Source organism: Budorcas taxicolor, chromosome 16 (assembly GCF_023091745.1).
Source record: "Budorcas taxicolor isolate Tak-1 chromosome 16, Takin1.1, whole genome shotgun sequence".
NCBI lineage: Eukaryota > Metazoa > Chordata > Mammalia > Artiodactyla > Bovidae > Budorcas > Budorcas taxicolor.
Window position 1 is genome coordinate 51,440,150 of NC_068925.1, and position 140,951 is coordinate 51,581,100.

General features: G+C 55.4%; 3 protein-coding genes and 2 non-coding genes across 6 annotated transcripts; 3 read left to right on the forward strand and 2 right to left on the reverse strand.

The window, feature by feature from the left end:
* The first annotated feature begins 7,664 nt into the window (after nucleotides 1-7,664).
* On the forward strand, nucleotides 7,665-12,360 carry FAAP20 (FA core complex associated protein 20). The gene is made up of 6 exons (XM_052653966.1): nucleotides 7,665-7,738; nucleotides 8,002-8,137; nucleotides 8,217-8,524; nucleotides 11,412-11,480; nucleotides 11,655-11,706; nucleotides 11,829-12,360. Exons 1-6 carry the CDS (start codon nucleotides 7,686-7,688, stop codon nucleotides 11,979-11,981), a joined length of 771 nt encoding a protein of 256 aa, XP_052509926.1. The 5' UTR covers nucleotides 7,665-7,685; the 3' UTR covers nucleotides 11,982-12,360.
* Nucleotides 12,361-14,053: 1,693 nt separating this feature from the next.
* Nucleotides 14,054-113,646, reverse strand: PRKCZ (protein kinase C zeta). 2 transcript variants are annotated; one of them, XM_052653437.1, is made up of 18 exons: nucleotides 113,511-113,646; nucleotides 109,302-109,423; nucleotides 108,327-108,416; nucleotides 107,863-107,913; nucleotides 42,322-42,407; nucleotides 36,444-36,575; nucleotides 35,785-35,866; nucleotides 33,513-33,565; nucleotides 32,320-32,508; nucleotides 29,162-29,259; nucleotides 21,666-21,752; nucleotides 20,178-20,313; nucleotides 19,913-20,000; nucleotides 18,713-18,832; nucleotides 17,634-17,713; nucleotides 17,197-17,286; nucleotides 14,640-14,755; nucleotides 14,054-14,434 (listed from the first exon to the last, which is right to left on the reverse strand). In XM_052653437.1, exons 1-18 carry the CDS (start codon nucleotides 113,579-113,581, stop codon nucleotides 14,347-14,349), a joined length of 1,779 nt encoding a protein of 592 aa, XP_052509397.1. In that variant the 5' UTR covers nucleotides 113,582-113,646; the 3' UTR covers nucleotides 14,054-14,346. The 2 variants fall into 2 exon arrangements, with proteins under 2 accessions (XP_052509397.1, XP_052509398.1); XM_052653438.1 differs by lacking the exon at nucleotides 107,863-107,913.
* On the forward strand, nucleotides 52,807-52,878 carry TRNAK-CUU (transfer RNA lysine (anticodon CUU)). The gene has a single exon. It is a non-coding gene; the product is annotated as a tRNA-Lys (tRNA).
* LOC128061929 (U6 spliceosomal RNA) lies at nucleotides 75,685-75,786 on the forward strand. Its single transcript, XR_008200779.1, has one exon. It is a non-coding gene; the product is annotated as a U6 spliceosomal RNA (small nuclear RNA).
* A 15,886-nt stretch (nucleotides 113,647-129,532) lies between the features above and the next one.
* GABRD (gamma-aminobutyric acid type A receptor subunit delta) lies at nucleotides 129,533-139,601 on the reverse strand. Its single transcript, XM_052654063.1, has 9 exons — nucleotides 139,537-139,601; nucleotides 133,940-134,052; nucleotides 133,576-133,643; nucleotides 133,270-133,490; nucleotides 132,118-132,200; nucleotides 131,331-131,468; nucleotides 130,556-130,711; nucleotides 130,156-130,367; nucleotides 129,533-129,817 (listed from the first exon to the last, which is right to left on the reverse strand). The coding sequence occupies exons 1-9, from the start codon at nucleotides 139,599-139,601 to the stop codon at nucleotides 129,533-129,535; spliced, it is 1,341 nt and encodes a 446-aa protein (XP_052510023.1).
* Between the last annotated feature and the right edge of the window lie 1,350 nt (nucleotides 139,602-140,951).

Below are 140,951 nucleotides of genomic sequence, written 5' to 3' on the forward strand. Positions count from 1 at the left end.
GAATCCTAGGAACAGAGGAGCCCGGCAGGCTACAGTCCACAGGGTGGCAGAGAATCGGACACGACTGAAGGGACAGTGCACCTGCACTCAGGAGACCCAGATCTCCACCACGGGCTCCAGCGGGCACATGGCAGGGGCTCCTGTGTGCCCAGGCTCCTTCCCAGGAGGCAGCCATATATCAGCTGGGCTCCTGGAGTGGTACTCTGAATGCAAAGGCCCAGTGTAAAGAGAAGAATGTGTGAAAACATACTAATAATTTACATACGATTCCATGTTGAAAGGCAGTATTTTAGATACATTGAGTTAAAGTGAAATATATTTTTACGGTTAATTTCACTCTCCTTTTCCCTTTTCAGGGATGGCTGCTCTAATTTTGAGTGACCCAAGAGGAGGAACAGGCAGACGGACGAAGGCTGGGAGGGAGAGGGCAGGTCAGAGAAGGGCACAGTGGGGCAACCTGGGGACAACTGACTGCAGCCCCAGGAAGCACTGGGGGCAGGAGCTGGGGACCTGGCGAGGGCCATGCCGTTTGGGTCAGTCCGTAGGGCCCTGTGGTGCAGGGTGCCCTGGGACGCTCGGTACAGGCCCATGGCCCACCACTGCCTGAGGTCCTGGGTGGCCCCAGGTCTCAACTGCATCCTCCCTGCCACCTTGGCCAGCCACTTTCATCACGTGGGGAGGAAAATTTGCTATTCCAGGGGGCCGACCTCCCCAGGGCACCTAGAGGGGAATAGCTCCCTCAAAGGAGGTGGTGGTCCAGGAGATTTGGGGCAGTCTTTATTAACTGAGGGGCAGGCCAGGTGTCCAGGCCTGGGGACACCAGAGGGACACTGGCTACATGCACCAGCTGCAGGTCAGCAGACCCTGGCAGTTGGGTTGGCTGCATGTGGGCAGCGTCGGGTGGGTAATCCTCTCCCCAAGGACCTCAGGGGGCCTCTCCTAGCTCAGGAACGGCCTGTGGGACAAATGGGCACCCAGGATGGAAGGAGTTGGCTTCACTGCCTGCCTGTTCCTGGCCTGGGTCTCCCAGTCCAGAGAAGCTGCCCCTTGTCCCCCTGCAGTGCTTGGAGCACCTGTACCACCTTCACCCCCGAGGTGGCCACTCAGGGGCAACGAGTCAGCAAGGCCACCAGCCAGGCAGCAGCACAGGAGACGTGGGCTTAAGTCCCTGCTCAGAGCTCAGGGCTCATTAGAACAGCTGATGATGGGGGCTGGCATCCCACCTGTCCGTGGGGTAGGCATGGCACCTCCGACACAGGGTGAGTACCCCCAGAAGTGAGCCCTGAACTGGGCTGCCTGTGGACGAGGTGTTGGGGGAGCAGCTTGGGGAGGCCACCCAGCTGCCAGTCCTGTCCAGTAGCTTCCACAGCTGTGGCCCTGATGCGGCCCCCAAGCCCTGCATCCCGGTGGTCCTGAGCCATCAGGGATCTGCCTCACCTCCCCTCCTGAGCAGGTGGACAGTCAATGCCAGGCTGAGCCCAGAGGAGGATCGTGTGGGCTCAGTTGGCCCCAGAGAGGGGGACGCATGTGTGCTGGGGCTCCCAGGAAGGGTGGCCCAGCTACGCCCAGCCCAAGCGGGGTGACCAGTGATGTGGTCGGGAGGGCTTGGCCACGGAGGGCCCCTGGTTGCTCCTGAGGGAGAGGAAGGACGTGGCAGGGGAGGAGTGGGCTGCACCCCTTTTCCAGAGCCTACTGAACCCCTGGTAGGCCCTCACTGCCCCGACTGGGGGCCCAGTCATGTTGGGGATAGGGGTACTGGTTTCTTGGCAGGTGGGCGCAGCAGCTCAGGGATGTGGAGAATGGCCCAACACAAGTGCCCTGTCCCTGCCTCCTGGTCCCCTCCCCCACCCTTCTTCTCAGCAGCCAGATGGGCCTGAAGGTGCCTTGGGACTGAGCAGGGCCTGCTCTCCCCCTGGGCTTCTGCCCTGGCCGGGAACCCTCCCTGCCTCCTGCTAACATCCCACTCAGGCCCTGTGGAATGGCCGAGGGGGTGGAAGCCCCAGGAGGAGGAGGAGGGGAGATGGAGGCCCTAGGAGCAGAGGATAGGGTGGTCAAGTGGCCGAGGTGGCTTGGGCAGGAGGGGGGCTGCCTGGGTGGTACCTACTGGCCACCTGGCTTGACTCCAGCCACGTCCTGCTTGGCCCTACCTTGGGCTTCAGGCCACAGTGAAGCCGGTTCAGAGAAGTGACTCACAGGGCTGTAGCCACAGCTCTCACTGGCCGGACAGTCCCCTGCAGGCTTCAAAGGGGACACTCAGGACCCGGGCTTCCCTCTGGCCTGGGGGGTTGCCAGGTACCTGGGGGCCATGTGGCAGCTGAGGCTGGAGCAGCCCAGTACCCAGGGCAATGGGAGGTGGGACCTGGGGTCCCACCTTCCTCCTGGATGATGAGGCCAAGGAGTCTCAGGTCAGAAAGCTGGCTTCGCCCCTTCCTGCCCCCCACCTCCAGAACAGACACAGACAGCCATGCCCTGACCAGTTGCTGCCCCAAATCTGGCAGTGGAAAGAGGAGACACAGGTCCTCTGCCAGGGGCTAGCATCTCTTGCAGAGTCTCAGGCTCTGACTCATGACCTGTGGTTGCTGCTGGGACCTCTGGTGGCTAAAGGCTGGGGTCCCTGTGAGACTCAGAAGCAGGTAAAATAACTCCAGGTGCACAGCCGCTTGTGGTAGGAGCCCCCCAACACACTCCTACCCGTTGGCCTGCCAGGGAGGCCAAACAACAGTCTGCTGACCCCTGACCTAGCCTCCGAGTCTATACGGGGAGGGGCTAAAGCCTTTGTGCCCTTGTGAAAAGAGGAGGGGGGTTGGTGGGGGAGGGGAAGGGAGGAGGTCGAGGAGCAGGAGGAGGGGGAACAAGGAGAGGATGCAGCTGAGCCCAGCAGCACCTCTGGGGGGGATGCCCAGCCCTGCCCAAGGACAGCCCTGCCCCGAGAGGCCCCCAGGGAGGGGCTCGGAGCTTTCTGTGTCAGGCCTTCTACAGCGGGAGATCAGAGATGGCTTCCACAGAAACGGGGGAGGGGGTTGATGCAGTGGGGGCCTAGGAGCCCAGGCTCCGGTCAGCAGATCAGCTGTAAGTAAGCAGGTGAGAGGCCACTGCAGTGAGGAGCTGGTCCACCCCGGGGTCTCCATCTGGAGAGGCTGCCATCTCTGGGAGGCAGAGGGGGAGGAGAGAGGCAGGGGGAGGGAGAAGGAGGGGGAGAGGCAGGGCGGCGGAGAGGAGAGGAGGGTCCTGCCCCACCCTGGACCCGGCCTTCTCCCCAGGACACTTGCAGAGCTGGCTCTCCTCAGGCCACGTTCTCAGCCACAGGACAGCAGCTTCCCCGTCCTGGGGATGCTGACGGGACCCTGGGTGAGAGAGGACACCCTGCTGCCTCCTTCTCCTCCGCACTCGGGGTCTTCAACCCACATGTGGTGCTGACAGCTTGGCGAGTCCCTGTGTCTGAGTCCAGTGGCTGCTGCACAAATGACCAACTGGGGGCCACAGCAACAGGGTCCACCCTCACACTCTGGAGGCCAGAACTCCACACTCAGGGCGTTGCGGGGGCCCCAGCCCCCTGGAGGCGCTGGAGAGGACCCTTCCTACCACCTCCAGCCTTCTGCAGCTCCATGTTCCTGGGTTTGTGGCTGCACCCCTCCGCCCGCTGCCTCCACTGCTGCCTGGTCGGTCTCTGTGTGGCTGTATCCAGCCATGCATCTTCATGCAAGGACACCAGTTATGCTGGACTCAGGGACCACCCTGACCCAGCACGGCACCGTCTTAACCCTATTCCAGCTGCAAAGACTCCATTTCCAGCAAAGTCACACTCTCACGTTCCCAGGGACACTGTTTGGCTGCCCAGTAGCCTCAAAGCTTGGTGTCTGCTGGACTGACATTCTCCACAGGAGCCAAGGTGGTGCCCCCGCCGGCTCCCATGCCCCCTCCTATGGGCCTGGCACTCCTGAAGCTCGGGGACACCATGGGAAGGACATGGCACCCTGGGCCCATGAGTCCCACTGCGGGGCAGGAAAACCGAGCCAGGCGATGGGTTTGGGGAGGGTCAGGAGGGCTTCTCTGCAGGCAGGCCCCAGAGGAGAGCCGAGGGGTCAGTAGGGGTGGAGATGTGGGGACAGAGACGGGGCGGGGAGCACAGGGCAGCAGCAGAGGAGGGTGCTGGGGCAGGAGCGGAGGGGACCTCAGGGAGGACAAGGTTTGCTATGCATGCTGGGAGAGGGTGGCTGTCCAGGCGAGAGGTGGTAGCCAGGGTGGACTCCTGGTCACAGGCCACCATCTCTCCCCCGCCGCCTGGCTGCCCCACGACTTTCAGGCTCTTGAAGTGGGCGCTGGAGGCCCAGCTTGTCCTTGGCTTTAGCCCGCTGTCAGTGCCGGCTCCTGGCTACGGACACCCACTCCTCTGCAGCCATGACGAGGGGTCCCAAGGAAGCTGTGGTGCCCTCGCTTCCACAAGGGTGAGTGGGCCCCGAGTGCCCGCTCTGTTGCCCAGTGGATCCTGCGATGTTTCCCAGAAAACTGTTTCAACCCAGCCTGTTTGCCTGGAGCTCCGCATGCCCACGAACGCCACCACCTGGCTCCAGGCCTGCTTGCCCGCTTGGCACCCACAGGCCAGCAGGTGTGGCCACCTGGGAAAGCTGGGCTCCAGCTCTCAAGGCCAGGCTGGGCGGCGCAGGCACCAACAGGGCACCCACATGGAGTACAGGAGCCCAGTCCCCAGTTCCACTTGGCAATCAGAGGCTGCGCTGCTCCACGGGGCTGGTTGTACCCGCCAGGCTCAGGCCCTACTCTGCCTGCCTGCGCTGTCTTGACCCCACTTGCCAGGTGCCCTGATGGCAGAACTGACCCTCAAGCAATCAAAGGAGGGTGTGGGGAAGCCAAGTGGGGCTCGGACCTCACCAGCCAGCTGGGGTCCAGCCAACAGATCTTACCCTGCCGGCTTGCCTCAGAGTTGGAGGCCTCGGCGTGGGTCAGTCAGCGGCAAGACCCACTCCATGGAGAAGAGGGCAGAGCACAGTCACCAGGCTCTGAGGATACCAGGAGCCCAGACACCTGTGGCTCCTGGTAGTCAGAAGGTGCTGGAAAGGTCTGGGCCCTGACCAGCTGGCAGCAAATGGCACCCTGATTCTGGGAGGGGAGGAAAGGGGAAAGGGGACTTCGTTTGCCATCACAGATGAAGCCAGAGCACCAGGGGGTAGCAGTCTCTCAGCTGGGCCTTGCCTGCGGCTGCAGGGCGGGGTTGTCACCCCCTCACCCCCACCCACTGGAGCCTTTTCTGCTTCATTGGAGGGGTACCTCCTTCAGAACGCTGAAACATTCTCTGTAAACATGAATTTGGCTTGTAAAAATCTCATTTCCATAGTGCAGCGTCAGTCCCAATCAGAAATTATTTCCCAGTAAAGCCCATGGCCCCTCACTGCAGCAGATGGCTCAGAAAATAGGAGACTTTTAATCAAGTTCAACTTTTAAACTTCCTCCAGCCCCCCTCCTGGCACTGCATCTTGCTCATAGCGCCGGGACAGCTGGGACAAGGTAGTCTCCTTCCACCTCCAGAAGGTCCCCGTGCAGGCTGGGCAGGCGGCGGGCAGCTGTCGGGAGAGCGCCAGCCGAGGGGCTAGAACTCCTGCTGGGGCCAGCACCTGCCATGTGCTTGGCACAGGGGTCACCCCAGCTCTGTTCTTGGTGGAAGTGTCCCAGGCTGGAGGTCCTGGTGATGATGGGGGAGCTAATCCCCAGCAGGCGGATGAAACCAGAGAGGAGAAGCCCCCGGAGACAGCCTTGACATGTCGCTCTGGCTCTGCCATCCCCACATGCAGGCCCCGAGGGCCTCCATTCTGCCCCCACCAGCAGCCCAGGGTAAAGGAGACCCCTAGGGTGATTAAGGCCAAAGGAGAGTGGGTGCCCGCTCACCTCATGCTGAAGGCTGGAGCCAGGCTCAGCCAGCCCCTGGCAGCCCCCGGGACCTGCCCTCAGGCCTCCCCATTGTCCTGGGTTCACCTGAGACCCTCCTGGTTCCTGCCTCAAGCTACCCTTCCTGGGTCTGGGAGCTGGCAGTGTGAGGTCCTTAGAGGAAGTGGCTGGGATGCTGAAGACCCCAGGGCTCCTGTTGTGGGGATCAGCCGCTCACATAGATGTCCCCACACAGCTTCCCAGCATGCCCTGAGAGCTGGGCACAGGCTGGCTGTCTGAGGCCTGGTAGGTCCTGCTTGCCTTGGGGAGGACTGGTGTTCCTCCTGAGAGTCTCCAGGCGGGCATGCAGATATGCAGTGATGCTTCCAGGAACAGCTCTGAAGCAGTGGAGACTGAAGCCAGGGTGAGGGTAGGGGGGCTGTGGCTGGGGACGACAGACACAAGCCATTCGGGGGTCCTCAGTCAACCAGCCCCTGTGACATTCCCGGCCCGCCTGTGAGTCCCCTCACCCGGGCTTCTCTCACCTGGGAAAGTGTCAGGTCACCTCCTCTGGGGCCCCAAGACCACCCACTGTAGCAGCTCCCTTGTTTAGACACGCACAGGCTGTCTCCCAGGAACTGGCAGGCTCCAGGTGAGAGCTCTGTCTCATTTGCTCCCCCAGGCGTCTTCAGCCTCTAGACCAGTCCCTGGCCCAGGAGAGTCCACTCTGCTCTGGAGGTCTGCATGGCAGCTGGATGGAGGTCACTTGAGTGGCCTCAACTTGGGGACTGGGGCGCCTGGGGGCTGGAGTGTGTCACATGGGGGGGTGCCACAGATCCAAGTTGGAAGAGGCAATCTGTGATGTGACGAGGGGCGGAAGTGAGGAGACTATGGGAGCTCCTGCAGAAGGGTGTGCAGAACAGAGTTGCCGAAGCTGTGGGGCTGGGGAGGAGCCAGGGAGAGCCCATGACCCCAGCGGCATCTGCCTGTGGCCTGGAGAGGAGACGGCTGCCACCCAGTATCCCCTGCACCCCTCAGCCCTGGTGGGACCCCAAGGCACCGACTGCACCAGCAGAACAGACAAGGGTGGCTGGGCATCTGCTGCCACCAAGTGGCGGATTGCAAGGTCGCTGGCTCAGCGAGAGCGCCTGGGGCCCAGGGTGTCCAGGAAGCTCCTCGCCCCACTGCCGAGCTCCTCCGAGCACCCGGACCCTGGTCTTCTCACTTCGTCTCTTAATTAAAGAAACTAGGCTCCTCCCTCCTGTAAGGAAACGCGGACGTCCTGAGAAGGATCTCCCAGGCTCAGGATTGTCCAGAGGAAGGAGGCAGAGCCAGGACCAGCGGCGAGTGGGGACGCCAGGGCCCCCGGCCGCCTTCCCGCCCAGTTCCTCCTCCTCGGAGGTCTCTGCAGAGCAGACCCCAGGCCTGAGGGGTGGGGCGGCACCTCCCGGCTCAGCTGGAAAATGGCTCCCTCAGGGCAAGGCAGCCTCGCGACCTCGGTCCTGCCTCCAGGGAGCAACCCTGACCTCCGTCTCTCTCCCTCCGATACTGCCACAAGAGGGAGGTCACCCCATGGTCTGGGGGTCGAGTCCAGCGCCCAGATGGGAGTGATTTCGGGTCCACACAGCTCTCCGGGCGGTGCTGGGGCATCGGGGAGGGGGCCCTAGGCCCGCTCTTGTCTGGGCGGGGCTGCCCAGGGCGGGCGACTGGGGTGTGTCTTGTTGTGGGCGGGGTCTTGCCGGGGGCGGGGCCTGGCGCTCCAACAGCTCATTTCCGCCGGACGCGGGGCGTCTGGGCGGATAGAGGCTATGCGGAGGTCGCGGCTGAGTCTGAGCCGCCGGAGGCCGCCTTCTGGGGCCCGGTGAGGTTGGAGGCTGGGGGCAGCGGGGGGCGAGGGGTGGGAAGCGTCCCGGATGGGGCCTAGTGTCCCCGGCCCAGCGGTAGCCGGGTGTCACGCCCCCACGTGCTCCCTGGAACTCGCCTCGATCCCGCCCCGCCAGCCCTCCTCCCGCCCCACTGCCGAGCTGCACCCACCGTCTCTCCCCGCTGAGTCCTTCCTGTTCCCCGAGGGCCCCGCTCCCCGCTTCCCCTGTGCTGTGATTATGCCCACCCTCGCCGCCCCAGGCCTCCGAGCAATACCTCCGGGTCCCTGCCGGATGGCGGCGAGTGCGCGAAGCTGTGGACTGAGTTGCTGCGCACCGCGAGCGCAGACCTGAACGAGGACGGCGAGCTGCCGCCGCTGCCCGCGTTCCCCGGCCAGGTGCGTGTGAAGCGATCCCCGCGTCTCCAGCTGGGCCGGGGCGGGCAGGCGGGCGCGGTCCGACGACTCCTTTTTGCAGGAGCCCAAGCGCAGTCCTGAGCGCCCGCCCCTGGAAAGATTCACCGTGGGAACCGAGACCTTTTTCTGGACGCCCTTCCCGCCGCCCCCGCCGGGCCAAGGCGGGGACTCGGGCGGCTCCGACCTTGTACTCAGCGCGGTCCGGGGGCACATGGGGTCCCCCCAACAATATGCAGCGCCCGAGCTCCGCGGAACCCCCAGCGCCGAGGAGCAGCTGTCGGAGGAGCAGCCCTCCCAGCGACAGCCGTCAGTGGACGGTGCGACGACCCTGCAGAGCTGTCCCATGTGCCAAGTCGACTTCGTCCCCGGGTGAGTGGCCCCCTGGGCCTCCCTCTCCTCCACTGCCACCCCCGTGGCCCCTGCCCTGTTTGGAAACCACAGGCAATTTCTGAAGCCTAGGGTGTGTTAAGTCGCTCAGTCCTGTCCAACTCTTCGCGACCCCATGGACTGTAGCCTACCAGGCTCCTCCGTCCATGGGATTTTCCAGGCAAGAATACTGGAGTGGGTTGCCATTTCCTTCTCCAGGCGATCTTCCCAACCCAGAGCTAGGGTACCTTAGCTCAACTTTGGCTTTTTAAAGTGAAATTTCATGCATAGAAAGTTGGCGAAGTGCAGAAGCGGTGCTGATCAGCTGGAGGGCACAGGGCTGGGGGTCTGAAGGTCCCGCTGCAGGTACACTGGCCTGAGACCCTGATGACAGGCTGCAGCCTCCCAGACATACCCCCTACTGTGGGAGGGCAGGGAGGCTCTGGCTCTATTGGGGTCCACACTGACACCCGCTGGTGAGACTGCCTCCAGGGTGAGTCTGGGCTGTGGGTCACGGAGCAGTTTTTTGTTATGGTCCCTCCGACAACCTTCCCCTTGGGTGGACTGTGGGTTTTAAAAATGAAGGCTCTCTTTCAGTGTCTAGAGATGCCCTTTTTTGTTTTAGAAATCTGATATATATGCATTTTTTAAAGTAAGGTGATGGAGTTTGACTTTGCTAAGTTCCACCTGTCCAGCTTTTGAGTCACGTGTCACATAGCTAAGGACACAGGTGTGGGGGTCATGGGGGTCAGGACAGCAGGAAGGAGCTTGGTCGGATGTAGGGGATAGACGGCAGGTTTTGGTAGCTGGTCTTACTGTGTGTCCTGTGGCCTGGAGCCTGTGTTGAATTACATGCCTTGTCCTTGGTTTTTTGGAAACAAAACCAGCCCTAGGGGTGAAGGGAATGGCAGCTGATGACAAAAAATTATCACAACAGTTATCAAAATGTGCAGCACAGACTGCAGAGGGGAGAAAAAACATGGTCTGCATTCAGATATCCAGGCTCCTCCAATGGTGATGTTTCACAGGAACCAAGCCTTTGAGAGCTTGGACAGTTCAGTGTGCAGGGAGCGAGGGAGTGGCTGTCCCCAGGAGGACCTGTGGTGAAGCCCCCTAGTAGGCACAGGTCTGGCGTGGCAGGAGGGCAGGTGTGGCAGCTTCGCTGAGATGCCTGTGCTCTGGAGAATCTGTAAAACGTCCTCAGACCCAGCATTTCACCGAACACACCTCTTACCCCATATTGAGGCTCTTGGATGGTTGTGGGCTGAAGACACCAGCTTCCTTGCCAGTCCTGAGGAAGCCGTGAACACTTTTGAAAATACTAAGTCCCCTTGATTCATACCGGTTGAGAGAAACCCAGGGACAGAAATATCATCGGAAGCCCTGGAGGAAAATTCATTTTCTTGGTAGAAGATGCCCTTGAAGCTTCCTGACACTGTCAGGGCAGCCCAGCCCTGCCTCTCTGTTGTAGGAGCAGCTTTTGTTTTTGGATTGCTTGCTTTTCTAAACAGTCTAAGGAGGGAGTTTCTAAGACTTTGGAAGGATGTTGGAAAGAAAGTTCCAGTCTGAGCTCTTTTGAGCAGTCAGATTAAGGCTTGGCCGAGTGCCTCAGCGTAGGTGTTGGTGCGGGCTGTCCAGGTCTCTATGCATCTGGAGTGCTTCTTACACGTTCTTCCTTTTGATTAAGAAGGAGAGTGTGCCCTGGCCAGGCCCCACCCCAAGGCTGCAGAGTAACTTGGGGACCCCCCCTCCCTGGGGACAGGCCAGGGCACGAGGGAGCAGAAATGAGTCTTGTGTCTAGAAACACGTTTGCTTTCAGGATTCTGGGCAATGTTTGTGACCAGAGGGGGAAGCCCTGCCACCCTCTGAGCAGCGGAGGGGTGGGGGTGGGGGGGTGGGAGGTGGCTACCGGTCTGCAGGAGGCACAGGCAGCCGGGGTGCTTTGGGCAACCTAGTGCTTCCAGGTCACTCAGAACGGGTGGTTCTCTGAGCTTCCTCTCTGACACCGAGGGCTGTTACATGGTGGATTCCACAGACTACATGTGGACACCCCTCCAGGTCCCTGTACCACAAGCTCCGGCGTGGTCAGGAAGACTGGCTCCACCTGCCACTTGACATGAAGATGGGTCCCTGCATTTGCACAAGACCCAGGTCGGCCCATGGGGTCTCACTGGCCCCTAGGCCCCTTGCATTTCTGGGTGTCCTGGGAGGTCTGGGCCATCAGTCCATCCAGCAGACTTTGGGCTCGAGTGGGATCCATCTCAGAGCTCTCGTTGAGGGGGTTCTGAGGAAACCCCAGACAGTGCTCCCCACTGAGGGACAGCACAGGCAGCGCCCAGACCCTCATGGACCATCCCCTCCCCAGCAGGGCTGAGTCTGGCCCGAGGTGCATACCCACCCTCATAGTGACTGCTCTCAGAGGTGCCACCCTTCACTCTGTCTTTTCCCAGTGGTTGTCAGAGGAGGGAAGGGTCACCTGGGGCACGTGTGGAGGCAGAAACACCCAGAGAGTTTGTCTGATTGATGAGATAGAGCTTCTGCTTGAGAGGGGGTGGGGAAGACCCCGCCCTCCACCTCAGGGCCCGATTCTGCTGAGCCCACCTACACCCTTCACCCACAGGTGGGTTCTTGGGGTTTTTCAGACACAGGGTCCCGGCCCTCAGATGCAGGTGCTTGAGGAGTCTGGTGCCCTGGGGACCTTGGACCCAGGAACAGGGTCTGGAAAGGCCCTTTCTCATTGGGGGGACTCCTGCCCCCTGTTCTGCCAGCCGAGGGCACCATCCCGGGTTTTTCTGTTATCACCTCCCAGGAGGGGTGTGAAGGGGCAAGACACATACTCCGGCTGGGTCCCCTTCCCCGCCCATGACCCTCTCCTCTCCTCTGCTCACAGGCTGGCGCAGCTGGACATCGACAGCCACCTGGCCCAGTGCCTGGCAGACAGTACGGATGACATAGAGTGGTGAGCAGCCCGGCCAGTGCCTCTCCCACCCTGGCTGGGCCACCTCCTCTCTGCTGCATCTTAAAGTCCCCAAAAGCTGCATATTAAAGCATGTCAGCGTGAAACGCTCATGTCCTATCTCTTTGTGTTGATACCGAAACATTGAGTCGTTTTTCCTTTTCTGCTGATGCTGAGCGGTGTGATGACTGAGGTGGACAGGGGCACCCAGCAGATGGACCAACCCCAGGTGGGTGACAGGGACAGTGTCACCAGCAGTGCGAGTATTTGAACTCAGGGTGGCTTGGGAATGGATGCTTTGCTGACTCCGTGAACTTGACTCAGGCCTCACGACCATGTTTGAATCCCCAGGTGAACCTGTTCCTGCAGCTGCAGGGAGGCAGAGCAGCCCCTGGAATTTGCGGAGAGGGATCAGGTCCGCCTGCTGACGTCCTGTGTGAGCTTTGTCTTGGAGGCCCTGTGCAGGGGGGCTTCTCTCTTGTGCCGTCAGTCCATAGGTTCTGAAGAGCCTCATCTTCAGCGCAGCCATGGCTGCAAAAGTCTAAGGTTACCGTCCAGAAGTCAGTATTTTCAAGAAAGGCTTCAGGCAAGCCATGAAAAGACACGGGGGAAAACTCCGTGCACACGGTACAGTGAAAGGCTACAAGCTGAGCAACTCCAACTCTAGGCTGTTCTGGAAAAGGCAGAACGCATGGAGACAGCGAAACGATCAGCAGTTATCAGGGATTAGTGGGGAGAGCGTATAAACAGGCAAGAGCACAGAGGATATTTAGGGCAGGGAAACACGTTATGACTGACGTGTCAGTGCAGCCTCTCATTTGCAACAAGTGCATTCCCTGGGGATGTGAAGGCGGGGGCGGGGGAGAAGGAGTCTCTGTCTTCCTCCCCACCAGAAATGGAAGTGAGGGACCTAAAAGTGCTCTGAAAAATAAAACTTCTTTTTAAAAAGCATCTTCAGAAGCCTTTGTTCCTGGAAACACCTACTTTTAATGAAAATGACGACAGCACACGTTGTCATTAAAGTTTTTAATAAAACGTGCAAGACTTGAGCAGCCATGGCCCTGGTGGGCATGCCCTCTGCAAAAGGAAGGCCAAGGCCATGGCCCACCACTCACTGTACAAAACCACAGAACGTGTCTCCTGCTTCACAGTCCTGAAGGCACCTGTTTCCAAGAACCATATCAGAGGACACGCTGTGTTGTGACTGGAGCTGCTGGACCCACCTGGGTACATCCTTCGCCTTCTAAATTTATAAAAGCATGGGACCATGCACAAAATCACCCTGGCCGGGAACCTAGGTTACACACAGGTCTGTACACCAGCAACCACACTGGTGACTGGGAGGCTGTATTGCACCACCGCAGCGTTGACATCAATGCCGTTAAGTGTGAACAAATCTGCAGCCCCTGTACTGTCTGAGCAGAGGTGTCACTGTCCCTGAGGCGGCACGTGACCCCGTTGTGGGCACACTGGGGTCTCCCCAGGTGACTGCATAGCCCTCCTGATGATGTCACCACAGAGTTACCACACCCACCAGGCCCAGGCAGCCCTGAGTCTGGCCCAGGGTCCCTCACTTCCATTTTTGGGGGGGTGGGGAGGTGCAAGTCTCCACGTTCTAGAGGTGCTGCTCTGCCATTGGAGCCTGGCTGGGGTGCCCAGGGAGTCTGGGGGCACCCAGGGAGGCTGGTGTGTCTGTGCAGGGTCAGGCCAAGCCAGCAGCCTCTTTATTTTCAACTGTTATCTGCCCCAGGCCGCTGCCACACTGGGAGAAGTGAGGCCCAAGGGTGCATGGCAATGTGGGACCCACACCCACAAAGGACATCCAGGGACCACTGTCCTGAGGGTGCACAAGGCCTTCCTCCCCACTCTGCCTGGCCCGAGCCACACTTGACAATATCAGGGACTTAAAAAACCCACATGATTTACCTCTTTCTAAAAAACCTTGGGTTCAGCTTTTTACCTAAGAAGGAGGGTGGCCCGGGCTCATGGGAAGGAGGAGGTGAGCCCCACTGGGAGGTGCATCCTTCTGAATGTTCTAAATTTTATTCCTTTACTTTAAGGCTAGGGCCCATCATACACATACCCTTTTAAAATGTCTAATTCTGAGCATTATTATTCCTGATAAAAATACTCTCCAAAAATCTGATACATAACACAAGACATAATGTAGGCACTGCTTAGTGTTTCCAGAAATATATTTTGTGCAGATTTCTTTTTCAACTTTGTGGGTTGTTTTTTTTTTGGTTTGCGGGTACTTTGGTGAGCCTTGTTTTAGAACCTCTATGACCCGATTTTCCTGGTCAGTCTAAGGCCCGGGTTGGGACCGATGGAGCCCACCTGGTGAGGGTGTGACCTGGGCATCAGACCACAGGAACTGCTGACATGCTCGGTATGAAAATACTTGTTAAATATTAACAACAGGAACTTACCAGGATTTAGAAAATGTTCCGAATTTGTATAAACTCTCCACTGCGCAGGCACTTACACTCCGGCCGTGCCTCCTCCGCGTGGGCCGCGCCTGCGACTCTGGGCGGGTGCCCCCCGCGGAAAAAAGGCATCAGAGGGAAGCGCCAGCATCAGAGGGACACTTTATTCCTCGGGACATTACAGGCCAACTCCCGGTGGAGCAGGTCAGTTCTGCTTGTGTGGAAAGTGTGCACCTTCGAAGTTGGGGGCAGTTTCTCCCTCAGACACGGTCACCACGGCCCCCGCGGCGCAGGCACGAGAAGTAAGTTCCTCTGGGCCTGAGGCCCATGGGCCGCACGGGGAGGCTGTTCTGCCCTGGGCACCCGCCCACGCCCGGCCCCGCATGCATGCGCAGGGGTCAGGGCCAGGGCCGTCCACGCGTCCACGATGAGAGCGCGGCGCCTCACACGGACTCCTCGGTGGACAGCAGCAGTGGGTTGATGTACTCGAACCCTTCAAACTCCGACTGGTCGATCCTCTTGATTACGTCCCTGTGGCCCGGGACAGAGCAGGCTCGGTGGGCGTGTTCAAGACCCGGCCCTCTCGCGCCGCAGCTAAGGACGCCCCACCCCTGCATAGGATGCCTCCTCCCAGCAGTTCAGGATGCCCTGCCTCCACCTGGGACTCTTCCTCCCCGCCCCTGCAGCTTGACTGACCCTGCAGCTCAACCCCACCCCACCGTAGTGCAGGCCTTACTCATCGTCGGGAGTCAGCTGCACCGGCTCGCTGGTGAACTGCGTATCGAAGTTGTCCAGGCCATAGTCGTCCGTGATCTGCGGCTGGAAGGGAGGGAGGGCCTGCTTCTTCCCCAGCTGCAGGAAGATATACGGTCAGAGCTACTTGCGCCGACTCAGCGCTTTGCAAACTCAAACCACAGAATCAAACAGAAGAAATGGTGCTTAAGTATATAGGCCTCGTTTGATGGCCAATTGTTTTTCTCTAAAGTGTAGGAGAAATTTCCGCCGAAGTCAGAAAAACTCTACTTGAGCTGAAAAGTGCTGGCAGCACAGGCCATGAGAGACATACCCCACGCCATCGAGGGCCTGCAACCCTGCTCCTTAAACCAATGGAGGCTGGCTTAGGGAGCTTTAATCTTGGAACCCCAGTGGTAAGAGAGCTGGGGCTTGGTAGGGATACCTGTGTTCCACTGGGACCCCTCCTCCCGAGACGCCTTAAATGGCCATTTCTAGTATTCCTAGACTAGTATTCCTGACTAGTATTCCTAATCCCAAAGGGATGCACTTGTCATCTTGGGGGTTGAGACATGGTGGTGTCTGGAGAGGGTGGAGTCACCTGGAAGAGGTGGAGCAACTCAAGAGTGGCTCCAATCACTGAGGGGTGGGGCATGGGCCCCCAGGTTCACACACTCTTTACCTCCTCTCCCCTCCCTCCACCAGGTGTCTGCTGCACACGGGTGCTGGGCCAGGCCTGCTCCTCAGACCTCAGAGAGAGCCACACTGAGGCATGGGGGTCCCTGCCTGGAGGGACCGTCCCCATCACAAGGGAAGCTGGAGCCAGAGGACAGCCAGCCCTCTAGTTGGACCACTGTGCTCTCACAGCCGGGACAGCTTGATTCAGGGGGTGGATGACCTCGGCCTTTCAGGACTGGCTGCTGCCTTCCCTTGGAGGGTCCTGAGTGAGCCAGCCTGGAAACTCCCGCCTGGGTGAGGCCTCCATGTGACCGGGTTAGAGACATGGAATTGTCCCAAGGTCCCGCGTAGGGAGAGAGCTCCAGCCAAGTCAGAAATAAGCCTCCAGTCCACCTCAGCTCATACCCTGTCTTTGCACTGTGGGGCCAGGGCCCTTAGGAACACCACTTATGGCAATAAAAGCAAACTGGGCCCGGAAAGTTGAAACAGGTCCCATAACTTTGGGGGATTTGGGAAGCTGAACACACAGGTTCTGCTAACGAAGTTGGTGCAGGAAGTGAGAGTGTCACAGAGATGAATCCCCCAGTCACGCCCGGCAGTGTCAAGGCTGCGGCCAGCACACCCAGGCCACCTGGAGAGGCACGCCTATCTCTGTCACCCAGGGGATGCAGGAGGGGGGTGCGGAACAGAGGGGATGGGCTGAACCCACTGGCAGAAGGGGGCTACCAGTGTGTGTATGTGCATGCATGCAGGTGCCCACACGCCCATGTGCACGCTGCGATCCCAGGGCCCCGGGAGCTGGTGGGCATGGCCACACCCTGGACACTCTTCTGGGGACATAAGGCCTTCCCTTCTCCCCCAGCCTTCTGTCAGGCAAGTTTCCATATTCTTGTTAGCATGAAATATTTTCAGATAAAAAGGGGAAAAAGGAACATTTCTCTTGTACTATTTTCCCTACTTTAGGTCTCGGGCTGCTTTAAAAAGATTTAAATAGCAAGTCAGAACAGACCATGAGGAAAATGCAGCCAGGTGCTGGCCCGGGGTCTTCCAAGGCCACCCCCCATCCCTAACCTAAGAGCCTCATGGCTGCTCAGCACCTGCCCCCACCCCCCACCCACCCCCCGGGAATGTCACACACAGTGTCACCTCCTCTGCTCTCAGTGACAAGCAGTGAACTGGAATGGTGCTGCCCTAGAGCGACGTCCCAGAGTCCCGCCACTTAGCCCTGAGATGTGACGGCAAAGAGGAGGCCCAAAGGGGCTGGGAGTGAGCGTGCTGAGGTAGTCTGAAGGAGGTGGTGGGTGGAGATTGGGAGCGGGCAGAGCTGTGTCACCGCCCTGAGGCAGGAGTGGGCCTGGCAGCGAGGGACTCCTAAAGGCTCAGTGGAGGAGGCGGCTGCTGGCAGGGCCCACGCAGGAAACGGGGGACTGTTCAGGATGTGGGCAGCTCAGACCCAGGTAGCAGCACTGGGGTGGGAGAAGGCCCAGACCCAGAAGGTTGAGTCCCCAGGACTGGGTGGGTCAAGGGCCACTGTGGGGGGAAGGGCCACAGCGCACCTGGGTGTCTAGTTGGGACTAGCTAGATGGTTAAGTGAAGTATCTGTGAGCTGACTCAGGGCGTGGACATGGAGCTCAATCAATGGGTGTATGGCTGTGCTCATCCACGAAAACACATCCCCACAGGATACCCAGCACAGCATGAACTGGACGCCCCAGCAAGGCTGCTCTCAGGACCTTCAGGAAGCACTGCCCCCAGGGCCTCGTCACAGCCCGCCTCCTTGTTCTCAATCAGTGTTTCCCAATGCATCCCCATTTCCACCCATCCTGCCCCCTGGAGGTCCCTCCCCCCTCGCGGAGGTGGGTATCTGGTTCCAACCACTTTACCAGGTCCCAGTCTATACTGCGGAAGAAGGCGTGAGACTTGATATCGGAAAATCCAGTCTGCGGCCGGCAGCCAAGCCTCTCCTTGGGGTCCTGGGGGGTCAGAGTTCAAATGAGGACAAGTCAGCACAGAGCAGGGCAGCCCTACTCAGTAGCGGGTCTTAAACAGCATCAACAAACCACCCATGGCCGGCCCCTCACCCAGGTGAAACTGCTCCCTCCCAGCGGGTTAAGCTCCTTCAGGAAATGCCTCTTCAGCATAATTTCTCCTCATTAGCTTTTGTCAAGGTGAATAAGCAGCCACAGGACCAAGAAAGGAAGCAGAGTCACACCCATGTCCAGCACTGAACTAGCAGACCAGGTGGTAAAGCCTCAACCTCAGTAGCCGAGGAAGGGCTGTGGCCATGGCCACTGGGGTGCCTCGGGGGCCACAAGCGTACCTTGTTTAAAAATCCTTTCAACACGTGGGAGGCCTTGACGGACAGGAACCGGGGGATCCGGATGGGCTTCTCCAGGATGACTGCAGGACCGGAGGAGAGAGTTGTTCCTTCTGCTGGCCCTCCTCCAGCTCCCCCTCCTCGACCCTAGCCTGTCAGCTCTTCCCAGCAGCCTGCAGGGCACTGGAAACCTTTTCTGGGCAGGAGGGTCACGGCAGTCACGGTGGCCTGGGCCTCTTCCTGCACCCCAGCAAGGTCTGCAGGCCTCAGAGGCCCTGGTGCCCACGATCAGGCATGCTCATGATCAGGGATGAACCAATGGCAGCTCAGCTGGTCCTGTGTCCCCATATCCACAGGTGCAAGACAACACTGTGGGACACCTTCCCCACGTCCACAGGCACAAGAGGGCACCATGGGACAGCCTCCCCACGTCCACAGGCACAGGAGGGCACCGTGGGACAGCCTCCCCACGTCCACAGGCGCAGGAGGGCACCGTGGGACAGCCTCCCCACGTCCACAGGCGCAGGAGGGCACTGTGGGACAGCCTCCCCACGTCCACAGGCGCAGGAGGGCACCGTGGGACAGCCTCCCCACGTCCACAGGCGCAGGAGGGCACCGTGGGACAGCCTCCCCACGTCCACAGGCGCAGGAGGGCACCGTGGGACAGCCTCCCCACGTCCACAGGTGCAGGGGGGCACTGTGGGACAGCCTCTCCATGTCCACAGGTGCAAGAGAGCACTGTGGGGACAGCCTGGGCCAGCATCCTGGGGGCAGTCAGTTCTGTTCCAGGGGCCCAGATGGCAAGAAGCTGAGGCTGAGCACATCCCCCGTCGGGACTCAGGTGCATACTGGAGGTGGGGAGAAGGGGGCCTGGGCCAAATCAGGACAGATTCTTTCCTGTGGATGTGAAAGAGCAGTATCCCCCTGCCCACTATACTTTGCTCCCTGAGAGCCAGTAGTGGACAGGTGGCCCTACCTAGTCTGTGGCAGCCACGGCAACCAATCAGGAGACTCTTTCACTCCCAATTCTAAAAGGGGAAAACCCGCAGGGCATGAGGGAATGGGACATATGGCCCGCGCACCTTGGAAAAGGTAGTCTTCAGTGTTCATGTCGGGGTTGTCAGTGATGATGTCGAAGGGGGAGCGGCCTGCCATCATCTCGAACATCAGCACGCCCAGCGCCCACCAGTCCACGCTGAACCCTGAGGGAGAGCCAGGCTGGTCAGGCCAGAACTCTCCATTTGTGCTATCCAGTCACAGGGCAACAGCTGTGACCTGGACCTGGACCACAGCTGAGGCTGGGTGTCCCCAGCATCTCCCAGGCGGCCTGTCCTCCACTCTGTCCATTGTCCTGGCGGTTGCAAAGCTGTCTTCATGTCAAGGAAGCCCAGGGACAGCCAGCCACCCCCGATGTCCAAAGGTGTGCATCTCTGTCACACACAGGACCCCCATCCTGGGAAGGCTATAGACTCTGCTCTGGACCACGGCTGCTGTCCATCCTCCTTGTTTGGTTACTAAGTGACTTCAATTGTCCTGGCCTCCTGGGTGCCCAGGGATCTGAGGGGGAGAGAACCTGCTCGCCCTGCTACCCCCCAATTTCAATGGCAAAGAAAATATGTGGAAATATTTGAAAGAGTATTTGTGATGGGAAAACAGCAGAACCCCAAAACGCAGGGGGTGTGCACATACAGACATATATGTACATATGTTCTAATCTCATTTTCATTTCACATCCAGAGAGAGTGTGGACGCACTCCAGTGTCACAGGGGCTGTGGGTGGTTCTGGTGGGTTTGGGGAACCCACACTTATGGGCGGCACCAGTGGCTTGGGACCTCTGCTTGGGGCCTGTCTTTGCATTGTGTTCTCCTTCCCAAGCCTTTCAGGCTCCTTGACCAGAGGGATCCTGTCCAGTGACCTCGCCAGGGCACACCCAGGTGAACGCATGGGACAACAGCTGGGACTGAGGCCAGGTGATGACCTGGGGCTGGACGAAGTAAGGGTATGTGTTTTAGTGCAATTTAGTCAGGAAACCCTCTTCCTGGCAGCTGGGTCAGCTCCCCAGAGACCCTGGTTAGGACCCTGGCAGGGTTAGCCCCACTAGGACTGCCTCCTTCCCTCTCTGCTCCATCAGAGTCTCCGGCAGAGGCAGCTCCCAGGGCTCAGGGTCCACTCCGCCTCAGATCCAAGTCCCTGGGCAAAGGAGGGTCCCAGGGCTCGGGGTGTCTGGGTGTCATGGTCCACTCCAGACTCAGAGCCGAGTGCCCGTCCCACCCGTGCTTACCATACTCTTCTCCCCGCAGGATTTCGGGGGCGATGTAGTTCGGGGTTCCACAGAAAGTGCTTGTTGTATCACCGGGGCCCAGGCCTTCCTGTGAGGACAAAGCCAATTACCAGGAGGGAGGGCATGCCCAGATACGCCCCCACTAGTGGGAGGACTGTGGTCACGTGGAGGTGCCAGAGACCAGGCATGGGTGAGACGGAGTGGGTGCCAGGCTGGCCACGACCCTGGGAGGCGGGCGGGCGGGAGCAGTGGGCGGGATGCTCACCTTGCACATGCCGTAGTCTGTCAGCTTGATGTGGCCGTCGGCATCAAGGAGGACATTGTCCAGCTTCAGGTCCCGGTAGATAATCCCTCTCTCATGTAGGAAGTTGAGTGCGATACAAATCTCAGCAGCATAGAACCTGGGGAAGGGGCAACACCTGTCATCAGCAGAGAGAACCCAACCAGGAACCTGGATAGGAGGACACAAGACGTTGGAATTCTCCACTGATGAACTCATGGGCCAATAGGACTGGGCAAGAAACACGTGGGCCCACAAGACCGGGAAAGACAGGCAGCATCCCCATGGTCAGGGAGACACAACCCAAACCTACCATGAGATACCACCTCACACCTACCAAGACAGCCACTATACAACGGGCCCCCCATCCCCTCGAACAGAAAATGACAAGTGCTGTCAAGGATGTGGAGAAACTGCAACCCTCATGCACTGCTGGTTGGGATGTAAAATGGTGCAGCTGCTGTGGAAAATAGCTTGGAAGGTCCTCAAAACAGTAAAAATAGAATTATCATGTGACCCAGCAATTCCACGTCTGTGAATAACTCGAAATAATTGAAAGCAGGGGCTCAAATGGGTATTTGTACCCCCTTGTTCACAGCAGTACTATTCACAGCAGCTAAATCATGGAAGCAACCCAAGTGTTCATCGAAAGATGAGGATAAAATGTGGTCCATTCCTGTGATAGAATAGGATCCAGCCTTGAAAAGGGAGGAGGTGCCGACACTGACACCTGCTCCAACGTGGATGGACCTTAGGCCATGACACAGAGTGAAACAAACCAGATGCAGGAGGATGCATCCTACGGGATTCCACTTCTCTGAGGTCCCTGGAGGCGTCAGAGTCACAGAGACAAAGTAGGGGTGTGTGGGTTGTGGGAGGGGATGTGGAACGAGTGTTTTACGGGGACAGAGCTTCGGTACAGGAAGAGGAAAAAGTCCTGGTGATGAAAGTACTGGAGACCAAGGTCCTGGAGATGGTGGTCGGCATGGCTGCACAGCACCGTGAATGTGCCCGATGCCGCTGACCATGCACTTAAAAATGGTTGAGGTGGAAATTTTATGTTATGCAAATTTTTCACAATTAAAAAAGGAGAACATGAGCGTGTGGGGTTCTTGATTTATTACCTGCCTCTCCCCAAAAAGGACCTATGGTGACTCACAGTGCCACATGGAATTATTTTTAAGTGAGGAAATGAGGAAAAGGAAAAAAGTACGGGAAAACAGGAAAGAGATGTGTATGGGGTGGAAATAAACGCCCCACCCACCTGTGAGGTCGAGGCTGTGGGGGGTGGGTGTAGTGGGGCGGGGGCAATGTGGTCAGTGTCCCTGAGAATCATTTAGTAACAAAGATCATCCTGCGGAGGCCAGATGGCATCACTGTGTACACTGTGTGCCGAGGGTCAGGACCAAGGCCGGGTCACTCCCAGGACTCTCCAGGCTGTGGCCTGCCCTCCCCTGCCCCAGCTGCACCCACCTGGCGTGCTCCTCTGGCAGCTTCCTCTGCCTCTGCATGTGGAACATGAGGTCGCCCCCGTTGACATACTCAATGACCAGGAACAACCTGCAGGACACACAGGCTGGGGTCATCCTTGTCCTGAGAGGCCCAGGCAGGCAGCAACCAGGCCATCCAACTCTGGGGTCAGTGGCAGGAGCCCCTCAGCTCTGATCCTGATGAAATAAAACTTGAGAGAGAAACTCTCGTCCACCACTCATGTCATTCAACACAGTTATTTACTCTCCCAATGATGCCTTTAGAAGGCTTCCCTGGTGACTCAGATGGTAAAGAATCCACCTGCAATGCAGGAGACCTGGGTTCGATCCCTGGGTTGGGAAGATCCCCTGGAGAAGGGAACTGTTACCCACTCTAGTATTCTGACCTGGAGAATTCCATGGACAGAAGAGCCTGGCAAGCTACAGTCCATGGGGCTGCAAAAAGTCAGACACGACTGAGTGACTTTCACTTTTCACTTTCAATGATGCCTGGCCTGCCTTTGGGGTAAAAATGTAAAAATAAGGCAGGGCCGGTGGCCGGGGGCTCACTGGGGCTGGGAGGGCGCTATGTGGCTGGTTGCTGTGGAAGGCCTCCCCAGGGAGCAGAGGCCTGGATGGTGCACACGGAGAGGTGGAGGAGGGCAGAGCTGAGGGACCACCCTGCAAGTACAGGGGCCCGGCTCAGCTGGAGAAGCCAGAAGGGCAGGTGCACCAGCTGGGGGATGCCAGTGGCCCTCTGGCCACTGTCTGGGTGGACCTGGGGCAGGGAGATGGGCAGGCTGAAGGAGAGGAGGTGCTCAGCCTCCTGGTGTGGCTGGCCTGGAGGGCCTGAGGCAGAGCCCACAAAATGGCCAGTGGGGTAGGCAGTAGGGAGGGGAAAGGCTCGGTGGAACCACGGGAGGGTCCCGTGCACCCCTCCCGTGGGACCCACCCCAAGCTGCATGCAGGTCCAGAGGAAGAGGGTAGAACATGCTGACTTGGCCACTGGGAATCTGCAAAGCTACCGGCCTCCCAGAGGAGGGTGGGGTTGCTGGCTGGAGGGGCCTGTGATTGACAGGCCTCTAGGAGGGTGGGATAGCAGGGTGGGGGTGCTGGTGGGAGGGCCCTGTGATTGACAGGCCTCTAGGAGGGTGGGGGTGCTGGTGGGAAAAGCCTGTGATTGACAGGCCCATCCTCCGGAGGCAGGCAGGGCTCTTCAGGTCCCCAAACAATTTACCTTGTGGTTTCTTTCCTTGATAGGATCCTCCTCACATTTAATAAGGTTCTATTTTCAAAATAAATTCACACATGATTTCCCTGAAATGCCCTGCTGAGGCCAACTTGTGGATTTTTAGGTCAACAGTTTCTCTAGGTATGGAGAGGGGCGGCTTTCAGAGAGTTGAGAACACAGAGGGAGCCCCTCTGAGCACTGGCAGCCCGTCTGCATCACTGGTGTGATGATGGTGATGTCCCACACGTGGAGCATGTGAACAAGCTACAGATCGCCCACCAAGCCTCTGATCACATATTTACACGAGAAACAGTTCCTAAACGCATACAGCAGACATGGAGACTGAGGGCTGAGTACTGGGGGAGCAGCCAGAGCTTTCCATGTGGTCCTGCAGGGCAGTACAGCTCTCATACTTGGAGAGGGCCCAGTGACCCTGACCCTGACACTGGGTGGCCTGCACTGTAGCTAAGTTTTACTCACACATTTGCCTGTGGCTGCTTTCACGCTATAACAGAGGTGAGAGACGGAAAAGGCTTGCCGATGTGGCACAAACAGGACAAGGATGGCTGCACAGCCCCCACAGACCTTCGCGCGCTGTTCCAACATGTGTGCACATTGAACCCTGGCAGCCACCCTGGGGGAAGGTGCTCAAGCCCTGGGGAGAGGCTCAAGGCCTCACCACTAAAAAACAAGAGCATTTATTCAGAACGCTGTGACTTCAAACAACAGAACGAAATTTGCCACGGTGATCAGGGATGGCGCTGCCCCAGGAGACGTGTCCACCCTACGTGGATATTCCCCAGGGAATGGACAGTGGCCGCCCACATGGACAGAAAGAAGTGCCATCTTGGTACTGGAGACAGACACCAACATGAGGCCTCGGGGAGCAGAAGAGATGTTTAAAAACCGAGAAAAACAGCAGCAATGGTGGCTTGCTTTCTGGATCCGGAGGAAAGCCTATAACAGGGGTTTCAACAGAAGCCATGTGACTGGAGTGAACACGGAGGCACACTTGGCTGGTCTGTGACTGCTACCTGGAGCCCCGGGTCTCAGGTAAGTCGCTGATCAAGGAATTCATTTAATCTGCAACACTGATCAGCTATAACAACAGAGCAGAGTGGTTATCTTTATTTTTTGGCCATGCCATGTGGCACATGGGTTCCCAGTTCCCTGATATTTTTTTCCTTCTACAGATAAAACATTACCACTACTTTTGACATTTTAAAAAAAATGTAGATTGCAGTCTAGTTGACTTACGATGTTGTCTTAGTTTAGGTGTACTACCTTCAACATTTCTTTGGCGCAAACCCCTCAAGAGCCACCAGGGGCTGATTCACTCCGATGATGACGCTTCAGGTGACTAAGATAAGCTGGCTGCTGTGACAAACACCCCAATGTCCATGGCCAAGCACAGCCAAGGGCCCGTCTCCCGGCTCCACATCTGGCTCTGCCCGTGAGCCCCAGATTGCATAGCTTGGTTGGCACATGTGTGATGCCAGGACAGGAAAGAAGCCTCCCTCAGGGCCGAGACAGCAGGTCACGTTTCCTTAGTACTTAACTAAATGTGCAAAATATAGCAAAAACTCGCAAAACAGGATTAATCAAGAGCTGAAGACAGAAAGGGGCCTAAACACCACAGTCCACTCCTGGGCCAGAGACCAGGGCAGGAGCCAGGCTGCAGAGTAGGGGCCAGAGATGCTATCCACCTGACCCCTCACCCAGGATAAACCTGGAATGCTGGCCACTCTGAGGGTTGAGGGTGCCAGGGGGCAGGAGGGGACCACCTGAGACACTTTTCTCATCTCAGGGCCAAGTCAGGCCAGGATGGGGTAGATCACCAGCCTCACTCAGAGGGGACCCAGATGACATGAGACAGTGCTGAGATCAAGAGTAACGCCACCAGCATCTGACCGCAACCACTTCCCAACCCATGTCTGTCGATAAGGCTTTCCTGGAACACTGCCTGCATCTGTCTGCACCCCAGTGAGTAGTTGTCATAGAGACCATGTGGCTCTCAAAGGTGGTGATACTACTATCTGGTCTTCTGAGAAAAAGTGCTGACCCCCGGTATAAAAAAATAACAAGAAAACAATTCTCACAACTCTCACAAAATGTCAGGTGCTGTTCTAAGCACACCTGTGTATGAAACTTAACCCAAGAACTGCACGACAGGTCCTAGGAGTTTCCTTATTTTAGACAGGGACATTGAGATGCTGGGAGGTTAAGTATTTTTCCCAGGACCACAGCTACTGTCTATGAGATCTGATACTGGGCGGCTTGGAGGAATCCAGAACCCACACCTGGAGCCCCACTTCCAGTTATAGACCCCCCAATCACAGGGTGGCCACCTCCGTCCCCTTGGAGCTCGAGGACAGAAGAAAGGAACAGAGGAATCAGACAAGGGCCCAGGCTTCTGATAATGAAGGACAGACAAGAAAGGAGGTCAAAAGCCAAAGGGGCATCGCAGGATGGACTAGCCTTGTTCCCAAAGAAAACACAGATCAGAAACGCTAGGCAACTCCTGGACCCATGTGGTCAGAACCTGGTCCCTGACTCAGAAGGACGCTCACATGATCCTGCTTGCTCACTGTGAGCAAGCAGAGCAGACAGAGACCACGGCTCAGGGACAGACGCTGACAGGAAATTGATGACACCGGCCCAGAGAAACCTCCCCCTGGATGAGAGGACAAACAAGCCCCCGCCTCCCCGTAAAGGATGTGTGCCCAACACCCCACCCAACACACGTCCGAGTTCCAGGGCGAGTGCGGCTGGGCTGAGTCCAGCTCAAACGCAGATGCTCTCACATGTGAAGGACGCCTGGCACGTGAACTGCACGTTCACAGGAGACATGCCTGATGATGAAATCAGGCAAAGTAGGAGAGACCAAAACAGTGAAGCAGCTGCAGAAGGACACTGAGGATATCACTACCTAGAAAATGTGAAAAGTACAGTGAGCAAAACTGGGCAGCAGGGAAGCCACCTTCTGAAACGCCCTTCTCCCCACGTGTGCCCTCATGCTGAGACTCTAGCCCATGGGGTCGGGGCTGCACGTGGACCATTTCAGGGGATCTGCATGGAGAACAGAGGCTGACGTGGCTCCGCCCACACCCACTGTCACTCAGCACCCCGCTTTCTATTCTGGGTTTAAATTATGACAGGAAGAAATGCTCTACCTTTTGAAAGTACTATGATTCATGCTCCTAGGGAGGGGGCACCTGCCCTCTCAAGGTCAAAGCTGATTCCTGTCGGGTTCACAGCCTCTTGTGCAGGTTCTTGCCTCGTGGCCACTGGTGTGTCCCGTGAGCACTTCCGCCATCTCCAGGGCCCCCAGGAACCAGTTCTTCTCCACCCCCATCAGGAATAGGTGATCAGGCTGGACCCTGGGTCTGCTCAGTGCAGACCCACCTGCTCCCCTTCTGGTAACTGCTCATAAGAAGCTGGGCTTTTTCACCAGGTTTTTGCTGCTGGGAGCCCACGGGCACAGCTCAGCTTGAGCAGGTGTCTACTGTTTGGCAGCACTGCAAGGACTCAGTGGGCCCCTGGCCCCACGGCAGGTGCTCGGGGGCGACAACTCATGAGGAGCCTGGAGGAGGTGGTGCAGCAGCCGGCAGGTGTCCCAGCCACATCCCCACAGCCGTCCTGAATGCCGCAGGCCTCACTGCCCCCTGCAGTGTCCACTCTGGTCTGCGTGGGGGTCCTGGTGGCTGCACTTGTCAGATGCTTTCCGACTCGGTGGGTTCTATGTCAACAACACCATCCACAGACTTGCAAAGGAGGTCTGCCTGGTGCAGACCCCTCCTGGCCCCCCAAGCCAGCTCTACACTGGGCATCTGTCCATCTCAAGGTCCCCGTCAGCCAACACATGCGGGACCTGGAACTCCTGCGGGCATGTCATGACCTCTTACTATTTTCTCATTAATCAGAGAGTCAAGTGAACTCTGACACACGCTCACTGTGCCTCTTTACCGCGAACCTGGCTGCACTTACAGAATCATCCTTTAACACTGTGACTACCTATGAGGTGCCAGGATCAACCAACTGCTCGGAGCATGCCTGGCTCAGTTCGTAGGGAGTTCATACTGAGGGGCTGGGTCCAAGCAGGCACCGAGAAACAGCCTGGGAAAGACACTTGCCCCAACCATCCAGGTTTCAGGTGCTTCTAGAGGTTACTGCCGGGTTCTGTAATGTTGGGCTTCCCTGGTGGCTCAGAGGGTAAAGCATCTGCCTGCAATGCGGGACATCTGGGTTTGATCCCTGGGTCGGGAAGATCCCCTGGAGAAGGAAATGGCAACCCACTCCAGTATTCTTGCCTGGAGAATCCCATGGACAGAAGAGCCTGGTAGGCTACAGTCCACGGGGTCGCAAAGAGTCGGGCACGACTGAGCGATGTCACTTTCACTTTCTGTAATATTAGAGGCAAGGAAACTAGACACAGACGATAGCTGCTCCAGGGTGCCTCCCGGCTGTGGTGCTGAGGGCTCTATACGAGTCTTCTCACAGCGGTCTGCAAAGGCGGTATCATGTGCGCCTGTATCGTGGGGATCACACAGGGGTGATCCTAACTTTAATGCACCTGGGAGCATGTGAACCGGAGGGTTGCCAGGGCATGAGCTCGGAGGGCGCTGTGCTCCCAGGAACGAAGCTGGAAGTGAGGCTGAAATATCTCACCCCTGTCTATCCACACTCTTCATGTTCCGTGTAGTAAAGTTAACAGAACATCACAGTGAAACCCATTTTAGAATCCATTTAGGAGAGTGAAGTCAGGAGCACACCCTCCCTAGGTCTATCCCATATCCCAAGACCGGTCAGGGCCAAACAGAGGCGTGGAAAGCACACCGGACTTAAGTGCTGGGCTCTCCATGCACCCTGGGTTGGGGAAGAAGAGGTGAGGAAAGGGCTGCACGGCAAAGATGGACAGACTGGGGTGGAGCCTGGTCGCAGGGCCTCATCCACACGCCTAGGAGCCTGGATGTTTCCCAGAAGCAACTGGGAAAGTGGTCAGAAGTTTCAGATCCGTGTTTTCAAACATGGCTCGGTTTCTGCATGGGAGAAGTGACAACCTGGTGCCCCAGGGACTGGATGCCCCGAGAGGCTGTGGCCAGGATTCAAGGGGAGGAAACGGAGGCGGCTGAGACCCCCTCTCAGGAGGCAGAATCACTGAGCTTGGGGACAGGGCTGGGGGACAACTGTAGACCTGGGGAAAGGCCAGTTCTGTGGGAACAGGGGGGTGGAGATGGGGGAGGTGAGGGGGCCCATGGGGGCGGGGGTGACTCACTGCTCATTCACAGAGGACCCTGAGCAGAGACAGTGAGCACAGTGGGGCTGAGACCGCCCTGCTGCATGCCGACTCCAGTGGAGTCACTGGCTCCCTGCACTGACGCAAACCCTCCCCAAACGGTGAGCTTGCCTCATGTGATCACGCTGCAGAAACACCACATCTGCCCTGGACACCTGCTGCTTACTGGGAGCTTGGGATTTGGCATGTGTTAGGTAGAGGTGCCTACATGACTCACCCCACTAAACCCCAGGTTTCACGATTCCTTCCAGAGGAATTCAAGGAGTCCTGTGGGACCCCATGCGGAGGGACTCTGGCCAGTGCATGCTCGGGTTCCTCCCAACTTTACCTTGAGCATCTTTGCCTTTTGCCAATTTTGCTTTATCCCCTTTCCCGGAAGGAAGGAAGTCTCAGCCTTGAATTCGACACTGTGTTAAGTCCTGTGAGTTCTCTTAAGTCACTGAACCTGGGGGTGGGCGCTGAGGACTCTGACCCAGAACACACTAATTTTTCAAATAAAACAAACTGTGTAAGTTCAAGTCATCTGGCCAAGAAAATTCCAAATTGAGATTATGTTGATTATCATAGACCAGTAGTTCCAACCATTTTAAAGCAGAAATCTAACATATACAAAGCTTTTAAGTGAAGCTCCTGGTGTTTATTACTTTATTCCACTATCAGTGAGACCCACAAGTACAGAGACAGACCTCCCACTCACAGGGCCATACCAGCACCCAATCCCACACTTGTATCCCATGCAGTGGGATGTTCTCAATAAATATTTTGTAAATAGAATCAAAGAATTTAGCTTCATTTGTATGAAATTCAAGTCATATGACACCAGCTGAGAACAAAGTTCAGTGATGAACCAAAAAGCCCCCACACTTGCAAACAGGAGGGCCCCACAGATGAGAGCGGAAACCTCACGCCAACTCAGCCTCTCCGCAGTCCAGACTAGAGAGCAGCAGAATCCCAGAAACACCCCTTATCTTACCGACTTGTTGTCTGGAAGCAGGAGTGTAAGCCGACCAGGAAAGGGTTGCTGGATGCCTGCTCAAACACGTGCTTCTCTGTCTGTACCCAGTCAATATCCTGAAATAGAAGCCAGGGAGTGTGAATACTTCACAGACATCCTGGGGAAGGGGAGGCAAGAGAGGAACTCTGTCAATTCTGCTTGAGGGGAGACAATGCAGAGAGGAAAGAAAACGCCCACTAAGACATTCTGCATCCCCACCATTGTCCCCATTACCATCTGCCACCTTCACTGTGGTCACCATCATCGTCACCACCACCACTGTCATCACCATCATTCTCACCATCACTACCTCCACACTATCACCATCACCATCCTCACCATTATCACCATCGCTATCATCAACACTATCCTCATCATCACCATCTCCACCACCATCATCATCCCCACCATCACCATCACTACCACCACCACCATCACCACCACCCTGACCACCATCTCCATCCCCACCATCATCACTATCATCCCTATTACCTTTACCATCATCACCACCACAATCACCATCTCTAGTACCATCAGGATCACGACTCATCAGCTATCACCATTTCTACCAAAGCATCACTAAAGCCACCATCACCAGCTGTGAGTTGGCCTCATGTGTTGCCCGTGGTGCCGTGGAAGGTTTGTATTATCATCTCCACTTAAGACGGGAGGAACAGAGAGTGGAGGATTCCCCACACCCCACACTCATCTCCCAAGCACCAGCTCCCACAATAGGACTGTCTCCCTCACAGTCCACGCTGAAACCTGGAGAAAAGTCAGCTTGACAGTCCCAGCTTTGGTTTCATTCCAACACGAGAAAGAAGAGCTGCGTGAGGCCCAGGCCCCCAAATTCCCTAAGTTAAACCCCTTCTTTCAGGGAAAGTGAGAGGGAATGATATGTGTTCAGAGTAGCCTGCCTTCCCCCAAGGTATTTGGGAAAAATTAGCGAACTCTCAGTGAGCACACATTTGGAGGGCCAAAGATCGTCTGGGTTCCTCATCCTAGGCTGCGTCCTGATCCCTCTGACCTCCACCCCCCGAAGAGATGCTCTGGGAGGAATGGCTTCATCTGACCAGCTCTACCCACCCCAGTTCTGCTTGCTCATGTGATGGCCACCTGGCATCTCCACTCGGAGTCTCAAGTGCAGAGCCGGCCTTAAACACAGCCCTCAACCGTCCCTGTCTGTTCTCTAAAGCGCCTGGCCACCCAGGTGCTCAGGAAGGAAACCTCAGTGGGTACACGATACCCCCTCCCCCACATGGAGGCCAAACCCCCCCCCCCGCCCCCCACTGTCTGCCTTCCTCCCGCCTGCTCACTCCCCAGGCTGTTGTAACAAAATGCCACAGAGTGCTGGGCTTTAACACTCCAGATTGCATCCTCTCCTTGTTTTGAGGCAGAAGCCTGAGCTCAGGTGTGGGCAGGGCCACGCTCTCTCCCAGGTCCCCACGGAAGATCCTTCCTTCACTTCCAGGGGTCTCTGGCTCCTCTCTACCTCCCTCTTAGCAGCTCCACTGTGTTTTTCCTTCTTTCTGTCTCAAATTTTTCCCTGCCTTTCTCTAAAAGGACACTTTGTCCCTGGATTTAGGGCCCCTCCAGATAATCTAGAATGACCATCCCAGGATCCGTAATCACTTCTCACCAAATAAGGTCCTACTCACAGGTTCTGGGGATCAGATGCGGGCCACCCCTCAGTCCACTGACCAGGGCCCAGGCCTGGGGCCACAGGATGGCAGAGTCTCACAAATGCACACAGCTGGCCCATCTGTCAGCTCCTAGTGTCTCATTCTCCTGAGACCACCTCAAAGTCCAGGCTCCAGCCCTGGCCCTGGCTATGTGATGATGCCAAGATCAACCACAGCAGTAACCCTCCCTGGAGACCTCTCCTCTCAGCATTCTAGAAACTGCCCCACCCCCAAAGACACCATCAACCCTCCAGCCAGCCATGCACAGGGCGGGGACTTGGAATCACCTTGCAGGGCTGTGACCAGCAGTGAAGACGCCAGCTGAGTCCCACACCTCCCCGGGGCTCCGCTTCCTCAGCTGAGAGGCAGGGTTGCATCAGCTCAGTTGTGAGCTCAGCACCAGGGGCTGGCGGCCAGCTGGGCGGTGTGTGCACTGCACAAACGCACTTGCTGGGAGGGCAGGTGGGGACTTGGTGGAGCCCTGGCTCTGCCCTCTGAGTTGCAAGCCTGGGCAGCCCTGCCGTGGCCCCCACTCCACGTATATCAAGTCGTCTCACAGTGACATCATCGTTGCTCCCTCTGAAGTCACTCTCTGCTTCCAAGGGACGTAACCCCCGTTCAGGGATCAAAGAATAGATCAAAAGTACACAGAGCCAAGAAGCCCATGAAAAGGTGCTGAAAGCCTGTCAAAGCCACTAAACACCCGCTAGGACAGCGATAATCAAAATATAGAACACAGCCAGTATTGGCAAGAATGGGCAGAAGTGGGACCCTCGTGCATTGCTGGTGGGAACGTGAAACGACACCGGGGAAGACGGTTCAGTTGTTTCTCAGAGGGAAACACAAAGACCCTACGACCTGGCAGTCCCCTCCCGGGTGAACACCCAGAGGAGTAAAAACAGGGACTCAGACAGCTGCACAGACGTTCACCGGACCTGGAAATGGAGACAAGCCACATGCTTATCAGGGATGGACATACATGCCAAACGGGGCCTGTCTGTAAAACAGAACACAACTGAGGCCTAGAAAAGATGGAGGTGGTGCCGCGCCTTGATATATATACTTGGATGGACCATGAGAACGAGATGCTCTGTCAGAGAAGCCAGACACAGAAGGTCCCACAGCACATGGTTCCATTTACATGCAGAGTCCAGAACAGGCAAATGCACAGATACAGAAGCGGCCAGGCGGCTGTGGGGCTGGAAGAGACCGGGGAGAGACTGCTCACGGGGAGGAAGTGTTGTGGGCTGGGCGGTAGCGATGGTTACCCAATACCGTGAATGCGCTAAAAGTCACTAAGCTGCACACTGGAAAGCGGGAAAAGTGCCCATTTTGTTCTGTGCGCTTACTTCCACGCAGAGGAGCAGACAGGCAGGCCTGGAGTGCTGTGGGCCATGTGTCGCAGAGTTGGACACGACTTGGCAACTGAACAACGGGGAACACAGGCAGTCTCACCTCGTCGTCATGGACCAGCTCCTTCTTTACCACCTTCATGGCATAGACCTGGTCGTTCTTCTTCAGCCGTACCAGCAGGACCTTGGCGTAGCTCCCGCGCCCGATGACCCTGATCAGGTCGAAGTCCTGCAGCCCGAGCCCCTGAGATATCTTGATCCCGTCCATCCCGTCGATGACTGGCTTGAGGTCCTGATGGGGGTGGACAAGATGGGAGGAAACGGGAGGGGACTCATCACCCATGGCCTCCCCACCCAGGAGCAGACCCCTAGAGCTCCTGATGGAAGGAGCAGAGATCCAGGAGCCATCACCAGTCAGGTGGCCCCTCTGTGAGCCAGGAGGGATGCTCAGGGCCAGCCTGCCCTGACTGCCAAAGAGGTGACCATGGGCTCACACACCCCAGGGCCATTGGTGCTGCGATCAGAAGCTCACCTGGCCCTCCCCGGGTGGCACAAAGCGTAACCTGCTAATGCCTCGGGAGACACACCACAGCAAGCGTCACTAGAAGCGACCGTTGATGGCAGGGAGGGGCCACATGTGCCCCTCCTGAGGACTCTCTGAAGAGGATTCTGTGCTGGAGGAAAGGTAACTGAGCGCTCCTGACTCATTCCAGACACAGATGACCAGGGAGAAAGAGCTCAAGTCCTGAAGGGACAAGGACCTTGGAAAAGGTGTGGCCTCCCCAGGTGCTGCGAGGAGGTTCCGTGGATGGAAGCTCCAGCTGGAACGCCCTCGCACGGGACCAAACTTCTCAGAGCCTCATTTATCATACAGAGTAAAACTGATGTTGTGGTTGGTAATACAAAGTCCTACTTGTTCCAGGGCCCCATTCCTGGCATGGAGTTCCTAACCCCAGGGGGTTCCAGGTGCTGAGAGCCAGCAAAATGTTCCTTTGTCATGTTAATGAAGCGCCTCCGTGGGAAGCCTCTAGGGCACCTGAGGGTGCCAGGGGAACCAGTCCTGGGATTAGAGGACCAGTCCCACCTCCTGTTTGGCAATTGCCTCTGTGCTAAATGTCTCTTAAGACTTCTCAGACCTGTGACCCCGACGCCTTGATGTATGCAACCCCCGGTGCCCACCAGGCCGCGTCTCCCCAGACACTCCTAGTTCACCTTTGAGTTCCCACAGTGGCCCCAGAAACGAGCTGATGGACCTCTATAACAGACACAGACACCGACGAGCCATTTCCTACTCACCTCAGAATCATCTTTAATGTTGTCATGTTTCCGGGTTGAAGAAATATAAGCAACTGGGGAAGAGGAAGAAAAAGCGGGGTGGGGGGGTGTCACAGGCATCGTCAGGGATGTGGCCCAAGACCCAGGGACCCCCACGGCCTCTGCCCCTCTGTGGACATGCAGTGCCGGGCCAGGCCACCTGCTGCTCAGGGGGGAGGCCTGGAGCAGCTGCTTCTGCCTCAACTAGAGAGGTGGGAGAACAGCTTCCAGAGCCCACCCCCACCAGCTGACTCTCAGCTTCTGGGGCCGAGGCCTGGGAATCTGCATTTGTGACAACTTTCCCTCATGGTTCTTCTAGAAGTGAGTGGGCAGAAGGGTTTGATGTTGAGCTTTCCAGTCTCTATTCTCAAGGTGTGCAGATGGGTGGGTAGACAGTGGGCAGGTGGATGGATCGTGGGTGGATGGTGTGTGGATGGTGAGGGTGGGTGGAGAGTGGGTAGATATGCGTAGATGGTGGGTGGGTGGGTGAATGGTGGACGTGTGTGGATGGTGGGGGTGGGTGGTGGGTGGAGCGTGTGTGGATGGTGGGTGGGTGCATGTGTGTGGATGGTGGGTGGATGGATGTGTGTGGATGGTGGGTGGGTGGATGTGTGTGGATGGTGGGTGTGTGTGGATGGTGGGGGTGGGGGGTGGGTGGACGTGTGTGGATGGTGGGTGGGTGGACGTGTGTGGATGGTGGGTGGGTGGAGAGTGGGTGGACGTGCGTGGATGGTGGGGGTAGGTGGTGGGTGGACGTGTGTGGATGGTGGGTGGGTGGGGGTGGATGGTGGGTGGGTGGATGTGTGTGGATGGTGGGGGTGAGTGGTGGGTGGACGTGTGTGGATGGTGGATGGTTGGTGGGGGTGGTGGTGGGTGGGTGGATGTGTGGATGGTGGGGGTGGGTGGCGGGTGGACGTGTGTGGATGGTAGGTGGGTGGGTGGTGGAGTGGATGTGGGTGGTCAGGTGGGTGGATGTGTGTGGATGGTGGGGGTGGGTGCTAGGTGGACATGTGTGGATGGTGGGTGGGTGGGTGTGTGTGGATGGTGGGTGGACGTGTGTGAATGGTGGGTGGGTGGAGAGTGAGTGGACGTGTGTGGATGGTGAGTGGGTAGATACGTGTGGATGGTGGGTGGATGTGGACGACAGGTGGGTGGATGTGTGTGGATGGTGGGCGTGGGGGGTGGGTGGAGAGTGGACGTGTGTGGATGGTGGGTGGACGTGTGTGGATGGTGGATGGTTGGTGGGCGTGGGTGGTGGGTGGGTGTGTGTGGATGTTGGGGGTGGTGGTGGGTGGACACGTGTGGACGGTGGGCGTGGGTGGAGAGTGAGTGGACGTGTGTGGATGGTAGGTGTGGGTGGTGGGTGGACGTGTGTGGATGGTGGATGGTTGGTGGGGGTGGATGGTGGATGGGTGGGTGGTGGGTGGACGTGTGTGGTGGGTGGACGTGTGTGGATGGTGGATGGTTGGTGGGGGTAGATGGTGGGTGGGTGGGTGGGTGGCGGGTGGACATGTGTGGACAGTGGGCGTGGGTGGAGAGTGGGTGGGTGTGTGTGGATGGTGGGGGTGGGTGGAGAGTGAGTGGACGTGTGTGGATGGTGGATGGTTGGTGGGGGTGGATGGTGGATGGGTGGATGTGTGGACGGTGGGCGTGGGTGGAGAGTGAGTGGACGTGCGTGGATATGGGTGGACAGGCAGCTGGTGCGTGGGAGTCTCCTTTACACCAGGCACTGTACTGCTTTGTGCTCCGTGGCCTCTCGTCACTCCTGGGGAAGGAACAAGCGTTTACTGAGTGAGGCCTAGGCCCTCGTACACCCTTGTGACTATGCACAGAACTGCAGAAGCTCAGAGCACGGCCATCAGTCCAAATGGAATCAAAATTGCTCTCTGAATGCTTCTTAGCAGTAAAAAAAAAAACAAAAAACAAAACTCTCCACAACCAAAAAAAAAAAACCTACTGAAACCCAAGAACTATGCAATACTGGGCACGGCAGACCTTTCCAGAGACACGAATCTGTGGTGGCCACTGCACTAGAGCCTCCTAGAACTCCCAAGGTTGCAAGACAGGGAACCCCAGCCCCCACCCTGACTCCCATGGGCAGCAGCACAGAGATGTGGGCTCCCAGGGCAGGCAGCTCGCCCACCCTTGCTCTGGAGAGGCCGCCCCAGCCCTGCAGCAAGCGGCCACACTCACAGGCCCTGGCCTGGGAGAAAGGATCTAGAAAGGGTTCTGGGGGTGGGAGCAGCAGCCCTACTTCCGTCGCTCTCCTCGGAGGGAAGGTCCACGTCATCGCTCTTGTCGTCCACTGCAGGCTCCTGGGAAGGCATGACGGAATCCTGCAGAGACACGGGTCGAGTGACCAGGCAGCACCACACGGGGCTTCTGGAAGCACTGTGTGACCGGGACTCACTTTCACATACACTGTGACATCACAACACAACGTCATTCACCTGTTACAGCATCGCCCTGAACATGGCAAGATGAGCACTGAAATTACCTGTGTTCCCACAGGCGGAGGTGGCCGCTCAGCCCTCAGGCTCCACCCTTCTAGCAGGCACTTATAAAATGTGTCTTTTCACATAGTAACGCTTAGTCCCGTCAGCCCTGCCCTCATCGCACAGCGGCCACAGTCAGGCCCCAGCTCCAGGTTCCACGGCTGACATCACAATCGAGGCAGCTCCCTATTGGTGGACCCTGGGGCCCCAAGAGTGCTGGGGGACTCCTGGGGCTTGGAAACAGGTCCCGACCCAACTGCTGACCCAGGCTGTCACTCTGCAGCCCCTACATCACCCCCTCTTCTCATCTTGTGGGTAGCAGGGATGGGGTTAGCATCCCAGCTGGGCAGGGAGAGGCCAAGGGTCCCCAGGGGCAGCAGTGTGGACTGCACCCCAGCCGGCCGAGGTGTCCACTCACCATATGCCTGCTGCAGGTCAGTGGGACGAGCACGTAGCAGCGCTTATGAACCAGCAGTTTGCAGTGGATGCACCTGTAGCCCTGCCTCGCGAGGCCCCATATCCTCTCGCTGCACTGGCCGCAGTACGCTCTCTGTGTGGGCAAGAACAGGCACCATCAGCCAGGCCTGTGTCCCCGTGGTTTCTCCACACCAAGGGGACACACCTGTACCCCCACGGTCCCTCCACACTGAGGGGACATGCAGCCAGGCCAGGAAGAGGCCTCTTCATACCTGGTACCAGGCCCCACCCAGGCCCAGTAGTCCCAACTTGGGTCTGTCCCAAGGTTAGGGGAACCAATGCCCCGAGGTGCTGGGCTATGCTCCCATAGGACCTTGTGGGCAGGTAATGAGACCTCTCCATGGGCAGGGCCTCCTTGCCTGCAGGACCTGGAGCGGGGCTGCAAATCCATCCTGGCTGTGCTCAGAATGGCCAAGGGGCCCTGCCAGAGTGAAGTGACCCAGGTGAGAAGGTCGTGGGGGAGCCTGACCACTGCATGACCCTCGTCCAAACCCACATGACCCCTGCATGACAAACACAGAGGCGACCATGCCTGGCAACTGAATGCATCTGGATTCTGAACTGCTCTGGGGCTCCATGTGACTCAGTTCAGTTCAGTTGTGTCCAACTCTTTGTGACCCCATGGGCTGCAGCATGCCAGGCTTCCCTGTCCATCACCAACTCCTGAAGCGTGCTCAAATTCATGTCCATTGAATCAGTGATGCCATCCAACCATCTCATACTCTGTTGTCCCCTTCTCCTCCTGCCTTCAGTCTTGCCCAGCATCAGGATCTTTTCCAATGAGTCAGTTCTTTGCATCAAGTGGCCAAGGTATTGGAGTATCAGCTTCAGCATCAGTCCTTCCAATGAATATTCAGGACTGATTTCCTTTAGGATTGACTGGTTGGATCTCCTTGCTGTCCAAGGGACTCTCAAGAGAGTCTTTAACACCACAGTGCCTTTGAGTGTTTGAGTGTCTCCTGCAGAGGTACAGGTTAGCAGCGGCCTGCGACAGGGGCAGGGACTCTGGGTGCAGCAGACCTGGGTGTGGTATAAGCCCTCTTGAAGGAGGTCGCCATTAACCCTGCCATAGAGCCGTCAGAACTTACACAGGACTGGGGAAACAGACTCTTGGAGGGCACAAACAAAACTTTGTGCACTCCAGGACCCAGGAGAAAGGAGTAGTGACCCCACAGGAGGCTGACCCAGACTTGCCTGTGGGTGTCCATGCTAGTACTAGTCCACCCTTGTATTTTTCTCAGCATTTTAAAAAGATTTTAAATGGTCAATCTTTGTTCCTCTTGGTTATAAACGCTTGAAACTCATGATCATGACTGGCTCGTTTGGTGAGGTTTTTATAATTCTGGAAATCACAAAATGCAAAGATGAGTGTGTCCAGAAGTGAAGTCACCTGCCCACCACTTGGAGCCCAAGCTGTCTCCTTGGTTACATGGTGTCTGTATGTTGGCAGGCTCCTGCTTACTTCTGTTCCAGCCATATCTCATTTACATGTTTTACCCTCTTTTGCCATGTTTAACAAATTTCTTTCCTTCAAGAAAGTTTCAAATTACTCCTGGAGAACAGAAAGGATGCACTGTACTGGCACTGACCAGAGCAAATCTTCCCCGAGAGTGGGCTAAGGGTGCAGGACCGGCTACCGGCAGCCAGTGGGCACAAGGAGCTCATTTCCCCCAAGGAAGGAGCCTCTCCTCCACACAGAGTACGTACATCTCAGTCACAGCGACATGGCCAGCACCTGGGATGGTGCCCAGCATACAGTGGGAGCCCAGTAAAGCTCTGTTGAAGACAAGTCCATGCATATACACGCACATGCGCGCGCACGTGCACATACACGCGCACATACACACATACACACACACACACACACACACACACACACTGCTTACAACTTCAGGAAAAGAACCATGTATCCAACTCCCCCATGCTGCTGGAGTTGTCCCGCCCCAAGGAGGAAAACACGAGTGACGGGGCTCCCTCTGGGAATGGCCCAAGAAACAGTGGATGGCCGCGAAGGCCAGATGGGAGGCCAGCCACAGGGTCACCCCTCCTGAGAGCTCTGACTCTGGCCAGTCCAGTTTAATACTGGTACTGGCGCCTCCACCCAGAAGGGTGACTGCTCATGAGCAAATCCAGATTCAAGGAAGGAGTGTCAAGCCCGAGACTGCTTTCACCCCTGTCTCCAGCCCTGTTCCGTCAGCATTCATGGAACCATTAAAAAATTCACGTCTTTGGGACTTCCCTGGCAGTCTAAGAATCTGTCTTGCAACGCAGCGGACGCAGGTTCAATCCCTGGTCAGGGAACCAAGATCCTGCAAGCTGTGTGGCATAGACAAAAAGGAGTAGTAATAATAAATAAAAATAAATATAAAACATAAAAAATAATTAATTAAATAATAAAAATAATAACAAAAAATAAAGCTTCATCTCTCAGAAAATCATGTGAATTAACAGACTAATGCGTGAAAGTATTTTTCAGTCTGTCTCACGTGCTGCTCGGCTGGCCCCCTGCTCATGTTTTCAGTCGTCAACCTCTGGGGCTGCTCTTATGTGGTCACACTGACCGCAGAGTTGTGCAGTTGTGACAGAGACTGCATGGCCCACAAAGCCTGAAACATTCACTCTCTGGCCCTTTGCAGGGGAGGTTTCCTCAGCTCGAAAAACCCAGGAGAAATCCTCGACCAGCACGGCCAGCCCTGCTGGTGTCTTTACCTAGGTCTCCCCGCAGGACTCTCTGCTCATAGTAAAAGCTGCAGTTCCTGAACCATCTACCCAGCCAGTCCTGCAGCACAGGGGGCCCATGTGCCACTAGCAGAGGCCCCTCCAGTTGCCCCAGGATGGGAAGGGGGCATATACAGTGCCAAGGCTCAAACCCCTGCACTGGAGGGTTAAAGGGCAGGGGTTCTCACAGCACAGGGAGGGCGCTCAGCTGCTGCCCGCCCGTGACAGTGATATGGCCACTCCTCTAGGATGGACTCACTGCAGGGACAGCAGGACAGGGCACCTTAGAGCCACCGAGCTTTCCCCCAACTGCTTTCCAGAAAGCAGGGATCTGGGTCTGCACCCCCGGAAGTACAAGGACTGTCACTGCATAAAGAGCAGCCTGGGGCACTGGCAGCTCTGAGCATCCTGCGTTTCTCTGGTCACCAACAAGGTCAGGGTGCCTGCATTCATGTGCAGTGACCACTCTTGTTCTAACTGACCACTCACACCCTTGCCCGACTTCTGACTCGGGCATTTAGCAAAAGGCCAGAACTCTTTGGTACTAAACACACATACTGTCTTGATCTCTTATTCCAAGTTTTGCTATAGACATCTTCCCTGCGTGTGTTTCAATGTTTGAGGGCTGCAGATGCCTGGCAAGTGATTATGGCTGAGTCTGAAGACCCACTCCCCCTGTTCCCCCCGCCAGGCTTCTCTATAGAGACTCACAGCACTTCTAGGTTTTGATTCTATTTGTGTGTGGCACTGCACGGCTTGTGGGATCTCAGTTCCGAACCGGGCCACGCCAGTGAACACCTTCCCTGATGATCTGCCCCGACTCACTCTGCCGTGAACCCGGCCCTGGACAGCCCCTCCCTGTTGACCCACACTCGACCAGTATCTCCCTGGGATGGACTGGATGACCCTCCACTCTTACAGGAGACGCTCATGCCCTGGGTCCCAGGGCCAGGCTCTGACCGCCAGTTCTGTCCCACACACCGGGGGTCCCCGTTGGCCCCCTCGTGCTTCCTGTTCTGGAGTGGATGCTGCCCCCCTCTCCTCTCTCTGCAAGTCCCTGGCTGAGCCTCTCTCTCTGCTCGAGAAGATCAGTCGTGTCCAGTGAAGAGAGCTCCGGCCCGGGAGGCTGACAGCCCTTGCTTTCGTCCTTAGGTCACCAGCAAAAATGGAGAAACATGACCTCCTTCGTTGGCTTGTCCTTGTGAGCCCTGGTGACCCCGCAGAGCCAGGCGTGCAGCTCCTGAGACATGTGGAGTGACTGCACAGCGAACACAGGTGCACGGTGTGGCCTCCAGACGTGGAGTCTGGGGACCTCAGGTGGGAAACCAGGCTGGGGATGAACAGCGACACGCCCACTTCCCCACCTGTGAAGAGCCAGCTCCCGAAAGGCTGGTGGTATCAGGGCTGGCTCCCCACCTGGCCTCCTGGTGTTCGTTAGAAGCTTGTTGGTGCTCACGGGAGAGCAGATGGGAGAGGACTAGAGTGGCCATCCTCACCCCAAATTCCTGCTCTTCCTTGGAGAGGAAAAGCCTTGCCCACAATTTTGGGGAGGGGGTGTGGCAGGAGGAGTGCCAGGCTCTGCACCTGACGAATAGAGGAAATGAGTTTTCCTCCTAGAATCTGTAGGCAGGAGAGGCCAGGCCCCTCCGAGCGGCCTTGCCAAGTGGGTGGGCTTCATCACAGGCCAGTGAGCCACTTTGTCAAGAAGGGCGTGAGTGGCTCCCTGAGGTCCTTCAGGGTGGCCTGGCCCATCTGCCTGAGGCCATCTCTGGCCAGAACCGAGCTGGTGCCCAAAGGCACAGGAGAGAAGCTGCCTGACCACAGGCTGGTTGGTCATCTGTTTCTTAAATAAACATGGGGAGGGCAGGCAGTGGTACCTCGTGTCGTCGGGGCTGGAAGTTTCAGTTTCTCCAGGTTTCATCTTGTCTGTCTGGGTGGTTCACCGCAGTCTCACGTCCACACCCATCGGGTGGCCCGTCATTCCTGCAGCCCCCGCCCTCTGTCCACTCTTGGTGATCCCTAGCCTCCCCACGTTATCTGATGCCCCAAGGACCTCGTGTCCTCTTGTCATTGTCGGAGGTCCCAGGGCCCCCTCCTTCCCGACACACATGCTTCATTCCTCACTCACTCCTGACAGCCCCCGGGGCCCCCTTGGCTGACTTTCCTCCAATCATTCATTACAGTGAACAACAAACCACCATGCTGTGTGTGTGCCTACTGCGTGCCAGGTGCAGGGACCAGCCTTCAGGGTAGGGTGCTCGGCATGCATGGGGCCCCAGGTCAGCAGGTGCTCGGCTGCTGTATGGGACTCAGTGGTGTCCCCCAAACTCATGTACACCCAGAAATGAGGTCAGATTGGGTCCTTGTCATGATGGGCATCCCGGGGGTGAGGAGTTGAGGGGGGTGGGGTGCAGAGACAGGAGGTGGCAGAGGATGGAGGGTTGCGCTCCCAGCCCAGGGCCTCTGAGGATGCCAGTGACCCTAGAAGCTACACAGAGGCAGGAAGGACTCTCCCTGAGAGCAGCTTGGCCCTGAGAGCAGTCCTTGTTTTGGACTTCAGACACCAGACCGTCCTGCTAAGCACCTAGCCTGTGGCGCTCTGTGTGGGCAGCCCTGGAGCAGACGGTCTTCAGCCACGGGGCCTCTGCAGGCACCTCCCTTTCCACGTGGCAAAAGGACAATGACAAAGCCATGCGAGCCTCGTGGTCTCTACAGGACCCAGGGCAGCATGAGGAGAAACACCATACGTGTAGCTATAAAGCCTTCAGAGTGAGCTGGGCTGGAGGGCCGTTATCGGGCCCTGGGCTTCACAGGAGACCCTTGCGACCAGCAGCGGACACGTGCAGTAACCCATGCATCCTGGTTTCGGGACAACTCCAGGGTCCCTTCTGAATGCCCACGGAGTCCCAGTGCCAGGACTGGGGTCACGTGATGGGACACGGTACCTGGAAGGGGGTCATGTGACAGGGACACACAGATCACGTTTGTCAGAAAAGACCTGAGCTGGTGCCTTGCTGGCTCAGGGAGCTCATGAAGGGCTTGTGGTCATCCAGGGCTGAGTGTGGAGCAGAGCCCAGCATCTCCCCCTCAGGGGGACTCACCCTGTTAAAGCGCTTGGCCTGGAAGAGGTGGCCGTTGGCACGGTACAGCTTCCGCCATCTTCTGGCTCCACGGCGGTAGATGGATTCTGGAAAGAACAGGAGAAGAGCGTAAAGAAATGGCCCTGGGGCTGCGAGCCCAGCTCTACCACATGGGAGGCGGTGGGGACAGGACGCCAGTCCAGGCAGCCCAGGGCGGTGGCCGCAGAGCTGAGACGCCAGCACCCTCGCAGCTATTCCACACCGGCGGGTGGGGAGACGGTGCCCCAGACGACCCACAAGGACGGCCATCTGCAAGGGTTCAGGCTGTGAGGCCACTGGGGCCTGTGTGCCCCCCATGGGCTTCCTGTCCACTCCCTTCCCTCCGGGAGTGAAAACCAGGGCCCGTTCCACATGGGGACGGGCTCCATGGGAGCTAAGGGCTCTCCGGACCTTTACACCCAACTGTCCGGGGAGGGACCCTGGCAGCCGGGAAGTCCACGGTCAGCCCGAGGCAGGCGTCCAGCCAGCAACGCCCCCCTCCCCCGGCTCCCCTTCAAGAACAAACCTAGGGGCAGAAACAAAGCAAAACCAACTGCACACTTATGCTGAGTTGAAAGTCACCAAAAACATCACGCTCCCAACCTGCACCAGACTTGTGTGGAAGCAGCAGCTCATGAAACACGCCGAGCTACACGTATGACCAGGACGGGAGGTTTCATTCCTCCTCAAAAACATTTCCAACTTTGCTCCTTCCCAACGCTTTGAAAGTATGTGAAAACAAAATACTTGGGCTACAACAGGAAGCTTTGTGCTTTTACAGAGCTCCGTAGTGAAGGCGACTTTCATGAGAGTCAGGGAGCTGCCAGGAACATACAGAAGTGGAAACTGTAACGGAGTGTTTTTAAAACAAGCAAATGACCAGCTCGGGCTGGAACCTGTGAAACCTGGTCACAGTGACTGCAAAACCGGCTCCCTTCCCACTAAATGAGAGGTGAAGGGGGAAGCCGAGACGCCAACATGCAAACAGAACAGGGCTCCCCTGCCTATCTTGCCCTGGGCTCCAAGGGGTTCCTGCTGACGCCCTAGGGCCCCTGCCTGATCACAGGGCATAGCCCTCCCAGCCAGATCTGGGGGAAGTCTGGCCCCCAGCAGGTCCCTGCTGACGTCCACAGGGCTGACTGCCCTGTGTGTGGCGTTCACAACCCCCAGCCGTCCCTGCACATGGCGGGGTGAGGCACCGAGTGACAGACCCTAAGACACAAAGGGAGCCAGGTTGTCAGTCTGGGACGCGGTGGCACAAGGCTCTGGCTCCTTCCAGTGTTCAACACACGCATAGCACGAAAGCCTGAAAATGCATCCACAGGATGCCCTTCACATTTCAGTAAAGCCTCCAGAAATAAGGAACTCAAACATGTCCAGCAGCCCCCAGCAGACTGGAAAGCTAGGCTAGGGGACAGAACAGAGCCCTTCGGGACTCCTATGTGTTGAGCAGGGCCAAGGGAACAAGGGTGATGTCTTGTCCACAGTGAACGAGGCCGGGACCCCCGCTGTTGTGCCTCTCCTGATTACACGTGGAAGCCCTGACTGGCCCCCTCAGCCCCTCTCCAAAGCGCCATGCATGGCTGTATTTGGAGGTGGGGCCCCCTGAGAAGGTCACTGAGTTCAGCAGTCATGCGTGGGGCCCCCTGATGGGATCAGTACCCTCCTAAGAGGAGGATGAGACACCCAACCTCTGTCTCCACTGCCTGGGGACCCAGCTGGGGCAGTGTCTGTAAGCCACGAAGAGGGTGCTCACCAGACCCCGAGCCTGCCAGCACCTGGAGCTCAGCTGTCCGCCCCCAGACCCTGAGCAGTGAGGTCCTGTGGTCTCTGCTGCATACAGTGTACTGTGACAGTGACTCGAGCAGAGCAGACGCCTGCCTCGCTCCACACACAAACACTCCCCTCAGTACGTAAGGGCTGAGGGGCTTCCCTGGTGGTCCAGTGGCTAAGATTCTGTGCTCCCAGCGCAGGGGCTCAAGTTCAACTCCTGGTCAGGGGACTGGATCCCACATGCCACAACCAAGACCTGGTGCCACCACACAAATACACTCATCTAAAAAAGACAAGGACTGAAACTAAGGGGCAAAATGACAAGTCCTAGAAGGATACCTGGATGATCTTAATCAAAAGTGGAGGAAACCCCTGAAAACAAAAGGAGGAGAGGACGCATGTTCACCCTAAGGCCACGCGAGGCCAGACAAACCCCCGTCTCATTATCAGCTGTGCCACATGGGCTAATGATTCAGGATACGGGAGGCATGCCCACAAGCCAATGAGGGAAAGCACAAACAGGAACGGAAGATGAGTCTCCCGCGACGTCAAATACTGTCAGGGATCAGAGTAACCTGAAGTCGCCTGTCCTGCTGCGGGAGCTTAACCATGGCCAGAATCAATGGTCGAGGGCATGTGTGCTTCCCCGGGACACAGCAGTAACACTGCTCCTAGACCAGGGCCTGACAGGCCTCACATGTGGGCTCACGGCCACCGGAGGATGTCTGCGGCCACCCAGGTCCAAGAGGACACGTGACACGGGGCATGGCTATCTGGGAGGACCCTCAGTCATAACCCAGCTTGAGCCACCCTCGGCCACACAAACACATCTTCCAAAATCAAATCAAATAAAAAAATCAGTATAAAATCACAGGGGCTTCCCTAGCGGCTCAATGGTAAAGAATCTGCCTGCCAACACAGGAGACACAGGTTTGATAACTGATCCAGGAAGATCCCATGTGCTGTGGAGCAGCTAAGCCTGTACACTACAACTATTGAGCCTTGCTCTAGAGCCCAGGAGCCACAAGTGAAGCCCGAGTGTCCCAGAGCCTGTGCTCCGCAACAAGAGAAGCCACTGCAATGAGAAGCCTGTGCACCACAACCAGAGAGTAGACCCTGCTCACCACAATCAGAGAAAAGCCTGTGCAGCAACAAAGACCCAGCACAGCCAGAGATAAACAAATACATTTAAAACCTTAAAGTATAAGATGACAGACTGACCTATATGAAATGGGCTCTGTAAAATGATGCCTGTTATCAAACTAAAGCGGCTTGCCCGGTGGCTCAGACAGTAAAGAAACTGCACACAATGCAAGAGACCTGGGTTCAACCCCTGGATTGGGAAGATCCTACAGAGAAGGGAATGGCAACCCACTCCAGTATTCTTGCCTGGAGAATTCCATGGACAGAGGAGCCTGGAGGTCTACAGTCCACAGGGTCAAAAACCAAGAAAATGGACAGTGTGATGTTTCAGGATGCATGTTCATAAACGGAAATCATCCTAGAAAGTAGAAGACTGGGACAGTGCGTCAGTGCTGGGCAGGTTGACTGCTAGGGGCGTGCAGGTCCACTCCACCGTATGTTTCATAACACGTGTGATTCCCATGTTCCTGGGGTGCCTCAAAGGCTGCAGTAAACAATATACAACAGGAACTGTAAAAACACAGGGAGGGGCCAGAGGTGGCAACAATGACATGGTTATAAACGAACCTCAGATCTTAGTAGAAACACTGAGCTCTGTCTCTGCACACAGGCTCCAGCTGCTGCTGTGAGCCCGCTGCAGGAACCATGTCCATGCCACTGCAGCTTGTGCCCTGACCAGTGGGGAGCAGTGCCTGCAGACACACACTCCACACCGCAGGAGGACACTGGCCAGAGGGGTGGGCTCGGGGAGCCACAGGACAGATGCAACACGGCTCCCAGGTGGCAGAGGTTGCAGGTGTGTAAGTTCAGGGAGAAGCAGGGAGGAAGTGCTGAGCAGACGGGAGGGAAGTGGTGTCCTCCAAGCCCCAGAAGACAACCAGCCCTCCTGGGGGAGGGGTCAGCGTATGTCCAGCACATGCAGGACAGACACGTGTCGGACAGAGGTGTGACCATGCTGTTGTCTTTAGCGGGAGACTGAGTGTGGATTCAGGAGGCATCTCTTGGCAGTGGGGGGTGGGGATGCGGTGGTTCATTTCATGTATCAGCTGGGTGGACCACAGTGCCTAGATTCGTGGTCAAAATATCTTGGATGTTTCTATGAGGGTGCTTCCAGATGAGATGAACATTTAAGTCAATGGCCTCAGAGTAGAGCAGATTGCCCCCCACGGGTGGGCTTCATCTGATCAGGTGATGGCTTTGTTCAGTCGCTCAGCCATGTCTGACTCTTTGTGATCCCATGAACTGCAGCATGCCAGGCTTTCCTGTCCCTCACTATCTCTTGGTGTTTGCTCAGATTCATGTCTATTGAGTTTGTGATGCCATCGAACCATCTCATCTGCCATGGTGACAGCCTGAACAGACCTGAAGGCCGCCTTCCCCCAGCGAGAGGGATACTGTGGCAGACAGTTTTGGACCTGGACCATGGCAGCAGCTCCTCCCACATCTCCAGCCTGCAGGCCTGACTTGCGGCCGCCATGACCCTGTGAGCAGGCTCCTTACAATAACGACTCTCCACGTGTTCTGTCGGTTCTGCTTCTCTGGAAAACCTGACTCACATGGGCTCTCAGGTGTACCATCCACCACCCCCATCCCTGCCAGGGATGTCAGAGCCCCAGCAGTGCAGACCCCGGCCCCAATCCCAGCAGAGGCACAGGAGCCCCTGGGTGTCCAACCCACACCCACGCTGCCACCTGGAAAGCAGCCCTGTGTACTTGTAAGGAACCATGAGCGACCGCAGGGAATCCCATACCTTTTTTTTGAGCGGGGGTTGGGGGAGACACTGCATGGCATGTGGGATCAAACCTGTGCCCCCTGCACTGGAAGGCAGTCTTAACCAATGGACTGCTAGGAAAGTCTCCATTTCACACTTACAATCTGGAGTGCGAAGTCAAGTGGGCCTTAAGAAGCACTGCTGCTAATAAAGCTAGTGGATGCGATGAAATTCCAGCAGAATTATTCAGATCCCTAAAGGATGATGCCATCAAGGTTTTGCATTTATTATGTCAGCAAATCTGGAAGACCCAGCAGTGGCCATGGGACTGGAAAAGGTCAATCCTCATCCCAATTCCCAAGAAGGGTAGTTCTAAAGAATGTGTTAATCATCAGACAATTGCACTCATCTCCTGTGCTAGTAAAAGTGAAGTCGCTCAGTCGTGTCCGACTCTTTGAAACCCAGTGGACTGTATAGCCCACCAGGCTCCTCCATCCATGGGATTCTCCAGGCAAGAATACTGGAGTGGGTTGCATTTCATTCTCCAGGGGATCTTCCCAACCCAGGGATCGAACCCAGGTCTCCCACACTGCAGGCAGATGCTTTACCCTCTGAGCCACCAGGGAAGTCCTGTGCTAGTAAGGTCATGCTTAAAATCTTGCATACTAGGCTTTAGCATTATTTGAACCAAGAACTTCTAGATGTCCAGGCAGGGTTTCAAAAAGGAAGAGGCCACAGAGATCAAATTGCCAACATCTGCTGGATTATGGAGAAAGCTAGGGAATTTGAGAAAAACATCTATCTCTGTTTCATCAACTATGCTAAAGCCTTTGACTGTGTGGATCACGACAAACTGTGGAAAGCTCTTAGAGAGATGGGAATACCAGACCATCTTACCTGTCCTCTGAGAAACCTGGATGTGGGTCAAGAAGCAACAGTTAGAACCCTGTATGGTATAACTGATTGGTTCAAGGTCGAGAAAGGAGTATGACAGGGCTGTTTGCTGTCACCCTGTTTGTTTAACCTATACGCTGACCACATGTGGGAAATGCCAGGCTGGATGAATTACAAGCCGAATCAAGATAGGAGAGAGAAACATCAACAACCTCAACAACATCCGCATATCAAAAACCTCAGATATGCGGATGATACCACTCTAAGCTGAAGCTTCAATACTTTGGCCACCTGATGCAAAGAACTGACTCATCTGAAAAGGCCCTGATGCTGGGAAAGACTGAAGGAAGGAGAAGGGGACAACAGAGGATGAGATGGTTGGATGGCATTACTGACTCGATGGACATGAGTTTGAGCAGGCTCCAGGAGTAGGTGATGGACAGGGAAGCCTAGCGTGCTGCAGTCCATGGGGTCACAAAGAGTCGGACATGACTCAGTGATTGAACTGAATCACTCTAATGGCAGAAAGCGAAGAACGGAAGCACATTCGGATCCCAACTCACCTCACACAACAGGAAAGGGAGGAGGGCACACGCATGTGCAGAACACGTGTCTATGCAGATCCTGACTCACCCCACACAACAGGAAACGAAGAAGGGCACGAGTGCGGAGCGCTTCAAAGGGCCAGGCACACTGAGGATGACCTGCCCCTTCCCCCCGCTCTGGCCATGGGCCCTGCCTGTCCACCTTCCTATGCAGCTGGTCTCAGTGGTAAACAGTCCTGAAAACCAGCCAGGGGTGGGTGGGGGTAGCTGGCAAGACCTCCACAAGAAGCAGCCCTGGTGGGTGACCCCAGCTGACCCTGCGGCTGCTCCACCCAGAGTCCTTGGGGATCAGGAGGCTCCACCTTAGTCATTGTGTCACGGCTGAGTTCAGAGTTGGAGCTGTTCAAAGCCACAGTCCAACTTGGGAACATCCAGTGGTCTCCAGGGTGCCTGCAACCTGAGTACAGAGTGGCAACAACTGCAGTCCTCATGGCCCCTGGGCTCAGCCACTCTGGTATCTTCGCTCAGCCTCAGAGACAGCCCCAGAGAAGCTCGCTGCTTGTCTTTGGAATTCTATAATTAGGGTGGCTGCAGGGAACTTTAATGAGCTCTGTTTCTATGGCAATCTAGCATCATGAGGGCTCTGACAAGGTGAAGAAAATACACTTTAAAAAGGGAGCTTAGAGCAACAGACCTCGAAACAAACCAGGCAGCCCCCAGACTGGCGCGGCGGGGGTGGGTGCGTGAGGAGTGCTGAATTTGCAGGGCAGGTCATGATGCTCTCAGAGGCTTCTCTGGCTTTTTGCTAGATATGGACCCACCGCCCAGGTGACAGGCCCAGCCAGCATAGCCCCCAGACAGTCCCGTAGCTTCAGAACTACGGCAGGAATGCATGTGCAGCAGGGCACCTGGGTCACCTGAATGCATCCCTGGCAGTTCTAGGTCGGTGACCAGCCCAAGGCTAGGCCGGGGAGCTAGGAGGTACCTGCAGCCCTGGGGCTGGGCTGGGGGTGGGGTCCTTGGCAGAGCAATGCTACTTCCTCCAGGCCTGGCTTCCTGCGGGGCAGTCATGTCTCCTGGGATCCAGGCCCCAGTAGGCAGGGCATTCACTCAGGTTGCCCTGTCCTCACCAACCACACGTTCCACCAAAACCCTCCTACTGCAGGCTGCACGTGACCATCTGAAAAAAAGAAGTCTGGGATTTAGGTGGGATGCTGGCCTGAACTGGGGGACATGTCTGGAGCTGCTGTGGAACCTGGTGGCCGCATAGGCTGGGCATCCCTGAGGGACACAGTGAGAGTGGACACAAGCCCCAGGAAGCCCATGGAGCCATACAGCTTGTGGGCCTTTCCCCAAGGGCTGGTGTCACCTGACCGTGGATCCGGCCGCCCACTGCTAGGCACACCAGGTGACCTGTCTCAAGAGGGACCTGGCACTGTCCCTAGAGCCATACAACCCAGACCCATGTCCATCTGCAGCACTGAAGGTCATGATGGGGGCAAGGCAGCAGTCAGCAGGATATGGCTGGGCTGATGGGGGGGGCACCCCTCCAGGGTCCTTCCTCTCTCACATGGCTTCCTGCTTCTTACTCTGAATTGTGTCCCACTGCCCTGAGAGGTGAGTGAAGGGGCCCAAGGCCAAAAATGCAGACTGGGAAGGGTTTTGGAGCTGCTATGGCAGGAAGCCAGCCACATGGGGATGGTGGCAGTTTGGTCCCCTCTGCAGGCTGGCTCCCACGAAGCCTGGCCCCCCTCACAGGGTCCTGACATGGTTCCTAAGCCTTGACATTGCTGGCGGGGAGCTGATCTCACCTGGGTCTACCACAACCCAAGAAGGACAACCCTGGGATGTGACTGGCCTAGGGCCATCACATGACCAAAACGACCCAATCAGGCTGTAGGCTCCACACCCCCCTCCCCGAGGCTGGCCACCCGGGCTGGCCAGCGGAGCAAGGACACGGGGCCTGGCATGGTTGGCTACATGGACAAGGCGAGTCAGTCCCTCAACAGCCATGGGAAGATGGAGTGACTGGGGCTGGGCTCGGCTGGAACCACCTCATGCCGCCACCTCTGGACACAGGCTGTGGGGACAAGCTCCATTAGCTGTGGGCCCAGAGGTCTGCAGAGCACCAGCCAGCAGTGGGGCCAGCAGCACTGGGGAGGGTGCACGACGGAGCCTCCCCGGGGAGCCTGGGACCAGACCATGTCCTGTCTCCTGGGGCCTCACATGCAGCAGAGAGAAGAGGTGCGGGGGCCCCACCCAATGCCACACCCTGTGCGCAGAGCAGTGGGGCAGAGACACGCCCCCAGAGTTCACCTGCCTGACATTTCCCCCACCCGGTGGCCAAGACAGACATCTGAGTCATGCCTGTGAGGACACAACAGCTGAAGGTCTGGACTCTAGTTCCATGGACAGGAGAGTGGCTGCAGGAGCCACGGAGCAGCCGAGTATGGGGAGGGGAGGGGGGCAAGGTGGCCTTCAAGGCAGGACGTCTTCATGTCTCCCTCAAGGGAAGACAACGGCAGAGGACCTGAGAGTGGGTTCGCTCTCGCAAAGGTGTTGAGGGACCAGTACAGGACAAGGGTTCTGATGTTTGTAAAGAGAAATGCTTCAATGAAACAAAGCCTTCTGCTTCCCAAGGCCAGGACAGCAACCTCTGTGTGGAGCCAGGGCCCGGCCAGCACCGTGCACCAGGGTTCGGGGCAGCACAGCTACCAAGACCCCAAGGCCCGTCCCCATCGGCTCAGTTGCTGTCACAGGACCAGATGCTCCATCAAAGAACAAGACCTTGATGAGGCTCAGGCGGTGGAGACCAGGGTCACAGCCTCGGGGTCCCAGGAGGTGCAGGACACCTACCTGGGCTCCTCAATCTGTCCCTCTGCCCCCAGACACCATTAGCGACCGTTATGAAGCCCAACCCTGGACTTCCCTGGTGGCTCAGTGGTAAAGAATCTGTCTGCCAGTGCAGGGGACAGGGGTTTGAGCCCTGGTCCCGGAAGATCCCACATGCCGTGGAGCAACTGAGCCCATGCTCCACAACGAGAGAAGCCACTGCAATGAGAAGCCTGTGCATCACAACTAGAGAGTAGCTCCCGCTCATCGCAACTAGAGACAAGCTCGCATAGCAGTGAAGGCCCAGCACAAGCGAAAGCAAGGAAACCCAGCCTGAAAGGCATTCTGGGGGGTGGGGTATTGCAACAGTTCCACCTTCTAACAAGTTTCATCACAAAGAGACAAACTGTCACGAAGTGAGTTCAGTTTTGATGAAATAGCGGACCAAGACCAGTGTTTTCTCAAAGAGTTTCTGGAAAAACTCAGAGACTTGCAAGTCATCTACCGCCAGTGAGCGCACACTGAACCAGCCTCTCTCTATTTGGAGGCTTTCCTTTACGGATTCACCTTTAAAAACAGCACAAGGCCTGGAGCCGCTCGTGGCCCACCTGCGCTGTCAGGGCCGGCGTCACCTGCTGCGGCCACGGCTGCAGCACAGGGCCAGGCCGACTGAGACACAGCTCTGGGCGGAGAACATGAGCCCCGCGTGTCCCTGGGGAAATCATGGGCAGAGACTGGGGATGCAGCCCTCCGAAGGTCAGCCAGCAATGGCTGGGCCACAGTGAATACGGCGCCTGCATCACAGCCGGATGTGCGGGTCAGAGCAGGAGACGAGGCTGGTTCCTGGGAGGCCAAGCGGAGAGGGAGGCCCGGAGCTCATGGGAACCAACTGTAGATAAAAGCTGGGGTTTATGGGGAACTACATTCAATATACTATAATAAACCAAGTAGAAAAAGAAAAAAAATATATGTGTATAACCAAATCACTTTGCTGTACATGAGAAACTAACATAACATTGGGAATCGACTATAGTAAAAATTAAAAAAAAAAAAAAACCTGGGGTTCAGAGCAGCAGAGACAAGCCTCCTGAAGGGTCACCTCAATCCTCCTAGACATGTGACAGACCCACAGGCTGCCTCCAGCAGGGTCTGGGGACTGGAGGTCTGGGTTCTGACAATGGCCTCTCCCCACGGTCTCCTCTCACGGGGTATAAGGCCCCCAACCCCAACTATTACCTCCCAAAGTCCTCATGGCCTCACACACATTTAGGGACGGGGCTTCTGCACAGGACTTTGGGGGTCACATTTGGTCCCAAACAATCTGCTCCTGGTCCCCCCAGATTCATGCTTCTCTTGCACACACAACACTCCATCCAACAGCTCCAAGTCTCCTCTCCAGCAGCAACTCTGACATCCACAGTCTTATCAAAAATCATCTAAATTGCAGGAGTGACACTCAGCTGTAATTTGTCCTGAGGAAATCTACCCCCACCCCCACCCCTCACCCAGCCCCAGCTCAGACCTGTTAGACCAGACAAGCTGTGTTTCCAAAATGCAATGCTGGGGAACTTCCTGGTGGTCCAGTGGGTAGGACTCAGTGCTCTTCCTGCTGGGGCCCAGGTTCAATCCCTGGTCGGGAAACTAGGATCCCACAAGCCATGCAGCATGGCAAGAAAAAAAAAAAGCAACATTGGACAGGAAGAGGATAGCCAGTCCCGCTCCAAACGGGGGAACGGAAAAGCAGGGAAAGCGACAGGTCCCCAGGGAGCCCACACTTGCCAAGGCGAGTCCACTGGCTCTGTGAGGCTCAAGAATGACCCACCTGGTTTGATGCTGCCCCCTAGCCTCACTGGAGGATCAGGGTGACCCCCACTATGGGGCTCTCTCAAGGTCCCCGAGGAAATGCGAATGTGAAGAAATGAACCTAAAATCCAATCTTCCCTTCGAGGCATCTGTCAAGTCCTACGCTGTGGAGTTCAGGGCAGAAGGCCAAGAAACGAAGCTACACAGCTGTTAAATGGAAAACAAAAAAGCCCAATATGAGATTTTTGGCTGACTCATGGTGTTGGGGAGACAAAAGATGGAGACTGGGGTCCTAGTCACCCCCCAGACTTTTCCAGCTGCAATTACTACAAGACATTAAAGGAAAATGAGGAACAGACCAGCATCACCAGGTGACCCATCTACAGTCCATCTGCCAGGATGAGATCAAGTCCCTTCATGAGGAAGTAATATCACTCAGAGCTCCTGCTGCTTTGCAAACACAGGATCTGATATTCAGAAATCACCAGGCCGGCCAAAAAACAGGAGCATTTGGCCCAACAGTCAATAGAAACGGACTCACAGGAGATCCAGATATTCAACGTACATTGAAAAAGGACAGAACTTTACCCAAGAACTGGATCTACTGAAAAAGGAGTCAAATTCTAAAGACCCTAGGATTTTAGACATTCTCAAAGTGAAAATACAGTGTCTGAAATTAGTAATTCAGGGGCCAGATTTAAGAATAGGCTAGGGCTTCCCTGGTGGCTCAGTGGTAAAGAATCTGCCTGACACTGCACGAGACACGGGTTCGATCCTTAGTCCAGGAAGATCCCACATGCTTTAGAGCAACTAAGCCTGGGAGCCAAATCTACTTGAGTCCACATGCCACAACTACAGAAGCCTGCTCACCCTTAAGCCTGTGCTCCGCAACAAGAAGCCATCGCAGTGAGGAGCTGGGACACTGCAACTAGATAGCAGTCCCTGCCCACTGCAACTAGAGAAAAGCCCACGAGGCAAGGAAGACCAAGCATGGAAAAATAAAAAATGTAAAAAGAACAGGTTAGATAAAATAAGAGGCAGTAGAAGATCCAAAGCTTCCCTGGTAGCTCAGCTAGTAAAGAATTCACCTGCAATGCAGGAGACTCCAGTTCGATCCCTGGTTTGGGATGATCCCCTGGGGAAGGGAAAGGCTACCCACTCCAGTATTCTGGCCTGGAGAATTCCATGGACTGTACAGTCCATGGGGTCGCAAAGAGCTGGATGCGAATGAGCCACTTTCACTTTCAGATGAGAAGATTCAGACTGCAGCACACAGAGAGGGGAAAGCAGGATGGAAGGAAGTGCAGAAGAGAGCAAAAGGGCCCGTGGGACCCGGTGAGAAGATAGGGATGCGGATGTGGAGTCTGAGGGGGTAGCGGCAAGCGGGGAGGGGCCGGGCAGCACCTGGAAGGACTGGGCTGACACCTTACAGCGGAGATAAGAGACTGCACCCAAGATGAGACGCTTACAATCTCAAGGTAAAGTCAATATTCCCCTCTTTCTCAAGTCTGTTGAAACAGAAGAATGAAGGCTGTTCTTTTCATTGAAATCATTGATAGTATTTATTAAGCATTTATATAAAAGTATCCATCTAAGCTTTTTACTAGACTTCCCTGATGATTCAGTCAGTCAAGAATCTGCCTGCAGTATAGGAAAGCCAAAGATCCAAAGCTTCCCTGGTAGCTCAGCTGGTAAAGAATCCGCCTGCAATGCAGGAGACTCCAGTTCAATCCCTAGGTTGGGAAGATCCCCTGGAGAAAGGGATGGCTACCCACTTCAATATTCTTGCCTGGAGAATTCCATGGACAGAAGAGCCTGGTGGGCTACAGTCCATGGGATCAGAGAGAGTCAGACAAGACTGAGTGATGTTCACTTTCAAGCTTTTTACAGAAATATAACATTAAACATAACCCACACTTACAATGAAATTTCAAATATCCTATAATTTTTTCTAAAACACACAGAAACTAAGGGATAAAGAGACTAAGTTGCTTGGCCAAGGCATTCAACCTATAAAAATACAGTCTGGCTTCCAAGATTTTGAAGCTCATGTGTGTAAGAAGGACAATTATGTAAAATAAATATCATGTCTGACAGATGAAATGAGTTCACATACTCTGAACACTAAGTTAAGAATAGGTCATGGGATATGATTTTCTCGCATTTATAAATACAAGAAATTTAAATGCAATTTAGTAATTTTAATATAATTTGACAAATTTGGCCAAAGACCATTTTTCAGGCAGCCAGAGAAGAAAGAGAAGCACCCCCTCCTAGGGAGTAACAGGGTGGTCAGGCGAGTCTCCAAGAGACACAGCAACACAGCCGCAGCCAAGAGACCAAGCCCCAGGCATGCAGAGAGAGCATCACTGCCCCCTGGGCAACACACCCAGAGAAAACAGCCTCAGAAATGAAGGCAGGCGAAAGACGTCTGCACAGAACCAAAACCCAGCAAACTTCTGTTAGGAGAAATACTAAAAGGAGTACTTCAGGAAGGAAAATGGTCTTGGTAAGCACAGTCCTTCAGGAGGAAATGGGTGCATGAGAAGGGAAATCTGAATGAACACTATTTAAAACAACATTAATAGTTGTTGTGGGGCTTAAAATATGAGTAGCGTTTATACATAAGATGACAACAGCATAGAAATTGATACGAGCATAAATAAGACTAAAGCATTGTAAGGTTCTTGCATTACCTGGAAACAGTGAAAGGAGTAACTTAAGGTACATTTCAAGAATGTTTTGTATAACTCCTAAGGTACCTGGAATTTTTTTTTTTAAGTATTACTTAGCAAATATAATAAAAGGTGGGGGTGGGGGTGGAAAAATAACACTTGATTAAACCAAAAGGAGGCAAGAAAGGAAGGCCAAAAGAAAGAACATATAGGTCAATTATAAAATAAACAGTAAGATGACAGATTTAAATTGTAATTTACCAGAATAACATTAATTGTAAACAAACTAATGCTTCAGTTAAAAGATACGGATTTCATGCTAGGTCAAAAACAACAATTAACTTCTGTTTATAAGAGCCATTTCCAAAACATGACACAGAGAAGTTGAGCGTACAGGATGGAAAAAATATACCACAGGAACACTACGTCTCCCTCGCCCTGCCACACGTACACACACACAGAGGCATAGCTGTACTGACGCCAGGCAAAGGAGACTCAAATGCCAATAATATTTCTTCATCTAAAAGAGCAAAATTTCATGATGATAAAAGTGTCACTTTTAAAGGAAGATATAATGATCCTAGATTTGTATGCACCTACTAAAGCACAAAACACATGAAGGAAAACAAAAGGAAAAAAAACACATCTCCAAATGGGGAAAGGGGATCAACTGTATGATAACAAATGAAAACTAAATTTTTGGTGGTGATCATGCTGTTGTAGAAATACAACAAAGTAGGAACATAATGTTATATACATGAAACTTGTAATAGTGTTATAAACCAAAGTTACCTCAGTAAGAAGTACAGTAGTAGACCAAAAAATAAGTGAAACACAATTAAATTTAAAATGCTACCACAGAAAAGTAGAACACCAATGGCTTAAACACGGCAGGAGTGGGAAAAATAAAAAGGAGTTGCACCTTAGAAAAAAAAGAGAGAAGACAAATCTGTAATAATTTAATGTCTATGGATATTAAAGATATTCTAAAGGGTAATAAAGATACACACTATGTCAATAAGTATGGTTTAGACTTGCAAATCTATAGGGGTTGGAAAGAGCTGGACACGACTGAGTGACTTTCACTTTTTCTTTTCACTTTTGGACTTGAAAATATTCTTAAAAACACAACTTACTAAAGGTGACAAAAGAAAAAATATAAAATCTGAATAATTTGTATTTTAAAAATTAAACCTAGAATTTAAAACATTCCCACAAAGGAAACTCCCATAGGCTCGCAGACCTTTGCTGTGAATTCAAGTAATTAATTTAGAAATAATATTAATCTTAACATAAATCTTCCCAAGAATTAAATTTAAAAACTCAATGAATTTTTTAAGGCCAATATACCTCAACATTAAAAAAAAATTAAGACCATGGCATCTAGTCTTATCACCTCATGGCAAAAAGAAAGGGAAAAAGTGAAAGCAATGACATTTTATTTTCTTGAGCTGCAAAATAACTGCAGACAGTAACTGCAGCCATGAAATTAAAATGCTTGCTCCTTGGAAGGGAAACCATGACAAATTTAGACAGTGTATTAAAAAGCAGAGACAGCACTTTTGCTGACCAAGGTCCAAGCTATAGTTTTTCCAGCAGTGATGTATGGATGTGAGAACTGGACCATAAAGAAGGCCAAGCACTGAAGAATTGATGCTTTCTAATTGTGATGCTGGAGATGACTCTTGAGAATCCCTTGGGCAGCAAGGAGATCAAAGCAGTCAATCCTAAAGGAAATCAGTCCTGAATATTCACTGGAAGGAATGATGCTGAGGCTGAAACTCCAATACTTCGGCTACCTGACGTAAAAAGCTGACTCACTGGAAAAGACCCTGATGCTGCGAAAGATTGAAGGCAGGAGGAGAAGGGGATGACAGAGGATGAGATGGTTGGATGGCATCACCAACTCGATGGACATGAGTTTGAGCAGGCTCCGGGAGATGGTGAAGGAGAGGGAAGCCTGGAGTGCCATAGTCCAAGGGGTTGCAAAGAACAACAAAAATAACCTGCATGTTTAACTGTGAAAACAAAGTTACCAAAAAAGAAAGAAAGAAAGTGGCAGGTCAACTTCTCTCATAAACAGTTGAAAAAATACCAAATGTTCACAAACTGAATCCAGCAAAATATAGAAAAAACAACACATTATAGCCAAACAGGATGAACTAAGGGAATGCAAGTTTGGTTTAACAAAGTCAAATAGTATAATTCACCTTATTAATAGAATAAAAGAGAAAAGCATGTCAACAGATGAAGGGGAAAAAACGCTTTGATAAAATTCTGTGTCATTCAGGATAAAAATCCTCAACAAGGAACAGAATAAAAGAGTCATTCAGCAAACAACATCCTTAATGGCAAAATTCTGAAAATCTTCCACTGAAATCTAGAACAAGAGGATGCCTGTGGTCAGCACTTCTGTTCCACAGTGTTTTGGAAAGAAACAGTGCCAATGATGCAAGGTAACAGATGAAGGTTTGGAAAGAGAAATAAAACGCACTGGTGAACTGGCAGTGTACACAGGAAACCCAAAAGAACCCACAGATAAAGTCCTAGGATGAATACATGAATTTAACATGGTTGCTGGACAAGGGTTCAATATCAACAGTCAACGGTATTTCTCCATATATTTCTATAAGCAAACAAATAGGAAACAAAATTATAAAAGGAACACCCTTTAAAGCAGCGTAAAAGGCCAAATGGCAGTGGAGTGCTCTAGCAAAAAATGTGCAGGACTGCTCCACAGAAGACACAGATGTCACTGAAAAAATCTGAAGAAGAGTTGAGTGTATGTTCAAGGCTCAGAAACCTCAAGGCTGCAAAGATGTCAATTCTCCCATGCTGATCTATGAACTCAAATGTAATCCAAATAAAAAATCTCATTGGGTTTTGGAAAACTTAAAACCAATTGTAAAATTTGTATAGAAATGGAAAAAGTGAAAAACAACGAAGAAGGACTTCCCTGGTGGTCCACGGGTTAAGACTTTGCCATCCAGTGCAGACGGTGTGGGTTTGATCCCTGGATTCCACATGCCAAAAAAAAAAAAAGCCACAAAAAAACCCAGAAGCAGTGTTGTCACAAATCCAATACAGACTTTAAAAATGGTTCTCATCAAAAACTGTGGTGTTGGAAAAGCCTCTGAGAGTTCCTTGGACTGCAAGGAGATCCAACCAGTCCATCCTAAAGGAAATCAGTCCTGAATATTCATTGGAAGGACTGATGCTGAAGCTGAAACTCCAATACTTTGGCCACCTGATGCGAAGAACTGACTCATTGGAAAAGACCCTGATGCTGGGAAAGACTGAAGGTAGGAGGAGAAGGGGACGACAGAGGACGAGATGGTTGGATGACATCACCGATTCAATGGACATGATGCTGCTGCTAAGTCTCTTCAGTCATGTCTGACTCTGTGCGACCCCACAGACGGTAGCCCACCAGGCTCCCCTGTCCCTGGGATTCTCCAGGCAAGAACACTCAATGGACATAAGTTTGAGTAAACTCTGGGAGTTGGCAATGGACAGGGATGCCTGGTGTGCTGCAGTCCATGGGGTCAAAAAGAGTCGGACACAACTGAGCAACTGAACATCCCCCCCAAAAAATCTTAACAACCATCACCAAGAAAGATATCCTTGAAGAAAAACAAAAAATACATGATATTGAGTTATTATAAAGCCAAGTTAAAACCATGTGATATTGTGCAAAAGGCCAAAGGGACAGAAGTCCAGAAATGGCCCCCTCCCCACAACAGTCGATGATAAAGACATCACTGAATCGTGGTGAGAGGAGGATGCTTTTCCTATAAGTGGTCCTGGCTCAACTGGCTATCACCACAGGGAGCACGGGTGGGAAACCTCACCCCATACACAGCTTACTCCCAGGTGTGGTAGGACTAACGAGGGTTATGATTCTGTCAGGAGGGAAACACTCAGGACCTGGGGTTCAGGGGCAGCTTCTCTAACAAAAGGCACACACTGTAAAGGCAGTGTCCATTTTTGTTCAAGAGTGGAAAGGCAAGCCACTGAGTGAGATGCTAGCAGTGTCACAAACACACACAACACACAGAGTTCCTACGAATCAGTGAAGCAGACGCATGGCCCATTAAGTTGTTTTTCAACAACCTGAATCTGAAACTGAGGAAAAGAGTTGGAGGAGCAGCTGACAGCAGTGGGTCCTAAACAGCCTATAAGCGAGAAGACGCTCAGCTTTGGGGGCAAAGAGGAAACGCAGACCATGGCCACGATGTGACACCACTCACGGGTCTACCCTGATGGCAGAGAGCTCTGACGACCCCAGGGCTGGGGAGGACAGGGAGCGGGACCCCAAAGCCCGGGGATGAGGGTGGATGGTCATCACAGCTGGGCTCCTGACACATGCCTCCTGAGACCCCAGGAGTCTCTGACCATCCTTTGTAAGCTAATGAGACTGGCTTCAGGGTGGGGGCTGGTCATCAAAATCCAAGGCATGATTAGAGGGTCAGAATTTCCAGCCCCACACCTGACCTCTGGGGAGACGAGAGGGACAGAAGGTCATGCCTGACTCGGTCACAGATGGTTAGTGGGCTGCCCATACAGCCACATCCCTCCCCTCTCTCCACACACTTTGAACACTGTCTATCCTGACCTCAAAGATTTGGGCACAGGTCCCCATCTCTCTGTCAACATCGATGGCCCAGACCTTCTCTGTCTTTGTCTACACCTCAGACCCACATCCCTCAGAGCCACCCACTTTCCATGCCTGCATTTGTGCTGCGCCCAACCTTCCCTCTGCCCGGATGCCAGCCCTCATCCAACCTCAGAGACCATGACTCTCCAAAACACCATGATCTTATGGACCAGAAAAATAGAAAATGACACTGCCAACTAAACGGGAACCCCAGGCTGCAGGAGGCACTCAGTTTCAGCCACATTAGACCTGATGGAATGAACCCGGTGTGGGGGTACTCCCGGCCCCCCTGAAAGGAAGCCAGCCTGCCCTTCACCCTGTGCTGATCTCTTCCACTTGGGTGGACATTTAGGAACCTCAATGGACAGATGGCTGGGCAGCAGGTTGGACACACACACATGCCAAGTTCTGTAAATCCTGAGTTTGAGGATGAATCATAAGGAATGAGGTCTGGGGAGAGGATCTGCACCTCATGACGCAAGAGCTCAGAAAGGGTCTGGCAAGGGTGGGCTTCATCCCAGGCAGGGCTGCGGTCCAAGCTGGGCCCAAGCTGAGCCCGGGGTGGGGAGGTCGGGGGGAGAGGGGAAGCAGTGCTCAAGAGCGAGTGTCCCTAGAATGCGGGCTGGGGCCACCCACAGGGGCAGCAGCTAGGAGGATGGTTCTGCTGCATGAACCAGCCTGTAGGAGCAGATCCAAAACCAGATGAAGGGGCAGGGGTGTGATTGTGGGTGAGGCTCCTAACTGGAACTGACCCAGCGGGCTGGGCTGCCTCCCCCGACCCAAGTCCTTGGCCATCACTCCTTCCCGCCCTGGACTCCTCACTGGTCACATCTCATCTTCTCTAAACCCTCACCCCTCTGCATCGCTCCCAGGCCCCCAGACTCTAGCGTATCCACAGACCCCTAGTGCACCTGCAGCCTCCAGGGTGCATCCCCCTGCTCCCCCTTCCCTTCCCCAAGACCCTCACATCAGCTCCCATCTCCCCTGTCTGGCTCCCTGGCTCTCCTCTCCACTGCCACTTTTTGGCTGATGTATGGTCCTCTCTTGACCCTCTAGGTGGTCCCAAAATACCTTCCTAATCTTTTTCCACCCTACCCGCTGTTATGGATTGAATCTCTGTGTCCCCCTAAATTCCTGTGTTGAAGCCCCACCCCCACTCCAGTGATAATATTAGGAGGTGACTGGATTTAGATGAGGTCAGGCGAGTGGGGCTCTCACAAAGGTATTAGTGTCCCTCCTGGAAGAGAAAAAGGCCAGAGCGGAGGACGCAGAAGGAGTCCCTCTCCTGACACCCTGGCCCTGCAGGCTTCACTCCCACCAGCTCAGTCCAGGCCACCTGTGGGGTTTTCCACCAGTGGTTTGCGGGTGGACAAGTGACCAAGGGCAAGAGGCATCAGTGTGACCCAGTAGCCAGGGGACCCTGATGAGGCACCTGATGGAGGGTGACTGCTCCGAGGAAGTCAGGATGCAGAGAGAGAAGCAGGTCTGGCCACCCCAGAATGAGCCAGCTCACTCCTGGCCATTGGGTTTCCAGTCTTTCCAGACTAGAGATGTGTCTTCCGTTTTCAGTCACTCACAGGAGCCCTAACGAAAGCACTCTCCTGTCCAGCTCTTCCCCCGCCACAGCTCCCCTGGCAGAAACCTGCCCTCCCTGAGTACCCAGCCCACAGCCACATCCACTGGTTCTGCCTCCAGACGACCCTAGACTCACCCCCGCACCCGGGGCCCCAGGTCCCGGCCTGACCATTGCTGTCCATGTGGTTCTTAGAATCGACACAATCAAATCTCAGGGACCCACACACCCCCCAAGCCATGCTGTGGGCTCCCCCTGCCCTGAGGTGGGTCTGTAAGATGGTCTGCAGACAAGGCTGCAGGGTGGCAGAGCCCAGACCTGGCACCCCCCCGTGTCAGCCACCAAGTCACAGCTGCTGTCACACTCCCCCCTTCCTCAGGCTTTCCGTGGGTGTCCTGAGGCAGCTCAGCCCAGCGTGTTTGAATGCCTGTGATGACATCTGCTCATCATCAGAGGAAAAGGGGTGGCTACTGTGACTTCACTTTACAGATGAGCAAACTGAGGCCACCCAAGGCAGGGGTCCCGGCTGCTCCTACCACCCCCGGGGCTCCTGTCGGTGCCCTCTGTCTGGGCCTCACCCCAGGAATCCCTCCTCGGAAGCCAGAAACTGAAAGCACCTGCAGTTGGCTAAATATCTGCCCCCAGGGACGTCCCGTCCTAATCCCCAGCCTAAGCCTCCTCACACGGGGCAGGGACTCTGCTGCTGCTGCAATTAAGGTACGGCCCCTGGGAGGGGGTGATCTTGGATTATCTGGGGGTCAGTGTCATCACAGGTCCTCGTAAGGGGGAAGCAGGAGGGTCAAGTCACAGGGAAGGCATGAGGACAGAGCCTCAGGATATGCCCCTCACTCACCCGGCCCCCAGGGGCTCGTCTGGTCCAACAAGGAACAAGGAGGCCTCCAAGAGAGACGGAGAGATGACTGGCCTCCATTCCCTTCCTTCTGCTGCGGTCCTGGAACCATGCTGGGGGCCAGGCAGGGCCCTAGTGGACAGCCCTGTTTACCCCAAAGGAAGGATCTCCATCCCCACTCAATGTCTCAAAGCAGCCAGCCAGCTCTTCCTTGCAGCTCTTAGCCTCATATGACCACCTCATCCCAAATCCATTTGCTCAGATGACCACTTAGGGAGAACTGCACACACCATCCATGCCACACTTGGTCATTCCCAGGCCGCAAGGGAAAAGCCCCGTTCCATCAACTGTGAGCCCTGAGTGCACCCATGGCTGCCATTTCCCTCCCACCCCAGCTCCTTTTAGCCTGTTTGTGCAGGTGGCCTGTGGGCCCCATCTCCCCAGCCAGGAACGAGCCAGCTCCTGGTCATCTGTAGGCTCGGTTACAAGACCACCTTCCCACCAATGCCGAGTCCTCAGCATCCTCACTGAAACAGTGCCACAATGCACAAGGCGGCTACGCAGGAGACAGGAGTGACCCGGGGTCAGCCCTGGGGTCAGCCCAGCAGCTGCAGAGTCAACACCTCCAATCCCAGTGGCTTCTCCCCTCACTGGAGAGATGGGACTTGCACATCTGTCTACGCCCATGTTAACTTGCCTGCACCCACCTGAACACACTCACCTGTCCATGCTCACCAGCCCACACTTACCCACATGGTTCACGTGGGACCCACCCTCCAGTTCTCCCCTTCCTGGTCCTCCCGGGTCCTGCCAATCTCCTCTCAGCGCTGGACTCCTGCCCCTTTTCCCCTTCCCTGACCCTCTGCCCCATTGTCTTTGGCCTTGTGGGCAGCAGTGGGCCCCACAGGCCTGCTGGCCCCAACCCGCTCCACAGCAGAGTGCCCGCCTGGTCCACACCCCAACCATGCAGTTCCACCTCACAGCCACACCAGGTCCCTCAGCATCCTAACTGTCCACACCAGGGCCCAGGCCTGCCCCACCCCACCTCTTGTCTCAGTTAAAACAGCATCTCCTTGGGGTGGCAGCAGCCCCCTGTGACCTTCTGGCACCTGTATGTCCTCCCCCCTCCAGAGCACAGGCTCCATGTGGACAGGTGGCATACCTGGGTCCCTGAACCAGACACGGGTTACAGGGGCCTTGCACACAGAAGCCGAGAGGTGCGGGCAGCCTGTGATCAGCGAGGCCCACCCTCTCCTCGCTGCCCTGGGGGAAGTGCCCAGCATCCATGGCCATTGCACCAGCCCCTGCAGCTCTGAGGCCCCGAGTCTGATTTCAGTCACAGAGGAGGTAACCTGTGATGCTCAGCAGTTGACAGCCTCCACCCCCTGCCTTTCCCGCCACGTTTGGGGGTGGGGGGGAGATAGAAAGCTTAGAGGAGGGGGTGGGAGCAGGGAGGTTCACACCCTGAACACCCCAGCCTGGCTCACCCCCTCCCCAAAACTGAAACCCAGCTGCCTGCGCCCCCCAGTCATCTGGGACCAGCTTGGGAGCCCATGGCTCTCCTCTGTGTCTCATGATGTGAGAAGGAAAGGCACCCTGTAGAGCCTGGGCCACAGCGGGTGACAGTGCCCCCCTCCACCGCCTCTCGCTGCTGCCCAAACAGGAACCTGGGAGACACTGGCCCCTCGAGCCCCACGTCCTGAGCACCCCCAGGAATTACTCTCCTCCTGGCCCGTGGGTTTCCCAGGGGCAGGAGCTGAGTTCATGTATCTTTCAGGTGAGCAGCAGGAGCAAGGGCTAAACGGACAAGCAGCAGCTGCCAGTCAAGCCCCCCTCCCCACCCCAAGAGAGACTAAGGAGCAAACTGCAGCCCCACCCACTGGGGGAGGCTTCCCACAGAAAATGGCTCATTCAACTGTCATGTTAAACATTTGTCATGTCGACGTGATGCGAATTGATTTGAGAGACAGTTAGAAAGAGCACTAGGGCCACGTGTCCACAACCACCTCACGCGTGTTCAGAAGTGGTGGTGCACTCCCCCACCGGGCGTGAGAGCATCTCCTAGGCCCCGCAGACACACCTGCTTTTTCTCCACACCTTCCCAGTAGTGTATGCATATACATCCCCAGTCAAGAGAAGCTCTCCCCCCTCCCCAGAAGGAGAGGCCTCTTTATGAGAAAAACAGTAACAGAAAAAGTGATGGTGGGGCCATTTTCCCCACAGTTGGCTGCACACCTTTGCTTTGCAGCCCTTTAGGACCCACAGTTGGCTGCACACCTTTGCTTTGCAGCCCTTTAGAAAGACAAGGAGGGACTGTGTTTTAGATTCTTTTCTGCAAAACTGTAGTAAAGAAGAGCAAAATACAAAGAGTTCCGACGAATCTAGAAACAAACCAACAAAAACTTGTAACCAGACCTCGAAAAGCCCACAGCAGACTCTGAAGGAAAAAAATGTAAATTCAAAAGACTCTTGTGGCAGAACAAGGGGTGGGGTGGGGAGAGGACTGGCTCTGGGACCACCCCAACCCCCACAGCCTGGCCCATCTCCCTTCTGACCTTAGGGCCAACCCAGAAGAATGAGCCTCCACCCACCAGACAGGAAGCACAGCTCTGCTGCATCTGATAAAAAAGAAAAGGGGGAGAGGGAGAGAAAACTGGATGTTTTCCCAAACTCCCATCACAGTCCTCCCCAGTGAAAAGGATCCCACAGTGATGTGAACCCCATGCAGGACGTTCGTGACCCACTGTTAGCGCACACTAATCCTACAGTGCAGGCACCAATGATGTGTCTGCTGTGCGTGCCTATGATGTGTCTGCTCTGTGTCCACCACCTGTCCATTATATATCTACACCATGTCTACTACATGTCTATGATACACCTGTTCTGGGTCCACTATATATCTTATATCCACCCTGCATCTACTATGTGCCAATGATGTATCTGCTGTGTCTACCACGTATCTATTATGTATCTACACTGCATCTGCTATGTGCCTATGATGTATCTGCTCTGTGTCTACCATGTATCTATTATATATCTATTCTGCATCTACTATGTATCTATGATGTATCTGCTCTGTATCTATGATGGAGTTAATCTGTATCTATTTATATCTATCTACTCTGTATGTACTGTATGACTGTGATATATCTCTTCTCTATCTACTATATACTATAGATCTAATATGTATCTACTATGTGTCTACAATGTATATACTGTCTACTATGTACATGTCTATACTGTATCTATTATATGTCTATGATGTATCCATTTTGTATCTACTATGTATCTGCTGCTGCTGCTAAGTCGCTTCAGTCTTGTCAGACTCTGTGCGACCCCACAGACGGCAGCCCACCAGGCTCCCCCGTCCCTGGGATTCTCCAGGCAAGAACATTGAACTGGGTTGCCATTTCCTTCTCCAATGCATGAAAGTGAAAAGTGAAAGTGAAGTTGCTCAGTCATGTCTGACCCTCAGCGACCCCATGGACTGCAGCCCACCAGGCTCCTCCATCCATGGGATTTTCCAGGCAAGAGTACTTGAGTGGGGTGCCACTGTATTTACTACGTATCTATGTTGTACTGCATGTCTATGAAGTATCTGTTCTGTATCTATGACAGCTGCTCTGTATCTATTATGTATCTACTCTGCATGTACTATATGCCTGTGACGTAGCCTGTGACTATATGCCTGAGACTCTGTGTCTCTGCTACATACAACCTGGGATGTTCCCCTCTACTGTGTCAGATGCTGATCTAGACCAAGGACACACTTGAACCCAGATCCCCTCACAGGCCTCTGAGGGGGCAAGCATTGACATCTGTTTCACAGGCAGGCCTGCAGGACAGCATCTGGACTCCAGGCCAGCCCAGTATTTCTAAACTCAGTTTCATCCTTAACCTCCAAGTAACAGAGCAACAGACATGAGGGACACACAGTGGACAGGAAAACATACACTAATGGCGGAAGTCCCATCGGCCTGGCCGAGGCCGGTGTCCCTGTGCTTGGCTCTTGTCCTAGCGCCTCTCATTCTATGGGGTGAGGGACAAACCATCAGGGAGCTGTGACTACCACTGGGGGGAAATGGCCCAGAGCAGGACAGGGGCTGGTGAGAGAGGGGGCTCTGAGAGCGGGGCCCTGAGAGGCAGCCCCTTCTGAGGGAAACTGAGGCTCAGGGAGCCTTGTCCTGCTTCCTGCAGCCAGAGTTGACTCAGGCCAGCTCAGCCCAAGGTGCCTGGCTGTGGTCTTGACAGCAGAGCTGGAATGAATGAATGAATAAATGACACACACAAGTTGAAGAAAGAACAAGGCAGTCAGCCTCAGACCCCCACAGAGGTCGTCCCTGGGGTCTCATGACCAGGTCAAAGGAAAGAGAAGGGGAGGGGGAGACAAGTGCCCGGGAAATCCTGGGCCGCCTGGGAAGGGACAGGGAGGATGCCCACCAGCTTCCCTCTGGTTGGAGGACTCAGCTGCTGCAAGTTTCCAGGTTTCTTAAATCACGTCTGAGATTGAAAACTGCTTTGGTGATTAAACACACACAAGAGGCCGGCTTCTCCTTGAGATTAAGCCTTCTGAAAGGCTTTAAGAATTTATCAGGGGCAGGGGGTGGGGGGAAGCCCGAAGCTGTCACAACTAAATTTTGATGTGTGATTTACATATATATATAGAGAGAGAGAGAAAGAGAGGACTCAAGGGTCAAGGGTCAAGGAAAGAGGAGGGGTGGGGCCGGCACCAGAGGAGCCCCCTTGGGATTCCAATGGAGAACCTTTTAATGTCTTTTTACAAAATAAAGTATTTCCTCCCTGTCCTGCTCATTTCAGTAAGTCAGACCTAAGGAAGCCAGGAACCCAGGGCTTCCAGGAGGCGGGACATCACATGGGGACAGCATGCCCCAGGAAAACATGTTGTAAAGATCACGTATCAGCACAGGCACACCTCAGGGATGCTATGGGTTTGGCTCAAGCAAACATAAAGCAAGTAACATGATAAAGTGATACACACAAATTTTTTGGTTTCTCAGTGCAAAGTTATGTTTATACTATACTGTAGCCTATTAAGTCTAAAAAGAATGTACATGAAAGTGAAGTCACTCAGTCGTGTCCGACTCTTTGCGATCCCATGGACTGCAGCCTACCAGGCTTCTCAGTCCATGGGATTTTCCAGGCAAGATGCTGGAGTGGGTTGCCATTTCCTTCTCCAGGGGTCTTCCCAACCCAGGGATCGAACCCGGGTCTCCCACATTGTAGGCAGACGCTTTACCCTCTGAGCCACCAGGGAAGCCCCAAAACAATGTACATACCTCAGATAAAAAATATTTTATTGCTAAAAAATGATAAGTGTCATCTTAGCCTTCAGCAAATCTCACCCCCCTCCCGCCCTGGCCCACTGGAGAAGGGTCTAGTCTCCATGCTGATGGCTGCTGATTGATTAGGGTACTGGTTGCTGAAGGCTGGGCTGGTTGTGGCAATTTCTTAAAATATGAGAACAATGACATTTGCCAAATCAATGGATTCTTCATTCACAAACAACTGCTCTACAGCAGTAATGCTGGCTGATAGTATCTTACACATGGGAGAACTTCCTTCAAAACTGGAGTCAGGCAACTCAAATCTCGATGCTGCCTTTTCAGCTAAGTACCTCTTATTCTAAATCCTCTGCTGTCACGTCAACAATCTTCACAGCATCTTCACCAGGAGCAGATTCTATCTCAAGAAACCACCTTCCTTGTCATCCACAAGAAACAACTCCTCATCTGTTAGAGTTTTATCCTGAGATGAAGCAATTCAGCCACATCTTCAGCCCAACTTCTTCTTTTTTTTAATCAATTTGTTTGTGTCCAGTCATTAAGCCACTAGAGATCTCAAGAAAATCAGAGATCCCAAGGGAACATTTCATGCACAGATGGGCACAATAAAGGGCAGAAATGGCATGGACCTAACAGAAACAGAAGATATTAAGAAGAGGTGGCAAGAATACACAGAATAACTATACAAAAAAGATCTTAGTGCCCTGGATAACCACAATGGTGCGATCACTCCTAGAGCCAGACATCCTGGAGTGCAAAGTCTAGTGCGCCTTAGGAAGCATCACTATGAACAAAGCTAATGGAGGTGATGGAATTCCAGCTGAGCTATTTCAAACCCTAGAACATGATGCTGTGAAAGTTCTGCACTCAATATGCCAGAAAATTTGGAAAATTCAGCAGTGGCCATAGGACTGGAAAAGGTCAGTTTTCATTTCAATCCCAAAGAAGGGCAATGTGAAAGAATGTTTAAACTACCACACAACTGCACTCATTTCACATTCTAGCAAGGTAATGCTCAAAATTCTCTAAGCTAGGCTTCAACAGTATGTGAACCAAGAACTTCCAGATGTATAAGCTGGATTTAGAAAAGGCATGGGAACCAGAGATCACATTGCCAACATCCGTTGGATCACAGAAAGAGCAAGAGAATTCCAGAAACATCTACTTCTGCTTCACTGACTACACTAAAACCTCTGACTGTCATGACTGAGCAACTGAACAAGTCACCAAGTCATGTCTGACTCCTTGCAACCTCACGGACTGCAGCACGGCAAGTTCCCCTATCCTTTGCTATGTCTTGGAGTTTGTTCAAACTCATGTCCATTGATTCAGTGACGCCATCTCATCTCCTGTCACTCCTTTCTCCTCCTGCCCTCAGTCTTTTCCAGCATCAGGGTCTTTTCCAATGAGTCAGCTCTTTGAATCAATGCCCAAAATATTGAAGCTGAAGCTTCAGTGAATATTCAGGGTTGATTTCCTTTGGGATTGACTGGTTTGATCTCCCTGCAGTCCAAGAGACCCTCAAGAGTCTTCTTCAGAAAAGTTGGAAAGTATCATTTCTTTGCGTTCAGCCTTCTTTATGGTCCAACTCTCACATCTGTACATGACTACTGGAAACACCATAGCTTTAATTATATGGACCATTGTTGGCAAAGTGATGTCTCTGCTTTTTAATATGCTGTCTAGGTTTGTCATAGTTTTTCTTCCAAGGAGCAAAAGTGTATTTTAATTTTGTAGCTGCATTAATTACTATTTTTGGCTGTGCTGGGTCTTTATTGCTCCACTCAGGCTCTCTCTAGTTGTGGCGAGCAGCAGCTGCTCTGGTGTGGTGTGGAGGCTTCTCACTGAAGTGCACGCCCCACTTCTAATTCCAGCTCTCTTGCTGTTTCCACCACATCTGTAGTTGCTTCCTCCACTGAAGTCTGGAACTCCTCAAAGTCATCCATGAGCATTGGAATCAATTTCCTCCAAATTCCCATTGTTGTTTAGTCACTAAGTTGTGTCCAACTCTCTTGTGACCCCATGGAATGTAGCCCCCAGGCTCCTCTGTCCATGGGATTTCCCAAGCAAGTATACTGGAATAGGTTGCCACTTCCTCCTCTAGGGGATCTTCCTGACCCAGGGATCGAACCAGAGTCTCCTGCGTCTCCTGTACTGGCAGGCAAATTCTTTACCACTGTGCCACTTGGGAAGCCCCTCCAAACTCCTGCGAATGTTGGTATTTTGCTGATATTCCCATGAATCACGAATGTTCTTACTGGCATCCAGAATGGTAAATCCTTTCCAGGAAGTTTTCAATTGACTTTGCCCAGAAACAACAGAGGATCACCACCTATGGCAGCTATAGCTTTATACAATGGATTTCTTAAATATGACTTGAATGTTGAAATTCCTTCCTGGTCCATGGATGGGGAATGGATGCTGTGTCTGCAGCGTGAAAACAACACAAATCTCGTAGTCCATCTCCATCAGAGCATGACCAGGTGTGTGGTCAATGAGCACTGACATTTTGAAAGGAATCTTTTTCTGAGCAGAAGGTCTCAACAATGGGCCTAAAATCTTGCAAGAAACCATGTGGTAAACAGACGTGCTGTCATTCAGGCTTTGTTATTCCATTTCCAAAGCACATGCACAGTGCATTTAGCTTAATTCTTAAGGGCCCCTTCGCTTGTGTGGGGGACTCCCAGGTGGCTCAGTGGCAAAGAATCCACCTGCCAATTCAAGAGACACGAGTTCGATCCCTGGGTCAGGAGATCCCCTGGAGAAAGAAATGGCAACCCACTCCAGTATTCTTGCCTGGGAAATTCCATGGACAGAGGAGCCACAGTCCATGGGATCGCAGAGAATCGGACACGACTGAGCACACACGCACTTGTATGGCCCCCTTCATGCTCTGAGCTAGATCTTCTGGAAAACTTGCTACAGCTTCTCCATCAACACTTGCTGCTTCACTTTGCACTTTACGCTGTAAAAATGGCTTCTTTCCTTAAACTTCATGAACCAACCCCTGTGGCTTCAGACTTTCCTTCTGCAGCTTCCTCCCCTCTCTCAGGCTTCATAGAACTGAAGAGTCAGGGCCTTGCTCTGCATGAGGCTTTGTCTTAAGGGAATACTGTAGCTGGTTTGATCTTCTATCGAGGCCACTAAAACCTTCTCCGTATCAGGCAGAATTTTTAATTTCCTTCAGGGCTTCTCTTGGTATTCATGACTTGGCTAATTGTTTGGTGCAAGGGACCCAGCTTTCAGTCTGTCTTGGTTTTTGACCTGCCTTCTTCCCTAAGCTTAACCATTTCTAGCTTTTGATTAAAACTGAGAGACGTGCGACTCTTCCTTTTACTTGAACACTTAAGAGGCCACTGCAGGGATTGTTTTGTCTTGGTTTGGGTTTTTGGGGGCCGTGCCACACAGCTTGCAGGATCTTAAATCCCTGACCAGGGATGGAGCTGGGGCCCACAATAGTGGAAGTGTGGCATCTTAACCACTGGACCACGAGGGAAGTCCCCCCATTGCAGGGTTATTAATTGGCCTGATTCAATATTGTGTCAGGGAACAGGAAGGCCCAAGGAGAGGGAGGAAGATGGGGGGATGGCCAATCAGTGGGGCAGGCAGAACACAGCATGCTGACGGATGAAGTTCACCATCTTACACGGGTGTGGTTTGTGGCCCCGAAACAACGACACAGATCACAGATCACCACAACTAACACAGTAATAATGAAGCTTGAAACGCTGCGAGAATTACCAAAACATGACACACACACAGACATGCTCGGCCACAGGCGCTGACCCTCATGATGGCGACCCTGGAGGGTTGTCCATGAAGAATGTTCGGCCTGCAGATCTACAGGCGGAGCCTTGGGAGCAAACCACATACCTCGGGGGACCAGGTAGGGGCCGGGAGGAAAGGGTGGCTCGGGGCCTTGGGGGTGGAGACAGGGGCACTCAGGGTGAAAAAGCGAGACACCAGCACAAAAGCCGCAGCCTCGGTGCCACAAATGGATGGTCCCACAAAGGGTCTGTTTTTCCAGGTGGCAGATTTTGAAATAATTTTAGCAAGAGAGCCTCTATCACTGCAAAATAAAATAAAACCGAGGAAAAGCGTGGAGTGAAGGGTCAGGCCAAGGGGCTGAGACCAGTTCCTTCTCTGCCCCAGGGCCATGATCATGGGAAGGAGGGGTCGGGGGGAGACCCTGGAGAGGAAGACCCTGGAGGGGAAGACCCTGGAGTACCTGCATGCTTTGCAGGGACAAGAAGTAACATAGGCTTTTAACCAGCTGGTTCAGAGCAGGTGCACACAGCTCTCTGCCACCAGGGTGCAGAATCCGAGTGTTCTCTTTCCCTTTTTCCAGACTTAACTTATTTTTGGCTGTGCTGGGTCTTGGTTGCTGCGCTCAGGCTTCCTCTAGTTGTGGAAGCGGGAGCTACTCTCTACTTGCGGGCTTCTCACTGCAGTGGCCTCTCTCGTTGCGGTGCACAGGCTCTAAAGCGTGTGGGCCTCAGCAGCTGCAGTGCGTGGGCTTAGCTGCTCTGCAGCATGTGGGATCTTCCTGGACCAGGGATCGACCCCATGTCACCTGCATTGGCAGGTGAACTCTCAACCACTGGGCCACCAGGGGAGCCCTGCAACCCAGGGAGTGTTGCATTTTCCCTGAGAAAAAAATCCTCGTCTCACTTTCATTGCTTTAAAAATGCATTTCAAGGTTTCTCTGCTCCTTGCACATCATTTGATTTAGCTGGATGTGGACAAGTGATTTTCAGCTTAACTGGAATAGCAAGTAGGTCATAGCTGGGATTCAGGGCTGTTGAACCAACACCTCACAGGCTCACAAAACACAGGACTAAGGGGTGGCCAGAGACCCCTGTGTGGCCCCAGCCCCACCCTGGCCTCCCAGGGGTTCCGCCAGCAGGTTCTCCCAGTTCCTCTGAGGGGCCATGCTCCCCACCCCTCAAGAACCTTGCCGGTCCCCTTCCATGGGCAGGTCCTCACCTCAGGTGTTACCCCTCCTTCCTGGGCCCCCAGCACCAGCCCTTCCCCATCTGGTGTTTCCATCTCGGTGCCACTTACATTCACTACAACCTGCAACTTTATCTGTTTCTGCACATGTGCTCATTAACTGGGTGAGACTAGGAGCACGTCCTCTATGTCATGGTTCTCTCAGTATCTGCCTGGCCTGGAATCTGGGGCCACACAGCTCAGATGTGGGAAAGGAGAAGGGAGAGGAGGGAAAGGAGGGAGGGAGAGGAGGGAGGGAGGAGGAAGAGGAGGGAGGGAGGAGGGAGAGAAGGGAGGGAGGAGGGAGAGGAGGGAGGGAGGAGGGAGAGGAGGGAGAGGAGGGAGGGAGGAGGGAGAGGAGGGAGAGGAGGGAGAGGAGGGAGGGAGGAGGGAGAGGAGGGAGGAGGAGGGCAAGGAGGGAGGAGGAGGGAAGGGAAGGGAAGGGAGGGATGGAGGGAGGGAGGGAGGAAAACTCAGGTTCACATCAGCGAAACACCTGCTTGGGCTCCTTGCACTGTAATTCCACATAGATCTCCTAATTCATTCTCGCACCTCCTGGGGACAGGGTATCCCTGCTGTTCTGTGTGGGAAGGATGGTGTGGGGGGTGCAGAAGGGGAAGAGTCTTTGGTCCCAGAACAGATCCCACACACCCCCCCCCCCAGAGGCGGCACTGAGCTGGTCCAAGGCAGCAGGAGCCTTATTATTACATGAATCTGTGAGTCCAGGCACCAGGAAATCCGAAGTTTAAACCTGACCCTGCAGCTTCGAGGACAGGCATGAGGGGTTGTTTGGAAGCAGAATCACAAGCCACCCACCGCCCCCACCCAGCCCATCCTCTGAGAGAACCCCAGATGGCTCCTCAGACCAGTGCTGCCCCCATGATGGAGGCTTCAGGCAGGGGTGCAGCACCCATGGGAACAGAGTGCACCCCACATTCATGTTTTGCAGGGTGTTTAAGTAAAGCATCTCCTGAGTTTAGAGAAATGGCCTGAAGACCTGGGTCTCACAGGCTGCATTCCAGGGAGAAGCTGCCAGGGCTCCTGGGTTCAACCTGGCTGCGGCAGCACTGCCTTCTCACCAGGGGCCCCAGGCATGGGGGCAGAGAGCAGGGACCCACCACTCCTCCCTCATCCTTATCAGCTGAGTTGTTTCAGATTCCTCCCTGGTTCCCAAGAGAGGCTCCCAGGACCCAAAACAACCACTCCTCCTAGAAGGCCACATGGTGTTTCACACAGGCTGCAGGAGTGTCCCCACCATCCTGAGAAGTGAAGTCTCATTCCTCCCAGCTCCTGCGGGTGGGGGTGGGGGTTGGTGCCAAGTCCACCAGCTCCTGGGGGGGCGCTGCAGCCTGTGCCAGCCTTGCACCCCCAACAGCATCCACCTGACAACTCCACCCCCCCCACACCAGGCAGTAGGAATAGCACAGGGTGCTGGATGGGTCCATCCAGGGCCAAGGGCCAAGGCTGGTCAGGGTGCCACACTCCTTCCACACCAAAGGGTCAAGGGGTACCCCAGGACCAGGCAGCGCTCTGGACCTCTGTCAAAATGCTAGAGACCTGCCCTCCTCCATAAACAATGGAGTGCCAGAGGGCAAAGCCTAGAGGAGTCAGCCTGCCCTGCTCCCCTCCTCAACCCCTGGTGAATCCACAGCATCTTGCTGATCCTCCGCTGCTCCCGGGCTGGGCCCTGAAGCCCCGCTTTCCCCATGTGCATAGAGCAGGCAAAGCTTGGAGCCAGCTTGCTACCCGAGCCTCCTCAGGGCCACGGGGACCTGATCAGTGGTGACATCAAAGGATGCCCTCGGTGACAAGCTAGCAGGACCTGCCTCTGTCGTGACAACTGACACAAACCAGCTACTCGTGGACATCAGCTGATCAGTCTTCCTGACAGTCCTTTTCCCTAAACACTGCAAAACACAAGGGAGAGTCATAGCTTCTCTGCACCGCCAGCAGTAGAGTCCTCTGTGCAACGATTCCCATTCCTGGGTGTGTGGGTGTGTGCGTATGTGTGGTGCGTATGTGTGTGTGGTGTATCTATGTGGTGTCTGTGATTCTATGTGTGTGTCTGTGTGCGTGTGTCTCTGTGTAGTGTGTGTGTGTCTGTGAATGTATGCGTGTGTGGTCTGTGTGTTGTGTGTCTGTGCGTGTATGTATGTATGTATGTGGTGTGTGGGGTGTGTGTATGTCTGTGTGCCTGTGGTGTATATGTATGTCTGTGTGTGGTGTGTGTATGTATGCATGTGTCTGTGTGTGGTGTGCATGTGTGTCTTGTGTGGTGTGTACATGTGTGTGCCTGTGTGTGGTATGTGTGGGTGGTGTGTGTCTGTGTGTGTGCACGTGTGTGCTGCTAACACTCGGGCTGAGGACACAGCAGAGACTGAGGCCAGAGTGGACCCCCGGCTCTGCAAGAGGAGAAGCCAGGAGTCAGAAGTAGACCTGGAGTCTTGCTGCCTCCATATTTTCTGACTCCCAACTTGCAGCCCAGGACCATTTCTAATTCCCATGGAAACACCGTGGGAGCAGCATGGAAGCCACTTCCCCCAGAACTGTCACCCACTGCTCAGCAATACATCAACAACTCTAACACACTAGTGTCGCTTTTGAGCACCCACTGAAGACAAGCTTCACTGATACAAAGATTAGCATGGCCCCTGCGCAAGAATGACATGCAAATTCATGAAGCATTCCATATTTTTTACCACTGTCATCATGGCTGTCAAGACACTAGTCCTGCTGATGGGCAAAGAAGGTGTCCACGGCGGTATGGTCAATAAGAAATGTTGTGAGATGGCCTCTCACCTGCGGCGTTCCCAGTACTGACCTCATCTAGCCCTCCCCTCACCACTCCCCAGTGCTTCTGCACCCCTCTTCTCCCTCCCACACTCCCCCCCACACACACCATTTTTATTTTGGGGGCCATTACCCCACACCCCTTATTGCTGCCAAAACGACATGGGCTGGGGGCCCGTGCTAGATGGACAGACACCTCTGCCCCCAACCCATACCCCTCCTGTGTGTGGCTGGAACACATTTTTGCTTTTCTGAATAAAAAAGGTTCTAGTGCAAAAAAAAAAAAAAAAAAAAGACAAGCTTCACAAAATTCATGTGACTCCATCCCCTGTGTCCACATCTGCCTTCTGAGGAGGCCCAGAGGAGACCCAAGACCAGAGGGGGAAGCGGGGGCTGCCGGACACCAAGACCTGAGCTCTGACCCCCCCAGCGGTCGGCCTGAGTGTCCTGGACACACGGAAACCCCTGCCCCATCAGAGGGACGAAGCCGCAGGGTCACAGAAAGAAAGGAGCAGCTCCCTCCTGGCCACCATCAACCGTACCGAGGGGCCTGTGGGAGACCACAAGAATAGCAGCGAGCCCAGGGGAAACTGGGCAGAGCTTGTAACAGACGAGAGGCTGAAAGATACCGAAACTGAGCTTTAAGAAAAACGACTGGGGAACAAGAAATTAATTCAATGCCAAAAGCAGCCAATATGGGAGGAGGGAGGTGGGCTGAGGAGGGAGGTGGGCTGCGGAGGGGTGGCTGGGGGAGGGCCGCAGCGGGAGCCTCAGAAAAGACCTGATTGCCCCTTGGTGATCACTGTCCATGCTGTGGGCCAGCACATCGCACACAGGAACACGGCCATGTGGGGAGACCACAGGGAGGCCACGGGCCCTGGGACAGCTCAGGCTGGAACCAGGTTTCTTTCATTTCTCGCCAAAGGTGGTATTTAGGGACAGAAGGGGGGCTGCCCCCCAGGGGTGGAGAGGTGATGGCAAAGGAGAACCCTGAAACTGTGCATCAAAATGGAAGGCCATGTGGGCTCTCTTGGAAGGTGGCTGCTCCGATGTGACACACCAGGAAGTCACTGGGAAGTCTCTGATGTGCCTAACTGGGAAATCACCCACAGCAGGTACGACAAGGGGGTGTCTGGCAGGAGATGCGGCCCCCAGGTCATTCTGGGTAAGGGATGTGGACTGGACCTAGCACTGAGGCCCCTACCTGTGCCCACATGCAAGCAGGTGTGTCCACACCTGTGACTAGCTGGCGCATCCCCCTCCAAGGCCATCCAAGTGTGGGCAGGCGCCAGAATGGAGGGGACCAAGTGCTGCAGGCCCTCTGTCCACACCATCCACATCCAGCGTGTCCATACCTGTCTACACAGCACCCACGCCTGACCACGTCATGTCCACATGGTGTCTGCACCCGCCCACACCTGTCTAAACCCAGGAGGAAGCACTTTTCAAAGGAACAGCAGTTGCCAGCTCAGCCCATGGGCTGCCCGCCTCCTCCCCACTGGGCAGGGATTGTAGAGGCTCTGGCTTCAGCCTCCCTCCTGGCGGAAGACCCTCACAGACGTTGCAACATCTCTGTGCATCTGCTTCCCAAGACCCACGACAGGGCATCCTGGTACACTGGGGCTGCGTCTACACCTCGGCTACAGGGCAGCACCTGGAGAGTGGTAGGGCCTTCCCCTACCGTGGGGGCCGGTGCATCAGAGGCCTGGAAGGTTTAAGATGGTGGAGCTGAGTTTAAAGTCTTGGCCAGGACTGAACTCAGAGCCATCCCCAAACTCTTCCTGACGTCTGGGCCTCTCTTCTTTCTGAGCACAGGGCCAAGACCCCCACCCTGTGCCCCACCCCCCTGCCATCTGATCACCTTGAAAACGGCGCCTCCAGCTTTCTCAGATAAACCATCCTCTACTGCTTAAAAATAATTAACTTTAAAAGCTCCCTTTGTACAAAAACAGATCAGCTAAAATCCATGAATAATTTATGCTTGTTCTGTTCACTCTCAAGAATGTAGCTGTGGAGCTCAGCGAAGCCTCTGTTCTAAATGGACCCAAGGCCTTCAGATCCATAGGACACTGGTGAGTCTCCACGGCCCCAAAGCTGAGAAGGCGAAGGTGGTCTGCATTCACCAGCAGGTGCTCCCAGGGGGGCCAGAGTGGAGGGAGGCGCCTGCTCTGGGCTCTGCTTCCCTGGACTGTCCGGAGGTGGGACCCTGCCGCCTGCCCTCCTCCCAGCTGAGCAGCCCACCGGGTGCAGGGCTTCCTTCCTCAACACCAGGTATTCACATCACCCCAGAGATGGCCCGGAGCCCCAGACCCATTCCATCTTGTTCTGTTATCCCGCAGGGTCGCTTCACGTAGCAAAACATGCTGGGGGTTGGGGGTGGGGGTTGCTGATGTGACCAAGCATCTGGGGGTTCTGGACAGACAGGGAAGTCGCCACTGGGCAGACCCCACAGGAGCACGAGGAAGGATGTGCTCATGGGGACAGACTGACTGACTCACGGGGCCCCAAGTACCTTCTGATTCAAAAGTCCCTCCTCCACATGAGCCTTTCTCCTTCGTAATGAATTTTTATGCTATAAAAATAGGTGGTAAGAGACATGGAAAATATCAGAAGAACGAAAAGAGAAGGAAAACTGGTCCATCTTCACACTGACATCACAGATGCCCATCTGTTCTCCACCTGAAGTCAGTTCCTTGGACAACCTTGCTCTGACGTGCCGACCAGCGGGTTCAAGCAGAGGAGGCTGAGCCCAACGTGCACAGCAGTGGGTCAGTCGTTATACACCAACCAGGACAATCAACAAACTCACAGGCACACAGTCCCATTCTAAAATGGACAAAGGACCTGAACAGATGTTTCTCCAAAGAAGACAGACTGGCAGCCGATGAACACGAGGAAAGATGCTCAACATTACTGACCACTAGGGAAACACCAACCAAAACCACCATGAGCAACCACCTCACACCCAGCAGGGTGGCTCCCAGAACACAAGACCAGAAACCAGCTGCTGGTGAGAAAGTGAAGAAACTGGGAGCCTGTGCACTGTTGGTAGGAATGTAAATTAGCGCAGCTCCTTCGGAAAACAGTCTGGTGGTTCCTCACAGAATTAAAAATGGAATTATCCTATGATCCAGCAAATCCAGTTGTGTGTATATTCCCAAAAGAACTGAAAGCAGGGACTCGAAAAGGTATTTGTACACCCATGTTCAGAGCAGAGTTATTCACAACAGGCAAAAGATAGACGCAAACCAAGTGTCCATCAGTGGATGATGGATAAGTGAAATGTGGTCCATCCACACGATGGACGATGATTCAGCCCCAGAAAGGAGAGCCTGACACCCACTGCAACATGGGTGAACCTCGAGGACCCGACACCAAGTGACACAAGCAGACGCAAAAGAACACACAGTGTAAGATCCCACTTCTGTAAGGACCTGGAAGGTGGGTGTCAGAGGGGAGCGGGTGCGGAGTGTCTAATGGGACAGAGTTGCAATTTGGGAAGAGGAAAAGTTCTGGAGACGGATCATGGTGATGGTTACACAACTATGTGACTACACATTAACTACTGAACTGCATACTTAAAAATGGCTAAAATGGTAAGTTTTATATTAGGCGTACTTTTTTTCTTGATGTTCAGTCACTTAGTCCTGTCTGACTCTTTGCAACCCCATGGACTGTAGCACGCCAGGCTCCCCTGTCCTTGACTATCTCTCCTGGGGTTTGCTCAAACTCATGTCCATTCAGTCAGTAATGCCATCCAACCATCTCATCCTCTGTCGTCCCCTTCTCCTTCTGCCCTCAATTTTTCCCAGCATCAGGGTCTTTTCCTCTGAGTCAGCTCTTCACATCAGGTGGCCAAAATACTGGAGCTTCAGCTTCAGCATCAGTCCTTCCAATGTATAGTCAGGGTTGATTTCCTTTAGGATTGACTGCTTTGATCTCCGTGCAGTCCAAGGGACTCTCCAGAGTCTTCTCCAGCACATTTTGAAAGCATCAATTCTTCAGCACTCAGCCTTCAATGTGGTTCAACTCTCACAACTCTGCATGACTACTGGAAAAATCATAGCTTTGGCCATATGGACCTTTGTCAGCAAAGTGAGGTCTCTCTCTGCTTTTTAATATGTTGTCTAGGTTTGTCATAGCTTTTCTTCCAAGGAGCAAGTGTTTTTTAATTTCATGGCTGCAGTCACCATCCGCAATGATTTTGGAGCCCAAGAAAATAAAGTCTCTCACAGTTTCCATTTTTTCCCCTTCTATTTGCCATGAAATGATGGGATGCCATGATCATGGGATCAAGTATGTTTTCACCACAATTTTTTAAAACAAAAAAAACAAAGGTGGGCTGGATTTGGTGCGTTGGCCATAGTTCTCTAACCCCTTTTTTAAAGTGTGTCCATGTACATTGGCTGGTCTTCAAAAGTGGTCTTTACAAAGTGTATTCAATGATCTGCTTGGATCACAATGTCAAGAAAAACGAGGTTCTGCATACTGTATGGAAAACTAAACTAACATGGTGGAAATATTTGGACAGGCTCTCTCTGACACTTCAGCCACGTGAGATCTAAAGTGCAAACCACATGCTGGACACAGGAAACGAGGTGCAACCCTTCATTCCTACAGGTGCGATGGCCTCCCTGGAGAAGTGTCAGAGGCTTCTTCACGACCACATGAGCTCAGGACTGCCTAGTGACTGGGCCCTCCTGTCCGTAAAGCGGCAGCTGCAGAGTAGGACGTCACAGCCTCGCCACGTCCTCCGCGTGGTATGATGGACCCTGTAGGGACACTGGGCTTGGGGTCCTGGTCAGCGGGGTCCTCTGTGGTCAGTCACACACCATTCACTATAAATCCTCAGGCATTTTTCTTGTTCCCAACTGGGAGAGGATGCCAAGGACAGCTGACCACAAGGACCACAGACCTGCCAGGCTGTGAGCTTGTGGGGACCCCAGGATTCAACTTCTGCAGGTCCCATTCTGGCTGAATTGCATCCCCCCAAACCCAAATGCTAAGTCCTGACCCTGGTACCTCAGAATGTGCCCTCATTTGGAAATAGGGTCGCTGCAGATGTCTGAAGTTAGAATGAGGTCACAGGGTGGCCCCTGATCCGAATGACTGGTGGCTTTATAAAATGATTCTAAATGATTAAAATACATTGAGAGTGATTGCTGGTCTGGGATTCTGTGCCAAGGCAATGATGAGTCGACCAGAGGGGCTGACACAGCGCAGCCCAGGGGACCCTGCCGCCCCCAGGGCCACTAGCAGCTGCCACCCGCCTGCAGCCAAGCTGAAGATGGGGAGGAATTCTAACTAACGTGATGCCTCCACAGCACGTGAGACTAGATTAGAGTTTAAAAGGATCCACTCGCTGGGTGGCTCCAGAAAGGGCAATTAAAATTTTTCCTTTCTGTTTTATTGACTGTTTCAAATTTTCTGCGGTCAACATGTGCTTGCGGTTTCAACCAGAAATGCTGTCTAAATACAAACTGGAAAGTCCTGTCTGTCTGATGGGGCCTTTTTGTCCACTCCTGGTCACCACCATTCCCCCCAAGATGGCGAGTGAAGATGCTGTGGTGGCGGAAGCTTCAGGGAGCGGCACACGTGATCCAGCCCTGGCTGGCTTGAGGCCCTGGCAGGCTGACCCACATAGCAGGGCTGCCAGTCCTCCGGGGCAGCAGGCGGCATGTGCAGCCCACTGCTGACCGGTCCTGGGGTTGGGGGACCTTTGGCGCAAGGAGGGGACATCTTCACAGAAGCTGATAAATGCCCAGGGAGACTGCACCTGAGATCAAAGCAGGCTGACTCCAACCTCTAGCACAAGAGTCTGTGTACTGGGGGAGAGGACAAACTGTGTGTGTGTGGGGGGTCTTCATGGAGAGAAGGACAGTATGGAAGAGGTGGGGAGGGATATGGGGCTGGGAGAGGGTGGGGAGGGAGATGGGGGTGGGAATGGGAGGGGGCAGGAAGGAGAAAGGGATGGGAGGGGGTGGGGAGGGAGATGGGGTGGAAGGCGGTGGGGAGAGAGACAAGGGTGGAAGGGGGAGGCCTGCAAACCTCCTGACACAGCTGCCTTTGCAGAGGGAGGTGGGGGCTGGGGCAGCAAGGGCTGCAGACCCTGGCGAGAGGGAGGTGGGGGGTCATGGGGAGTCACAGTCCAGGGAGAGCCCATTTAAAGGCTCTGTCAGGCTGTAGGGGCGGGGTCATCAGGTAAGGGGGCGGAGCCTGGGCCAGGTAGACCTGGAGAGGCTGTGACTGTCCTCAGGTCACATGAGAGGGAAAGAGCAGGATGGAGGTAGTAAAGGCCACAGAGAAATGGAGGGCGCAGAGAAAGCCGCTATTCAGCCATGGCTCTGCCCCAGCAGAACAAAGGATGCCTTCAGGCCACGTGTCCAGGAGGCCAACACGTGCCAGTCACCAGGCAGCCAGCCCCTCATGCTGTCCCCACAGCCCACCTGCAGCCCCACCTCGAAGCCAGGGCTCCCCCCAAGGCTGCCTGGACACTGCCTCCACCGCTGCCCCCAGGGCCTCCACGCTAGGCACAAGCTCCCTAGGGGCACAAGCTCCCTGGAGGCCAGCCGGATGGGACACGCCTGCCCCATTAGGTCACACATCCTTCCTCGGAGGGTCACTTCTCCACACACGGGGGCAGAAAGATGGCACCCCAACCCCCTAAATGCTGGCTTCAGAAGAAAAACCACCTCAGCTTATTCATTTATTCTTCCCACAAGTCTTCTTCATGACATAACACACACACTGCTCAGATATCTTATCACAACCCTGTGCTAACAACAATAAGAATTTCTGGATGAGGAGATAAGACCAAGAAATGTCCCCTCCCCTCCAAAAACCCCCAAATTATGCAAGAACAAGGGAATCATTAAAATGCTTTTGAGCAAAGGCCTTACTGGTGGCTTGTAAGTGCAAGGACTGCCTGGCATCTCAGGGAGGTGAGACCTGGCTCACTGGGAGGCAGGGCTCTGCCCAGCTGTGGGCACGGTCAGCCTATAACAACACCATGACTCTAAGCTATGAGGCAGCAAACCTGTCTTTTATTCTGTTTCTCACAGAACTCTGTTTAAAAGCAGATGAGAAGACGAGAGTTCTCAGGCTCTGCTGTACAACATGGGAATATGGTTAACACCCCTGAACCACACACTAAAAGTGGTTAAGGTGCCCTGTTAGAACGACCAAAACCCAGAACACAACGGCACCAAATGCTGGTGAGGACTGGAGCAAAAGAAACTCTTCACTGGCTGCTGACAGGAATGCAGATGGTGCAGCCACTTGGGAAGACAGTTCAGAGTTTTCTTATGAAACTAAACACAGTCTTACCAGACAAGCCAGCAGTAACACTCCTTGGTGTTTACCCAAAGGAGGTGAAGACCATGTCCATACAAAAATATGCCCTCAGATGTTTACAACAGCTTTATTCATATCCGTCAAAACTTGGAAGCAATGAAGGTACCTTTCAGTGGGTGATGAACAAATAAACTATTCTAGCCAGACAACAGAAATATTATCCAGCTAAAAAGAAATGAGCCGGGTTTCCCTGGTGGTGTAGTAGTAAAGAATCCATCTGCCAATGCAGGAGATGTTGGTTCAAGCCCTGGTCCGGGAAGATCCCACATGCGACAGAGCAACTAAGCCGGTGCACCGCAACTACTAAGTCTGTGCTCTAGAGTCTGACAGTGGCAACTACTAAGCCCATGCTCCACAGCAAAGAGAAGCCTGTGCACCACGGTTAGAGAGCAGCCCCCGCTTGCCGCAACGAGAGAAGGCCCATGCGCAGCAACGAAGACCCAGGGCAGCCAAAAATAAAAATAATTTTTTTAAAAAAGGAAATGAGCCATCAAGTCATGAAAAGACCTGGAGGAAACTTAAATGCATATGACTAAGTGAAAGATGCCAATCTGAAAAGGCTACATACTGTATAATTCCAACAGTAAAACAATCTGGAAAAGGCAAAATGTCGGAGACAATAAAAGATGAGTGGTTGCCACGGGAGGGGTGACCAGGGGGAGCACAGCGGGCTTTCAGGGCAGTGAAATGCTGTGTGTGATACAACAATGGTGGGTACACATCACTGTACATTTGTCGAAACACAGAACGCATAACACCGAGAGCGACCCCCAGCGTAAACTGTGGGATCTGGGAGATGTAACAAGGCACCCTCTGGTGGGAGTGTCAATAATGGGCAGGCTGTGTGTGTGGTGGGGCATGTATGGGAACTCTCTGTATCTTTCTCTCAATTTTGCTGCGAACCTAAACTTGCCCTAGAAAATAAAACCTTAATTTTAAAAGAGAATCCTAAACAGGGTTGAGACGGTGATTTTTATGTCCTGTGTTAAGTAAGCGGCAATGGCTGATTGAAGAAGATGTATGAGGGATGAGGGGGCCGTGGGGGTTGTGGATGCTCCAGAGTTGACTGGTCCCAGATGCTCTGCTGGACAGAGACCGGCACCTCCATCCCAGCTTTGACACATCATCACGATTGGGGGCGTAAGCCTCCAGCAGGGCCAGGGGCTGCTGGTGCTTCTGTGTGACTCACTGTGTTTCACACACTTACAGAAATACTGAGTCAAGTCACACACTGCAAGCATCTTTTAAAAACTGCAATGTGAATGAAGGTAACACAAAATTCACGCAGTGTGCATCTATAATGAGGACCTGGACAGCAAAATGGTAAACGCGTGATTATCATCTCAAAGAATATTTAAGATGAATCACTGCGTGAGAAAATCTGAAATGTTCTGAAGTCTTACAAGTCAAAAATGAAAGAAACTGAGGTTTTTCCAAAATTAGAAAACAATCCTAAAAACAGACATGACATTTCCAATAATAACTTTTTTTAGTGGGTTCTTTTTGGTCTTTTAGCTCCAGCATGCAAACTCTTCCTTATGTGGGATCTAGTTCCCTGACCAGGGATCAAACCCAGGCCCCCTGAATTGGGAGTGTGGAGTCTTAGCCACTGGACACCAGGGAAGTCCCTCCAATAGTAGTTTGTGGGGGTGGAAAAAAAAATTTTTTTCTAAATGGCCCGAAAGTAAGCTTTTGCCACCTATACAACAGGAAAGTGAAAGTCCCTCAGTCATGTCTCTTTGTGACCCCATGACCTGTAGCTTGCCAGGCCCTCCTCCAGGTCTTCCCAACCCAGGGATGGAACCCAGGTTCCCTACACTGCAGGCAGATTCTTCTACCGTCTGAGCCACCAGGGAAGCCCAAAATACTGGAGTGGGTAGCCAATCGCTTCTCCAGTGGATCTTCTGACCCAGTAATCAAACCAGCGTCTCCCACATTGTAGGCGGATTCTTTACTGAGCCACAAGGGAAACCCTATACAATGGGAAGACTGAGGTAATTATCTTTGAGGTTTCTCTATAGAAAATAGTGCAAAACTGTCATTTGAGAAGAAAATTAAAGTGTTTTCACCTAGAAAATACTGGGAGAAATGTATTATAGGATCATGCCAAGCAGACATTTAATGATGAGTCTAATTAAGGTGATTTTTTAAGATTTTGGGAGGCTGTTCGTATTTTAAAAGTTATCATTTAGCTTTACTTCTCATACTAAATACAAATGCAAATACATGTGTGAAAGCAGACAAGTGCAGAAAGTACAAGCAAACAAGTGTACATGTACCAGGCTACTCTTTATGCAGCAGAAAAGGGTAAACAAAACACACATTTCCTCCTTGGAGAAGGAAAAGGCAACTCACTCCAGTATTCCTGCCTGGAGAATCCCATGGACAGAGGAGCCTGGAGGGCTACAGTCCATGGGGTCTCAAGAGTTGGACACGACTTAGCGACTAAACCACCACCACCAAAACAACACACCCCTATTTCTTCAAAAATAAACACAGGAAGAATAAGCACAACAGATGAATGAAATTGGCTGCACATGGGCTGAAGGTACATGGCTAGGAATCTTTGTGCAGAGTTTTTATTTTTGATTCAATTCATGTAATATCACAGAATTCCTCAATAAACAAAGAGGGGGACATACCCTAAAAGTGAGTGCAGACAGAAATAAATAAACCCGGATGACCATTGCACTGACAACACCCAGGGGGCCATGGGGCCCAGGTGACCCCCCAGGAGCCACCCATGTCAGAGCAGCAGAGTCCAAGGACCAAGGCTGCAAGGGAGGCCTGTTGGCACGTAGGCAGGACACACGTGTCCTGATGCAGTGGACTGGGGCTGAGGAGCCCAGGAGGCCTGGAGCAGGCATCTGGAGCCAGGGCAGCTCCAGTCCAGGTGGGAGCTCGAGGGTCAGAGCACAAGCCCAGGCCCCACTCCTGGGTGTGAGGGGCACACAGAGCCCAGACCTGCCTCCAAAAGTCCCCTCCACCCCAAGGAGGCCAGGTTCCCGGAGCAGCTCCAGGCTAGATGAGGACTGTGCCTGCTAGTCCCAGAAGCAGCTGTGCCAGAAAGTGGGTACCCCCTTAAAAGCTGGAAGAATGTGCCCCACGCTGGCAGAAACCGCTTCTGCAGGCCCTGCCGGCCAAATGCAGCAAAGTGGAGCCTCAAAAGGAATGATGAAAATAAATTTTAATAAACTCATAATTCAGAAAAATCCCAGTCCACATGGATACAATGTTGGTTTTAAACAGGAAGGCAACAGGAGACAGCTCTTCCTTACAGCACAAAATGCCAACTAACACTGGTAAGGGCTTCCCTGGTGGTTCAGCAATAAAAAAATCTGCCTGTCAATGCAGGAGACATGGGTTCGATCCCTGGGTCAGGAAAGATCCCCTGGAGGAGGAAATGGCAACCCACTCCAGTATTCTTGCCTGGGAAATCCCATGAACAGAGGAGCCTGGGAACTACACAGTCCATGGGCTTGCCAAAGAGTAGAACACAACTGAGCCGCTAACCACCACCACCACCAGGAAAGGGAGTGATGCAAAGAGAAACTGGCCACGTGAGTGCCCCAACAATAACAACCCCCCCACAGAGGCCCACACCATGTGCAGCAGACACACAACCCCAGCCTCCAGCCCAGACCCCCCCTCATTCCATGGACCTGAGACACCAGTGCTAGAAGCGGGACCTCGGAGTGGGTGGCACCGGCTTGGAAAGGCTGCTCCGGATAACAAAGGATTTGGAAAAAAATGTGAAAAACAGCACAGTGTGGCGAGAGGAGGAGGAGTACATAGTCCACACGGTCTGTTCTGAGACAGCGCTTTCAGGAGAGCAACACATGGAACGCTAACCTGGGAACGGGGTGTTTAAAGCTGGTCTCTGCAGTGTGACAATCCTCAGTCAGTCCTGTCACCGTGTAGGCGCTCTGCCCCTGCCCACGTCCTCAGGGCTGCTCCAGGGAGCCACCCACCACTAGGCTCGCCCATCGACTGTGAACAGCAATGGGTACAGCTCTGAAGGGGGCAGCCTGGGGAAGTGGCATTTCTGAGCTGTGGGGATCAAACAGCTGGGGCCCAGTGTCCGAGTCGCCCTCTGATCTTCTCTGATGACTGTGCATCTCCTGCCTGCAGTCAGGTCACCGGGCAGCTCGAGGTCGGCTGCAGCAGCAGCATTTACACCAGGCAAAAGGGCAGGAGCGACATCGGAGAGCAAGCTTACACGTTCCGAGCGCTCAGCCACCTCCAGTGCAAAACAGTCACTGATGCTTAGTCAGCTACCCCCACAGTCTCCTGCAAACTCACCTCGCACCGGCTGAGGGACACACAGCACCAGTGGAAAGGTGCCCCTGCCTGGTTGATCCTGGATGACTGCTCGGCAGCCCCAGCTCCCCACAGGGTTACCCGCTCAGGGTTCCCTCCCCAGACAACACCAGAGATGGAGGTGGGGGAGGCGGCCAGAGTTGAAGGGAGCCACATGCAGCCACTCCGGCTCAGGTGGGTCAGGAGAGCAGCCAGAATATGCCTGGGCTCTCCTGGGGCAGCACTGCAGCGTCCGACCTGGGGACTCGCCTGGAGCCGTGACGGCCAGATCAGCCTGTGTCACCACCACCACTTAACAGGAGGACGGGTAGAAGAGAACAGACCATGCTCACTGGGAAGACCCTGTGTCCACGGCCGTAGCTGTGCTGCCCTGCACACCCTCCAGTCCTGGCCACCTCTCCTGGATGATGGGACTGAAGGGAAGTCTATGTCCCTGCCTGTGGGGGTCGGAAAGCCCCCTGCCTTGCCCCCCCATGGGGGCTCGAGGCCCACCACTGAGCACCGAGCATCACCCTACTGGCCAGGATCTGGCCCTTTTGCTCCTCAGGCCCATCTGACGAGCTCCCAGTGGCCAAAGTTGGAATAATGCGGACAAGAAACAAAATAGGAGCATGAAATTACCATCTGTGAGTCCAGACAGACCAACATAAATAAGGAAATGGGCATGACATCAAACACCTTGAGTAGAAAAGTCCAGATAATCCATGTGGATACCTCCTCCGCTCACGGTAGGCTGTGCTGGCGACCTTCCTCAGAAAACAGGGTGAGAAGGGGAAAGAGGGACTCTTCAAGGGGACCCCTGACAGAGACACCTCAGCCAGGTGTGCAAGGCCATGTCACCTGGTGATGTCAGCACAGGTGGGAGAGCAGGTGCCCTGGTGCATGTGATGAGCAGGGTGGTGGTCCTGTGGTTCCTCCAGAGGCCCTGCCCCAGTCTAAGCATGAGAAATACATCAGACAAAACCCAGCAGAGGGGCACCTGACAGACACCCGGCCAGACCTCCTTCACAGCCCAAGGTCACAGAAACAAGGGGGGTCTGGGGCCTGTCGCAGCCAGAGAAGCCCGCACACGCGTGACGACTGACGTCACGTGGGGTCCTGGGTGGGAAATGAGGAAGCTGGGTGAGGTGGGACGGGAGCCCACGAAAACGTGCCAACACGGGGTCATTAGCCATGACTGTCCACACACTGGTGGTGCTGTGTCCCGACCCTCCCTAAACCCAAGCCTGCTCTGAAACATAGTGTCTATCAACCCACATGCAGAGCTGGGCTGGGAAGAGCCACCATGTACCAGCTCTGCCGTCCCCAGCCGCTGGGGCTCCCCCGCTCACCCTCACCTCTCTGGCAACACCAGTCCTTGTCCCATGGGCACTTAGGCCCTAGGACGCACTGATTCCCAACATCCACACCCACCCACGTTCACCCATCAAGGCCTGGCTAGCCAAGGTTCTTCTGCACAGTTTTAACCATCTATTAATAGAAGGTGTCCAGGCCAACAGCAGCAGGAACACAGTCATTTACTGTGTTCCCTCCAAGACCACAGTCAAAGGAAAAGAAACACCGATAAACTCATCACAGCAAAGAGGAGGGGGGTGACGACACCACATGGAACCCTGGAAGGCAGCCACCCAACTGCAGTCACAGGAGACGCGACAGGGAGGAGCCCGTGAGGCCATGACTCAGAGACTCCTAGACTCTAAGGAGAAGACCCCCATCCTCACCTGGGAAGCAGATGGAATGAGGGCCTGACCCAGGGGGATGGTGGCAGCCTGGTCACACAGTATGAGAGCCCAGCTTCCTGGGAGCAGCCCAGTAGGGATACCAAACTGGCCGTCCCTATGGGCTGGTGACCGTGGGTCACAGGGGCCAATGGAAACCTCCCGGCAAAATAAGCTGAGAGAAAGAACCTGGGTGGACATGGAACCATGGGAAGGGATGGAGAACATGTTTAGAATGAAGACACCAGCTCCTCTTTCACCCACCCCCCTCTGCTCAGATGGCTATGGGTGCCAGTGCATCATTCACAAACTAGGTCCTCGAAGTAGCGTGGATTTGAGCCCACAATCACACTCCATTTAAGAGGGTCTGAATGGGAGCCAGACTCTCAGCAGAGAGCCTGGACTTGGACCCTGCCTGCAGAAGATGAATCCCAGCTCTGCCAGGCACAGCTGTGTGATTTGGGAAAATGATCTGACCTGTCTGTGCCTGGGTTCTCTCCACAGACAACAGCAGCAGGTGCCCAGAGAGGATTGTGAGGACTAAAGCGTTCATGTGTGTGAAGCTTTAAAGCCATCAAAGTGCTCAGTGACTCACTGTGTACGACGGCGCCTCTCGCCACAATTAATAACCTCAAAGAAACACTATGATCGTCCAGCTCTGAAACAAGGGCAGAACAGTCTATTCCAGGAATGAACCTTCAGAGAACAAAACAGAACTCTTAAAAAATAAGGACAACACACTTAATAGTGTGTTGTGTTTGGACGAGAAAAATTAAAGGTATCACCTAGAAAATAAAACAGAAGTGGAAAACAGAAAATCAGAAAACCAGTCTAAGAGTTCCAACAAACCACTGGTGGGCATTCTAGAAAAGGGTACCAGAGGGGAGTGAACCATCAAAGGAATAACTGGTGTCCCACCAGGAATGCCTGGAGCGTCCATGCTGAAAGTTCCAGCACAGGAAACAAAACACCTCTCATCAAGTCACGTTGTCAAGAAACTTGAGGATATAGAAGACAAAAGATCCTAGAAACCTTCAGCAGAAAAAAAAATTCCACAACAATCAACTGGCCTCTGACTTCATGATCAGACCAGAAGCCAGTGGGCATGGTCAGTCCCTTGAATGTGCCAATGGGGGCGATTCTAACACAGGCTTCCATACCCAGCTGAACTACCACCAAATGTTGCACTCAGGTAAATGCGCATCCACTCCAGGCCTCAAAAGACTCGCTCTCCTTTCCCTCCAGGCCCCTTTCTCAGAACACATCTGGAGAACATCTTAACCGGAGATCAGGCCAAGAAAGGGGACAGGGGCGAGGCACAGAAAGGTCAGGTCATTTTCCCAAATCACAGGATGGAGGATGGACCAGGGATGGAAGAGGCAGATAAAGCAAAGCAGTGGGAGATCCATGGGATGAAAGCAAAGAGAGGTCCTGGGTATGCTGTGTGGGGCCTGGAGGTGCCCAGGAGTGCTGCCCACGTACTGAGATTATGGGGATATTTCAGGCAGGGCTTCCAGAAAACTCTAAGGACGAAAACAAGACAAGTATCAACAGCAAGAGAAACTACAAGCTGTGCAAGACAGGAAATATGACGCTGGTGGCTCTTAAACATTTACTTGTGCATTAAGTTGTTGTTTAGTCACTAAATTATGTCTATCTCTCTCGCAATGCCGTGGACTGTAGCCTGCCAGGCTCCTCTGTCGCTGGGATTTTCCAGGCAAGAATACTGGAGTGGGTTTCCAAATCCGTCTGCAGGGGATCTTCCTGACCCAGGGATTGAGCTTGTATCTCCTGCATTGGCAGGCAAGTTCTTTACCATGAATAATCTACGTGAATGTTTATGTCATCCACAAGACATAAACAGTCAGTGACTAAACAGCCCCACTGGGGGCAGAGGGAAGGAGTGCTGCACTGCCACGTCCAGAGCCACAGCGGAACGAGGGACACCTCTGAGAGAAATTCAAGACTCAGAAATGCAGAAACGCGCACCACGGGTGGGGGAGAGGCAGCGATACCAGCTCTCTCTCCTTAAGCCACACGGACTACTCAGCACCTTAAAGCAGAAATACATAAAACTCAAATTTAAATTCAAGACGTGAAAACAATATATCATGCAAACCGTACACACGAGAACGTCCCGACCAGGACGAGATGTCCACCCTGTTTGACATGACCTCGTTTCAGCCTCCTGACAATCCCATGTCAAAGAAAAAAGAAACCAAGGCACAGGGCAGGAGGGCCACGGGGCAGGTGACCAGGGCAGCCCTGGGGTGCTGACCCCAGTTCCCCTCAGGGTGCCCACACACAGAGATACTCCTTGCTGCTGCAAATCAACTCTTCAACTTCCCCCAGAAAGCACATGGAAAAGAGCAACCTTTAAAAAGACCAGACACATAACTACCAAATTAAACAGTAAAACACAAATTCAGGGTCCCCCCAGCCCCAGCATCCCATGCACAATCTCTTATTCACCCCATAAACCATCACGGACTAAAATGAAGATGAAGCAGCCTCCATGGCCATCAGATCACAGCCTCTCAGATAATCTCCAAGAAGGCTGGTTAGTTGTCAACCTGGATCCTCATCCCTCCTGATCGGCGGCCTCTTGGAGGAAATGGAGACTTGCAGGCTTGTGGTTCGGCAACTGGGGCTGGGGATGAGGGGGTGTGGAACCTGACGGCCCAGACAGAATGAACAAGGTGGCCTACTCCACATTTTAGGATGATCCTAAAAATAAACCGCCACGTCCACATGCATGGCGGGGATTCTGCAGTGCCACCTCCTGAGTGAAAGATAACAGCCATGATTTTGGGACCAAAACAAGTCAAATGCTGGATGAGTAGCTGGTTCAGGTGGCTGATCTTGGACAAGGCTGTTCCTGCCCCTCGCACAGAACAGCCAGCTTTTATGGTCAGAGAGCCTGCCTGGTGTCCCACTCCCACCCCAGCATGAAACACACATCTGACCCTCCTGGAGCTGTGGCCCCAAGTGCTACTTGCCCCCAAGAAGCAGAGTCCCAGTGGCACGAGGCATCTACCAAGGAGGGGCAGGGGCAGACCTACTGGCCTCTCACCCCAAACGTGCCATTCCCAAGATCTAGGCAAGGAAATACAGAAAGGAACTGATCTCTGTTCTTGGCTGTAGACACAGTGACACAACACCTGGAAAGAGGGTCTGTCCTCCAAGGACTGGTGTCACCAGGCCCTGGCTCCAAGGGCAGCACTCAGGACGGCCCCCTCACCCTGGGCCACCCCACAGCAGCAGGAGACAGGTGCCCCTGGGCCTTAGAACGCTCAGTGGGGCTTGGGGCCTGCGCCAGGCACCTGCCAGCTGGAGCACTGAGAAGGACAGGCTTCACAACGGATGGACTGCCATGGGCCCTGCTTCGTTCTAGGGCATAGACACAGCTCCCAAACTCACTGCACAAATGTGAAAAGGGACAAGACAGGAAGATGGGGATCTTCTGAAGCAGGCTGTCTCTGTGGGGCCCCAGGCCAGCGCCCAGGGAGGGGGCCTGAGGATGGCATCTGCCCAGGAGGGCTCCTCGCTGCTCTGTGTGACCGACTGAACAGCAGACAGCCTGGAGGTAAAGTCAGGTAGGTTACAGAGCTCACACTCCTTATGTGAGTGTCAGCGGCTCTCAACTTTGTGAAGGCAGTCCATCAGTGGCTGACGCAGTGGAGACAGGAGCAGGGAAGCCACACAGATGGGACCGGGACACGGATACAGGTGGGCCCCACTACAACCCCACCTGGCAGTACCAACGCAGACAGGATGGCTGCAGTTCTGGGGGGCTCACTCCTCCAACCTGTTCCCCATTCAAGGCTTTGACTAAACCCAGCCGAGGCACTGGGCCCCGAGGCCACGTCCTGGGCCCCTGGGCAGCCGGCCTGCACCAAGGGTCCCACCAGCCCTGCACAGGCAGCGCACGATCACATGAACGGGAACAGGCCGAGACGGCCCGGAGAAACTATGACACAGCTAATTTCTGCTCCGTGGCCACACGCATGCGAGCAGCCCCTGCTCCATCTCCCTTGCCATGCACCCCAAATTCTATGATTTATCCAAAACAAACGATTCACCCCCACACTCCGGACTGGCTGCAGAGTGGCCAGTATTTCAAGGGTCCTGCTTCTGGGGGGGGGGGGCGGCCCTGCCTGAACAGCCTCCCGTCACCCCAGCACTGTCCACATGGGGGGACCTGCTCCCCGCCAGCCTGGTGGGGGGGCTGCCTCCTGCTGCTTTTGTTTTTCACAAAAACATCTTGCAAAATGGACGTCAGAAGAGCACCCACATCCCCCTGTCCCCACCAGCGACTCGCAGCCCCAGCATCCGCGTGTACCTCCCACCATGTCAGGACGAAGAAGCAGAGACCCAGCTGCACTCGCTGCCAACAGCCCAGGGCCGGGTGGAAGAGCCACACTGACACGGCCCGCTGTCCACGGGACTGCCGGGGCGGCGGGAGCGCAGCCGCTCTGTGGACAGGGCTCAGGGCGGGGAAACAGGTGCCGGCCACGGCCAGCCTGGGCGGCCCCATCTCCGTAGCTGCCCACACTCGGGCGGCAGCGACGCGGAGCGCAGAGCAGGCAACCACATGCACACTTGCGCCCAGGCCCTCCACGGAGGAGCCCAGCAGCAGGACTCCCAGGAGCGAGCGAGCAGGGCCCCCAGGCCAGGGTGTCAGATGAAAACGAGGCTGCTCCGGAGCCAACCAGCCGCCAGGCCTCGGGCACACACCGTCCATCTCAGGGGGCACCTTTCCTCCCCCACCCCCGCATCAGCCGCATCCCTCGCTGGGCAGGCTCTCCTGGGGCTTGTTTTTCTAAAACCTGTCACCTCTCAGTGCTGCTCCCCCCGCGGCTCAGCTCGGAGCTGCAGCGGCCACATCCCTGCCCGGGCCAGCGGCACCAGCGCGCCCATGTCTGGAGCATCCGTGCAGCGGGGAGGCTGTGTCCGGAACACAACTGCTGCCTGCACGCCGCCGGGCAATGCGCGTTACTCACCGGGCTTTCTTCTCCTGCCTCCCCGGCAGATTCTTTATGCTCTACGGAGCGGTGGGCGTGAAAGAAGGCATCCTCCTTCCGCGAACGCGCGGACGCTGCCCTCTGCTCCCGGTGGGCCCTGACAATAGGCGGGGGGGTTCACACACCAGGGCAGATGGATATTTAAAGGAAGGCTGGCCGGCCCGACCCCCGCCTCTCACATCCCTGTCTCCTCATGTCTCCAGGCCCGGGTGGTACCCGGCTCCCCGGGGAAGCTGGAGCCGGCAGCTGAGGCACCGACTAAAACATGGCCTGGATGCCGAGGAGCTGACGTCACGGGAGCTTAGCGTCTCTGCGTGGAGACGGACCTCAGGAGCCGGGGCAGCAGCTCGGCTTCTGAGCCTCCCAGACACGGCGTCTGTGGGCAACAGACCCAATGGGGCCCCAGCCTGTCGCACACCAGGCTCGCTGGCCGAGTGACAGTGGCCCCCGGATTGTGGGTGACCTCTGACCTGCATCTGCAGAGGCCAAGAACGGGTCCAACACAAATGCTCACAGGTCCCGAGCTCCCGGGTGCCATGGCTGGAAGGAGGGGAAGAGGGAAGGCCTGGTTCTGGTCAGTGAGGTGAACAGGACCAGGGTCGGGAGGTGTCTGGGTACTGCTGCTGCTCTGAGGGGTGGCGGTGGGGGGAGCAGGAAGGGCAGAGATGAGGGAACCAAGGTCCCAGAGAGAGGAGTATCGGAGTGACCAGCCTGGAATCACACCCACTCCAGCTTGAGGCAAGAGGTGGGCCCCCAGCAGGTGGCCTTTGTTGTGCTGGCTACGGCCAGAGCAGACCTCCAGCCCGACAGTCACTCTGGGCTGCCCCATGTGACATCTGGTCCTTGCCAGCTTCTCCTTCCAATTCCAAAATCACGAGGGGACTCAGCCGACCTCCCTGGACCCCCAGAAGCCTATGCTGACCCTGCCTAGACCCCCAACTGCCTGTGCTGACCTGTGCAGCCAGGCTCCACGCTGGGGGCCCAAGAGGTCTGGGAGGCTTCTCCCCCCAACCTCCAGGCGACACCAGGGCTGGGAAGGGGAGCGACTCTTCTGCAATGGGTTCTAGGCAGGTGGCCAGCTCAGGAGTCTACACTTACCTGTGTTCCCAGCACAGAATCTGGCCAAAGCTCTAGGTTCGAAACCCAGCTCCTTCCCTCACTCTGGCCTAAAGTCACCTGGGAGAGTTGAGTCGTCAGGTAATGGCGCCTGAAACTCACGTGACTTCGGAAGCACCAGTGGAACAGAAGGTCCCCAGAAGACACAAGAAACTGTCCACTGATGACACCTCGTGGGGGCACAGCCCTGTTCTCCATTCACCCCCCGTTTCTGCATGTGGGCCAATTTCACACGACATGGCACATGAGAGCCCAAGACACAGACCAACATATTCATTACCGGACCTTTACTGGAAATGTCTGCATCACCCTCAGGCTATCAAACCACAAAATCACAGACCCACCGCCTCTACTGGGGGCTTCAGTGGGAAACACATCTACCCTGAGTCCAACAGGCAAACCCAAGTAAGGTGAGCTGGACATCACAGTCACCACCTTTCAGCCCACTCTCCTCCAGTCATTCCAAACATGCGGCTTTGCAGAGCTCTAGAAAACCTCGGCTGAACTGGGGACTGTTCATTTTAATGGCAGCCTATTTTAAATGGAAAAGTAGCTTTTCTAGGTTACAGATAACTTGAGACAAAGCTGAATAAAACTGGACTTTTAATAAAGCAATACACACACATATAAATGCCAGGGAATAACTGGCGTCCGTTACCTTGGAAGGACTCGGTGGTAACCAGTCCAGCCCTGCCAGCTTGACCCCCACCCTGAGTGCCCCCTGAGCCCCCCACTCAGGCTGGGTCTGGCTCTTGTCCTCTCATCTGAGGATGCTGGGTGGCCTTGAGCACACAACGTCAGGGCAACTTGCTCCCTCTGACCCACCAGAGGGGGCAGGGGAGGCAGAGAGCTGACCTCACCAGGCACAGCCCGCTCTTGGAGCCCTTCTAGCTCTCTACTGCTCACACAGCGTCCGAGGAGGTGGTCACTCCAGACCCTTTCCACAGCAGGGGGAGGTGAGGCACAGAAAGCTGCCCCCGCCTGCCTAGAGCCGGGGTCTGGCCCCAGCAGCACAGAAGCACCCCCTTTTGTGGTCTCACAAACTTGCCTGAGTCCACAGAACTGACCCCTGCTTGCCTGGGTGGGCTGTGGCCATGGGAGATGCGCCTCAGCACGGCCTCTCCTGCACAGCTCTGCTCCTGGGTGGGTATCCAGCATGACTGGAAAGCACACGAAGCTTCAGAGCCAGAAAAGAGACAGACAGCAGTTCTGGGAGCACCAGGCAGGGATGTGAGGGAGAGGGGTGGGCCCCAGCACGAGCTCCATCCTCCCCCACAGCCCCTGGCAAGGCCACCCCTTCCTCTGCACCCCACTACGGCTCCTGCGGCCCGCGGCTGACCCCACTGGCCCCGGCTGACCCCACTGGCCCCACTCCACAGTCACCACTCCTCTGGGCTTCTGGAGGGAGCTGTCCAGGTGAGCTGAAGTGAATGTCCCTTCAGCTCCCCCTCCAGAGGCTGACTGGCATGTACCTTCTTTAACACCTTGGGCGGTGAAAGCTTCCTTGTGGTTGGAGTAGAAAAGGGAATGGCTTGGGGCCCAGATGCAGGGATAGCAGGGGCAAGCTTGTCACCTCCCCAACCTCACTGATGAGGGGCTAGAGGACTTCGAAAGCCCCAAAGGCCAGGGCTCCTGACAGGCCAGAAAGCCCAGCTCAGTCCTGGGCCACGGGGCCTGGCAGGGGCATAGCTGCGGGTAAAGCCAGGGGCCAAACAGCCCCTGACCCCCTCAGACTGCACCTCCGGACCAGAGGGGTAGGGCTGGACAGGGTCCTGGCTCCTCAGGGTCTGACCAGGTACAGTCTCCTTGCCCTGGGCACCAGTCCCACAGGCCAGCCACCTGGGTGACAAGCAGGGTCCTCTGCAGGGCTGCCTGCCTCCAGGGAGCAGGCTGGAGAGGGGCTGTCCTACACCAGCCAGTCCACCCGCCATCCAGGGACGCCTCCTCACTTGAGCGTGTGGACAGGGCGGGGCCAAGGACACGAAGAACTCAGGCTGCCAGTGCCTGGCTCCTATGGCCTCGAGGGACACCCCCAGCTTTAACATGGGCTGCAGGACCACACCCCCAGGTTCAGCTTTTCTCTGAGACCATTAAGGACTGAGAAGCCCTCCTTTCTGTACCCCTTCCCAGGGGGTCACCTGAGCGCTAGCAGTGTCCACGGCCAGCTCCATGTGACAGGGCCTCTGGCATGACTCTTCCTCCAGGCCAATGCTCCCCACCCACAGGGAAATCCTCAAGTTGACAGAAAGGGCTTCTTTACTACATCTATTCTGCTTTGTTAAGTGCCCCCAGCTGTCCTTCAAGACACACTGAATGACTGCTCACTCCACAGAGGTGTTAGTATTCCCTAGAACCACGTCTGATTCACAGCCCCATGACCCTGTTTTATGGATAACAGTGGGTCCATCATCTGCTCACTGATGGAGCCCTGGCCGCCACCTGGACACTTGCCTGATTCCCAGCCGCACACATGCAGCTCATACCTACCAAGGAAGGCCACTCCACCCCACCCCCAGGCTAGAGTCAGGTCTCTAGAAAGAGGCCCCAGTCCAGTCACATTGTGGGGAGTGTGGCCAGATGTTAAGGACAACAGCCATAACAGGGGCCAAGGGGGCAGTGGGCAGCAAGACCCCAGTGTCCTTGGAAGCAGGGCTGAAGGCCTCGGCCATGCTTATCCCCTGCTGGGCCTGCTCCCTGCTGGAGGACCCACAGTCTGTGCACAAATGACCAGCACAGGCAATGGGAAAATGTTAAACAGATCTGACCGTATTTAACACAAAAGTCAAACATGAACATCTCCATGTGAACAGAGGCAGGATGACGCACACAACAGAGGAGCCCCCTCACCCACCAGCACAGGACAGACAATGCACAGAGGGGCTGACATAAGCCTGTTGGGGACCATGAGGTCACAAAGCCCCTCTGTACTGCAGCCACCCCTGCCCAGATCCAGCAGGTGGCCCCCCCAGGCCCCTGCACTGCCACGTCATTCCTGGGCTCCAACAAGCCGCCCAGAGCTACCACTGGCCAGGGGTTCTGCCTGGCCCAGAGATGTCACCGGCCAGCTCACCTCTCCCCACAAAGACCCAGCCCACCAACCACCAAGACCCCCTTATCCTGCCAGGCGCCCAACCCCAAAAGCCCTAGAAACGTGCTTCCAGTTGGTAGCAGGGAGCCGCCAAGCCCCCAGCTGCCACACCAGGGAGCACGGCTCTCTGGCTGAGCCACTGGCCTGTTCACCTCCCTTGCCTGTAGCCCCCAGGCAACATGGGGCTCTATTCACCCAGGAACTGGATGGGAGCCAGACCCCTTTAAAGTGGGCACCTCATGGGCTCTGCTGACAGTTTATTCTTATGATGCTTCTACACACACAGACTCGAAAAATTCTTTGTGTTGTGGCCAGAACAAAATTACCAATTCAGTGCTTCAAAAACCTATAATCTCTGCATGAATGTCCACAATACCCGAGATGCAGAAACAACCCAAATGTCCATCAATGAGTGAATGGATACGTAAGATATAACAAAACACCCAGCGGAATACTACTCAGCCATAAGAAGCAATGACGGTGCAGTCAGACAGGAAACAAATGATGAGACCAAGGGCTTGAACCAACACAACAAGCCAAGGAGACGTGGTGGACACACACACAGAACCGCCCACAACAGCAGCACACGTGTCCTTGGGTATACAGGGACATTCTCCAGAACAGACCATGTCAGGCCACAGAGTAAGTCTCAATCAGGTTTTAAAGGACAGATATCATACAAACTATCTTCTCTGACCACAGCAGAATCAAGTTAGAAATTAACAACAGGAAAGAAACCTGGAAAAATCACAAATGTGTGGAAATTAAGCAACACGTTCAAACAACCAATGGATCAAAAAAGAAATTACAAGAGAAATAAAAAAACACTCAGAGATGAACAAAAACACAGCATACCAAAACCCAAAGGATACAGAGAAAGCAAAGCTAAGTCGGAAATTGACAGCTATAAACCCTTTCTTTTAAAAGCAAGAAAGATCTTAAATCAACAGTCTAACTATACATCTTAAGATCTGAAACTTTGTTGTTGTTCAGTGGCTAAGTTGTGTCTGACTCTCTGCAACCCCATAGACTGCATCTCGCCAGGCTTCCCTGTCCTTCACCATTTCCCAGTTAGCAGAACGATAATAAAGATCAGAGCAGAGACAAACAAAAGAGAATAGAAAAACGAAGGAAAATCAGTGAAACCATTTTTGTTGAAAAGATCAACAAAACTGATCACCTTTCAGCTAGATGGAAAAAAAAGTGAAAGTGAAGTCGTGGACTGTAGCCCACCAGGCTCCTCCATCCATGAGATTCTCCAGGCAAGAATACTGGAGTGGGTTGCCATTTCCTTCTCCAGGGGTCTTCCTGACCCAGGGATCGAACCCAGGCCTCCTGCATTGCAAGCAGATGCTTTAACCTCTGAGCCACCTGGGAAGCCCACGCAGTGGAAGTGCAGGCTTAACCAATGATGCCCCAGAAAAAAGAAAGGCTCAAATTACCAAGATCAGAAATGAAAGTGGGAACATTACTCCTGATTTCACAGAAATAAAAAGGATTGTAAGGGAGCACTGTAAACAACTGTATACCAACAAACTGGATAACTGGGACGAAATGCACAAATTCTGTGTTTCCTAGAAACACAGAACCTACCAAGATTAAATCACTAAGAAACAGACCATCTGAACAGACCTGTAACCAGTTAGGTTAGTTGCCGGGCCGACTCATTGGAAAAGGCCCTGATGCTGAGAAAGATTGAGGGTAGGAAGAGAAGAGGGTGACAGAGGATGAGATGGTTGGATGCCATCATTGACTCAATGGACAGGAGGAGTTTGAGCAAATTCCAGGAGACTGAAGGAGAAGGAAGCCTGGTGTGCTGCAGTCCATGGGGTTGCAAAGAGCTGGACACAACTGAGCAACTGAACAAGAACAAATAACTAGTAAGGTGAATCAGTAATTAAAAAAAAAAAAAATCTCCTGACAAAGAACACTCCTGGACCTGAGTGCTACGCTGGTGAATTCTACCAAATATTTAAAGAAGAGCTAACACCAATCTTCCTTTTCCAAAAAACTTAAGAGGAAGGAACACTTCCTAACTTATTCCAGAAGGTAGATTTACCCTAATGCTAGAGTCAAACAAAGACACTGCAAGAAAAAGAAGACAAAGGACCAACGTGCCTCATGAAAAATCCTCAACAAAATACTAGCAAACCAAATCCAGCAGCATAGTAAAAGAACTATACACCATGACCAAGTCAGATTTATTCCTGGAATAAAAAGATGAACAATCAATGCAGCAAACCACATTAATAGAACAAAGGGAAAAAAAATGATCATTTCAATTGATGCAGAAAAGACACATGACAAAGCTGAAAATCCTTTCATGATAAAAATATTCAACAAACTAGGAACAGCAGGTACCTGATCTGGTTTTTTCTCATCCTACCAATTCTGACACCATCTACCTGGAGGCAGTGGCAGACCCCATACATTAAGGGTTCAGTTCTACAAGACTGCCCTCCAACCCAACTACAGACACCAACCGCCAGTCCAGGCTGATGCCTCGGCTTCTGACCCAAAGGATCAGTTCAATTCAGTCACTCAGTTGTGTCCAACTCTTTGCGACCCCATGGAGTGCAGCACGCCAGGTTTCCCTGTCCATCACCAACTCCCAGAGCTTGCTCAAACTCAAGTCCATCAAGTTGGTGATGCCATTCAACCATCTCATCCTCTGTCGTCCCCTTCTCCTCCTGCCTTCAATCTTTCCCAGCATCGGGGTCTTTTCCAATGAGTCAGTTCTTCGCATCAGGTGGCCAAAGCGCATCAGGTGGCCAAAGTATTGGAGCTTCAGCATCGGTCCTTCCAATGAATACTCAGGACTTATTTCCTTTAGGATTGACTGGTTTGATCTCTTTGCAGTCCAAGGGCCTCTCAAGAGTCTTCACTACAGTTGACAAGCATCAATTCTTCGGTGCTCAGCTTTCTTTATGATCTAACTCTCACATACATACATGACAACTGGAAAAACCATACCTTTGATGAGATGAACCTTTGTCAGCAAAGCAACATCTCTGCTTTTCAATATGCTGTCTAGGTTTGACCCACAGGCTACAGGCTCACAACCCCCTCCTCAATTAGATTAATTTGCTAGAGCAGAGCATAGAACTCAGATTAATTCAGGAATAGGCAGAAGCAAGATAACACCAAGGAGGTGTGAGGCTCTCCAGGAGTCACTCCCCTCAAATCTCCATGTGTTCACCGACTGGAGAGCCCATCCTTTTGGGGTTTTATGGAGGCTTCATCACAGAGGCACGATAGATTAAATCACTGGCCACCAGAGATTAGTTCAACCTGCCCCCTGCCTCTCCCTGGAGGTCAGGTTCCAACCCTCTAATCTCTGGGTGTTTCCAGGGACCAGCCCCATCTGAGGCCCTACCCAGAATCAACTGCTAATGAATGACAAGACACACCTATCACTCAGGAGATTCCAAGGGTTTCAGGAGCTCCCTGCCATAAACCAGGGAGGAGGACCATAAACACTTCTTATACCACAGGAGGAATTCTCCTCTACACAAGAAAAACTATACGTGAAAAACCCATAGGAAACACCACACTCAATGGAGAAAGGCTGAAAGCTTTTCCTCCAAGAACAAGACAGGGATGCCCAGTATCACCATTTCTATTCAACAAAGTACTAGAGGTTCTAACAGAGCAATTAGGCAAGAAAAAGAGGCATTATCAGCTGAAAAGTAAAATTATCTCTCTTTATATATAATACAGAAAACCCTGAAATTCCAAACAATGTTAGAATAAACAAATTCACCAAAACAGCTTAACAGCTTGTCACAACTAGAGAAAAGCCCATGCACCAATGAAGACCCAGCACAGCCAAAAATAAAATTATTTTTAAGAAAGAATAAAATACTTAACAATATTATCTAACAAGGAGGTGATAGACTTGTACACTGAAAACTATAAGACAGTGCTGAAAAAATTAAATGAAATAAATAAGCAGAAAGAGATCTCATGTCTATGAACCAGAAGATTTAATATTGTTGAGACATCAATAAAGTGTTAGTCACTCAGTCATGTCCAACTCTTTGTGACCTCATGGACTATAACCTGCCAGGCTCCTTTGTCCATGGGATTCTCTAGGCAAAAATACTGGAGTGGGTTGCCATTTCCTCCTCCAGAGGATCTTCCCCACTCAGAGATCAAACCAGGGTCTCCTGCATTGCAGGTGGACTCGTTACAGTCTGAGCCATCAAGGAAGTCCCAATACTACTCACAGTAATCTAAAGAGTCAGTGTTCTCCCTACCAAAATCTCAATTTTTTTTTTTGCAGAAAACATCCTAAAGTTCATATGGTATCACAAGGGCTCCAGAATAGCCAAAACAATCTTGAAAAAGAACAAAGCTGGAAGATGCACACTCTCTGGTTTCAAATATTACTGCAAAGCTACTGTGGTGCTGCATACAGACAAGACATATGGACCAATGGGCCAGAACAGAAAGCCCAGACATAAACCCTCACAAGTTTGGTCAAATGATTTCCAACAAGGGTGCCAGGACCATTCAATGGGGAAAGGACAGTCTTTTCAACAAATGGTGCTGGGAGAACTGGACGTACACATGTAACACAACAAACCCAGAGCTTTATCTAACATCATGTGCAAAAGTCAACTCAAAATGCACCAAAGACCCTAAGAAGAAAACAAAGGACCAAAGCCTCCCCACAGGGGATTTGGCAACGATTTCTCGGAAGGAAAGCTGTGAGAAACCTAGACAGCATATTAAAAAACAGAGACATCTCTTTACTGACCAAGGTCCATATAGTCAAAGCTCTGGTTTTCCAGTAGTCATGCACAGATGTAAGAGTTGGACCATAAAGAAGGCTGAGCACCAAAGAATTGATATTTTTAAACTGTGGTGTTGGAGAAGACTCTTGAGAGTCCCTTGGACAGCAAGGAGATCAAATCGGTCAAAACTCAAGGAGATCAATACTAAATGTTCATTGGAAGGCCTGAAGCTAAAGCTCCAATACTTTGGCCATCTGATGCAAAGAACTGACTCATTAGAAGAGACCCTGATCCTGGGAAAGATTGAGGGCTGGAGGAGAAGGGGGGCGAAAGAGAATGAGATGGTTGGATAGCATCACAGATTCAAGGGACATGAGTTTGAGCAAACTCCGGGAGATAGTGAAGGACAGGGAAGCCTGGTATGCCTCAGTCCATGGCGTTGCAAAGAGTCCAACACAACTTATTGACTGAACAACAACAACAAAACATGGAACAAAAGAAAAAACAAATTGGAGTTCATGAAAATTTTATAATTTTGTCACCACTAACGAAGTAGGGAAAAAACCTCAGAATATGAGAAAATACTTGCAAATTGTGTATCTGATATGCTGAGTAGGTAGAGAACTTCTAAAAACAACAAAACAACCCAGTTCAAAGTGGGTGAAAAACTTGAGTAGAGATTTCTCCAAAGAAATGGCCAACAAGAACTAAAAAGATGCTGAATATCACCGACCATCAGGGAAACAAAAATCAAAACCACAATGAGACACCACCTAATATCCATCAGGAAGGGTACCATCAACAAAACAGAAAACAAGCAGCACTGGGGGGGAACTATGCTGGTGGTCCAGTTGCTAAGACTTCACAATCCCAACGTGAGAGGCCCAGATTCCATCTCCCGTCAGGGAATTGGACCCCACATGCCGCAGCAAAGGGTTTGCACACCCCAACTAGAACAAGAGATCCCATGTTGCACAAGGAAGGTCTCAAGGGCAGCAACGAAGATCCCGCACAGCCCAGAGACACTAGTGTCAGAAACGGGAGATGAGCACTGGTGAAAACAGGGGGCAAGGAGAGCCACTGTGCACACTACTGGTGGGATGGGAGACGGTGCTGCCACCGTAGACAACAGCACAGCAGCTGCTCAAAAAATTAAAAACAGAACCAGCATTGCTGTTGTTCAGTTGCTAAGTCATGTCTGACTCTTTGCAACCCCGTGGAGTAGAGCATGCCAGGCTTCCCTGTCCTTCACCATCTCCCGGAGTTTGCGCCAACTCATGTCCACTGAGTCAGTGATGCCATCCAACCATGTCATCCTCTAACTTAGGAATTCCATTTGCGAATATATACCCAAAAGAACTGAAAGCAGAGTCTCAAGGAGATATTTACACACCTGTGTTCACAGCAGCGTTATTCAGAGTAGCTAAAACACGAAGTAACCCAGGTGTCCATGATCAGATGACAGATAAACAGACTGCAGTCTGTCCATACAACAGAATATGTCTCAGCATTAAAAAGTGAGGAGAATCTAACACCTGCTCCAGCACAAATAAACCCTGAGGACATGATGCTGAATGAAACAAGCCAGACACAAAAGAAAAAATCCTGTATGATCCCACTTCTAGGAGGTCCCTGGAGTCAAAATCATAGAAACAGATAGTGGGAGGGTGGGGGCAGGAGTGAGTGTTTCATGGGGACTGAGCTTCGGTTTGGGAAGATGAGAAAGTTCTGGAGATGATGGTGGGGATGGTTGCACAACAATGTGAATTTAGTTAATATCAACAAACTGTATAGTTAAAAATAGTTAAGATACTGAATTTACTTTACGTGTACTTCACCATGGTAATAAAAATTGGAGGGAAAAAAAAGGAATGACGTTCTGATACATGTTACAACATGGATGAACTTCAAAACTATCACACTAAGTGAAAGAAGCCATCACAAAAGACCACATATTGTACGTTCCGTTCCGGGCAATGTCTACACAGGGTGACTCCGTAGAGATGGCACAGTCTGCTGGCCATCAGGGGCTGCATGGAGGAGCCACGACTGCTCGTGGGCTCAGGTTTTTCTTCCCAAATATGTTTCAGAAGTAGGCAGAGGTGATGGACTTACTAAATGCCACCGAGTTTGTTCCAAGTGGTTAAAATAGTAAGTTTTATGTTAGGTATGCTTTATACAACTTTTTAAAAACCCAAGAGGACTGATTAAATTCAGGCTGTGGACTTGCACAAAAGGGGCTTTGCTGCCAGGAACACAGGCTTGGCAGGTATGACACGGCCCTTCCGGCCAGATGCACCTAGGCGCCCCTGCATCTGCATCTCTGCAGCATGTCCTTCTCCAGCCGCGGCTTGTCACACCGTCAGCCCTCCTCATGGGGTCCTGACCTGGATCATGGCTGCCACTGATCCCTTCTCACTGACCACGGCCTTGGCAGTGAACAGAGACGCAGGTGCTAGAATCACACCCATAGCTGGGCCATGGTGGGACCAGTGGGAGTTGTCCTGACTGCCCAAAGGGAACAGTGTGGGCCGTCCTGACTGCCCAAGCACAGCATCACAATGGAGCCGGACAAGCAGAACTTGGAGGAGATGCCAACTCTCACTTTCTGTCCACTCTCCTCTCTGCCCAACCCCCACCCCACCCCCCACAGCACTGCTGGAATGTTCCAACACCACCAAGGGGCCTGGAGCCTCGGAGCCGCCCCAGGTGAGCATCTCAAGGACCTGCTGGCGAGCAGAGACGGCACCACATTCCCCGAATTCCCACACAGGCACACGGCCCTGCCCACACGTTATCCCGTGTCAACCTCCAGTGGAGACCCCATGACACTAGGAGGTCACTGGGGTGCTTGAGTGCAGCCCCTACTGCCATCCCCTATGTGAGACCCCGGATGGGGCAGCATCCATATGAGGATCAAGCCAGGAGGGCACCAAAGTAGAGACAGAAAGGGCAGACTTGAGCCCTCAGGCAGCACAGCCAGGGCCCTGGGCTAAGCCAACGGCTGGCTCCTGCCTTGGGGATGCTGAGACGCAGAGGTGCTGGGCGTCCCTTGTGCCCCGGGCCAGCTCTGGCTGCTGGAGATGACTCTGGGCAGACAGTGAGCCAGCCTGTCACTGTGGCTGAGAGTTGCCCACAGAGCACAGTGGAAGGGACCTTGTCTCCAACAGGAGCATCTCTCTAATTTTACCTTTCCGTGTGTCTGAAAACACAGGTGAGCTCTACCAAGTGTGATGCTGCCCCTTCCAGGAGACGTGGGCACCCTGGCAGGAGGTCAGGTGGGGGCAGCCACATGGGGATGAGGACCTCGAAGCCCCTGTGCAACACACCCATCTCTGAGGCCCCCACCAAAAGGCTCCTCTCTGACTACCCACCCCACCCACCAAGGTCCTGCTTTGACCACATCCTTGCAGGTTCAAATATACTCACAGCAAAACTGCACATGCGCACAGGTGCCTCCCATCAGCCCCTCCCACTCTGGCTGGAAAGTCTCACCTGCAGGACTGGCTACTACCCCCCACCCCCACTTCTCTGGGCGACTCTCAGGCCTCAGAACCTCCAGGCCCCCTTCCCCTGCCGCCTCTAGCTTTATTTACCATAGTCTGACACCAGCTAGGACCTCCTGGGGCTCCTCACACTGCCCCCCCAAAACTGCCCCTCACACCTACCCCCATGACCACCACTGGGGCAGCACCTCCTGCTAGCCCCTGGGCTGCTCCAACCTCTTCAGGCTGCCTGCTCCCCTCCTGCCAGGATTCCACAATTAAGATGTTTCCCAGCCTTGCTAGTGCTCCTTCAGGGTCCCCTGTTCTCCTCGTAGGACCATGGGCAAGCCCTGCTCACTGGCCACTCCAACCCTCAGTCTCAATGACCCGCAAACCTCTCTTCAGCCCTGATTTCTCCCCTAAATCCAGGAGTCACACACACAAGGGCTCACTGAACATCTTTGGGGGGGTGCACACAAACTCAGCCCAGCCTCTGCTGGAATCTGCTCCCACCCGTGTGGCACTGCTGCACCCAGAGCCCACCCAGGACCCCTGCCGGAAAGGGGCTGAGCTAAGTCCCCCAGCACCACGGCATGCCCTCAGCCCCATGCCAGGGGCCAAGCACAGTCCTGTAAGCTTCTCTGTGCTCCAGTCAGTAGAGGCTGCCCTGAAGGACAAGGTGGACCAAACTGCCCAGGGTCAGGGGCCTCTGGGGTGTGGTCAGAAGCTTTTCCCCGACCCACTGCCCCTGGGACCTCACCTTCAACCCACAGACCCTCCACAAAGGAGAATGCGGCCAGTATGAGTCAGGACAGACACACAGGAGCCGCATCCAGCCGTCCTAGCCAGGGTCCTGCCTGCCTGGGGAGGTCAGGGTGTTTCCGGGATGTCTCCTCATGGCACCGCTGGCCAACCCGACGCCCTGTCCAGTGGTGGCACTAGTGCCTGAACATACTCAGCCAAGGGCAGGGGCACCAGTAAGAACCCCTTGTGAGGCCACACCAGCTGCCCACTCTGCCCTCACACACTTCATGAGGAGCACTGAGCCCCAGGGCACCCGGCTCCCATCCTCCCCTCCCTGGCATAACAGACACATCAACCCACAACCAGGACGTGTGTCGCAGGAAGACGGTACTCACTGTCTTCTCCAGGACAGGGCATGCCTGGCTCCTTGGGGATGCTGGGGAAAACTGCATGCAGAGAGAGCCAGAGAAAGAGTGAAGGTCAGTGACCACCGTGGCCTCGCAAGGAGTCCTGCGCTGAGTTTGACTGCCCACAATCCCCATGGCCTGCTCTTGCCAGATGATTATTAAGGCAAAACCTTGGAAACCCTGCACATGGACGGGCAATGAGGGCCAACCACCAGAACCCAGGCTTCCGTGGCCAGTGAGAGGACACCTCACTGACTCCTGACAAGTAAGAGCGGTTTTTATCTGGGATAATAAGAGCTAAGAGCAAAAAATGAAACCAAATTGCTTCCTATTCCACATTCTTAAATCCTCTGCATCCTAATATCTTAAACCGTGACCTGTGTGGCTTCCAGACTAACAAAGCGCCCAAGTGCCCACCCCCACCCCCAGAGCGCCCATCGGCCGGCACTGACCGTGAAGGGTGAGCCCTTCGTCCTTGTGCTGACAGGACAGGCGGAAGGCCTCCTCCAGCTCCATCTGGGAGGACACAGTGCAGGGGTCACCTAGGCAGACGAGGGACACAGCTGAGGCCACTGCAGGCCCAAGGCAGGGGGGTTCATGGTGGCGGGCGCCCAACTGGGAGCGCAAAGTGTTGCTGCTGGTGACCGGCCACCCAGGGCAGAGTTGGCCAGTGCCAGAGTGAGTCACTCCCCCAACCCAAAGGCCCAGGTCAGAACCAACGAGCCCCAGAATGGCAATGAATTCACCCACAGCTCCACATGGGGTGCCAAGCTGGGCAGGTTTCCTGGCCTGGGAGAGAATGAGCACCCTTCCTATCCAGTCCTAGACCGGAAGGAAGGGCTCCTTGTCTACTAAGGCTGGACAGGAGCACAGATGCTTGGACAGCCAGAGCCAGGACATCGTGGCCTGGCTTCAGCAGGAAGGGGAGTGGCCAGAGGTCTGCCTGCCCCCACCCTCCCCCACTCCCACGTCCAGGCTGAGAGCTGCTGGGCAGGCTCTTCTGAACTGTTTTCCAAACCCTCCACTATCTCAGACGTGTGTCTGGCTACAGGAAAGGAGGGAGGGAAAGGAAAAGAGAGGTGGACCCTAGGGCGCTGGCCACCCTCCCCTCCCCACTTCCCTGAGAAACCACAGTTCAGCTAGCAAATCACCCACCAGAAAAATCCAGAACATGAGGAAGGGAGTCAGGAAGGTCAGGACCCACACAAGATTGGGGGGGACTCCTACAGCCTCTCCCCAGGGCCCAGCACCAGAGCTGGCCTTGAGGGGAACCACCCCCCTCAAGGGACCCTCACCCCCGCCCCCTAGTGCCTCCATGACCTGCCACAGCCTCTTCCCCGGAAACAGGAAGCTAGTTAATTTGAATCAGCTTAATCCCAGAGCTGTTTACCTCCCCACTGCCCGACCACCACACCCCCCAGGCCCACCTTCATTGTCCACCCACTTAAGGGTGAGCGGGTGGCCCGGGTGCAGCCGGCACATCTCCCGCACCTCTGCGCAGAGCTCATCGAAGGTGGTGGCGGAGTCCAAGCTGGTGATGAGGAGGTCCCTGGGCAGAGAGGACACACAGGTCTCACGAGGGGGCACATTTAAGTCACATGATCAACTAACCAAGTTGTTGATCAAATACAGGAAGCTGTGTTGTCCCCAAGGGTATGACAGCTCCCCCCGCACCCCGGAACCACTGCCCACAGGCCATGTGAATTACACCATGAGTGCCCTGGTGCAGAAACACCCATCCTGGCACCTGAACGTGCCTCCGAGGGGCAGAAGGACAGGGTAAGGGGCAGTCACCCAGGAGGGGTGGGCGCAGCTGGACACAGACTGTTCAGTTCAAGCCCATAGGCCTCATTACATCGTCCCACTACCTCGATGGTGCCAACAGGGCCACAAGGTATCCAGGGTGTGGGACTTTTGAGAGGTGGGAAGTGGTGGGAGGTATGGGGAGGGGGACTAACTTATTACCCCAATGCCACAGCCTCTTGAAACCCTGGAGGCACCATTCGACAACTGCCTTTGGTAGGGCCACAACATAATTCCAGACCCAGTTTGTTGGGAAAACCAAGGCCCAGAATGCCGCTGCCTTTTATCTTTTCATCCACACTTGGGATATAAGACTGAAGACAGCCCAGGGATTCATGGTCAGTCTTTGAGAATGGCCCTTAGAGGTAAGGCAAGTCAGCACCAGGGAACACTCAACTCCATAGGACAGGGAGGGAGAGGTATCCAACCCCCCTCCATGCACTGTCCCCACATCACCTACCACCCAAAGCAGGGCTGGTGTTGACATGGGTAAACGTACATCTGCTGAGATTCTGAACAGGAATCACACAGGATAAACTGAAGTTAGAGGAAAGTTTACCCACATCTGACACCACAAGGGTGGGATCCTCTGAAAAAAGTTTTGAAACACCCCCAACAAGAGAAACACAGGGTCCACTGAGCATTAACACCAATGGCTTCTGAATTCCATCAAAGGCGTGTTGACAGAGCATCTCGGTCCACCAGGGATCCATCTGCTGGGGGACACAGTTAGAACCTACCCCATCTGCTCAGACCTTCAGCGCCCACCCCAGGGCCCGAAGCTCACCACAGCCTGTGGCATCTTGGCAAATGGGGAGACTGAGGCATAGAGGGGTCTCACGGCTCATCAGTGGGGCCCCCAGAGACCAAGCCCTCCCACGCCCACCACATCTCCCAGACCTCGTACCTGTGCCACCCGGCATACCCATCAGTCCCCCTGCCATGGGAGCTCTGGAACTGAGTTTGCCACCCATCTATCCCTGGGTGGCAAACTATCTATCCCTGCCCCACGACCCTCACCCACAGTTCCACCCCCAGGTGGCAGCTAGTCCCCCTGCCCAGTGCTTCAGGGCCTAGAGGTCAGGTGGGTGGCTCCCCAGTGGTTTGGAGGCAACCGACACCAGGCTGGACCCCTGGGCTCTAAGCTCGTCACCCAGTGACAGCACTTTAGCTCTTCCCTCCACCGCACAAGCTGAGCACAGTGGGGAAAGGTCGTCCCACTCCCTGACCAGACCTCTGACCACCACCCCGAGCATCACCCCAAACCGGAATCAGGCAGCCTCTCTGAGCAAACAGCTCAGACAGAGCCCTGGGCAGGGGCAGCACCCACGGGGCCACCCAGGCCTCATATGCAGCCCAGGCTTTGAGTTCTGGAAACCAGGCTCGAGCTGGAGAAGATCCAGCCAGGTCATTTCTGTGATCTCAGAAAAGCAGGCAGAGCAGGGTCTCCAAACCCAGCACACATCACCTGGAAACCCCGCAAAACAAAGGATACCCCTGAGATTCCAGTGACCACATCCTCCAAAAGCCCCACTGGCGAGGGGGTGACCCTAATCTCAAGCCTCTGGAGGGCCTGGAGAGGAGAGGGGATGGGAAACGGCAATTGCAGAAGCCATTTCGGGCGGGGGGGGGGGGGGGCCCTGAAGACCCCTAGTTTTAACAATAGTGTCTCCAGTGTATCTGACCCTCAGCTCCTGGCCTCGGTGCTTAAATAGAACCTCCCTCCATGGGCCACAGGGCAGGGACAAAATTTCCCTTGGACCTTGGGGTTTGGATAAGTGAGCGAGGATTCTGGCGGACACTTTCTGGAGCCTGCGTCTGGTCTACCATCCCTGAGAACTAACTTTCCCAACCCAGGCCCCTTCTCAGGCGACAGTGCAAAGCCTTTAGGAAAAGCACTGAGAGGAGAGAGGAGCTCAGACAGGGAACGGACAGTCAGCCTGGGGCAGAAAGGAGAAGGGTGGACGCAGAAGGAGGGAGGAGGCATAAAGAGGTGGGAGCCTCAGTGGGGAGGAAAGAAGAGGAACCAAGAAGGGGAGGGGAGGAAGGGAGGGGGCTGGGGAGGAGAGAGGACGGGGACACAGGTTGGAAGGGGAAGAAGAGGGAAGAGTGTAGGGTGTGGCTTCATCTTCAGGAAACCGGACTCAACAGGTCACATTTCCCAAGGTAACCGAAGCACTCTCCAGGGGCCCAAGCTTGTGGGGTGGGTGGGGAGGGGCAGCTAAACAGGCTGTTCGGCCAGCACTCCCAGGGACTCCCAGAGCACTGCTGGGACACTGGCCGAGTCCACCTCCCCCTCCCCTCCCTGGGCGCAGTGCCGACTGGAACTCATCACTGGGTGGAGGGCTGGGGGTCTGGTTCCCACCTGCCCTCTGCCTCTCCGGGTGTGGACTTCCTCTGGCTAAGAATCGGCTTTGATTTTCACAGTCAGTCACTAGTTGCTCAATCCCACGGTTCCCGACAGGAAAGAGGACTGTCTGATGTGTGACTGCCGCTCCTCCCTCTCCTACAAGCCGAGGCCCCAGGCCGGGACCCAGCTGAAACCTCACCAGCTTCAGTCTGCAGTCCACCTTAACAGGCCAGAAGGTACGACCACTCAACCTCTTCAGGTGGGATGGCCAGTCACCTCCCCCCACACAAATCCTTATTCTCTAGGGCACCGCCACCAATTCCCCTCCCACCACCCCACTCCACTCCCACGCTCCCAAGGCTGCAGACAGCAGAGAGGGCAGGCGACCTGACTGACACCCCACACAAGGTGTGCTCTCCAGGTCAAGAGCTGGGGCTCCCCAGGCCCTACAGCCCAGCCACCAACCCCGCAGAGGCGACCCTGGGGGCAGCCGCCCAATTTGGGGGCTCTTGGAGACCAACAGGAGCAGAAAGCTGCAACAGCTAAATAGCCTCATTCTCCTCCAGTATCTGCGTGCACAGCGCTGCCGGCCGCAGCCTCCTCCACCCGGACCAGGGCTGTCCAGGGGCCAAGAATCCAGCGAGCGCCGGGGCCGGTCCAGGGGTCTGGCCACTGACCCCTGTGGACGCCGGTTCGCCCCATTTCACAGGGAGGCAGGTCAAATCCAGAGCACCGAGTGCGGACGGTCGCAGGGCCCCAGGCCCTCCAGGTGCCCTCTATTAGCGCGACCCCCACGGCTCACCGCACCTTTCCTTCTCCCGCACGTGAAGTGGTCTTAAACTGAGACATCTGGTCCGGTAAATTGGGAAAAGTTTAGAAAACCTCTGCTTTTAAAACCTGCCAGCAGTCTTCATAATTTGACGAAAACTTTCTTCCTTACAGGTTGTGGCCAACTTCCCAGGGAGAATGTCAACACGGGGCCCGGGGACGCGGAGAGTCTCAAGGTGCCCGTCTTCCGCGTCACGGGCCCCTCTGGGCAAGTTCCAGCCCAGGACAACCCCGTCGGGGCGGGGAGAGACCCGCTGACCAGAGAGGCAGCGGCGCTCGGAGCTGGGCCGGCGACTCCGAGCCGGGGTCGGGACGGGAGGGCGGATGCAGGCTGACCCAGCCTGCCCGCAAGCTTTCCCGTCTGTGAAGTCCAACTGAGGCCGGTGCGCCCGCATCGCCTGGGGCAGTCTCTAAGCGCTGGCGCTTCCAAAGCTCCTGGGACCCCCTGGGCCCGGAGGGGCCTCGCTGCCCCCGCCCTCTCGCGCCACCGCCCGCTGCCCCCAAACCTCGGCCTCCCGAGCGGAGGCAGTACAGTCCCCGACGGCCAGCGCGGTCGGGGGCAGCTTCCTGCGTCCGGCTTTGCACTCGGCCGCGCCGCCTCGACTCGCACGCCCCCCGCCCGGGCCGAGCCCCGCCGTCGGGCGCTCGCGCTCACCCGCTGTAGTGCGCCTTTAGGCGGACGCGGCCGCCGCTCCCGTCCATCTTGGGGCCCGTCCTGCTGGGCATTGCGCGCTCCGCCGGTCGCCGTCAGCGCCGCGCCCCGGACGCTCGGGCCATGGCGCGGGGCCCCAGCGGCCGAGTCCGGCCGCAGGTGGGGCCGACGGCGGAACGCGGAAGGGAGCGCGCGGCGCACGGACCGAGGGACACCGGTCCAGCCAACTCTAGAAACTTGGCGGCGGGCGGGGCGGGGAGGGGCGGGGGCGCGGCCGGCGGGCGCGCGCAGAGGGGCGCGCACGGAGTCCGGCGTCAGGCCTCGCGGGGGCGGGGGGTGTCCGAACATGGCCGACCCGAGGCCCCGCCGGCGGCCAATCGGCGGGGCGGGCGGTCCCGGGGCGGGGGCGGTGGCACCTGCGGCCAATGAGGGCGAGGCGGGGCCGCCACCTGGGCCAATCCCCGGGGGACCCCGCAGCGGCGGCCCAATGGCGGGGCGCGGGGCGGACTACCTGTCGGGCGGGGTGCGGCCCCACCTGCGGCCAATGGGAGCGCGCGTGGCCCGGCTCTGCCCGGCAACGCGCGCCCCCTGCCCGCCCGGCACGTCTGCCCTCGGGTGCAGTGGGCTCCTGGGGCTGCGGTTCCCAGGTGCGCTCCCGCTGTGAGCGTCTCGAAAACTTGTTGGAAATACAGGTTCCAGCCCAGATTCGCTGAATTGAAACTCTAGCAGTCTGAGCTCACAGTCCGGGTAATTCAGGTGAGCGCGAGTCTGCGAGCTACCGGGCTAGGGGACAGCGGCAACGGGTCGCCCCTTCGACCCTGGATTCCGAACGGCGCTCGGAATGAGTGACCCGCGTTCAGCTTAGAGATGCGGAGACAGACTGCAAAGAACCGAGAACCCGGCGAAGGTCACAGCCGGCAGGTCCGGACTCAGCGGCCCTCCTCTCTGTACAGAAGGTTTGTCTACACTCTCTAGCTTGCTCTCTCTGCTCCAGTTCACTCCTCGGTCCGGGACAAAAGGGCTGCGTTTGTCCAGGCCGCCGGAGACCTTCACTTCTGAATCCACATCCTCTCTGGGTCTTACTAACACCGGGCGTTTGTTCCGGACTGTCTCTTTGGAACACTCTCCACGCCGCCACCCCCCAGGTGCCTCTATCCTGGGCCCATTCCCCTTAACCTTGGGATGGGTTTTTCCAAAGAGCACGTCCTTAACTGGTTGCATCCACAGGGACCCAAATCTGCAATCTGTGGGACCTCAGCCGGGCACCAGGTGCCCACCCGGGCTCGGGGATCTGCAGACCCGGCATTCCCGCCTCCCCGGCCAAGCCTGGTCCTCCGCTGGGCCGCACCTCTGTTGCCTGCCTCCCTCCCCTCCCCCACTGCCGTGACCCTCGCCTCCAGTCCTGGCTAAGCCCTCACAACTCCTCACCTGCATAGTGTGCGGCTTTCTCATTCACTCTTTCATTCCACAGACATTTTCTGGTGCCTCCCAGCACAAGGTGCTGGGTGTTCCTGAAGAACCATGTCCCTATGGTCATAGAACTTATGTCCTCCCTAGAGATGGACACACAACTCTGTTGACAGCCCACCTCTCTCCTACTTAGGGTGGTTTGAACTCCCCATCCTAAAAAAACAAAGCCCTCTCTATACCACACCCCTCCACCCACCTGCCCACTTCTCTACTCTTCTTTACAACATAATACCCGCCTGCCCCCCCAACTATCTGCACCCTCATCTCCACTTTCTCAGCCCTCCTCGTCCCCCATTGTCACCACCAACTCCTGTGTTTTACATACACTGGCCAATTCTCTGCTTTTTTCTGAACTGACCTCTGGCAGCATACTCACCCCTGAACGCTGCCGTCTCCCACCTCTCCTGCACCTCCCTCTGCTGCTTCCTCCCGCAGCCTGGAAATGCGCCCCCCCCCCCCCCCCACCTCCGCCTCAGTCTTCAGTGCTTCTCAGGCCCTTGAGCTGCTCATGTCCACTTAGGGCTCAAGATTTGTTCCCAAGCTCGATGGCCCCACTGGGCTGACCATCCCCCTCACCCCCCGCCATCTCTCATCCCACCAGGCCTCCCTCAGACAGGCCCTTCTCCATCTCAGGGTGCCCACCCCTTCTTTTCCCATTCTCAGCTCAGAGTTCTCCGTTTGGTGATTACATCCACTGCTGCCACCTGGTCCAGCTGGGATTTTTGCATCAGCCTTCTGTTTCCCTAAAACCTAAGTCCATCCATGTCCATCTCTCTGGACGTAGGAGTTGCAGCGGTTCCCAAAATCCTAAGAGACCCCAGGTCTTCCTGCCCTGTCTCCCACCGGCCTCATTCTGGTTCATCCCCACCAGCCCCTGGCTGCCTCCTGCCTCCAGGCCTTTGTGTGTATGGTGGCACTTTTGCCCAGACTCACACTTCCTTCCAGCACCCACTCAACATTTCTGACGCCCATGTGAGTCTGCTTCCAGCCCCACCCCATGGGCACCCCTCCACGCCCACCATAGGAGGGAGCAGGAACCTGCCGCCCAGGGGTGAGAGTGTGGGATGCAGTCCCCAGACCCCTTCTCCTGGCCCCATGGGCCAGCACTGGGGCTGTGTCCCCTGGGCTATCGGCAGCCCAGCCTGGCATGCGGCCTTGGGCAAGATGCCCCACTGCACCCTCCCCCCACATTCCTGCCCCAGAGTGGGGTGGAGACAGAGGAGGAAGGGTCAGTGGGTCCAGTCCTTGATGCCCACTGAAGGCAGCACTGGCCAGCCAGGGCCCTTCCCTGGGCACCGTCTCCTGGACCTGCTCCATCCAAGGCCCCACCAAACACAAGAGCCCTTTCTAAGGAGGGAAGCCCTGGCCACCATGGGAGCCTCCACATCCAAATGGCCCCATGGATACTGGACTCTGCCTGAAAACCTGAGGGCCACGTGGGACCCTCCGTCCAGGGAGCTGGAAGCTGGGGCCACCAGTCTTGGTGAGGAAGTCCAGAGAGGGTTGTCGCTGGGGTCAGGTGGATTTGGAGGGTGGGGCCTCTGTTCTCCATGAGGGTTGTGGGAGGGGAAAGGCCTATTCTGGGACCAGGGTCTCCGACCATAACCAGCCCCAGACCCTGGTAAGGGTACATGGGTTGTCCAGAATGCCCAGAACGCTTCCCTGAGCCCCTCCCCAACCCCCCAACAAGCTTTGCAAAACAATCCCAGGCAGCCCAGGCCAATGGACCCACCTCCAGAGGGTGAGGCCACTGAGTCTCCCACCCCCCAGGACCTCGAGGGCATAGGGCTGGTCCCCAATGAGTGAAAGGCAGGTGTGCCTGCCAGGTGTCCACCATTCATTCTGCATCCCGGCCACAGGCACAGGGTGTTCCAGTGGTTGGTGGGGGGCTGGGACTCTATCAGCCTGAGTCACCGCTGTGTCCAGCATCTGGCATGGCTGGAGTGAACGATGAGTGAGTGGGTGGAGACCCTTTGGACACGCTGGGGCCAGTTGTCCCCCTGGACCCTGGGCCTGTCCTAGGGCTCACCTGCCAGCAGGCTGCAGTGTGATGACATCATGAGAGGACTCGCCCGGCGCCTGGGTGCGGAACAGCGGAGACAAGCCTGAGAACAGCCTGGCCACTGAGGGCCGGTCCTTTCCACCTCTGGGCAGTTTCTCTATTTCCCAATTTTCCAAAAAGATCTCATAAACTTTCATGATCACAAACACCTATTATCTCCAAAGTGGAAAGTACAAAGGTGTGTTGTTTTTAGCTGGTTACAAAAGTGGCAGGCTCATTGTAGAGTTCTGACAGCAGTAGGTGCAGGCAGAGAAGACCTCCTCCCTGCCCTGACGCCCCTCCCAAACCCAGCTGGGCCTTCTGCCCCTTCTAGTCACCTGGGACCCAGGGTGGGGCTTGCTGCATGTGCGTCCCACCCGCTGTGAGCCCTTTGGGAGGAGGTGGGCAAGACAGAGTGCCCCCCACCCCCGGTGCATGGCTGGCCCCCTTATTTTCTTTGATAAATGTTCTTTATGAAATAATATCAACAACTGAGCCCTTTTAGGTGAAAGGTAGAAGTCAGGTGGAGTTTATGCTCAGTGAGCCCCATCAGACAGAAGCAAAGGCCTCTGCTGGGAGGTCAGTGGTCCCGCCTGAAGGGCTGGTCTCAGCACCCACCTCCTCACATCCTCAGGTCCCCTGGGCAGGGTCCCTTCCAAGGCCGTGGGCGGACCCCACTCTCTGCCAGGTCTGACCTGCCCCGCGCCACCTGGGTGCAGGCTCTCATCTGCACGGTCAACAGAATGAAGGAACAGGTGAAACGAATGTTGTCACTGAGCCAGTCTCTCCAGACTTCGAGGTCCCAGACAAGGAAAGTTCACAGGCTACATTTGTGCCAGGTCAGCCCTGGGGCAGCCCAGGAAGAGATGACTGGCGGAGCTGGCATCTCCCTGACCCTGGAAGGTAGGGGGTGGGGACTGGCCATCCGTTCAGGTGTGACACTGCCCCACGCAGGGCCAGGTGAGGACCATACAGGTCACTAGAAGGCCCAGGCACCTGCTGACAGGCGTCGGGCACACAGCTGCAGGGGGACGACTGAAGGTGCTTCCTTTCCTTGTCTGGGACCTCGAAGTCTGGAGAGACTGGCTCAGTGACATTTGTTTCACCTGCTCCTTCATTCCGTTGACCATGCAGATGAGAGCCTGCACCCAGGTGGCGCAGGGCAGGTCAGACCTGGCAGAGAGACAGGAGACAGTGGGGTCTGCCCACGGCCTTGGAAGGGACCCTGCCCAGGGGACCTGAGGATGTGAGGAGTGGGGGGTGGAGGAGCCTGTGGAAGGCCCTGGGTCCTGGGGAGCAGGGAGGTTGGGACGATACCTGTGTCCACGCAGGCATGTCGGTGTGTGTATGTCTGGGCAGCCGTGTGTCTCTCAGACTCAGGCACCATTTCCTACCTGTGACCCTAGACGGGCTTCCTTCTAGGTGATGCTGAGGGTCTCTCCCCCAGCACCAATGGCACTTGGATCAGGTGGGTCACTGTGGTGACCCAGTGTCTTGCGGGTGTGGAGGAACATCTGGGCCTCCCTCACCCCTAGCGCCTTCCCACAGGCGCGGTGCTGCAAGTTCCCAGCAGAGGGCGCAGCTGGACACGGCGGGAGTCCTGAGCACGGGGCTAAGGATGTTCTCCACCATATGCTCAGACCACGAGTCCACCTGGGAGGGGCCCCTCCAGGTTCATCTCTCCGATCGCATCAGCCCTGTCTTCCCCCTACAGCGACGCGTTCTCGGCTCAGCCATCCGTTACACTGATGGTCCCTGTCTGAAGGCACCACGAGGCTTGTCTGTGGACCCGGACAGTCTGTGTGTGTGTGTGTGTGTGTGTGTGTGTGTGTGTGTGTGTGTGTGTGCCATGCTGCGTGACTGTGGGCCTGCATATGTTTCCACATGCACGTGCTGCTGGAGGTGCTCGGAGAGGCTGTGTCCACAGATGCAGGACAGCGGAGCCAGGGGAGGGGGGTGGGGGGGTGAGTGTCCAGGCTATGTCCAGGCTGGAGGGGGACTGGCAGGACACTGACTGCTTTGCTGGCAAGGGCTGGTCGCTGCAGAGCAGGCACGTCCCACACGCTCATGGCTGACCTCACGTTGTCCATTACCCAGCTGAGGATCACCAGGCAAGGCACCCCAGGGCAGGCCCTGTACCAGCCTCAGCCCCGGGCACCTACCTAGGACATGACCTCTCTCCAGAGGGGGACACTGAGGTCAGGTTGGCCAGTGCTTTGTCCAGGTTCTCAGGGCTGAGACCACCCCTACCCGGGCCAGTGGGGACACACACATCTGTCCCTTCAGGCTGGACGTGCCCACTGCACGGGGCCTAAGATGAGCCGTCAGAGCACCATGGGGGAGGGGTGCTCCCCCTCCTGCGGGAAACAGCCGCTCCCCCATCCCCTCAGCTGCCTGGGATTATATTTAAAACCAAAGCGAGCTGGGGAGGCAGCACCCAGCACGGTCACCATGGCAATACTGAGCCAGGGCTATTTTAGCCACAAGGCGTCACAGGGAGACATGGTGGTGGAGCTGGGACAGGTCCCCAGCTCTCTGCCTGAGCCCCTTGCCTGTCCTCAGGGGGTCACCTGCATCCAGACTCAGCTGGCTGCACTGCCCCCACATCACTGAGCCCAGCCCATGGTAGCCCGAGGCTGTGGCCCGAGGCGGGTGGGCAAGGCTGGAACCCCATCATTGCTTCTGAACTGCTGTCCTTAACCCTGGGGTGGGGGTAGGGGCAGGCAGAAGGCCCCTGTCCAGCAGGGAAGGCGGAGCAGGGCCCGCCTTCTGGAGACAATTGCACAGAGCATGCCTGCATCGTCAAGTCCCGTCATTCTGCTCCTGGGGATCTGCTTTAAGGAAAGAACCGGAAGTGCCAACAAACGTCCCTGTGTCAGCTACAGGGTCCAAGGTGGGAGGTAACCCACCTGGCCGCAGGCTCCACGTGACCCTTTGATGGACAGGTGCACACTCAGGCATGCACACACACATGCAGTGCAGCACACGTGGCCAGGCAGGAGCAGTGCCGCCAGCACCCTTGCCGAGTAGCCCAGGCAGACCAGCAGATGGACAAGCAGGACCTTGTCCAGCAGGAAGCTCCAGCCCGGCTGTGTGCAGGCATCAGTCTGAGGAAAGTGTTTTCCCACACAGGGAGAAGACCCTCTGGGGTCTCGTCACCACCCAGGGTCAGCAGCCTCCTCTGGGCATGGCCCTGGCTTACAGTGAACAATGTTGGATTCATGATCTCCAAAGAAAATTTAGCTTCAGGACCAAGGACCAGTCTTGATCACTCAAGAGCTTTTGTGTAGCAGAGTTTTATTAAAGTGAAAAAGGGATAGAGAAAGCTTCTGCCATAGACATCAGAAGGGGGACAGAGAGTGCCCCCGCTTACTACCCTTATCAAAGCCTTATATACTTTTACCAGACCCACTCTTACAACATACATCTTAAATTAACAAGATCAGAACTAACAATAGACAGGTCTTACCAGACCCACTCCCACAACACACATTTTAAGATGACAGGATTAGTCAGAAGGTTCTTGTTAAGGAGAAATACACTGTTACATTGACTAAGACAAAGTAACGCACAAAAAAATGTTCTTTTCTCTTCCTTGAGAACTCCAGACCCCTCTCTTCCTCAGGAACCGTGAAGTTCTTATCAACGTACCTAGGAACTGATTCACTACTGTCTCCTTGGGATAGCCAGTTGCACCCTCAGCCCTTGCAGACCCCTGATGGCGCTCACCAGGCAGAGCAGCTGGAGTTGACAGATGCCCTCAGGACGTATGGCACTTCATCTCTGCAACTCCCGCCAGGTGGGTGAGTGGGGCTCTGCGGCCCTGAGAGGGTCTAGCACAGATTGAAGGCAGGCCCCTCCATGCCCCCCCTTACCTCCCAGCACGATACCTCAGGGTAACTCCGAGAGGAAGCCACCAGCCTGGCCGGAGAGTTCCCAGGACCCATGAAGGCCAGGCCTGGGGCCCTTGTACCCAGGAGAATGGGGCTGCAGGTGCCCGAGGCTGAGGACACGAAACCCATGGCCACCCCAACCAGGAACTCGGGCACCTGGGCCCCCCGGTGGGCACCTGAGGGAGGCAGCCCTGGTGGGCGCTGCATGCACAGTCGGTCCTTTACAGGAGATGAACCTGAGCTCCAGGAACCCAGGTACTTATACTAGGCAGAAAACCTGCTCCTTTTCTCAAGGGGTTGGTCCACACTGAGTGGGCACAGGCCTCCTTGGAGAGACAGTGCAGGGCGACAGGCAGGTGGCACCTTGCTCCTAAGAGGTGCAGAGACCTGAGCCCCAAGGGGAGCAGCCTTCCAGTGGGAAATGGGAGCAGAGCTTCCCAGCCTGGGAAAGGGGGCTCCCCCATTTCTCAGGACCAATCCTTCTTCAGAGGGCAGTGCAGCCCCCTCTGAGGAAGAGGCCAACATCTCCTGGAGGTGCCCTTGCTCTGCTAGACAGGAGCTAAAAGTCTTCAGGGAATTTTCAAGACAGCCCAGATTGCAAGTCCACTGTCTTCACTGCAAACCCTATTTCGAGTGTCTAGAGTCGGACATGACTGAAGCGACTTAGCATGCATGCATGCATTGGAGAAGGAAATGGCAACCCACTCCAGTACTCTTGCCTGGACAATCCCGGGGACAGAGGAACCTGGTGGGCTGCTGTCCACGGGGTAGCACAGAGTCGGACACGACTGAAGCGACTTAACAGCAACAGCAGCAAACCCAAATCAGTGTGGATGGTGACTGCAGCCATGAAATTAAAAAACACTTGCTTCTTGGAAGAAAAGCTATGACAAACTTAGTGTATTAAAAAGCAGAAACAACAAAGTGACTAGTCACAAGGTGAAGAGTAGTCACAAAGTGAAAAAGCTATAGTTTTTCCAGTAGCCATGTATGGATGTAAGAGTTGGACCATAAAGAAGGCTGAATGCCCGAGAATTAATACTTTTGAACTGTGGTGTTGGAGAAGACTCTGGAGAGTCCCTTGGACAGCAAGGAGATCAAACCAGTCATTCCTAAAGGAAATCTACCCTGAATATTCATTGGAAGAACAGGCTGTAGCTGAAGCTCCAGCACTTTGACCACCTGATGCAAAGAGCCAACTCATTAGAAAAGACACTGATGCTGGGAAGGATTGAAGGCAGGAGGAGAAGGGGGTGACAGAGGATGAGATGGTTGGATGGCATCACTGACTGAATGGACATGAGTTTGAGCAAACTCCAGGAGATAGGGAAGCCTTCTCCCAGGAGGAGAAGGGGGTGACAGAGGATGAGATGGTTGGATGGCATCACTGACTGAATGGACATGAGTTTGAGCAAACTCCAGGAGGACAGGGAAGCCTGGCGTGCTGTAGTCTATGGGGTCGTAAAGAGTTGGACATGACTGAACAACAACAAACCCAAACACTAACCAGGCTTTCCTGCAGGTCTCCTCCCCCTGGCTAATCGCCTCCCAGCCCAGCAGATGGGTGCCTTGGGCAGCAAAGACTGTTAAGTAGCACCTCCTGAGTGGAGCCTGGTGGGCTGCCATCCACAAGGTTGCATAAGAGTCAGGCACAACTCAACAACTCAACAACTGAGTGAAGCAGGCTGCAAGCACTGTTGCAGGTTCTTTTTATTATTTACAGCAGTTCACGTTCACAACGACCACACACCATCATCTCCTACTTAACAGCTGAGGGTCCCCCTGGTGGGTGAGTCACCTCCCAAGTTTACCTGAGAGGCACCGGGTCAGGAGCCCATACCGCAGCCACCATGTTCTCGGACTTCTCAACCAAGGAGCCACACTGGGCGGGGAGTAGAGGGTGGGCACAGGAGAAAACGCGTTAATTTTCCCTGCAAACGTTTCCTATAACAGGAAATCCAGAACCTCCTAGTTGTGGGGGCTCTTGGCTTTCAGCCAGGTCCCTTCAGCTCGCCTCCATCCTCAGCAGCAGGTGGACAGTCCCTGAGCACACGGCCAGTGCCCTGTCTCCACTACTGTCCCACCCGGGAGTTCCCCTGACCTGCTCGGCCCGGGATGGGGCAGCCTGAAAGAGTGGGGGTTAACATCCCTAGGGGTGGCCCTCGGCCAGGGGTAAGAGACCCAGCTGATCACCCTCAGAGGACAGTGGTGAGGGGCCTTTCAGGGGCTCCAGGGATGGAGACCACACTCCCCCAGCTTTCCCTCCATCTCCACCCAGCCCCAGCTTGCTCCTGCCTCCTGGGGTCACTTCCCAAGGTCACTGCACACACTGAGGTCCTTGAGGCCAATGCACTGCTGGGTCCTGGAAGAGACCTGGGGTTGCTGCTTGAGGATGACACCAAGGGCCCAGCTTTGCTGTTGGATGTGGGAGGTGAGAAGAGGCCTGCACACCTCCCGCTGCTGTGTCCAGAGCCAGCTGTGGCCTTGGGGGCAAGGAGAGCTGGCAAGTTCTCCAAGTCACCCCATCTCCTGCAGTTGGAGGGCAGGGGGTACTGATGTCACATCAGGCCCCGGGTCCAATCCTAGACACTCGAGAGGGCTGACCTGAGCCCTTGCCAGACCTTGTGCTAAGATCCAGACCTGGACTGGGAGGCATAGGCCTGAGGTTCATGCTCCATATAAGTGAGTCCACCTGAGGGTCTTGTACCCCTAGTCGTATTGCACTTGTTTGGGAGTCCCTAAAAATATAGGTGGGCTTCCCAGGTGGCTTAGCAGTAAAGAACCCACCTGCCAATGCAGGAGATGCGGCTTTCATCCCTGGGTCGGGAAGATCCCCTGGAGAAGGGAATGAAAACCCACTCCAATATTCTTGCCTGGGAAATCCCATGGAGAGAGGAGCCTGGGGGGCTACAGTCCATGGGGTCCCAAAGAGTCAGACACAACTGAGTGACTCAGCAACAATACCTTTGTCGAAGGGCATTTGCCACGTGAGATTCCTATGGATGCTGTAATCCAGGGTTCCCAATCCCTAGACCCCTAGACTGGTACTGATTCTGTTAGGAGCTGGGTTGCACAGCAGGAGGTGAGTGGCAGGCAGGGGAGGGAGTGAAGCTTTGTGTTCACGGCTGCTCCCCATCGCTCGCATAGGGAGGGCTGCCTCCCGTCAGATCCGGTGGCAGCATCAGACCCTCAAAGAGCAGAACGCTACTGTGAACTGCGACTCATTCACATGAGGGATCTAGTTTGCCTGCTCCTCTTGAGAATCAAGCTGAAACCAGCTCCTTCTCTATGGAAGAAATCGTCTTCCACAAAACCAGTCCCTGGTGCCAGAAAGGTTGGGGACTGCTGCTGTAACAAAGAGCCAGACTAGGGAGTCTTGAAAACAGCAGAAATCTGTTCCCACGGTGGAGGGCAGAAGCCTGCGGTGAGAGTGGGGCAGGCTGGAAGCCTCTCCAGGGAGGACCCCTGCCAGCCCCTCCTTCGGGCTCCTTGGCCTGTGGATGCCTCCCTGCCTCTGTCCCGTCTCACTGTGTCCTCTCCTTAACTGAGGATGCGGGGACGGGGGGCCCTGAGACCCACCTAGTGTCTCGGGCCGGCCCTAATCCAGCAGGATTTCATCTAAACCTGCATCTTCCAAGACCCTTTACCCAATGTCACTCTCACAGGTGCCACGAAGAGGTCTTCAGGCATCTTCTGGGGAACACGATTCACCCCACTATCTCATGCTGTTCAGAATCTGCCCCCCTCCCCCCGCCTTCCCTCTCAGTGTCCAGACTGACAGCGAGGACTGAGTCTCAGTGGCCTGAGCACGGATGCAGGGAACATGCAGCCCCTGGCTTGCCCATGCTTGGCCACTTTGGGGTGGCTCTCCAGGATGTTGAAATGGGGGCAGGGTGGACATAAGGCGGGAAAGGGGACAGTTTATTGACGTGAGTGCTCACCTTTGACTGGGGTGGACCATCCGAGGGAGGTGGCACCTAGTACAGTTGGGGCAGCTCCCTGAAGCTGGAGTGTGATGGTGGAGACCCTGGGCTGTGTGTGAGGAGCTTGAAGACTCAGGAGTGGGGAGCAGGGGCACTGTGAGGATGAATCCACTGGAACCACCACCTGTTGGTTCCCCAGGAGGGTCTAGGAGACAGGCCTTTTGCTGAAACAACAAGAAAGTGTGAACAAGAGGGTGCAGGGCTGCCAGGGAGCACAAGGTGTGCTGGCCCGAGTGGCCATGTGGATGGGAGGACACGCACCAGGGTCCTAAGAGAGCAGAGACCTGCAGCCTGTGGCCATCCAGCCAATGAGAGCGTAATTATGGCAATGGGAGGAGGGGCCTCAAGGAAACTGCGGCCCTGGCTCCTAGACCTTGTGGTCTGGGCTGGGGTGAGGGCATCCTGCCCCCTGGACCCTCTGACCTGGTGCTAAAGCCCAGCTGGGGAGTGTCTGGGGTTCCCCTAGCGCTCTGGGGTGAGCAGAACCTCTGGCATGAAGACTGGTTCACATATGAAAGTGGCTCCCAGAGTGCACCAGGCCCTCATGGTGAGGGGCTGGGTGCCTAACCTCGGAATGTGGGTGCCGTCACGCCAGGAGCTGCCCACTGCCAGCTGGGGTTGCCAAGTGGGCATGGCCCTGTCCAGCAACAGTGGGAACCACCGGCACCGCAGCTTAGCACCAAGTGAGTCTCAAGGGTGAAGCAGTTATGTTAAGAGGTACCTGGATGCCATGGCACAGACACCTTGGCTCAGCTTGAATTGGTGGCCTCATGGGGGGCTGAGCTCCTAAACCCAGTGACAGAGAAGGCAACCTGGTTCACAGAGTTGCCAGCTCTGCATCCATCAATGATGCCAGTGGACTGTGGTGGCCACTAGCCCTGCCCAAGGGTGCCATCAAAGAACAGTGGTGACAGTGGCAGGTGGAGAGTCCCTCTCCCCCGCCCCAGGCAGAAATCTGAGTGGCACTCTCTCAATTTTACAGGAGTCACCTCTCGGGCTCCCATGGCCTGTGGGCACAGAGTGGGCCACAGAGACAGACACCTGGTGAGGGCAAAGGACCGAGGCTTTTCCCGGGGACCAGGGTCTGCCGCCGCTCCAGGAGGTGCCCTAAGCAAGCAGAAGAGCTGGCGGAGACAGCAGGGGAAGGGGGCAGGATGGCTGATTACAGCCCCAGTTGGTGGCACCGTGGCACCGACTGTGGCTTGTTCCACTAAATCTCGCTTTTTTTGCTGCTGCTGCTGTGACAGACACCACCTTGAAGGACCAGTGCCATCCTGGGAGACGTGAGCGCCATGGGGGTGACTGCCTGCCACTGCCCTGCTGTAAGGGCAGCCCCCACCCCCGCCCCAAGCACCCTCCAGAGCATCCAGAGTGCCGCTTGGCCGGCAGGCAGGCAGCCTGGGGGTGGGAGTCGGTGAAGACCCAGCCTCTCCTTAAAAAGGACAATTTGGGGCCCACTTCCCAGGGCTTTGCAGGGGTCCCCAGGCAAGCCAGCACCTGTGCACTTCCCTTCTACCTCCCACCCCTGCTCCTGTGTCTGGGGTGTCACTCCCTGTACTGGGTTGAACAGTGACCCCCAAATTCACCTCTACTCAGAACCTTAGAATGTGACCATATTTGGAAATAGGGTCTTCACAGCTGTGATGACTTAAGATGAAGCACACTGGATTACAAGGCCCCAAGTCCAATGAAAGCTGCCTTTACAAGGAGAGGAAGGATACACAGAGAGGTCAGATGATGACGGAGGTGGAGACAGGGTGATCATCCACAGTCCAGGGGTGCCAGCAATGTCCAGCAGCACGGGGAGCTGGGGAGAGGCCTGGGGCAGGCTTGCCATCAGCCTTCGGGAGCCCAGCCTGCCCACATCTGGGTCCTGGACACCTGGTCCCCAGAACTCTGAGAGCTCCAAGTTTTCCTTTTTTTTTCTTTTTCTATTTTTTGGCTGTGCCTCGCAGCTTGTGGGATCTTACTTCCTCATCAACCAGGGGTCAAAGCCAGGCTAAGTTACCGCAAGTTTAGAGTGCTGATTGCTGGGCCAACCAGGAAAGTCCCTGAATTTCTGAATTTTAAGCCCGCCAGTCTGTGGTACTCTGTAACAGCTGCCCGAGGAAACATCTTCCCCCAAATAAACTCCCTGCACCAGGTCCTTGTCTCAAGCGATGGCCCCCAGGTGTGGGCTCTGCCCAGTGGTCAGGCTGTCAGCCTCACAGGAAGGGAGAGAGAAGGGTAAGTGGGGGCGGAGGGAAGCTGAGGCCCTGTCCCTTGACACTGCGGCCCCTCCAACCTTGGGGAAGAGCTGGTCCAGCTCTCAGGGAAGCATTTGGGTATCTATCCAGACAACACAGGTGTCCCAGCCTCCACAGGAGACCACGGACAAGGAAGCCCAGGTGGCACTAGTGGTAAAGAACCTGCCCGCCAATGGTGGAGACATAGGAGATGTAGATTCAATCCCTGGCTGGGGAAGATCCCATGGAGTAGGAAATGACAACCTGCTCCAGTATTCTTGCCTGGAAAATTCCATGGACAGAGGAGCCTGGTGGGCTACAGCCCTTGGGGTCACAAAGAAAGTCACCAGTCCCCATAGACAAGAGTCCAGGCCCCCTCCCTGCCACCCCATCCCACTCCCAGCCCGGGTGCCCCTGTAGGAAACACTGCCCCCCTGCCCGACTTGGCTCCTCTCAACTGCAAATCTCCATCCACCCCTGGCCTTCAATCTGCTCGGGTCAACAGCACCAGCACAGAACTACGTTTAAAGAGCAATGCAGGCCTTTCCATCCCTCTTTCCAGCCCTGTAAACACGTGGGCAGAAATAGCAGCCTGCAGGCTAGAGGGAGTGATTGCTGGCTTTGGAATCAGAAGTCTCCTGCCCGGGCGGGCCTCACTGCGTGGGTGCCCAAGGCAGTCACAAAGCCGGCTTTAAATAGCTCCTGTGGGTACGCGCAGCAGAGGAAGGGCAGCCTGGGAGTGGTGGGGACAGTGTGGAGAGGTGGTGCCGGGTAGGCAGGGTCCTGGCAGCAGAGGGGGGTTGGCTTACCAGCTTCTGGAACCAAGTAAGGACAGAAGTTCCAGAAATCTTGGACCCACCTGTGTGGCCACCAGAGGTCCGGGGGAAGGCAGGCCTTGGGGCAGGACCCTAGGTGCCAGGGGTGGGGGTACTGTGATCCAGCTCAGTAGCTTCGGGGTGCCAGCTGGGCCTGGACTTCTCACCCCCAGGCCATGCTCCACCTTCCAGGAGGAGGGTGCGGTGACCCTGCTGGGCATGCAGGCCAGAAGGTACCCATCTGGGAGGTGGAGAAAAAGGTCTCGCTGTCCTCATTCTCAGAGCTGGCCGGGTATGGCCTGCCACCCCCACTGTCCAGAGTTGGCCCGGAGCCTGTGTGTCCAGGCTTTCCCTCCTGCTTTCTCCTGCTCCCACATGGGTCATGCTGGGGTCGGGGGGTCCCACTCACTGGCCAATCCCACCCCTGGGATGACCCTGCCCAGCCCTTCAGGCCAGTCCTTTAGAGCAGAGGCCCAGAGGGCAGCCCTTCAGGAAAGCGTCTTCAGGAGGTAAGATCTTCAAGCTGGAGGTGTGGGCCCTGGGAAGGTACAGGCCTCAGACACAGCTGCTCCTGTGGGAGCCCACTATGGGCTCAGCTGGCCTCAGGGGTCACTCAGCCAGCTCAGCCTGCCTGTGGTGAGGGTCCCCAGCACCTGCCCCCAGAGCCTGGGGATGTGTACTGGCTGAGGGCAGGTGGCGCAGCAGGCACCCTTTCTAATTCCCACAAAGTCACCGTCACACACCCCTTAAGGTGGCTTGGAGAGCACCTCAGGCCAGTGGGGTCATGGCCTGGCTGCTACCTGATCACAGCAGGGCCCTGGGCCTGGCATTCCCGACCTTGCAGTAGACAGCTCACCCACAGCTGCCCCACGGTCGCCTCTGTTCCCTCCAATGTGACAGCCTACTCTGCTCTGGTGTGGGAGCACCTGGAGCCCTTCTGAGAGCAGTGGCCCTGTCACCCTGAGTCCCTGGTGGCAGCAGAGGTGGGAGGGGCTGGGCATTTGTGGGGACTCGGTGGCCACTGTTGTCCCATCACCACGTTCAGAAGGCACCATGGTGGCACCTTGCCATGAGCCCCAGGGACACCTTCAGCCCCCACATCCCAACCTGGAGCCCCTCTGTCCCAAACCTGTGGAGCCCACAGTGAAGGAGGGCCGTGCAGGCCCCAGGAGAGGAGGCCACAGCCACAGTGTGAGCGATGGCCAAAGGCTCCGTTTTATTTCATGCTGGGACCCAAGGCCCGGGAATGCCCTTCCCACGGTCTCGTGAGACTTGAGCACCATCCTCACCCAGCCTTTTCCCCTTCCCTGGTCCAGACCCACAGAGCCAGTCCCTGAGTCAGGATCCTTCTCCAAATTGATGTGAAGCTTCCAGGGCCGTGCCTGCCTGGCTCCTGGGTCAGGCGTCTGGGCTGCTGGACAGGAGGTGTCTGCAGACGGGGTCCTGGCAAATGTGGGGTCAGAGCCTGGGAGCACTGAGCGAGACCGAAGCTTTCTTCTCATCTCATCTGGCCCGTAGTCCTGCCTCCTCTGAAACACTCAGAGCTGCCCAGGATTCTTCCCTCGGAGGTCCTGGGCCAGTGAAACCCCCCGTGGGCCTCACATGGTATATGCAGCCCAGTAGATGACGTTGACGGCGGCAAAAGCCGCGGGGAACACAGCACGGGCATAGATGTCAATGGTGTCCGCGTCAATGGGCTTGAGAAGCCCACGGAGGCCGCCCTGGCCCCCCTGCTTCTTTGTCTCCCCTGTCTCCACCTCCACAGATCTGTAGGAGCCCATGAGGTTCCCGGGCATGCGGCATGGCCGGCGGGACACAGCCAGCTCCTGAGTAACACCCGCAGCGGAGAGGGAGAAGAGCACGATGGCATTCTTCATGTCCATCTGCATGGGGAGGGAGCAGGCTGAGCACCAGGAAGCGGGGGGGCGGGGACCCCAACCCAGCCAGCCGGAGGGACCCCCAACCCAGCCAGCAGGCGGGACCCAGACCCTGACAGCGAGGGCAGGAACCCAACCCAGGCAGCCAGAGGGACCCCCAACCTGGCCAGCAGGGGGGACCGCTGACCCAGCCAGCAGGGGGACCCCAACCCAACCAGTGGCTCCATCCACATAGCAGGAGAGAGAGGGGCTGGGCTGAGCGCAGGACAAAATGCCCCCACCCTGCAATGCTGGCCCTTGGCAGTGCTGGGGGAGGGGCTGTCCTTTGCCCTGCCCAGCCTCACCTCAGCCCTCTGCTCCTTAACCTTGACCTTGGCCTTCTGTTTCTTCCGGTAGTCAGCGTTGAAGTGGGCAAAGGCATACTCCACCAGGGCGGCGAACACAAAGACATAGCAGATCCAGAAGTACACGTCCAACGCCTTGATGGCCGACGCCCGTGGGAGGGAGGAGCGCGCGCTGACCATCAGTGTGGTCATGGTCAGCACTGTGGTGATGCCTGGGGGCACAGAAGGTGCCATCCCTGGAGCCCTGCCACCCCACCCAATCTGAGTGCAGGTCAGGCTCCTCTTACCAGGTCTGGCCTGGCCAGCCTCTGCCCCAGGACGTGGGCCAGTGTTCAGGACAGGTCCAGGCCCGACTCCCACCTCCCACCTGCTCCCTTGGAGGACAGGCCAGGGCCTCTACCTAGAGACACCCTGGCGGGCACCGCAGCTTGGCTGATCCAGAAGGAGACCCAGGACATGGCAACCAGGAGGACGGACGGCATGTAGGACTGGATGATGTAGACACCGCGGTTCCTCCGCAGGTGGAAATGCAGGCTGAGCCGGGGGAACTGGCCAGCTGCCGGAGAGCCCCCCACCACAGCATCAGCACCAGGCCTACCACCCGCAGCAGCACTGGGAGAGGAGGGCTGGGGAAGCGGCAGGGCCACTGCCAGCCTCCGAAGGAAGGAGGGCCCTCATCCCCACCTCCCAACAGCCTGATGGGTCAGGAAAGGGCTGGCCTTGCTGCGGGGCCAGCAGAGGAAGGAGAGGAGAGCCCAGTGTGGCTGCTGGCCCTCCAGGACCCTCCCAGGGCACGGTCCCCACCCCTTTTTCCCCACCCTCCCTGTGCACAGCTGAGCAGCAAGAAAGAGCCAGTCTGGGCTCACTGGCTCCAGTGACTGGGCACCAGGAGTGGGAAGGGGCAGGAGACACCAGGAGACAATGTACTCCCAGGTACCCCCAACCCCCCCCCAGATACCCCCAAACCCTGGGAAGCAATGAAGGGCCAAGGAGTAAGATGGAGGAAACCTGACCCGGGCTTGCACTGCAACCTGTCCCGAGCAGCTAGGCCAGGTACAGCCTGCACTGACCAGCAATTTTCTAGCTGCAACCTCAGGGCCCTCAGAGCTAACTAGGGGCCCCATGGAAAGTACTAGAAAACCAGCAGCAGGGCTCACAGGAAGAGACCACATTACCCGACTTGAAGTTCATTAGCTCTGTGGTGAAGCGGTAGCTGGTGATGGTGAACTGGGCCAGCTGCAGCTTGTCCAGCCCGTGGATCTGCTCCTGGTTCTCGGACCAGTAGTAGACGATGTCCTCGGATGAGTAGCCATCTGCAGGAGAGGCCACAGATGGACTGCAGGGCCTGGCACCTCCTCCCCAGCCCCTGGCTGCTCCCCTCCCCAGCCCCTGGTGGCCCCTGCAGGACTGCCCTGACTATACCAGGGTTCGATACACAGAGACAGGGAGCAAGGAGCCCAGGGCCACACCTGGGGCCTTGGAAAGGTGGGCAAGTCCAGAGGAGCTGGCAAAAGTGCAGGCCACCCTTGCCAGGTGGCCCACAGAGTCTGCCATACTGGACAATAACATAGGTATCTGTCTCATCTGGGCTCTGGGGCCAGCTGTCACAGGCAGGGTGCTGACCCAAGGGAGGAGGGCCAGGCTGCTCCCTTCTCTTCCTTATGCTTCTGCCCCTCATCTCCACCCCACTGCCCCTCTCCCATGCCCCCGTCTCTCCCCACGCACCCCCAGGCCAGCCCACCCCTCCCCCAGTACCCCTGCCCCTTTCCCCCCACCCCCAACTCCAGTGCCCCACCCCCATCCCCGTATGCACCCCACCCCATCCCCCCAGCACCCCCTGCCCACCACCCCACCCAGTCCCCTTCCGCCACCTCCAGTGCCCCGCCTCCCCAGTGCCTTCTGCCCCCCACACCCCCACCCCCTGCAACTTCTCCCTCCCACCTTCAGGCCAGCCACACTCACAACTCTCCAGGTGCAGCATGCACTCCTGTTCGTCCATCGGATACTTGGCCAGGTCCATGTCGCAGGCCACCGTGGATGTGATCCTGCCCAGACAACACCAGTCTGCTGGGGTGAGGCGGGCCCAGGGCCACTGGCAGCTCCCCCGCCCCCCACGGCAGAGATGCCCCTGCATACGGCCAGTGGGACCTTGCTGTGGGGGCAGTGGCCAGGCTGCCTCTGGTTTTGTCAGCAAGCTGCTGACATCTGGGCAGAAACTGTGGCCACTTTACAGATATTTGTGGGTCTTGCTTCAGGGATCAATAATTGGATTTTATTCACCTTACTCATCCTTCAGAACACCTGTCTAAGTCAGGAGCCAAGAAGGCAGGTCCACCCTGAGCATCCTCCCCCCCGCCTATCACTGGGATGGCCTCAAGGTGTACCCACTGACCCTGCAGCCTGGAAAAAGGCTGATTTTCCAAGAGAATTTAGGCTTTTGTGTAAATCTCCTGATTTTTAAAATGTTGGCGATTAAGTCCACTTTTAAATGGTGTATATCAGAAAATAAACAAATACACGTACACGTGTGCCCACAGCAGCACAGCTGTCCACTGATGGAGGAGTTGGTATACAAACTGGTGTGTCCATGCAATGGAATGTGGCGCAGCCATAAAGAGTTAGGGAATTCTGATAAATGTTACAGTACAGATGAACCCCGAAAACACTATACTAAGTGGAAATAAGCAAACACGAAAGGTCACGTGGCATAGGATTAATTTTGTGTGAAATGTGCAGAATTGGCAAATCTGTGAGCTGGAAAGCAGATCGGCAGTTTCCAGAGCCAGGAGGAGGGAAGAGGGTGACTGCTGATGGGGACAGGGTCTCCTTTTGAGGGTGAAGTGTGTTAGAACTGGCTGGAGGTAGTGTTTGCACTCCGTGGGGAGTGTACTAAAATCACAGAATTGTTCACTTTTAAATGCTTGATTTGGTGTTATGTGAACTTCACCTCAATTTAAAAAGAAAAGGGCACGTGTTAGCCAAAAAGCGGCCTCTGCTGGCTGCTGGCCAGCAACCTCTGCTTCCTGCGCAGCTGCTGGTTGTTGGGGATATAAATACCACCCCGTCCCCACCAACCCCACCCCCAGCTCCCAGCAGTGCTCGTGGGCAGCCCACCGGATGCTGTAGAGAATCACCCCATCAGGCTGCAGCCGGATGAGCTTGTTCTCCACGGTCACATCGTGGAACCAGGCAGACTTGGCGTTCACGATAAAGGTGTCCGGGAGCCACAGCTTGTCCACGAAGCGGCTGTCCAAGCCCAGGGTCTCATTGGTGTGGTTGTAGGACAGCCTGCTGTCGCGCCAGCTCTGGTGCAGGAACACGGTCATGGTGTACTCCTGGCGGCACAGAGGCCCGGCCGTCAGCCCCTCGGCTCCTGGGGGCACGCAGCCAGGGCAGGGCCGGGATGCTGACGGGACTTACCATGTTCACCTCCGAGATGTGGTCAATGCTGGCCACCTCGATGGCGAGTGCCACGTTCACAGGGGGGCCTGCGAGGAAGGAGCAGGGGTGGAGGCAGGTTGGGCTGAGCCCAGGCCCCAGCATCCCCGAGTACTTGCCAGGCCAGCAAATGCCCCCAGGCAGGACAGGGAACATCTGGGGGCTTGGCAGGGAAGGCTGTCTTGGTGCAGATCTGCCCAGGCCTGAGCACCTTCCCAACTGGCTTCCTGAGGACTGGTGCTCTGATGCACTCTTGGGTACCCAGGGTCTGCCCCAGCCCAGAGCCCAGCAGGGTTCACATCATGGCCGGACCCAGGGTCTTCCCGAGTCTGGCAGCCACTCTCACCTCCAATGCCGGGCCGAAAGTTGCGAGCGTAGCCCTCTATCAGGCCGTCCAGGTTAGGGAGCCAAGATATCTCCAGGTTGGAGCCAACATAGTCGCCAATGTCATTCATTGCCCTGGAAACGCAAGGTCCACTCCTCACAGGCAGGGCACGAGGGACAGAGCCTGTCCTGGGAAGCTAGGCCAGGAATGGACAGGGAGATAGGCCCTCTGGGGACACAGGGAGCCTGGGAGGTGCAGGACCCGGGACTCCTTCACCTCTTCCCCCACCCCCTCACCCCAGCCCTGAGGGTGGATGCCAGGTCAGGCAGAGGCCCCAGCCTCCCTCCATAACCAGACTGCATCTCCACTTCTGGGGTTCCTCAAAAAGTTGGCCTTGGGGGATCCCACAAAAAGCACATGACCTCTCATTCAGCTCTAAGGGCCAAGTGTCCTGTAGGAGGTGATGGGAGAAAAAAATGTGTGACCAGGAGGCTGAGTGCTTGGGAGAGGGAGAGATTCAGGGCCGGGCCAGGGCCCGTGGGGAGGCCACAGTCTGGCTTCCAGCTCTGTCCCCTCCTAGGCAGGCACCAGAAGTCCCTAAATTACCACGTGCCTCTGGGACTCAGCCTGACCCCGGAGCAGATGCGGGCCATGTCTGCTGGTTCAGGTGAACCCTACTGTCAGCCGGTGCTGGCGATATCTATCCCTAGGGATGCCAGACAGGGACACACACACAGAGGCATCTTGTGGCCTGAACACGCTGACTGCCGGATGTCGCAGTGGCTCTGCTGGCCCACCTCTCCTCTGCTCACCCATCCTCTTGGGAACAGTGCCCCCCAGATTCATATTTACCCAGAACCCCAGAATGGAACCCTAACGGGAAATAGGGACTTAACAGACGTTATTAATTATGCTAAGGTCATGCTAGACTAGGTGGGCTCTAAATCCAGGATGGATATCCTTACAAGAAGAGGAAATGGACGTCCAGGGAGAAGCCATGTGCCCACAGAGGCAGGTGTCTGAGTGATGAGGCCACAAGCCAAGGGACACAGGGGACTCCAGCATTCCCAAGGACTGGAGAGAGGCATGGACAGACCCTCCCAGCTCTGCCAACACCTTGGCTTCAGACTTCTGGCCCCAGAATTACTAGAGGATAAATTCCTGTTACATCCCCCAGCTTGCAGCCACTGTTACACCAGCCATGGGACCCTCACACCCCCTTCTTCTTCTGCCCCACCATGGGGGAGGGGTATTTCTCCTAAACTGGACAGCCAGAAGGAGGATGGACATTTAAGAGCAACCCTTGAGTTTGCCTCTGAGTCACTTCCCTTCTGTTGAGCAGAGGAGGCCTCTTGGTTAGCTTGGCCAGAGTCTGGCCACAGCCCAGGGAAGAGGGACATGACCGGCCGGGTCTGGATGAGGGTTGCAAGGAGCCTTGAGGCTGTCCCTCCCTGTCCCCAAGTCAGGTGTGGCTGCATACCCGGGTCCCCACTCTGGGCCCTTCTGGCCACCTTGAGAAGACTCCTGGCCCCACTGGGCCCCCTCAGGGCTGCTGCCCACCCCTCCCAGCTCTGCCCTCACCCCAGCACCCCCAGGCGGCCAGTGCTTCCTGACTCCTCTCCCATCTCCCCTTAGAAGCCTGCTTTACCCTCCAGACCTTGCCCTCTGCCCCCCCACCCTTTCTCCAGCCCTAACTCTGACCATACCCACATCTTCAAGCTGACTCCCCCCACTTCCACTGACCCCATCCCTCTCCTGGTCCTGCTGTTGGCCCTGCAGGAAGCTGCCTGGTCACTCCTGTATTCATCCATCTTTCATCTGGCAGGAGAGACCCTCGGTTCCACCCTACTCCAGGGATGTGGCTGAGCCAGGCAAGGGCAGTGGGCCAAGCCCAGCACAGTCAGTGTCCATAAGGGGTGACAACTCGAGGGCTGTGAGTGTGAACAGAGTCACTGAAAGGTGAGGTCAGGGGTCCTCCGACTGGGGAGGCAGGGACAGCCACCTCCCACCAGCCCGCTGTGGAAAGTGACATCAGAGCCCAAAGAGAGAGAATGGGAGTCTCGGGGATGGGAAGAGGTGGGAGGCAGGTGAGGACTCCACATGGGGGGCTCTGGGAGGGGCCTGGAGGGAAGCAGGAGGCATTGGGCAGAGAGTGGAGAGGGGTGGATGGGGGTGGGGGTGGGAACTGGTACTGGTGAGGAAGGGGCTGGGGAATGTCCTGGGGATAAACTAGGGGCCCGTCGTGGAGGTGAGAGAAGCTGGGCTGGGTTGGCCAGGCCATGGAGATGGAAGGGGCCTAGTTCAGACCAACGGTAGCGGGGCGGGGTGGGGGAAGAGAGGGGCTGGGAGCAAACTCCGATGCAGTCCGTGGGGCTGAGCAATCTACTGGACCAGCCCTGAAGCCATCCACAGAGGCGGGCTCAAGAAGCCCTGGGGGCTGCCGGGGGCTTGGGAAGCACCAGGCCAGGTGCCTGTGAGGAGGCTGACCATGACAGGAGGTCCTCAGCTAGTGAGCCCTGCGAAGCCTGCCCCACCCTGCAGGCCCACGGGGTCCCTCCAGGCAAGGCTGGGTGGGGCGTGTGCACAGGGCACGTTCTTTGGTGACAAAGTAAATGACAGAATTAACTGAAGCCCTGATCCCTAGTAAAGCACAATTAAAAATGCAAATGGAGGTCACCCTGAAGGTTGGTTATGAAGGGATTGGACAAGTCTTTATTTTTGGACCGGCCCAGATGCCATCTTGCGTAGCAGCTGGCCTACCTGCAGCCAGGCTGTTAGGAGATGCCATCCTTCCTGAGCTCAGGCTGGCACACAGGTGAATACACCTGCCCTTGGCCAGGGCCCCCATATCCACTCAGGGGCACAGAGGCAAGGTCAAGGGCAGCACCCCCTTGAAGCTCACCAGAAAGTGTCAGGACCCCAGTCAGCCTCTGCCATTTCCAGGGATGAGAAGGGAGCAGGCTCCCCTGGGTCACACCTCAACTGGGATGAGGATGGCTATTTCTACAGCCATCAAGGAGTGTGGAGGCTGGTAAGGCCCGAGGGCTGTGCTACTCTGAGTCCTGGAGGACCCCGCCCACCTCCACTGGTTCAGGCAGAGTCAGTGGGGGTGGGCTGAGAACCAGCTTCACTGCGGGGAACTCTGCACGGAGTTAGAAAGCGGGTACATTGACCTTGTCCTGAGAAGCGGTCTGGCTGGCACTGGCCTAGAGCTCAGAGACAGGCCAGGCTCAAGCTCTTGAATGAAGCAGGTACATTGAAATCACAGGCAGCTTCCACCCTGGCTACCCCTGGTGTAGCCAGGCCCCGCCCACTCCTGGCCTCACTTTCCTCTCTTCTCCCCTGAGAGAGAGCCCAGCCATCACTTGCCTGTGCCCCTGGGGACTGGAAGGGAAGGTGGGCATAGCCGAGCGAGGCGGCAAGGGCCCCCCAGGAGCCTCCCCCGTGCACACGCGAGCCCACAGATCTCTGACAGCTCTGCTTCTAGAACAGCCACCACCGTGCTGGCACCTCAGTTACCAAGGCAAACACCACGATGCTCACACGGGAGGTGAAGGTGGGCAGGAGCTGCAGGCGCAGCTTCTCCAGGGAGACGGAGGTGCCAGCAGCTGGGGAGGCCACCCACTCAGGTGTGCAGCCGGCAAGCTTGGGTGGCCGCTGTGTGAGCTGACCTTCAAACTCAGGGATGCATGGCCTTGACCCGACACACAAAGTCTGTGAGGCTCACTCCCTTCTCATCGTACCAGAAACCCTGGGATCTGGCTTAGTAGTTGCAGCAGAGAGGCCTTTCCCTCAGCCCCACAGTCCACCCCGACACTGCCCCAGTCGGGGGAGGTGATGAAGGAAGTGAGGACACTGTTCCTCTCGTTTTTGAGTGGAGGGACACAGAGCAGATGGGAAAGGAGGCCGGAATGGATGAAGGCCCCCAAAGCCTGGAGGTTCTTGTCCCAACTGGGGCCTCAGCCTTCCTGCAGGCAGACAGGTCCCCCTCACCCCACAACCTAGGATCCAGACGGGGCCAGAGTTCAGAACACTGTAGACTGGAGAAGGGTGATATGAGGCACTTATGGACTTGGTTGGGGGAAAGAGGCGTTTGGAGAATTTTCCAGCAGCAAACATGTAAATATACCCCATGAGTAGCATGAATAAAGACAAAATGAGCAGAGCAGGCTTTGCTGCCAGGTGAGTTTCGGTGTCAAACTTGGGTAAAGACTTGGTAGTTCAGAGCAGCTTGTATTTCAGAACTGGGGCTACAAGACTGAGGGCTTGAGCCAGCAGCTGACCCCTCCCCCCAGCTCCCAGCACATCTGCCCCTGGCCACACCAGGACACTTTGTCCTTCTTGGGACCATGAAACAGAAGAAGAGAGAGAGAGGAGAACGGCCCATCGGGCTTGATAAAAACAAGGCATGGGACAAGGGCCACATCAACACTGCCTGTGACCTCAGTGGGATGTCCGCCTCTCCAGCCAGACCCAGGCCCTCCTGACTCTACGCCTACCCATCAACAAGGAAGGTGTGACCACACACACACACAGAGCCATGCTGCATGTTGACCAAGCACCTACAGCCAAAACACAGGTCAGCGTTCAACCATCTCTAGCTTTTAAAGTCTGGGGCATCAGCTGGTTGACCACGAAGTCTGGAATGCTGGGGAAAGGGGTGGGGAGAGCTGGCTCTGCTCTGCTTTTTCTGCAGCCCTTGCACCCAGCTGATTTTCAAAAAGGCCCCTCAAAGTTGACCAGACTCAGTGCTCAGGACACTGGGTGACTCGGGGCCCACATTAAGTCCAGAGATGCAAAAGCCAGCAGAGATGCAAAAAGCGAACTGGGACTGCACTGGCCCTGGGAGCCAGCGAGGGAGCCCCAGCACAAGGACCTTTCTTATTAGCCACTTCCCTCTCTAGGGCAGACAGGGCGCCTCATCCGCTCTCCTGACAGAATTAAGGAGAAATCTGCAGTCTCTCTCCTGACAGGGCCACATGGCTCCCCCACTCGCATTCTCTAGAGTTGGGTGGCATTTGAAATAGCCCCAGAAGGGAGACCCACAACCAGACCCGCCATGAGGACGCGCCTTCGTGTCCACCCCAGACTGCTGGCTGCACGGAAGCTGCTGCGGGGAGCGATGCTGTCAGGGGAAGGGGCACAACCTGCTCCCCGTGTTCTCAGGACCCCTCCTTTCTTCCATGCTGAGCGCTCAAGCCGCGCCTGGAAGGACACCAGCCAGCCAGGGACCGGCCAAGTGGCGGCCGGGGCCGAGGAACCCGAGCTCAGTAGGAGAGCCCGGCTGGGGAGGAACGGAGAGCTGCTGTGACGCCCTCGACCGGCCCCGCGGCTGGGTTCAGCACCGCGACGGCGGACAGCACCGGGGCAGCCGGAACCTAGAACACGCTGCTGCCCGCGCCCAAGGGCATCGTCGCGGCGAGTTTGGAGAGAGGAGGGCCGGCGCGGGGAGACTCGTGGAGGAAGGGATGGGGGCAGACACGGTGGGAACCGGTGGGTGGGGGATAGACCGGGGCCCTGAAGACCAGGGTTCGCGCGGGTCTCCATCTCGCAGCCCGGGCGCGGCGGCGCGGGACCCGCACCGAGGGCGGCTGCAGGGCGGACCGGCTCTCGCTCACCTGGCGCCTCGGTGCTGCGCGCAGAGCAGCAGGAGCGGGGGCAGCAGCCAGGCCAGCTCGTCCATGGCCTCGGCCGGCGGTGCGCTGGGCCGGGGGCGGCGCCGGGGTCCGGCGGTCGCGGGCGCTCGGAAGTTGCTTCGCCGGCTGCCGCGGCGGCGGCACAGGCGGGTGGAGCGGGAGGGCGCGCGGCGCGGGAGCGAGGGCGGACGGAGCGCGGAGCCCGGAGCCGCCCCGCCCCGAACCGGGCCGCGCCCCCCGCGCCGGCCGCCCCGCCCCCCAACTCGGGCCGCCCCGCCCCCCAACTCGGGCCGCCCCGCCTGCCGCGCCCCGCCCCCTCTGCCAGCCCCTCCCCGAGGGCCGCGGTCCCCCGGGGGTCTGGCACTGCCCTTGTCGACCACAAACGGTTCCTCCGCGCGTCTGTCCGGAGGCGACCCAGGCGAAAGACCCGCGTGGACGCGACCTCCCGCTGCCGGCCAGATGCCTGCGGACCGACGGGCGCGGCAGGACCTCCGCCCTGGGAAAAGTTGGAGGTCGGCTATTTGTTGGGTCACGGCCCCCGGGAGCAGGTTCGGGGTGACGAGAGTTCCAGCGCCTCAGAAGCCTTCACCTTCCACCGGACGAGATACCTCCCCCCAACACCCGCAGCTCCTTCCAAAACCCTCAGGCCTGCGCCTTGCCCACCTACGCTGGTTGCGCGGTGAGCGGGGCGGCAGTGGCCGTGCTCCGCTCCGCTGCCGGCGGGTCTGCAGTCAGAACCCCGCGCTGGTCGCCGCACGCAAGGACTTCTCCGCCTGGCTTGGCCAAGCTCCACCACACCTGCCGACATGCCGTCTGAGGGCAAGCCGAAGGCCCGGCTCTGACGAGATGACGCCCCCGTCCCACCCCACCCCATCCCCCACCCCCATCCCCCACCCCCACCCCCACGGACCCGCTGAGAAGGCCAAGGCCTCGAATTCTCTAGGATGCCTCTTCTCAACATAAAGTTCTGCAGTTTTCCCCCAAAGCTGACCACAGACTTTAACGGTTTGGTCTCGTCCCTTACCTTCTGGGCTGGATATCATCTGACAACCGGAAGTGGGCGTCTCGTTCAGTTCAGTCACTCAGTCGTGTCCGACTCTTTGCGACCCCGTGGACTAAAGCACTGTCCGTCAACAACTTCTCTGTCCATCACCAACTCCCGAAGCTTGCTCAGACTCATGTCCATCGAGTCGGTGATGCCGTCCAACCACCTCATCTTAAAACTGGGCAAACTGGTCTGGCAGTGGGTTGGGTCCTGTGGGTGACTGTGGACACGGCCTGAGTGGGGGCAGAGTGGGGGGAGGTAGAAAGGGCTTCATTGTTGGGAATTTCCAGTCCTGAGGGCCACAGATCAAAGCTGAGACCCACTCACCTTTCTTTCTTAAAGGCACCCAGAC

Excerpts from the sequence above, each read along its gene's own strand:
- FAAP20 (XM_052653966.1), top strand. The coding sequence starts at position 7,686 with ATGCGGAGGTCGCGGCTGAGTCTGAGCCGCCGGAGGCCGCCTTCTGGG. Across the intron at positions 7,739-8,001 it reads AGGCCGCCTTCTGGGGCCCG|GCCTCCGAGCAATACCTCCG; the intron begins GTGAGGTTGGAG and ends TCGCCGCCCCAG. Across the intron at positions 8,138-8,216 it reads TGCCCGCGTTCCCCGGCCAG|GAGCCCAAGCGCAGTCCTGA; the intron begins GTGCGTGTGAAG and ends TCCTTTTTGCAG.
- PRKCZ (XM_052653437.1), bottom strand. The coding sequence starts at position 113,581 with ATGCCCAGCAGGACGGGCCCCAAGATGGACGGGAGCGGCGGCCGCGTC. Across the intron at positions 17,714-18,712 it reads TGAAGACTACCTTTTCCAAG|TCATCCTGGAGAAGCCCATC; the intron begins GTGCGCGGGCCA and ends CCGGTCCTGCAG. Across the intron at positions 14,435-14,639 it reads CAGCTGACTCCCGACGATGA|GGACGTAATCAAGAGGATCG; the intron begins GTAAGGCCTGCA and ends CCCGGGCCACAG.
- GABRD (XM_052654063.1), bottom strand. The coding sequence starts at position 139,601 with ATGGACGAGCTGGCCTGGCTGCTGCCCCCGCTCCTGCTGCTCTGCGCG. Across the intron at positions 132,201-133,269 it reads GTGATTCTCTACAGCATCCG|GATCACATCCACGGTGGCCT; the intron begins GTGGGCTGCCCA and ends TTGTCTGGGCAG. Across the intron at positions 130,712-131,330 it reads GCTAATGAACTTCAAGTCGG|CTGGCCAGTTCCCCCGGCTC; the intron begins GTAATGTGGTCT and ends GCTCTCCGGCAG.